General features: G+C 42.6%; 3 protein-coding genes, 2 long non-coding RNA genes and 1 pseudogene across 10 annotated transcripts; 3 read left to right on the top strand and 3 right to left on the bottom strand.

Annotated features, from left to right (window-relative positions):
* Positions 1-2,295: 2,295 nt before the first annotated feature.
* On the bottom strand, positions 2,296-5,146 carry LOC111966683 (uncharacterized). The gene is made up of 3 exons (XR_002877675.2): positions 2,844-5,146; positions 2,517-2,631; positions 2,296-2,388 (listed from the first exon to the last, which is right to left on the bottom strand). It is a non-coding gene; the product is annotated as an uncharacterized lncRNA (long non-coding RNA).
* Positions 5,147-8,358: 3,212 nt separating this feature from the next.
* Positions 8,359-18,267, top strand: LOC111966649 (microtubule cross-linking factor 2-like). The gene is made up of 9 exons (XM_023991501.2): positions 8,359-9,048; positions 9,551-9,775; positions 10,877-11,035; positions 13,335-13,400; positions 13,496-14,701; positions 14,842-14,982; positions 15,184-15,270; positions 16,155-17,429; positions 17,691-18,267. Exons 1-9 carry the CDS (start codon positions 8,371-8,373, stop codon positions 17,778-17,780), a joined length of 3,927 nt encoding a protein of 1,308 aa, XP_023847269.1. The 5' UTR covers positions 8,359-8,370; the 3' UTR covers positions 17,781-18,267.
* Positions 18,268-20,607: 2,340 nt separating this feature from the next.
* LOC111966682 (uncharacterized) lies at positions 20,608-98,786 on the top strand. Its single transcript, XR_002877674.2, has 3 exons — positions 20,608-20,880; positions 23,333-24,318; positions 98,775-98,786. It is a non-coding gene; the product is annotated as an uncharacterized lncRNA (long non-coding RNA).
* On the top strand, positions 51,814-53,291 carry LOC111966677 (protein quaking-A-like; annotated as a pseudogene).
* LOC111966664 (microtubule-associated protein RP/EB family member 1) lies at positions 53,698-60,847 on the bottom strand. 4 transcript variants are annotated; one of them, XM_070444561.1, is made up of 8 exons: positions 60,666-60,847; positions 58,019-58,152; positions 55,838-55,983; positions 55,537-55,729; positions 55,288-55,335; positions 54,963-55,075; positions 54,621-54,773; positions 53,698-54,464 (listed from the first exon to the last, which is right to left on the bottom strand). In XM_070444561.1, the coding sequence occupies exons 2-8, from the start codon at positions 58,137-58,139 to the stop codon at positions 54,408-54,410; spliced, it is 831 nt and encodes a 276-aa protein (XP_070300662.1). In that variant the 5' UTR covers positions 58,140-58,152; positions 60,666-60,847; the 3' UTR covers positions 53,698-54,407. The 4 variants fall into 4 exon arrangements, with proteins under 4 accessions (XP_070300662.1, XP_023847292.1, XP_070300663.1 ...); XM_023991524.2 differs by lacking the exon at positions 60,666-60,847 and adding an exon at positions 58,639-58,814; XM_070444562.1 differs by lacking the exon at positions 55,288-55,335 and having other exon boundaries at positions 60,666-60,810.
* LOC111966648 (DNA (cytosine-5)-methyltransferase 3A) lies at positions 64,104-85,971 on the bottom strand. Of its 3 annotated transcripts, none has more exons than XM_023991498.2 (25): positions 85,870-85,971; positions 84,124-84,271; positions 80,095-80,240; positions 79,709-79,925; positions 77,795-79,587; positions 77,085-77,256; positions 76,236-76,295; positions 75,216-75,283; positions 74,303-74,458; positions 73,597-73,680; positions 73,329-73,481; positions 73,126-73,233; positions 72,836-72,971; positions 72,479-72,589; positions 72,323-72,364; positions 72,111-72,190; positions 71,843-71,955; positions 71,467-71,735; positions 71,112-71,257; positions 70,796-70,886; positions 70,434-70,582; positions 70,182-70,267; positions 68,307-68,376; positions 66,403-66,521; positions 64,104-66,125 (listed from the first exon to the last, which is right to left on the bottom strand). In XM_023991498.2, exons 2-25 carry the CDS (start codon positions 84,251-84,253, stop codon positions 65,984-65,986), a joined length of 4,641 nt encoding a protein of 1,546 aa, XP_023847266.1. In that variant the 5' UTR covers positions 84,254-84,271; positions 85,870-85,971; the 3' UTR covers positions 64,104-65,983. The 3 variants fall into 3 exon arrangements, with proteins under 3 accessions (XP_023847266.1, XP_023847267.1, XP_023847268.1); XM_023991499.2 differs by having other exon boundaries at positions 85,866-85,910; XM_023991500.2 differs by lacking the exon at positions 74,303-74,458.
* Positions 98,787-122,265: the final 23,479 nt, after the last annotated feature.

Raw genomic sequence — 122,265 nt, 5'->3', positions numbered from 1 at the left:
TGGCGCATTCTACCATATATTTCCATATTTCCGTTAGGAACACATACTCTGGGATGTGCGAGTGCAATAACTAAATTTGCTCTTGCGTTCCTTCTAAACAATACAATTTCTTGAAACTTTGGCAAAGGGTAAAGTCTACAAAACTTTGTCCATTCTGTTCGTAACAGATTGTAGTTTTGGGAACAGAAAACTGTATTGAGATCAAATGTTTCATCGATGAGAAAATTTGAAGAATGTCGGCCAAAATCCATCTYGCTCCATCTTCTCCCACTGCCGTCGATTGGGATATCTCTCATCACCATACAGTGCATTCAGAAAGTATTCGGACCCCTTGACTTTTTCCACATTTTGTTATGTTACAGGCTTATTCCAAATTATTATTATTATTTTTTTTAATAAAAAAATCCCACAGGTTTAGACATTTTTGCAAATGTATAAGAAATAAATGAAATATCACATTTACATAAATATTCAGATCCTTTACTAGTACTTTGTCTTCTTGGGTATGATGCTACAGGCTTGGCACACCTGTATTTGGTGAGTTTCTCTCATTCTATTCTGCAGATCCTTGTCCTGTTGGAAGGTGAACCTTCGACCGTCTGAGGTCCTGAGTGCTCTGGAGCAGGTTTTCATCAAGGATCTCTGTACTTTGCTCTGTTCATCTTTCCCTCGATCCTGACTAGTCTCTCAGTCCCTGCTGCTGAAAAACATGACCACAGCATGATGCTGCCACCACCATGCTTCACAGTAGGGATGGTGCCAGGTTTCCTCCAGACCTGACACTTCGCATTCAGGCCAAAGAGTTCAATCTTGATTTCACCAGACCAGAGAATGTTGTTTTTCATGGTCTGAGTCCTTTAGGTACCTTTTGGCAAACTCCAAGTGGGCTGTCATGTGCCTTTTACTGAGGAGTGGCTTCCGTCTGGCCGCTCTGCAGAGATTGTTGTCCTTCTGGAAGATTCTCCCATCTTCACAGAGGAACTCTAGAGCTCTGTCAGAGTGACCATGGGGTTTTTGGTCACCTCCCTGACCAAGGCCCTTCTCCCCCGATTGGTCAGTTTGGCGGGGCGGCCAGCTCTAGGAAGAGTCTTTGTGGTTCCAAACTTCTTCCATTTAAGAATGATGGAGGCCACTGTGTTATTGGGGACCTTCAATGCTGCAGACATTTTTGGTACCCTTTCCACAGACCTGTGATTCGACACAATCCTGTCTTGTAATTCCTTCGACCTCATGCCTTAGTTTTTGCTCTGACATGCACTGTCAACTGTGGGACCTTATATAGACAGGCGTGTGCCTTTCCAAATCACGTCCAATCAATTTAATTTAGCACAGGTGGACACCAATCAAGTTGTAGAAACATCTCAAAGATGATCAATGGAAACAGGATGCACCAGAGCTCAATTTTGAGTCTCATAGCAAAGGGTCTGAATACGTATGTAAATAATCCATTTTAGAATAAGGCTGTAATGTAACAAAATGTGGAAAAAGTCAAGGGGTCTGAAAACTTTCCCGAATGCACTGTATTTGGTGGTGAGTGGAAATGCCAAATCGACGCTTCAGATTTATACATCCGGTGAAACATCTGGCTCATTGTTCTATCTGTGACTGTACTGTTGGTATGACTGTTGTTGTTGTTGTTCTTCTTCTTCTTCTGTGGTTGTCACGATAGTCATAATGAGCGGACCAAGGCGCAGCGTGAGTATAGTTCCASATATTTTTAATCTCCGTGAAACAAACAAAACAATAAAGAAACAACGAAACGTGAAGTCATGACGTGCACACAGGCAACTAAACACAAACAATATCCCACAAAACACAGGTGGGGAAATGGCTACCTAAATATGATCCCCAATCAGAGGCAACGATAAACAGCTGCCTTTAATTGGGAACCATATTAGCACCAACATAGAAATAGACATACTAGAACACCCCCTAGTCACGCCCTGACCTACTACAGGGCGTGACAGTGGTTTTTATATGACAGTGGGCAACCAACTTTAAGGTCCATTACCGCCACCAACCGGACTGGAGTGTGTACCAGAGACAGGAAAAATCTAAATCCTACCTGTTATTCTCATCTCGAAGAACTAGGACATGTTCCACTCTCTCCATYTCCTCCTAACAGTGATTACACCTCCCAGTGAGATGTTTTCCTACCGAAACCACCTGTAAAGTAAAAAATAAAATGGTACAGAAATATGTTTTAGAGAAATAATTGAATTCAAATTGGAATATATTAACATGACAATACATTCACATTTCCGGGCATACTTATTACTGTTGCATAGTGAACACACCTGGTTGACCACTCTTCTTCATCCTTGGAAGGTTATTTGCGTGCAGCTCTCTGTTTTTCCTCTAGTCTGTCCTTTTCTACACTTGCTGCGTCTGCAATATATAAAACCACCTCATTTATAAAACAAACCCATGTGCTCCATTTTGTGTGTTTATCAATGAATCTAGAATGTTGTTATGGAATCGTGTGTAAGTATCTGTGTTCCAATGTGAGTCAATACCCAGGTCTCCATTCTCCATGGCTCTGACGTCAGGTCTTAGATGGCATTCTTACGCTGCCAATAGCCTCACCATGCCAGGCTCCAGCTCATTCAGAGTCATGGTGAAATGATACATCTATACCACAGAGAGAGAGAGCAAGGATCAGAGTCAGGGTTAATTAGAAACACAGGAGAGACAGAAAGAAACACAGATATACATCATATCCCTAATGGCTCCCTCTGTGTGTGTGTGTGTGTGTGTGTGTGTGTGTGTGTGTGTGTGTGTGTGTGTGTGTGGTGTGTGTGTGTGTGTGTGTGTGTGTGTGTGTGTGTGTGTGTGTGTGTTACCTCTTCTGAATGTGCAGGTCATGGAGTTATTCTCCACAGTTAGACACTTCCTGGTATCACAGAGACGGTCTCTTGAACCTCAGGCATATCCTCAGTCTCCTTTTCTCCAGCACTTTGCTAATACATACAATACACATTAGCCTACTACAATCTACAGACAGTTGCATTCACACAAACTTTAAAGCAACATATATAGCCATAATAACTAGAGCTGCTGTAGCACACTATGCCAACAGTACCTACAAATACACTTATACCATACCTTCACCTAAAGCCACTGCATGTTTATGTGAAAGGAAGAAACACTGTTTAAGAAAAAAATGTTTTGCCATTGTTTAAAAACAATTGGACAAATCACAGGTCTGTGTGCTCCCCTGTTTATTTTTCTTAGTATCCCCCCTCCTCTGACTTTTTGTTGGCTTCATACACTTTAGGCTCCACACTGTACATACACTCTGTTCACTTCCCATACAGCACACGGCGCCATACAGTTACCGATGTCTGATATTATAAAACACCCCCAAAAATGTATTATCCGGTGAAATAATTCAGTTTACGCTGTGCTGTGGTTTTTGGTTCGTTAACTTCACAATCAATTTTTCTAAGCTGCGCTCGCATTCTACACATGGTGTATTTCTTTATATTTTTTCCTATGGAGGGGGTAGGCATGCATCGACACGGCCTTCCAGGATGCAATCAAAGGCACTAGACTAGATCTAAGTAAGAGGACTCTTAGTCCTGACACAATAGAAGTCTCTGGGCAAAAACTGGCAAGGTTTTTGTCAATTGTGTCCTCCATTTTTGTTACCATCACCCTCAGCAGATGAGATGGCTCCACCAGTCTAGTGTCCTCAGTGTAGCACTTCCTGTTGATAAAGGTTGTTGCATCAGAAGATCCTTTAGCATAGTTATGCTCAGAACCCATGTGGACCAGCAGCCTCTCGCATGCCTTGCAGTCATGGAGGATTTGCTCTTTCTGCACCTCATGTGCAAGCCATCCGCTTATATAGCTCAGGATCTCATCCATCAAACAATCACCATCTGCATCCCCTTTGTGTTGATCTGTGTATTGGGGAAATCATATTTGTGAGTAATAAAAACACCTATTTTTAATGTTGTTTGTGTCATATTGAAATTGTTTACCATTGTAATTGCTGTAAGATCACTGTCTAAAGCAGTGGGAAGATTCTCTGAGTTGGCCCGCTTCGTTGGGACTAGAGCCGGAAGCAAGAGGTGTAGGAAAAGTGGTGTCTTTGCCGTGGAGTAGTTTTTTAATTTATTTTACCAGGCAAGTCAGTTACAAACAAATTCTTATTTMTAATGACGGCCTACACCTGCCAAACCCAGATGACGCTGGGCCAATTGCGAACCGCCCTATGGGACTCCCAATCACAGCCAGTTGTGATACAGCCTGGATACAAACCAGGGTGTCTGTAGTGACACCTCTAGTACTGAGATGCAGTGTCTTAGACTGCTGCGCCACTCGGGAGCCCAGTAGGTTGTCATCTGGATCTATCTGGCAATTTGTGTTACTAGTACAGGCAGAGGGGTTGAATCTGTGACCACCTTTACCCATAATAACTGAGAACAGATTTTAGAAGAAAAAAAATACAACTGAAACATTAGGATAAATGTTTGAAATACCCTCTGATCTTTCATCTCCTTATTTCCTTTTATGTTGTCATCTGTAGGTGAATGCAGGAGATGAAGGCAGAAGAGGAAGGCCCAAGAAAACATGGCAGAGAACATTGGAGACTGAGCACCAACAACAACTAGCATAATGGGCGAGTGATTCAATGTAGAGGGCTGCGGGTCCCGACAGAAATCATTGCGGCGTGGTCAGCATCTTTCATGCTGCGGGTGGGAGCGAGTGGTCAGACAGACTACCTTGGGTTTACATTTTTTTTATTGTCCCATAGATTATTTGGAAACGATCGTCTTTCTGCTTTGTATGCGTTAGCCTAGGCCTACATATATTGGACGACGGCTGGGTTTGGGACCTCTAATTCAATGTAAGACTCATGATTACCCTACATAAACAGACATGATATTACATTACAACTCACAATTTACCTCTAAGCTGTCCTGATTAAGTTTGGCTGTGCCAGGCATTTTAAAGCACTTTCCTCTGCTTCATTCATTATTTTTAGGACACTCCGTAGGGTTAGTTTAAAGCCTCGCTGGCATGGTGGAGTAGTTCCTGACCTAAAAAGAAATTGGTGAATATTTTTTATGATCCTGTTTTGTATGTATTATACTTTGTCAAATACACAGGAGGTTGGTGGTACCTTAGTTGGTGAGGACGGACTTGTGGTAATGGTTGGAGTGAAATAAGTGAAATGGTGTCAGATACATTAAACACATGTTTTCTATGTGTTCAATGCCATTCCATTTGCACCGTTCCAGACGTTATTATGAGCCGTCCTCCACTGATCAAATAGTGTGTCTAGTGGTCAGAATGGGAGTCCAAATAGTCCTGCATTACAGGAGTAATATAATCTTGGTTTCTACAAAGCGTGACAGTGAGTGGGTCCTAGTCTAGTTTGAGTTGGAAGAAGCTTGGCATATTTAATGTATTAGTTTTAAATCAACTTACTTAAATTGCTTCCGAAGGAAATCCAGCTTGAAGCTGTTCTCTTGTCTGAGAGCCCTCCTCCATGGATTTCTATCCCAGCAAGATCTAGAAGAAAAAAGTTTGCGTTAGTTTGATAGTGATTTCTATGTGCAAGGTTTTCAACTGTGTAATACACCTTTTACGTATTTAACCTTCATTTAACTAGGCAAGTCAGTTAAGAACAAATTCTTATTTACAATGACGGTCTACATCCTTAGGCAGTTTCCTAGCTGCCACATAGTTTGCATTCCTCAAATATATGAAGTATTCCTTATTACTACTACATCACGTTTTATGATGTTCCATCTTTTCATGCCAACATGTATTAATATTGGTATAGTTATGTGGTAGTACAGTACTTTCAAGCAATAACAGGTTAGTGTAGAGTCTTGAATGTATAGTGTATGAATTTGTAAATTATTGTCGATATTTATGTTCATGTGCTTCTTTACCTGCAGAGACAGTGTGGCTAAACACCGGTGTTGCCAGTTTCACTCGCAGGGAGGCAGAAGGACAGATGAACCCTGCAGCTAGGGAGTCCTCAATGTAGGTCTCCATAGCCTTGGTCTCCAGACCCGACAGAGTACAGTCGTCCCCGGGGTGGAGTGGTGCCTGCGAGAAGGTCGATCCCGAAGTCATAGGGTCGGTGCGGCGGAAGTGAAGTGGCCTGGGCCTCACTGAACACCTCCCGGAGGTCCTGGTACTCCGCGAGAATGGCGGTGGTCCGGGGAAACTTCCGAGCCCCCAGGAACACGTCCCGGGGCAGGCTGCGCTGACGTCAGGCAATGAGTGTGGTAGAACGTTCTCCAGCCCATGATGGCACCAGCAGACTAGTCAATAAGGGGGTTGTGTCGCTGGAGCCAAGAGAATCCAGATACCACGGGAACCTGAGGAGACTTAATAAGCAGGAATTGGATCATCTCGCTGTGGTTCCCTGACACACGTAGGTTGATGGGGATGGTATTGTGAAACGCAAAACGGATGCTTCACATTTATACACCCGGTGAAATATCTGTCTCATTGTTCTGTGTTACTACACTCCAATGTCTTTGGATTTTTCGACAGCCGCGCGCTAAACGGGTGCTGAATCACAGATTCAAACGGCTAGCATACGTCAGCTAACGACTGAAAGTGCCTAAATACAATTTAAATAATTTAAGGAATGTAATACATGTTATTTATCAGTGGGCGGAGAACAAACCCCTCTTCACATTGTTTAAGATAGAAGTGAAATATTATTTTGTAATGATCAGTAAGTGTAAAAACAAAAAAGCAATACGTACCATAAAACTTTTTGACAAATTGAATATATATATCGATATGTAATACTGCTGTCTGTTAGGTTTATGTACTCTTGTTTGTATATTTCTGTACTCTTGTTTGTATATTTCTGTTTTGTATTTGTTTTATTCATAATTTAAAAAATGATGGACTACGGTGTCGCTCCGAGGACAAAGCACTGATAAACGAGTTGTCACTAGTTACTACAGCCACAAAGTAAAAAAAAATTGCTTTTTGGTCCTAATTTAAGGTTAGGGTTGGAATAACGTTAGCAGTGTGGCTAAGGTTAGGTTTAAAAGCAGAGTTTAAGAAGAGAAATTTGACATAATTACGACTTTGTGGATGTGGTAACTAGTGACGACCAGAATAACGGGTGCTATAATACATCACCTCATCTGATAGTCTCAGTGGCAGCGTTGCAAGAGTTGTAATTTCTATTTTCTGGCCACTTGAGGGAGTCATTTATCAAAAAAGAACATGGGCGCACTGGGGACACCCGGAACCTCAGCCGCCCAGAACTGAATTGAGTACACCCATTGGATGGGCTGTTTCATTTTCCCATACGTTTGTCTAGACATAATAATATGTTTGCATGGCAAAATGTAGCCCATCACAGCAATAGAATAAATGAAAATTGGGATTTCAATATAACATTCCATTATATTCTATTTTGGAATGAAATTGAGGAATAACTGGAACCACCTTTATAGCAATTCAACGTCTATTCCACGTTGGTTCAACATCAACAAACGTTGATTCAACAAGTGTGTGTCCAGTGGGTAGCCTCATAGTTAATTAGGCTATTACTCCAGACATTAGGCTATTACTCCACGACTTTCTTTTTGTGATGTGTGTTTTGTCCTATATTGTTATTTATTTTGAATCCCAACCCCTGTCCCCGTAGGAGGCCTTTTGCCTTTTGGTAGGCCGTCATTGTAAATAAGAAGTTGTTCTTAACTGACTTGCCCTGTTAAATAAAGGTTCAATTAAATTAAATAAACAGTATGAACCAGGGGCGCAACTTTCACTGGGGGCGGGGGGACATGTCCCCTTCACATTCTGAAATGTACTTTTTTATCCCCCCCAGTTTTATAATTGGAATGTGATACAAAACGGTGTTCATTCGACTTGATTAAAAAATTAAATAATAATTATGTCCCCCCACTTCTAAAACCAAAGTTGCGCCCATGATATTAACATATGACCAATAGACCGTAGCCTATAATGTTGCGTTATGCTCAGTGCAGAATGCATGATGTGCCACAGTGCGCGCGCGAAAGATGGGCGGGGTATGCTTACATTTCTTGTCCGGTTTAAATCAAGCAATGTGACAGCACACACTTGACCGACTGACCGGAGGATGAACTGAAGTGCGCTGGTCTCTCCTTCCTTCTGTCAGTCGCTTCTACAGAAAATTCTGGAAATTCTGTTATAACTCATTCCGTTTATTTTGTTGGACTCAACAAATAATAATAGACTGTATTAATTAATTAAGGGCAATTCTTCATTTTATGCACTAGGCTATACATTAAGAAAAACGGAAAAGAAATGAACAGCAGAGATGTTGACAGTCCGGTGCCAAGACAGGCGCACAGGGGACAAAGACAGCCCAAGGCGCAACAGGGTGTCAGCATGAAGAAAAAGCGAACCCCATCGAATGCGCCGCCCAAACATGCCCCAGGCTCATCCAGGTCAACAGGGACTGTCCGGCGCATCATGGACAAAGGGAAAGAGATTAAACTGGAGAAAGGGAAGCGCACAGGAAGGGGCGCACCATCCGTTACCGAGTGCCAAAGAAATCTAAGCACACCGAGAAAACGATATGAAGCTAGCAATGCTTCGAAGGATTTGAGCAAGGATTCAGGTTGTGTGTCAGGGAAGCTATCCTACTCGGACAGAAGTTCTGACATTTCTGACTGGACGGAGGGATTTCTGACTGCATCGGCGGGAAACCAACTTTCTGCGGACACTCCGTCTCCAAGCTGCGAGACTGGCCCAAGTGGTGGAGAAAGAGAGGCAAATAGAGACAGGTCGAGTGGGAATGCACAAATCAGTATACGCGATATGAGTACTGGAGGCAGCGCATTCAAACGGCTAGGCCTATTACAGGACAATTCTATCACGCATTCTGTCGGGGATGGAAACCATTCTCCTGGATGCGGAGGGTCCGTTCTTGCTTCCCTTCCCTCGCTGAATGTCAGCGGAGCATCCATAGTTTATTCAGAACCGACCCGGGAGCTCGTGGACGAGACGCACGAGGATCTTGTCAGAGAAAACGACGATTTGAGATCGGAAAATGAGTATTTGAAAGTAAGATGATTCATTAAATGTACATGTCATTACGCGTAAAATGGGGAATTTTATTATTTCACACATTGCCTCCAGTCTAGGGGCTTGGTCCCTCTTATTATAAAGAATAGTTGAATATCGACTGATTTGAATATAGATTAATACTGAAGGATTGACATCAGTTGTTGTCAAGGTTAGACAGACAGACTTTCCTTAGCAGAGCAGCTTAGATACTTTCTGTAATTGGCCATGTCAACCTTAATTACTAGCATGCAGGAGCCGCAGCAAGCACAAGGATCATCAAAAGGCATCACTCACAGTGGGAAAAATTATCATTATCTGGCTAATTAATTGGGGCCTCAAAAAAATGTTTTGCCATGTGTTAGAAATGCCAGAGTCGATTTTTGGTCCCATTCCTCCCCCCCCCACACACACACACACACACATCAACACAACACACACACACACACACACACACACGATGATGCTGTTGATGATGATGATTGTTGGTTGTCCTGTCCAGGATGAGATGGAGGAGATGCGCTGTGAGATGCTGGAGATGCGGGACCTCTTCCTGGAGGATGAGGTGTATCAGCTGCAGGAGCTGCGGCTGCAGCTGGAGCAGGCCAACAAGTTGTGTCGCATCCTGCAGTACCGCCTCCGCAAGGCCGAGCGCCGCAGCCTCAGGGTGGCCCAGACTGGCCAGGTGGAAGGGGAACTGGTCCGCTCCCTGGAGCATGACGTCAAGGTGAGGGGTCTGTGTGTTTATGTGTGTGGAGTGCTCACTCAAAGCAACTTTTCATTTTCAGGCATCTTTGTCCTGTAGGGAATGTACTGTAATCCCTCCTTCTCTTGCTCTGTTGCATAGTGTTATCAACAGGGTCGAGTGATTCATTATGATTCCAGTCAATGTACCAAACCCCGAAAAAATCCCTTTGAATGGCTGTACATTCCACTCTACTGTTTCATGAGTTCAGGGTGTTTTACATCAACTGCACTGCTCACATCCTATGACTCAGTTTTTTAAGTGCACATTAAACTGTTATTACAGTATTTAACAATGTTTTATGGCTCAGCTTACTGTTACATCCTGTCAGATGTGCTTCAAGAAATGTGAAGTATGTCTGTTTAATATATCTGTGAGTGTGTGCGCTTTTGTTTGGGTTTTGTTGTGGTGGAGTGGCATTTTTGTGGTTGCCACTTGCTGTGAACTGCCCAATTAAAGACATTAAAGAGATATTATGACAAATACAATTACTCCGACCGACCAGCCTCAATGGGTGAGTGGGTAGAACACTGTGGAAAGTTTACTGGCATGTGGGCTGATTCCTCTGTTGGAGGCTGCAATGCTGCAATGTTTCTTTGCTCAGCTGTGTGTGGTGATAGAATGCCCACCGGTAGCATGGCAGAGAATCTGGTACTTTTGGCTTCCCTCTTACCCCCTCTTCCCCTCTTCACATTCTAACACGGAGATGTTCTGTCTTTTTGTATTACTGCCAAAAGATGTAAAAATACAGATACAGTATAGTTTCTCTTGGAGAGAAAATAGCACAATATAATAATGTGCTGAACACCACCTTACAATCACATGCACCATCTGGACCTGCCCTAGGTTGCTCCTCGAGGGATGTTTCATTCACCTTATTACAATGCAGAAAACACAGGGCTGTTGTTTTGAAGGCTGATATCTGGAAAATTATCTTGAAATTTTCTATGACAAAGGCACAAAATTATTGTTATCTAATGCACTATTACATTAAAAACAACCTCTAATTCCCTCCAACGAAGACAGTTGTCTGTTAGTGTTTTATAGTATTTAAAGTTTGTTGTGGTTGACTTCTGTTCACAGGTAGCAAAGAGTGTATCCCTCCGCCTGCACAATGAGTTGGAGTCCGTGCAACAGAAGAACTCCCGGCTGGAGTGGGAGAACGAGGCGCTTCGGGAGAGGCAACAGGAGCTGGAGGTGGCAAAGCAAGTTCAACAGGACGAGATGGAGAAAGCCAGAGAAGTACTGCTTTTACACACCACCATCAACTACTACTATCCACCACCAACTGTATTAGTTTAATTAGCATATACCCTGCCCATTCCCCTCCCCAAAGACCAATTTGTGCCACCCATAATTGAGAAACCTACATGCCAAGTATAGACCATATATTGTGTTCCCTACAGATGATAGGAAAGAGCAGAAGCGCTGAACTATCCATTCAGACCCCAGTCCCACCTACAGGTTATTGAAAATGTGTTCTTTTAGTATTAGTCCAATGGGTTTCCTCAAGGAAAAAACCTGCACTCTGTCAAAAATAATAAAACAAAAAAACTATAGTAAATACCAGTAATTTCTGCAAAAACACTACAGTGTATACTACAATCCACAACGACATGCATTAATTACTTTAGTATATACTACAGTTTTCTTTTACGACAGTATTTATACAATATTTACCTGTAAATGTTATAGTATAGTACAGTAAATACTACATTATTCACTACAGTGAATACTACAGTAAAGTCCACAAAAACATTACAGTGAATACTATAATATCTATACTATCGCATACTACAGAATCTTTTCATGTATAAGAGTCCTATTCCTTCACATAGTACTCTATACACTTCAGTTATCCCATATCAACCAGTTACTCCCCATGCATCCTACTGTCACTCTGAAGTGAGGTGACACAAGACCCTGACTGGATCCTAGGACTTTGCTGGGCCTAAGGCTCAGGGCATGGCTAGCATCTGACTGCTGGGCGATGGGCAGTGAGTGAGGTAGAGTGGTACGGCATGTAAATCAAATAAAATTGTATTTGTCACATGCGCTGAATACAACAGGTGTAGACCTTACAGTGAAATGCTTACCTACAAGCCCTTAACCAATAACCCCATTAAAAAAATAAAAAGGTACAAAATAAAGGTAAGAAATAATTAAAGAGCAGCAGTAAAATAACAATAGCGAGACTATATACAGGGGGTGCCGGTACAGAGTCAATGTGCGGGGGCACCGGTTAGTCGAGGTAATTGAGGTAATATGTACATGTAGGTAGAGTTATTAAAGTGACTATGCATAGATAATAACAGAGAGCAGAAGCAGCGTAAAATAAGGGGGTGGGGGGGGAGGGGCAATGCAAATAGTCTGGGTAGCCATTTGATTAGATTGGGGGACACAGGGGGACACAGTTGACATTTTTCTCACCAGGGTCTACAGAAAGAGAGAAAGAGGGACCAAAATAGGTAAATAGTTATATCTCTCTCTCCTCTGGTTCTATTAAGCATGGGTAAATTTGGGTCAGGAGGATGAATTACAGCATCAAAAAGGCGGTGGCTTAGGTACTGGCATACTGCCATACTATCACTTAATTCCATGTCATCAACTGGTGGCCATGGAGTCACCCATGCAGGTCTTTCTTAATGACAGTGCAGTGCAGTGCAGTCCAGCTACGCGTGTTTATATTTAATCCAGGATTCGGTGCTTTGTCGTCAACTCAGCCTAGTCTGCTCATCTGAGACAGCTGCTACTCCTTTTGATCCTGACTAGGAAATCCACTTAGATGACCTAATCTGGGTAGACTATTACCAGGGAACCTAGTCAACATCAGTGTAAAGGAAGATTAACGACCACCACGGTTACTGCAATATGCCTGTCTTGGTTGCTGCCTTGCTTTCAGACAGACCTTAAGGGTGGTGATAATAATATCATATTGGTTGTCACAGTGCTGTTTATTGTTGTTCTTTTAACACCAGACTCATCCACTGTTCACTGCCTCGGGGTCTATTTATTACAGACCTAGTTTTGATGGGGCTATTCCCACTGCAAAACCTCAGTAAGATTATTATTTTTAGTACTTTAACCCCAGTGATCCCTGCTTGAGACATGAGAAAGACAGAGACTGACACGGTGACGCCAACCTACATTCCTCTCATACTCTGCTGTGCAAACATACACAACTCATACAGGAAGTTCATGTTGGGACGTTATAAGACATAGACAAACAGTGTGTTTGTAATGGAACAAATTAATTTGTGTCCACATGTACTTTGACTCTCTTGGTTTGTTTCTCTTGGACATTAAATGCTGTGTGTAAACATTGATATCCTGTAAGAATCTCAAAGAATATTCGGAGATACCGACAGGAGTGACAGACAGGAAGGAGACAGGGGAGGAAAGCTGAAAGAAAGTTGGTTTATTAGGATGACATCTATATCTTCTCCTCCTCTGTCATGTTTTCATAGGGTGGTAACTATGCCGTTAATGATACTGTTGAATCATCAGAATTCTTTGACATTTGTTTTACTTTACTTCTCAGAGTTCTCTGAAGAGGAAAAATGTCAGATCACCAACCAGCAAGACTGAGAAGAAGCTGTCTCCCCAGGTAAAGATCTAATATAATATTTTCATATGAGTGACTTCATTAGAGTACATTTTAAGTCATCTTTAATCACATTGTTGTGCCATTTGACTTCTCAGGATGACAGTGCTGATCTGAAGTGCCAGCTTCACTTTGCCAAGGAGGAATCAACTCTCATGTGCAAGAAGCTGACCAAGATGGTGTCGGAAAGTGAGTGCATGCGTGAGGTTCTGTCAAAGTACCGCTCGGCCTATGGAGACGTAGATGCTGCTGCCCACTCCTCTGAGGGTGGTACTGCCAAGTCCCCCCACACCAGGGAGGCAGAGGTCAAGGTTCACCTGCGGCTGGTGGAGGAGGAAGCGACGCTGCTGAGCCACCGTATTGTAGAGCTGGAGGTGGAGAACCATGGCCTCCGGGCGGAGATGAGCGACATGAGGGAGAGCGTATTAGGAGGAGGAGGAGAGGAGGAAGAGGAGCAGCCACAGAAGGGAGCCAGGGACAATGGGGATCTACCACCGCTTTATGTGAGGGATGTAGAGGATTGTCAACAGAGCTTGAGGATGGAGTGTATGCAGTTTGAGCAGGAGAAGAGGGAAGAACAGAGAAGGAGTGTGATTGAGTGTTCTCAGGAGGAGGTGATGGAAATACAGCGTAGAGACCAACCTCAGACGGAGAGATTGAGTCCCCTCAGTCAGATCCCTCTCGAGGGATCTGTAGGTGGGGAATGGGAGCCCCTGGACAACCAGCAGAGTTATACACGCAGAGGCAGTGTTGCCCATGCCTTGAATGTGAAAGACCATGAGGCCCTCCTTGCCTTGCGAGATCATGCCTGCCTTGTGACCTCAGCTATCCAGCTTTTTGTCTCACCGGCCAAGAATGGCCACAGCTCCCCTCCCTTATCTCCCCACATCGCCCGGGCAAAGTCTTACCCTCAGGGTAAAGCCCATCCTCTGGCTCTGGACCCACTCATGCAAGAACACCTGTATGAGGCTCTGGAACTTCTGCAGGCAATGCTGTTAGCCTTAATGGGGAGGGTGGAGTTATTGGTGACACAAGGAGGAGAGTTGAGGGTTGAAGGAAATTGGGATCCCACCGCAATCCCATCCCTGGCTGATCAGGACACACAAAACACCACAGAGGTCTCAGCCAAGAAGGAAACAGGTGAAGGCCTGCGCACAGCAGTGGTGAAGGAGAGAGTAAGACGAGCAACACAGTCAGACCACCTCGACAGCTGCAAGGACCCCATGATGAAGCTCACTTTGAAGGTGCTCTGGGTCCTCCACCAGCGCGGTGTGAGGAATAGATCTGGCCTGGAGGGCAAAGAGGTATGAGGTAAAGGGAATGTAGGGGAACATGAATTGCAACATACTGTGACTGAGATTTTCATAAATCACTTTATTTCAGTAAGTAACAATGAAAGCCAAGATTTCAAGTATGTTAAACTTTTATATATATTTTTTTACAGAGCAGAGATCTTACGACTATGTCTATACTACACGGGTTGCTGCAGTACTTGGGCACAGAGCTGCAGGACTTAGAGGACAGCATGGCAGGACAGGATGCGAAGGCCACATGGGCATCAGACTGGAAAGGTTTAGTCTCCAAGGTGAGCTAATGCCACTGTCCCGCTGTGGGCTCAGCCTATGAAGTCACTGTCCAATTACATAAGTTGATACTTAAGATCATTATCCCTTACAATGAGGGATACACCACTATTACGTTCTAAGGCAAGTGGATCAGACAGATATCCTGATTCTGAGAAATCATCAGAGACTGTAATACCTCACTCTTTCTTTTCATAACTCAGATGGAGTGCAGCACAGGTAAGACTGATGCACATGAGTATCCAGACCAGCCAGGCCATCCTAGAGGCATACAGAGTGAAATAACTGAGGTAAGGAAGTATTTTATTTTCTGTTTCCTCCATCCACCAGGCTCCCATGTTTATATGTCCTGTGTTGTGTTTGGGAGCATGTGATTGGATGTGATTCAGCAGTAAGCCCAGCTGATGTCTTCTATCTGGCAGGGGTTCTCCCTAGCCTGCCTGCACGCAGTACAGACATCATGAGATCAACGGTGCCACAGTATTTAGGCTAAGCTCTTGTGGGGGCTACTGCCAAAAGCAGAACTAACATGTGCATCCACTGCATTACAACACCCAGACAGACCCAGAGAGGGAATATGTGAGAGGGAGGAAGTGAGCAATGAAGAGAAAAAGAAAGAGCCAGAGAGAGAGAAAGGGGAGAGAGAAAGGTAGAGTGTGGGGGAGAGAAAGTTGGAATGAAGTCTGGGTTTGTGTGGATAGAAAAGAAAGCGCACKGAACTCATGACTGACTGGCTCGTGGTCGGTGTGTCATTGTTCAAAAACAATGAGTAGGCTACATTTCAAGTGTAAAACATTCACTTTGTTTATAGTACATCTACGTGTCTTCATCATATCCCGTTGTTTCAAAACAGGGAAGTGGTTTTCTTCCACATGTTGAACAATAACTTAAAACAGGTTTGTGGTTACCATGATCACATTTTAATATAAAGAAGATTATTTTTCTGGCAAACAGAATAGCAATTTAAATCAAAAAGACCAATTGCAAATATTTCAGCTGTTGACAGGAGACAGACAGAAATACGAGACGACTAGCTAGCTACTAGCCCGTGGTGTTGCTAGGACCAGTGAGCCTTWGAATTGGGAAGAGCAGATGTATTTCTTTACATGGCTGTTTCCCCTGGGTTTCTGTGCTCTTTCCACCATAATATGAAGATACTCTTATTTCCACACAGACAAGAAATAAGACCAAACCAGACCGCTCTACATTAGGGTCCAAGAAGAAGAACTGGTGTTACCTCAGCCAAGAGGCTGCCCAGCTAGACCGAGAAGACCCCTTTAAGACCTGGGACCACCCCATCATGCCCCCTAGCTTCCCTAATCTAAACTTGGACCAGTTGACCCTGGACAGTAGCCGCACTGCCCCAGAGAAGACTGTCCTCCGCATCTACTACAGTCCCCCGTCTGCACGGAGAGTCCATCTAGCTCATCTGAGGCACATTACCAACACTGATAGAAATTCTACTACCAGTGTAATCTCTACCAGGCTTAGTACGTCCCAAAGCTCTCTCACTCCCTTATGTCTGAGGCTCTCCGCTAACTTGAGCGACGACATGAAGGAGATGACAGCTAGCTTACGACAGGCAGTTCACTCCAGTTCGCCGGAGAGGAGGAAGGGGAGGGTGATCGTGAGTGGGGGATGGACAGTGGACGTGGCCACCACAGGGACTCAGACCCAGATGCACCCACAGATGGTGAGTGTGGGTCTACAGACGGATGGGCCCTACAGTGTAAGTGCAGTGAGAGGCAACCCTTTACGCCTCTCTGCCCGCACTCAACAGATCTCGACTTCCCTTGAGAGGCTCCCAGGGAGAACCGAGAGGTCCAAGTCAGGCTCCACCTCCCCAAAAATGTACCGCAGATACTCTGCCTCTGCTTCATCTTCATCGTCCATCTCCCCTTCCTCCACAACTGGTTTCACCACCACCTCCAACTCCTCCACCTCCTCTGCCACTCCTGGCAGGGAGGGTGTTTTGTGGAGCCTTTCCCATCGGGGTMCTGCTGGGCCAACCTGGGCCCGCCCCATCAATCCCAGAGCTGGTCCAAGGCTTATTCACCATAGCACAATAAACAGTGAATTGAGCAGTGGAGGGAACAACACTAAACCCACCAGAAAACCTGGTGGTGCCATCCGGTACGGCCTAGTCACAGAGTTCCTGCGCAAAATGAGTGGTCGAGCAGACAAGCCAGCACAAGCAACAGCACCGTGCGGGGGGCAGAAGGGGAAATGCAGTCCAACTCATAAAACCCTGGAGGTTATGCCCACTCGCCCCCCTGCTGCACCAGTACACAGGAACGACAGTGTCGCCAGGATTGGGAACCAGAGGTTCATGAAGCAGAGAGAGGAAGCGTGCCGCGGCCAGAAGGAGGATAACTGCCCCAGTCAGGCCCACAGTCAGAACCAGGCTCTCAGAAGAGACCTGAGCCTGGAGAGTAAATTGACACTGGAGGTGAGTACTGTAGGCCTATCCAACACAGGATCCACACACTGAACACATACTGTACCTCACGTATATTCAACTTATTGGCTAGTGGCTCATGTCTGTCCACACATACTAGTTAGCATGCTTGGTTTTGAGAAGGATCCACAAACTAAAAAAATACTGTACTCACTGTACTGAGCCTCACTCTCATATTCAACTTACTGGCTAATGTATGTTATTCCTCTGTCTCTCCCTCCCCCTCTCTCTCACTCCATCCATCTCTCTCAGGATGGGAACTATGACTGTAGCAGTTCCAAGTCCTTGTCCTTCTGCTTTGCCCGATCATCTCGCCTTGGCCCTGACCAAGCTACAGCATAATAGATATTCCTCCGCTGTAAACGGTTGTGGGTCAGGAGAGCCCAACTCCAACTGTGAATAAGGGGGTGGAGCAGTATCACATTGACACCACTGGCCAGCTGATAAAGATTACAAGGGACATGGAGAATCCAAGGCCTGTGTTCTGGAATTCTGCTTTCAGTCATCAGGATGAATGGATAGAGGGAAGTACTTCAGAACCCATTATGATAGGGGGTATAGTTATTTGAGATACATACATGCCTATTATCTGCCTGTAGCATGTCCTTTTTGAAAGAGAAGGAGTTATGTAAGAAATTCTGTGCTAGATCATCTTTTTTCTTCTTTCAGTTCAGCCCATGGCACTTCACCCTTTTACAATATGCAACAACCTTTTTGGACACACCAAGGCACTTACAATTGCCAGTACTCATTGATTTTGTATTATCTTATAGAACTAAATAATATTTTGTACATCTGTAAGAACATTGTCGGAATGAATAAACTACTATACTATGCAATTCTGTACTGTAATTAATGCTGTCCATACTTGTACTGTACGTACAGTGCTGTTCGGAAAAGTATTCAGACCCCTTGACTTTTTCCACATTTTGTTACGTTACAGCCTTATTCTAAAATTGATTAAATTATGTGTTTCTCATCAATCTACACACAATACCCCATCATGACAAAGTGAAAACTGTTGTTTTTTTACAAATGTATTAAAGTCAAAAAACAGAAATACCTTATTTACATAAGTATTCAGACCCTTTGCTATGAGATTTGAAATTGAGCTCAGGTGCATCCTGTTTCCATTGAGCATCCTTGAGATGTTTCTACAACTTGATTGGAGTCCACCTATGGTAAATTCAATTGATTGGACATGATTTGGAAAGGCACACACCTGTCTATATAAGGTCCCACAGTTGACTGCATGTCAGAGCAAAAGCCAAGCCATGAGGTCGAAGGAATTGTCCGTAGAGCCCCGAGACAGGATTGTGTCGAGGCACAGATCTGGGGAAGGGTACCAAAAAATGTTTGCAGCATTGAAGGTCCCCAAGAACACAGTGGCCTCCATCATTCTTAAATGGAAGAAGTTGGGAACCACCAAGACTCTTCCTAGAGCTGGCCACCCGGCCAAACTGACCAATCGGTGAAGAAGGGCCTTGGTCAGGGAGGTGACCAAGAACCCGATGGTCACTCTGACAGAGTTCCTCTGTGGAGATGGGAGAACCTTCCAGATGGACAACCATCTCTGCAGCACTCTACCAATTAGGCCTTGATGGTAGAGATCGGCCAGACGGAAGCCACTCCTTAGTAAAAGGCACATGACAGCCCGCTTGGAGTTTGCCAAAAGGCACCTAAAGACTCAGACCATGAGAAACAAGATTCTCTGGTCTGATAAAACCAAGATTGAACTCCTTGCCCTAAATGCCAAGTGTCACGTCTGGAGGAAACCTGACACCATCCCTACTGTGAAGCATGGTGGTGGCAGCATCCTGCTGTGGGGATGTTTTTCAGTGGCAGGGACTGGGAGACTAGTCGGGATCGAGACAAAGATGAACGGAGCAAAGTACAGAGAGATCCTTGATGAAAACCTGCTCCAGAGCACTCAGGACCTCAGACTGGGGTGAAGGTTCACCTTCCAACAGGACAACAACCCTAAACACACTGCCAAGACAACGCAGGAGTGGCTTCAGGAAAAGTCTCTGAATGTCATTGAGTGGCCAATCCAGAACCCGGACTTGAACCTAATCGAACATCTCTGGAGAGACCTGAAAATAGCTCCCCATCCAACCTGATAGAGCTTGAGAAGATCTGCAGTGAAGAATGGGAGGAACCCCCCAAATACAGGTGTCAAGCCAGTAGCGTCATACCCAAAAAGACTTGAGGCTGTAATCGCTGCCAAATGTGCTTCAACAAAGTACTGAGTAAAGGGTCTGAATACTGTCATATCCGTTCTTTATTTTTAATGAAATAGCAAAAAAAATCTAAAAAACAGTTTTTGCTTTGTCATTATGGGGTATTGTGTGTAGATTGATGAGGGGAAGAAAAAAACGATTTAATCAATTTTAGAGTAACCTAACAAAATGTGGAAAAAGTCAAGGGGTCTGAATACTTTCCGAAGGCACTGTATATGTACTATAACCATGTGGCTGTCTGTTAGTACTCTGTGTTGGTTGAGCACGTCTGACCAGTGTTACAAAGTCATAACCTACTGGCCCTGGTTCTGATCAGTGGCCTGAGCAGGTTATAAGAGCAAAGTTGACAGCTCACTTTGAGACGTAACTCAGCCACAGAAATGTGGGTCTTAGAAGGGGTGAGGAGGATAGGGTATATGGCCAGCTGTTCATAGTGTGTCACATGCACACAAACAAAGCGGAAATCACACTAAGCAGTTAATGAGATCAGATGTCCTGTCACTGTGTAGTCAGGGAAGACTTACAGTTCCTCCCTCCCGCTCTACATTCCTCTCTGACTTTCACCCCTGATGTCAACAACAGTCTTCCCAGATATTATCCAATTGCAGTGCAGTAAACAAGAGCTTCATCATAGAAAGATCATCCCCGTCTGCTGAGTGGAGGACTATGTAAAACTATGTATTTGATACCATTCCACTGATTTCGCTCCAGCCATTACCACAAGCCCGTCCTCCCCAATTGAGGTGCCACCAACCTCCTGTGGTACACAGACAAGATTTACTTGGGTCCCAGCCCATGTGGGGTGGAGGGGAATGTGGCAGCTGATGTACTGGCTAAACAAGCACTTTCCTCCTTGTCGCTGGCCCACACTCCAGGATAGTAGGTGGCGGTAATGCACCATAACGTTTACGGCCAAATGCCGATGAACCCCCACCGAAGAAGACATATTTTCTTTCAGTTGGACAAGAAAACATCGTACAGATACTTACGGTGTAGTAGATTAAAGTATATATTTGCATATTTCAATACATGTATCAGCTTCATGAGCGACAATAACATTCTACGCGTGAAATGGAGTCTGCTTACAGTCGGTTCGATTCATATGACTTCGAGGTGGATCCGAATTTCCAGAGTGGTTTGAAAAATCTTCAGGCTTCCAGCGAGGAAACTGTTTTGGGGATTAAATTATTATTTTACAATCGGTACGTGTTGCTGACATCATATTTTACCAATCATATACATGAGCACTAAATGGTGAATAAATAGTACTATATTTGTTTTATCAAAGAGTGCGCTCAATAACTCAATTGTTTACATTTTTGTTGATGGGGCATAAAACTGATTCGGCGCCGCCAAATGTCACATCGATAGCTAAAATGCCGGCAACTGTAAATAAAAGCCCACCTGCAGAATATTTATGTTTATTCGTGGTTTTCGCCAGACCCGTCCAGGGATGTAGGAGAGGATAAACGCCGTTTAAGCACCTTTTTATGTGTGAAATAGCTTTTACTCGCCTTTTTATTTAGTTAATTATATTTTAACCGCATATTATTGCGTCACTCATCTCTCTGTCCAACGGGAAACTGCCTACGAACTACCTTAGGCCAGACCTATAGTGTGAGAAGTGGGTGAGAGGTCGCTGACAGTGGGATTTTTTTCAACATCCATCGATTCCTGGGGTGTCAACAGACATCCCCCAAACAAAAACCCCCTGACTCTCGGAGAATGAGTGTACAACTAGTAAAAGTCGTTGATATTTCAGTCAGATGTCTAGTTAGCTATGTAGCTCAAGGGCTCTCTGGCTATAAAGATGGACTACTATAAATTCTCATAACAAAATACCTTTTCTTAACAGTGAGTAGTGAGACAGACAGTGGTGAGTCAGGCTGCAATGAAGGATGCAAAGGAGATACACAGCAAGAGGTAGCATTGAAGCAAGTAGGGAGAGAGGTTAGTAGTACAGTGCTTCTCAAATTTGGGCTCCAGGACCCATGTGTGGTCCCCTAAAATGTAAATAGTGTCCCCTGAGAGAATCTTTAATCTTAATAAAACACATTAATAACTTGTTTCTCTTCAAATGGGTAAGGAATACAACATTTTAGAATGAACTAAGGGCCTTTCACACTGTCAGAATTTCCTTTCATGTCATGATGTGTTGGGACAGCCTGTGTAAGCTAAAATCTAGTGAAATATAAAGAGAATTGAAATATAAAGACAATCTATCATGTACTCGGAACAAAAATATAAACACAACATTTTTCAGTATTGACTTACCACTCATATATGTAGTAAATAAGTAGTGAAACGTATTATTGAGTAGAACATCTAACACCATTCCCAGACTGAACGTGCACCATTGTGTGCAAATTGATTTTGTCCCCCCACACCAAACGCGATCACGACACGCAGGTTGGAATATCAAAACAAACTGAACCAATTATATTAATTTGGGAACAGGTCGAAAAGCATTAAACATTGATAGCAATTTAGCACGCTAGATAATTTGTCCTATTTAGCTAGCTTGCTGTTGCTAGCTAATTTGTCCTGGGCTATAAATGTTGAGTTGTTATTTTACCCGAAATGCACAAGGTCCTCTACTACGACAATTAACCCATACATAAAACATTCAACCGAATCCTTTCTAGTCAACTCTCCTCCTTCCAGACCTTGTCTTCTTTGCACTTTATATGGGGATTGGCATCTAACTTTCATAGTATTACCACGACGACCGTCCGACCTCAGTTCATCTTTCAATCACCCACGTGGGTATAACCAAGGAGGAGATGGCACGTGGGTATCTACTTCTATAATCCAAAGAGGAGTTGGGAGAGGCAGGACTTGCGGACTTCAGCGTCACAAATAGAACTGACTTCTATTTTGGCGCTTGGCAAGGCAGACACTCGTTGGCGCGCGCGAGCAGTGTTGGTGCAATGATTGAATAACATGTATGTGTAAATTTATTTTGTAATGCACGCGACGTGAGCGGTGTGGTCAGAATGTAAGCTAGTGATCAATAGCATTTTTTTTCATTAGGTTTTTGCAATATACTGCCATCTTGTGGCGACTAAACAATTGCATATAGGAACTATTACAAAGCGATGGTCCTTGAAAATAAATATTAGTGCTTGAAAAAGTACTTGAAAGTCCTTGAATTTGACTTGCCACTGTCTGACTGAACCCTGTAATGGGATATTTCATTAGAGCAAATGTACTTTTTATTTTCAAGAGGATCATTTGTTTACAAGTCTCCCAATAGTAGATCCTAAGTTTTTCTGTTGACAAAAGCAAAACAGTTGTATTCTCCTCTGTAAGCCATTTTCTTCGTAAACCATGAGGTATTGAAATGACCATGGCTATATGTAACCGATGTGAAATGGCTAGCTAGTTAGCGGTGGTGCGCGCTAATAGCCTTTCAAACGGTGACGTCACTCGCTTTGAGACCTTGAAGTAGTGGTTCCCCTTGCTCTGCAAGGGCCGCGGCCTTTGTGGAGCGATGGGTAACGATGCTTTGTGGGTGACTGTTGTTGATGTGTGCAGGTTCGCGCCTGGGTCGGGGCGAGGGGACGGACTAAAGTTAAACTGTTACATATACATCTTAAAGATTGTGACTATTTGTTTGTTTTTCACATTCTTCATTGTATTTATCCTTGCTAGATTCGTCGAGCCCATTGACTTGGATGGGTACAAGCAATGGCGTGTAAGTTCTACTGCCCTGTCCTCGACATCCTCCATGGGTGACAACATTGAACAGTTGGAGAAGTTTGACCACTTGACTATTGCAGATTCAAATTCTGATATTTGTGAAAGTACCACTGGTGGAACCTCAGCGAACACAGATGCAGCCCTTTCATTCGAGGAAGTGTTCCGGCTAGTCCAAGCAGGAGAGGAGGTCCCAGGCCTGTCAAAGCTGGACATAAAACCTAATAACCAAACTCCAACTCCCTCGCAGATGGAGAGGAGGACAAAACCCTGGGAGAACTCTAAGACACACATGTGACTTGTACACATTACCTTTTCCCTCACTGTCCACCTTTGAAGAAAAGTTCATTTTGACCAGCTGTTAATATCCTCTAAACTTGCAATAAAAACATTTTTTGTTGTTGCTTTTCACCATTTGATCAAATAAGATAAAAATCGTCATTGCAATGCATTGTTCCTGTAGAACTTTCTCGATCTGATCTGTCTAAAACAACTACACCAAACATGTTAAATAGTTCCAGTTTGACTCCTTTTATTTCTGAGGATAGTGTATTAAGCGAGGGTGATATTAGCACCTTGRAGTTGCTGGTTGTGGAGGAGCAGCCATGTAGTGTGATTGGGGCCAGCGCTTAGTGTTCATCTTCTGCTTGGTGGCAGTGTCTGTCCTCGTGACCTGTGCTGATGGTCCTTCAGAAGCTCTGGGATGGGGAGCAGAATGCTGTAGGGCATGGCCTTGTAAACTGTCAACTACAGAGAGACAAAGACACAAAATAAATAACCAGGCACATCCTTATCCCTTTTGATTTTGAACAACAGAGATGGTGACTTAATACTCTCTAAAAAATGACAGAGCACTACACATCTGAGGCCAGGAAACGGTCCCATAGAGTCAGTTGTAGGGCTTTACTATATGTCGTCTTACCTGCTCTTGACTGCTGAAGGTCAGAGGCACAGGGCGGAAGGTGATGTCTCACTTTCTGTTTGTATGCTTGTCCTGAAATGCTGCTGGTCTGAGGGAAGGACTGTTAAGGCAACACTCAATTGTTAGGCAAAGTAACCACACAAGAAAATGTGAGTTGCAGTCAGTACTTTAATGTGATGTGTGTAGACGACTGGTGAGTGTGATTGGAATGTGTCTGGTGGAAAAAGTACCCAATTGTCATACTTGAGTAAAAGGAAAGATATCTTAATAGTGACTCAAGTAAAAGTGAGTCACCCAGTAAAATTCTACTTGAGAAAAAGTATTTGGTTTTAAATATACTTTAGTATCGAAAGGAAATGTAATTGTTAAAATATACTTAACCCTTGTGTGGTGTTCATGTTTTTGTTATTCACCCAATGTTTGCGGGTCTGATGGACCCACAACATTATTGTTTAAAAAAAAAATACAGCCATTACAATTTACATAAAAAGACTTAATGAATACTTAGATGTTGACATATCAATTACAAGCAGTATAGACAGCATACATGGTTAATATTTTCCATTTACCTCTGCTAGATCACAGTTGTCAATAAAAGAACTATTCGTTTTATAAAATTAGATTTTTTGTTAACAAAAATCTATTATAATCAAGACATGGGTGGAATAATCATGTTTATCTTGAACACATATAAATTAAACAAGGTTTTTATCACTATTGATGTTTATTGCTTTGAACTGAACAAATTGTAAGGACAAATTTTACATACAGTATTTTATGGAAATTATAAATGAGCCCCATTGAAAACAAATTAAGGCTGGTCTACACACCACACGAGGGACAGAGTTTTACTGTATGTGTGTTGCAAATGTATTTCTTGCACTTGATGCATGTGTACTGTGTCTTCCTGTCTTTCTTGGGTCCACACACATTGTAGTGCTTCTTCTTGTTGCTACCGGCTGCAATCTAGAATGATGAAAACACTTACTCACTCACTCATTCACATATATAGTTACAGTAGGCCAAGGTAGGAGAGTCAGACACGCACACATGAAACAACATCACTCACACTTACTTCCGGTATTGGAGTTGTTGGTTCTGTGGGTCGGGCGGATGGGGCATCCTCATCCTGAATCCTCCTCACAATGGCTGCAGAAGCTGAGGTCCTTGGGATATGTTGCCTCCTTTGGATTTAAGGTCTCACCAATGCCTTGCCCAGCTCCTCAAGAAAGAGCCATCTCATCTGGAGCTTCCCTCTGTTCCAATCTGGGTTCAACGCCATCCAGATGACAAACACGTTGTACTCCGAGATGTCCAAGATGTTGAAGAATATCACAAGTGGCCAGCGTAGGGTTCTTCTTTTGCAAGTAGMCAGTCACCAGCTTGTCTAAATTGTCCACCCCTCCTTTTGTGGCATTGTAATCCATTATGATTTCTGTTTTTTGATGTTCCTGGCCACAGATCCTCCCATCCCTGTGCAGCGTACTCATGAGTACCACATTTTTGCCTTTCTTTGGCACGTACGACACTAGAGACAAGTCGGCCGTGAACACAAACTTAGAGGAATTGATTGGCCTGTTCCGTGTATTCAACAGCTGAGGTGGGAGCTCTGGCTTGTTTTTTCGTACTGTTCCTACCATCGTCAGCTTCCTCTTGAGGAGCTCMTRTCCCAGCKTGTGYRAAGTAMAAMRGTTATTGCATGTGATGTTGTGGCAACGGAGTCCCTGTGTCACGTCCAGGACAACCYGCATCCCTTRGTTCTKCTCAGGGGCTCCTCCATCTGGCTTCCCCGTATACACTTGCAAGTTCCACGCATATGATGAAGCAGCATCACAGGCAGCCCAGATCTTGATTCCATATCTGCAGGTTTAGATGGTATGTACTGCTTGAAGGTGCAGTGGCCCCTAAATGGCATAAGCTACTCATCAACAGTAACGTTGGGCCCAGGGTTGTAAAACAGGGGAAAGCAGTCCACCCACTTGTCTCACACTGACCTGATTGCAGCTAGCTTGTGTCTCTGCCGCCGAGTTGGTCTGGTGTCTCGGTTATCGAAGCGGATAATCCTTGAAATAATGTGGATGTTTTGCAGAAACATTGTTGCACGGAAAAGTTCTCTGCCAGTTTCTGCATCCCGCAGTGATTCTGTGGGATGTGGAAACAGCAGCAAGGATACGAACCTCAAAGTATGTATATAAATGAGTTTTATCCATCTCCCCATTCTCTCCAAAAACACACATTGCCTCCAAATTAGTGCAGTGCAGAATGATTTTCTGGATGGTGTCTGGGATGAACAGTTCAAAAGAAGACTTTACATCCTGCACATGAGTAACTGCCATCCGCGTCGGCCCTAGTTGCATCCTTATCACATTGGCAGCCATGCGGGGTGGCTCATTCCTTGGGCAAGAAGACCATTCAATTTCACAATTTTTTTTACATCCATATTTCTCCTCCTGCTGGCTGCTGACGGGCAGGTCCTGGGGCTGGCTGAGGGTCAATATCATCCTCTTCTTCTAACTCACTGTCAGACTCATGATCCTCATCTTCTGAAAATTCTTAATCTTCCAAAGTGGAAGACGTTCCTTCCACACTAACTTCTCTCTCTGTAAAAATTATTTCTAAGGCCTTCTGAGCAGAGATAATTTTTGCCATACTGATTGATTGTGGTAAGGAGCCACACATGCAAAGCTATTTATTTGTTGTGTCCCTCCCCCAATTTGCACCTTGCTGGGGTAGAGTGTGGGAAAATACAGAATTTTGTACAATGTATCGAAAGAATGTATTGTAATAATATTGTGCAGGTTCCCACAATACATTGTGTAGTTTCACACACTACAAAGGGTAAAGAGTGCAAGAAAACCGGGAGACAGGCAGACAGACAGGGAGGCAGACAGACAGGGAGACAGACAGGTTCTTGGTGCTATGTTGAAACAGCAGGCCCAGGGAGGAGGAAGACAGAGTGAAGGCACACAGCAAACATTTTTGTTTCATTTTTACTTGTTTTCACCTACACACACACACTCTTCCACACTTCTATTACCCTCGGGTCCAGTGGACCCGAACACCACATATGTAATATAAATGTGTAGGTGGGTGCACAATGTGCACTCAATGAAAATKTGTTATTTTATATGTTCTTCACAGAAAATGAGCCAAGTCCAATGAGTCTCAGGTTGAAAAGATCATTAATTGGGGCCTCCCGGGTGGCGCAGTGGTCTAGAGGCTAGCTGCGCCACCAGAGTCTCTGGGTTCGCGCCCAGGCTCTGTCGCAGCCGGCCGCGACCGGGAGGTCCGTGGGGCGACGCACAATTGGCATAGTGTCGTCCGGGTTAGGGAGGGTTTGGCCGGTAGGGATATCCTTGTCTCATCGCGCTCCAGCGACTCCTGTGGCGGAGGGGGTGTCGGCATACTTTTGTATATATAGTGCAGGGATCATCAACTAGATTCATGCGCGTCATTTTTTTCTTGAGTGGATGGTCGGGGGACTGGAACATAATTACAAATTATTTGTAGACTGCAAATTGCCCACAAGAAACCCAAACAGATACAATATTTGACTAAAGTATAATCATTTCAAACCTTGCTTACATTTGATCAGGTGTCTTTCTGTTATGTGTGGAAATACTTAGGAACAGGTTTCCTAAATTAAAAACACTTGGAGCTGATTTCCTGGTGTTTTTACATGTTTTTTATGTCCAACAATGAAAAGCCATATATATTTATATATATATATTAAACCAGTTAAATAAAACCAGCTGCAGGCCAAAATCGGGGAACCCTGATATAGTGTATCATACTAAGTGTCTCAGATTTACAGTATGTACAGAATAATACGAAATGCTCTGAGACCAGGTTGGTTCCAAAGGCCCAGACCATAATGACTGACCATAGCCAGACCAAATGTTTTAAAACGTTGTCTCCTGCTGAACGCGCCTGAGAACGGCAGCGTGGAGGAGAAGAGTCAGGATGTTATAGGATGAACAGGGATGAAACATCGGCTGTCGTGGTTCCGAAATACAAAACTATGTTGAAAGGATATAAGACATATTTCATGAACCAAAACAATATCATAAAAATATTAATGTGCATTTTGTTATAGAGTGGGTAATCGGCGTCTTGAAGGGGAGGTTCCATATTCTTGATGGGCTACTTCCTTTTCAGTTTATGAAAATAGGGAGGTGTTTTCAACTTTGATAAATATGTCAACAAATGTGGTATTCAACAATAACATGTTGGGGGATGGGTAGTGTCCAGACTCCTAATTCAAGAGCTCAAATTAAAGTAAAATCTTAACATGAAAATCAAAGCAGTATACCTGGTCAACCTAGTCAATTAAGCCAAATCATCTGTTATTGTTAGCTCATTAGACACATTCCTTAGTGTTGATATGATTGACTTAATACATGTCCCAGCATCTACCTTACTGAACTGCTCTCCACCCTGCACTGTCTGTGTGAAAAGGCAATGCAACAATGCTCTCCTTCAACGTGAGCAAGACAAAGGAGATGATCGTGGTCTACAGGAAAAGGAGGGCCAAACACGCCCCCATTCACATCGGCGGGGCTGTAGTGGAGCGGGTCAAGAGTTTCAAGTTCCTTGGTGTCCACATCACCAACAAACTGTCATGGTCCAAACACACCAAGAAAGTCGTGAAGAGGGCACGACAAAGCCTTTTCCCCCTCAGACTGAAAATATTTGGCATGGGTCCCCAGATCCTCAAAAAGTTCAACAGCTGCACCATCGAGAGCATCCTGACCAGTTGCATCACCACCTGGTATGGCAACTGCTCGGCATTTGACCGTAAAGCGCTACAGAGGGTAGTGCATACGGCCCAGTACATCACTGGAGCCAAGCTTCCTGCCATCCAGGACCTACAGTGGGGAGAATAAGTATTTGATACACTGCCGATTTTGCAGGTTTTCCTACTTACAAAGCATGTAGAGGTCTGTAATTTTTATCATAGGTACACTTCAACTGTGAGAGACGGAATCTAAAACAAAAATCCAGAAAATCACATTGTATGATTTTTAAGCAATTCATTTGCATTTTATTGCATGACATAAGTATTTGATCACCTACCAACCAGTAAGAATTCCGGCTCTCACAGACCTGTTAGTTTTTCTTTAAGAAGCTCCTGTTCTCCACTCATTCATTATTGTATTAACTGCACCTGTTTGAACTCGTTACCTGTATAAAAGACACCTGTCCACACACTCAATCAAACAGATTCCAACCTCTCCACAATGGCCAAGACCAGAGAGCTGTGTAAGGACATAGGGCTAAAATTGTAGACCTGCACAAGGCTGGGATGGGCTACAGGACAATAGGCAAGCAGCTTGGTGAGAAGGCAACACTGTTGGCGCAATTATTAGAAAATGGAAGAAGTTAAAGATGACGGTCAATCCCCTCGGTCTGGGGCTCCATGCAAGTCTCTCTGCCACCGCCGGCAAGCGGTACTGGAGCGCCAAGTCTAGGTCCAAAAGGCTCCTTAACAGCTTCTACCCCCAAGCCATAAGACTGCTGAACAATGAATCAAATAAGCCACCTGGACTATTTACATTGACCCCCCACCCCCAACCTACTGTACATGTACAAATTACCTCGCTAATCTGTACCCCGCACATTGACTCGGTACCGTGTACAGTTGAAGTCGAAGTTTACAGACACTTAGGTTGGAGTACTCCAGACATTTCTTGTTACCAAGCTTTAGTTTTGGCAAGTCGGTTAGGACATCTACTTTGTGCATGACACAAGTAATGACACAAGTCATTTTGCCAAAATATAATTCACTGTATCACATTCCAGTGGGTCAGAAGTTTAATACACTAAGTTGACTGTGCCTTTTAACAGCTTGGACAATTCCAGAAAATGATGTCATGGCTTAAGAAGCTTCTGATAGGCTAATTGCATCATTTGAGTCAATTGGAGGTGTACTGTGGATGTATTTTCAAGACCTACCTTCAAACTCAGTGCTCTTTGCTTGACATCATGGGGAAATCAAAAGAAATCAGCCAAGACCTCAGAAAAATAATTGTAGACCTCCACAAGGAGGAAAGGCTGCTCAGCAAGGAAGAAGCAACTGCTCCAAAACCGCCATAAAAAAAGCCAGACTACGGTTTGCAACTGCAAATGGGGAACAAAGATCGTACTTTTTGGAAGAATGTCCTCTGGTCTGATGAACAAAAATAGAACTGTTTGGCCATAATGACCATCGTTTTGTTTGGAGGAAAACGGGGGAGGTTGCAAGCCGAAGAACCCATCCCAACCGTGAAGCACGGGGGTGGCAGTACATGTTGTGGGGGTGCTCTGCTGCAGGAGGGACTGGTGCACTTCACAAAATAGATGGCATCATGAGGTAGGAAAATGATGTGGATATATTGAAGCAACATCTCAAGGCATCATTCAGGAGTTAAAGCTTGGTCGCAATAGCTCTTCCAAATGGACAATGACCCAAGCATACTTCCAAAGTTGTGGCAAAATGGCTTAAGGACAACAAGTCAAGGTATTGGAGTGGCATCACCAAGCCCTGACCTCAATCCTATAGAAAATTTGTGGGCAGAACTGAAAAAGCGTGTGCGAGCAAGGAGGCCTACAAACCTGACTCAGCTACACCAGCTCTATCAGGAGGAATGGGCCAAAATTCACCCAACTTATTGTGGGAAGCTTGTGGAAGGCTACCCGAAACGTTTGACCCAAGTTAAACAATTTAAAGGCAATGCTACCAAATACTAATTGAGTGTATGTAAACTTCTGACCCACTAGGTATGTGATGAAAGAAAAAACTGAAATAAATCATTCTCTACACTATTATTCTGACATTTCACATTCTAAAATGAAGTGGTGATCCTAACTGACCTAAGACAGGGAATTTTTACTAGGATTCAATTTCAGGAATTGTGGAAAACTGAGTTCAAATGTATTTGGCTAAGGTGTATGTAAACTTCCGAACTTCAACTGTATATAACCTTGTTATTGTTATTTTATTGTGTTACTTTTTATTTGATTTCGTACTTTAGTTTATTTTGTAAATATTTTCTTAACTCTATTTCTTGAACTGCATTGTTAGTTAAGGGCCTGTAAGTAAGCATTTCACGGTAAGGTCTACCTACACTTGTTGTATTAGGCGCATGTGATAAATAAAATTAGATTTTTGTAGACTCTGCTTCTATCTCCTGAGAATGCAAAACATGAATTGTGACATCATTTATTATGTTATTTGTCATGTGATTCAGACAAAACAATGAATTTCAATAAAAACCTAATAACGTTTTACCTTAGTTATACATTTTCTATTTATACAGAATAGTCTTTTAATTAACCAAAGTGTTTTACCTGAACCTCCTTGTCCATCTCTTGTGCTGAAGTTCCAACAAGCCGAGGGTAAATGTGGCCTTGCACAGAATCTGCTGATGGTGTCCACTGCCTTAATGATAAAATCCTCATATCGTGGGACACGGAAAATGAAACTTTGCTGGGGAGTCCAGGTGATAAAATCAGCATGACAGACAAACATCTGCAGCTGCACCTGTGAAAACAAATGGAAAAAAGTAGCATGCACCTCAGCCCCATGACAGCCTAACAGTATAGGCTCTATCATGGGGATGACCTTCAGGCTGGTGTAATTCCACATAATTCTATATGATGCTTTCACACTGATGTATAATGGTAATAAGATTAAAATTGCAGTGACCATACCTGAGTGTAGAAGGAGGAAAATAAAGTATTGAGATGTTGTTACGGGATTTTTGTGTTTAATGACTAAAATATGTATACATTTGACTTATAACTAAACAGAATACTACTATATTACTGTAAGAAGGAATCTTATTATAATCATAAATGTTGAATGTTATGTGTTCCTTGTTAGAAAGAATGGGTTTATCTTCAGACAGGCTAGAATGATGTCTCTACCCAGGGAGGGGAAAGACCTTGGGTTGGTTGTAGATAGTTTAACAGGTGGCAGACAGTAATGAGAACTCGAACTATACTGCCATTGTATCCAAGAGGAGGATGGACATTAAAACCTATGACATCATCTTTATTATATAACCTGATGTAAAATGTATCATGATCAGTACTCTCGAGAATAAACGCTATTGATTGATTGATTTTAAGACTGGTATCTGTCCATTTTATGCTGATAATTATCTTACAAATTCTTATTTATGGGCAGAGTGTTTTAATTGAATTGGTTAATAAACACAGGAATGAAATTCCTTTAACAGATGTCCCCTGTTGTCTTCTGTCCAGTGGTCAGTTAAGTGGTCATTTGCCCATTTAAAGGGATACTTTGACTCAAGTACTCCTTTGCCCAGTGGCGTGCCGTGGGCCTGGGGCCTGGGCCTTCAGTGAGGTCCTACACAGTCCCACCCGAATTAATCCACCTCTTATTACCATCATTATGATGCCATGGCTCTAGACACTATACATTTAGACAGAAACGCAGTATAACCAGGCGTTGCGTCACCTTGAAATTGACATTTTTTATTCAGAGAATTGCAGGGGAAGAGTACAATACAGTACAGTTCAACTAATAGGCAAGAACATAGTCGAGTGCAACAGTTATATTAATATTCTTCTTCTATCCATTTCTGGTCCACAAACTTTGAGCTTTAAGTCCCCCCCCCAAAAAATACAGTGTGTTCACTAAACAGCGCATTGTCGCACCCAAAGCAGTTTCACCGTGATGATAAAGACACATAACTATTCACTGAAAATAAAAGAAAGAAAACAAATAATTTGCAACATAGGCTATTTGCCAATTTATTTTGTTAATATATAGGCTATTTAATATTAACAAAATAAAATGCGAAACATACATACACATTTAATTAAAAATAAAATGCATTGTATTCCTACTCACCAAAGACTGATTATTTGAACACAAAATCCTTCCTCCTTTCTTTCCTCAAGAAGACTTCAATGACTCTGTTGTACAGTATATCTGTGCGTTTTAGTTCCACCAATAAGTCATTTTCTATCGACATGGAGGCTAATGCTGAAAGCCATTTCTGGAATACGTTTTGATTCGCTTTAAGGCCGAGAATGACCGCTCGACAGAAGCCGTGGACACAGGGATAGTCACTGTCACACATGCCAATGTGTAAAGTTGCCCCATGTCCTCATTCAGATTTTTCTGCTTAAGGAAATCAAGGAGATCAGAGGGACTTTTCCCTTCAAAATCAGTCATAGCATACATTACAGTCAGTTCTGTTTTTAGCTTGGATAGGTCGAACAGTGTTCCGTGACTCTCTGTTAAGCTGGAGAAGGCTGTTTGCGGGAATTTTTTCCGGTAGGTCTGAAAGTGCTGGGGGTCCAGGAGGGAGAGAAACATTATTTTTCGTGGTCTTGGAAACCTGTTTCGTATCTGGCAAAGAATGTTGTCCAGAATATTGCTGTGGAGTTGTTGGTAGTATGTGCGAGGGTCTCCTTGTGCTGGGCCTCTGCGTGCGCTGGGTGAACTTGAGATGCGCACTGTGCATCGTAGATTTGACTGACCTGCGCCTCTCTCGCTCAATTGTGTCACAAAACTCGTTCACCCTTGTCAGGCAGAATTGTACATCCAAAGTTTGTTTCGTAGAATTCCAAAAGCACATCCGAATAATAAAAATCCATTGAATGTTTCAAGCAAAAAACAAAACTCAAAATCATCCAAACGTGCATTAAATCCATCAGCCATAAGCACAGTATCCCCGGTCATGTTCCAGTAAGTGGTTAAACAGCTCCTTTAGGGCAACTCTCTTTTCAAAGACTGCATTGACCAATCTAGATGTATATTTGCCACCTCGTGTGGTGCAACCTTAGGAAGACGACGCTTGCAGATGTCAGCCAGCAGTTGCGTGCGCTTAGGGGATCGTGAGAAAATGCTGCAAGGCCATTGAGGTTGGCAAAGAAGACCTTGCATTCTTTAAGCTTTGAGGCTCCTTTGAGTCAGTACTAAATTTAGTCGATGTGCAGCCCAGCCTCACATTCAATTCGCGCATATATGTAACAAATGTATTTCAGCAGATTCGTGCGTTTTGTGCATTTTTGGGGTGGTTCAATTCGTTTGAAATCACGAATTTCTGTGCTACTTAATTTGGTGCGAAAATACAGAATTTCTGTGCTACTTAATTCGTGCGAAAGACACGAATTTAACCAGTTGGCGACACACAAGCCGTTGCAACAACCATAGACGCGATCGCCTGTATTTATTTATTTTACGTTATGAATATATAGATATTGTCTTTTTTTAACCATATAACCATAAGAGTTTATATATATATATATTGTCTTTATTTAATCCCTATTAAAACATTGTGGTGTTATCCTATATGTACTGTTTTCGATTTTTCTGAACAGACTTCAGTATAGGAATGAATCATGCAATGCATGATGGCTAATGGTGTTTTATTCGGTTGTAGTTCATGTATTTCTTAAAAACAAACGTGTAAACCATTTTTATTGACCAGAATGTAACTGAAAATACAATGGCAGCCTTGCCATTGTCCATCAATAACAAAACATTTTTTTTCCCGTATAACATTTGGGGAAACGTATGCAGTCATTGTAGTCTTACATTTTGTTTGGCCAACCAAAATTACCAAACGTTAACCCGTAATAAGGCTAGGTGCGGAGTGTAAATACATGGCTCTGAGTGTAAGCACCTTTTCACTAGAAACGTTCTTGTGTTTAAATTACCGTCAGTGCAAATAGCTAGAAAGCTTTCGTATTTCCACTTGGCTGCACCTCGGTAACGATAACGATAAATCAAGTGCAATACCTGCGTCGCCTGTGTCGAGCAGCAAAACCCGGAAGCTTCTAGCCTACCGGAAAGTTACAAGAGAACAAGAATAGTTACCTCATCGGTCATGTGACACTCTGGATGCCCCCTTAAAAGCAATTTCAACCGTTTTGAAAAATGACGCTCGGTAACCCCCAAAAATACCAGGTGCATGAAAAGTTTGGACTTAGAAATATTTTTTGAAACCTCCATAAATCACTCAGGCCATTGACTCGAGAAGAAAAACATAAAATATTTTCCAGGAGAAAAAACAGATATTTTTGAAAACCCCATAAATCACTCAGGCCAGCACCCCTTGATTTGGGGCGGTAGTATGTATAGGTAGTATCCCAGAGCGGGTAGGAAGTCTGGATCCCCCCTAAAAGCTTTAAGGCTCTGTGTGCTTTAAGCACCATACTTTTTTCACTCAGTCCTTGCTGTGTGTGGGTGTGTGTGTGTGTGAGAGAGAGAGCTTTTCTTTGACATCTGTTTAGCGAAATTACTGATTTACAGTTCATGAGAGGTTGACCGATTCACACATTTAAAGTTTTGGAAAGATCTGACTTTTTTTAAACCTTCGAAAGCACCTTATGACCCTTTTAAGGCACTTCTGGTTGGCACAGGAAGCTATAAGTAAATAACTATCCTGATCGGGGTATGCTTTTACAGAATCCTGAGTTTTAGAGTCTATACGTTAAAGAACTGACTGATTACACAGGGTTGAATGCACTATATAACACGAACTGCTGGTTGGGTATGGCAAAACACTTTTAGGGTGATTTTAATCACTTCCGGTTGTCCAGGAAGCTTAGAATCAACACAGGTAGACCTCAATAGTGGCTTGATGGATTGTCATTGAAGACAGGTTCATAAGACATTCATAAACCACATAGGCTTCAGGTTGATTTGGGGTGCAGGCAATGTGTTTCTATGGGGTGAGATGTCATTGTAAACTGTTTGATGTAACACCTTCTTTTAACTGTTAAGGGTTAATGCCACACGGTCAAGGTTAGGCTTGCACAGAGACCTTAGAACGTTCCTGAAGTCAAATTGTGCTTCTAAAACTTAACAGTTCTCTCTCTGTCTCCCAAAGCAAAGACTTGAATGTAGGTCAAGGGTCATCTTCTTGTCACTGTCGCTGCGCTCAGACGAGCAAGCTCGGTCAAGCGGGCATCTCGTTGAACTCGGCACGGCTATGGTGATGTCTTTTAGTGGTGATTTCAGAATGCATATTTTGGTGGTTTTTCACTGTTGAAACATATTGCAAATGCACAAAAGTCAACTAGCAAGTCAGTGTCACAGCCAATTAGATATTTTCAGACACCAAACTGATACATCTGACTCCAAACTCACTTTTTCCAATCGTTTGAAGCCAACATCACATATTTCAGAGCAGGCCCAAAATTCACAGCGCTTCCATTTAAACCATAATAAACAAATAATAGGTAGTTATGTTCAGCTGCGGGTCCAGTTTTCACATTATGTTTAGCCTATGTGAGGCGACCTCGAATCCAAGTTTCGGCTCGATGGTCATTCGGGTGCCCGAGCAAACCTTAATTGTGCTGAAATTCCCACTTTTTTCCATGCCTTGCACGGGGTCTTGAATGAGCTATCGGACAGAAATGTCGGGGTCCGTCTCTATGGGCCGAGCCGGTTTCAATGCACCTAGTCTTTGCAACCTGGACTTTTCTAAATGTCACCATTTTGTAATTCTCAAAATGAATTGAAGTCAATGCAAATGCGCCGAGGCTTTTTATCGGTCCGAGAACCTTCTAGAGCCACATAACTCACCGTGCTAATCGACCTGAGCTCTAGAACAGGTTTGTAAGTTTCAGAACTCTAGTCTGACGGTTCTTTTAAAAGTTTCAAACAAAAGTAACATTGCAGGCACTGTCTGCCTCTAGCCCCTCAGTGTTGTCACTCCATCCTTCTGTGTGGGTGTTGTAAATTTTTCCTTGAAATCTGAGAGGATGAATGACTGATTTACAGTTCATGAGGGTTGCCTATTCACATATATTCAGTTTTGAAAGATTTGACTTTTTTAACCCTTCGAAACAGCCCTTTTGACACCAATTATGGCACTTCCGGTTGGCACAGGAAGCTGAAAGTAAACACATATCCCATTGGAGTAGGCTTTTACAGAATCTGAGTTTTAAGTCTATACGTTAAGAACTCACTGATTTACATAGGGTTGAATGCACTATTTCTCTCAAACTGCAGGTTGGGTATGGCAAACACTTTTAGGGTGATTTTAACACTTCCGGTTGCTCCAGGAGCTTAGAATCGATACAGGTAGACCTCATAGTGCCTGAGGATTGTCATCGAAGAAGGTTCATAAAGGCATTATTAACCCACATAGGTTGAATTTAGGGGTGCAGGCAATGTGTTCCTATGGGGTGAGATGTCATTGTAAACTGTTTGATGTAAACACCTTCTTTAAACTATTAAGAGGTTAATGCCACACGGTCAATGTTAGGCTTGCACAGATCGGGAGGACCTTAGGAACGTTTCTGAGGTCATATTGTGCTTCTAACCTTAACGGTTCTCTCTCTGTCTCCAAAAGCAAAAAAATATGAAATTGAGGTCAAAGGGTCATTTGGGTCCTTCTTCTTGTCCCTGTCGCTGCACTCAGACCGAGCTAGCTACGGTCAAGCGGGGCATCTCGTTGAACTCGGCACGGCTGGAGATAATGGCAATGCCATTGCAGGCTTTGTGTGTCTTTAAGCACCGTACTTTTTCACTCCATCCTTTTATCCCCTTTTCTTCGTGGTATCCAATCGCTAGTAATTACTACTTGTCTCATCGCTACAACTCCCGTATGGGCTCAGGAGACGAAGGTCGAAAGCCACGCGTCCTCCGAAGCACAACTCAACCAAGCCGCACTGCTTCTTAACACAGCGCGCCTCCAACCCGGAAGCCCAGACGCACCAATGTGTCGGAGGAAACACCGTGCACATGGCCCCTTGGTTAGCGCGCACTGCGGCCCGGCCCGCCACAGGAGTCGCTGGGAGCGCGATGAGACAAGGATATCCCTACCGGCCAAACCCTCCCTAAACCCGGACGACGCTAGGCCAACGGACCTCCCGGTCGCGGCGGCTGCGGCAGAGCCTGGCGCGAACCCAGAGACTCTGGTGGCGCAGCTAGCACTGCGATGCAGTGCCCTAGACCACTGCGCACCGGGAGGCAGATCTGACCTTTTTAACCCTTCGAAACTGACCCTATGGCACCATTTGAAGGTACTTCCGGTTGACATAGGAAGCTGAAAGGAACACATATCCTCCTTGGGGTAGGCTCTTATATAATGTTTGAGGTTTAAGTCTTATGTTAAGAACTGAACTTATTTACAGAGGGTTAAATGAGTGTGTGTTATTTCATAAAATCACATAAATCACAGAATTCTGGCAGAGCTTCGAGACCCACTTAAAAAATGTTCGTCTGAACACACTGCAACTGGATCTGTAACTTTTTTTTTTTTTTTAACTCCTTTTTGTGAACATGACCAATTTGTCAATGTCACGATTTCTTTAATTACGATAGATAAATGGTGGTTCTTTTTTTCCTGACACCGTATGCTTATGTACTTTGACGTGAAGTGGTCAAATTAGCACCCTACTTTGCGTTTTTGACCTTTATCCAGAAAAATGGCCATAACTCAAAAAGCGTTGAGGCCTCGACGCCATCTTGTTCGGGGCCAACTGTCCATTAAGTCTTCGAAATATTTTCCGTTTAGGAGAAAAGGCCACATGCATTTGCAATGTGCTTGTGCATTTTGCAATATTATTATTTTCCCTTTGGTGGAGATTTCCGAGACTGCGAAAATGACCAAAATTTGTTATTTTTATAAAACGGAAACCGAACGCCGAGAGATTTAGTATTGATGACTTCCTGAAAGATCTCTCCCCCGCGCACGGCCCGACGCGTCCACGAATTTTAGAAACGTTGCAGGATGTCTAGTAAGGGACCTTACATTTGCAATGGTGCGTTTCCACTAACCATATGGCGAGTGCTAAAATGTTCCCTTAAGGTATGGAAAGGCCTTGGAAAGGCATAAGTGTAAGCCAACAAATTCATTATTTTACATTCACATGTAATACATGCATTATGAAGAAAGGTGTAATTTAGGCTCACGAAATATGAAATGGGTTATGAAGAAAATCGTGTATGGTTGCCTACATGACAAAAGGCGTTCTGATTACAAGTGACCAGTATCCAAGTATTAAGCAAATCAAGCACAAAAACAGCATTGGCATTAATAAAACAATATTTCCACGAATTAAGTCGCACTTAAATGTGCGTCTTTTCTCAAATTCTGTTCAGCAAGTCTAAAACAGTACATATAGGCATACAACGACACATTTTAAACATGGTTAAACAAAGACAACATTTCTGTATATTCATGACGTTGAATTAGCCATTAAGAGAACAAAAATGAAATACAAATGATCGCGTCTACATGGTTGTTGCAACGGCTTGTGTGTCGCCTACTGGTTAAATTTGTGTCTTTCGCACGAATATAAGTAGCACAGAAATTCGTGTATTTTCAAACGAATTGAACCACCCCAAAAAATGCACAAAAACGCACGAAATCTGCTGAAATACAACCACCCCAAAAATGCACAAAAACGCACGAAATCTGCTGAAATACATTTTGTACATATATGCGCGAATTGAATGTGAGACTGTGTTGGATGTGCATAGCAGTGAATGAATAAGGCCATCGGTGCCCTCTCCTTAACTTTAGCCTGCACCCCATTGAGTCCAGATGCCATGACTGCTGCGCCATCAAAACACTGTGCCACAACTTTATCCAGACTACATTCATTTCCCTCCAAGAAACGGAAAATAAGAGCGGCAATGTCATCAGCTCGCTTGCCGCTTGTCACATCTTCAAATCGGATAAATCGCTCCTTGACTCCTGTGTCTGTCACATAACGCAGGACGAGTGAGAGCTGTGCTGCATTTCCCACATCTGTTGTCTCGTCCACCATAACAGCAACAAAGGGAGCATTTTTAATCTCCATTTTGATCTCTTCTCCCATCACTTCAGCAATAGCATAAATTAGGTAATTTTGTATTTTGCCTGACGTCCCAATGAACACTTTGTTAGTGGACAGGTGGTATTGTAAATCTGTGTTGCTTTCAGAAAGAAAAGAAAGAAGCTCCACGTAGTTCCCTTTGTTTGTGGAGTCAGCACTTTCATCGTGTCCCCTAAATGAAAGTTCCTGTTTACCCAAAAACATGACACAATCAATGAGTCTTTTCAATATTTCCCTATTTTTCTTCACCTTTTCATTGTGCAGCTCCGTTGCCCTGCGCGCTTGTTTGTTGAGCTGTAGATCCACTCSGGTGTCCCCAAAAGTTTTCAAAAGCACCATTGCTAGTAAGTGCCCAGCCGTACTTTGGTGTCTCGTTGCTGCCTTGGTTAGACAACTCAAGTTTGCAAAGCCAGTGTGGCTCCAAACACCAAATCGATCACTTGCAAATAATAGGCATTCCCAGCAGTACAGTTWGCAGTGCTTCTCGGAGCCTGTGAGCCATTGATAGCGCTCGTAGTTGGAACTTTGAAAGTGGCGGACGAACCCCTTTCCCGCCTGTGACAGGCTTTGTAGCGTCGGCGTCGGGCGACCTCTCCTTACAATGTCTAACTTTTCTTGAATAGTTCGTCTTGAGAATGCCGTTATAATTATATCCTCGACCAAATCGATATCTTCTCCTCCTTCCGCCATTGTGGGTTGAAAAAACAGCTTAGTAGTACGCTAATTAATTCGTTTATCAAATTCAGTTTCCTAGTTCTGAGGTTCTGCATAGACCTGCCCATAGGACCTGCCTCTCAATATTGGTAATCCAATCAAAAGACGTGCGTCTTCCCACTCTTTCATTCAAACCCAACACCCTTTCTTTGTGTAACCAGCTGTCATATCGATTTTCGTCCACTAGAGACGTTTTCTTTTATGACATAATTAGTAATCAATGTATGATCCATCCTGTGTATATGTAATTCTGTATGACTATTTAGGTATTTAGTAAATAAATATTTAAACCAAATGTATTGCTGATTCAACTTGTTAGCCAGGGTTCGTGAAGATAACCAATAATTTTACGACGTTCAGATGAGACTGAATAAGGATTAATAATTGACTGCTATTGATATAAAAGATTACCAGGTCTTTAAGGGTTTATTCGGAAGACAACAGCTCTATAAACATTCTTCCGTGGTGCCCTGACTTCCTAGTTAATTATATTTACATGATTAGTTTCATCAGGTAATATTAATTACAGAGAATTGATTTTATAAAATAGCATGTCATATCATTTAATCCATAGTAAAGACATGACAGTATTGAACCAGGGTTGTGAAAACATCAGCATGGTCCTTGAATGGTCCCTTATCAATGAGAGCATCTGGAGCAGCTGCTTTTCCTGTGAAGTTAAAGCTTTGGGGATGGGTCTCCTCCAACTTATCACACAAGTCAGAGTTATACTTAAACTAAATCTTTAATCACTTATTAATAAGGGAGCAGGTCAATACAACACACACATATAAAGTGAATCAATTGAGTGCTCTACGATAATGATGGCTGGTCGACGATTCACGCTCAGATGATTTGTTGAGAGCACCGAGACAAAAGTACAAAGGTCTTTTATAGCCAAGATACACCCCTTTCAACCTATATGACGAACAACAGATATATAGAATGGGTCACAAGGTTAAGATCTGTATGAAAGATACCTATAATACATAGCAGACAGTATCTGCTGTGTCAACAGTTTTCATTGTGTCTGGCCCTCCGACTCCAAACTGGAACCATCTCTTCCTGGTACAGTATAGAACAGAAACATTAACTCATGCTCTGGAATGCTCTTTAGGTTTTATCACCCAAAGACATTGTACATCTCCTGTCAGTGTTATCTTCCAGAGGCCCATCCTCAGTAGAACACACACACACAATAGTTAAGAGAATACTCTATTCTGTTACATAAAACAACCATTTGATGCAATAAAAGTATTATAACATAGTCTTGAAATTTTCCACCATACTTCCTAGTTTATTTTTTATTTATTTTTCACTGTATAATTCAATATCTTTAATCATCGTTGGTTCTACTGTTTAGGTGGATACCAGGCACAGGCGATGCTAGTACATGCCACGCTTGTGTAACCCAGGCAGACAGAGGCTTCCAACTTGAACAGGAGAGCAGCAACATTTGAACAGCTTTCACCTAGTCTAAAGAATAAATGAAGGCAGTCAGTTATGCTACCAATTCCATTTAATTTCCACCAATCCAGATTCCAATGCTGAAAAAGTACTGCTCTTTCAGGAAGTACATTTTTGGAATTTAAATGGAATTGACCCCCAACATGAAGTCAGCTTTGAATATTTTCTGAATTTAAGTGCACTTTAAAAGGTATGTAGTTACTGCTTTTTGCTTACCCTCCCATGCTGTCACAGTGAGCAGCTTTTATCTTCCCATCATTTTTAACAGCCAGTCAGGTGTTGTGAGGCTTGTCAGTAACCCTCGAGGATGGTTTGACCTTGGTCTTGAAAATAGTCCTGTCAGAAGCTTCAGATTTTACACGGTAAATCACGTGCTCTCATCCACAGAGATCTGTAGTTCATTTTATTTGCTGTGTAAATGTCTATTCATGAAAATAAAAATGAAACTATTATTAACTATTCCAAGTGAAAATGTACAGATGCACTAACAACTTTAAAGTTTGAATTCAAGTAGCATTAAACTGTAAAAACAACAAAAATGTATTCCATTTGGTTGACAAGGCCCTGTCAAGCTAAATGGTTTATACAGCCCACTGTTAAATCAAGCAGCCATCCACACTCAAGTTAGAAGCATCAGTAAACGTAGGACTGCTAACCAAACCTGAAAAATCAAACATCTCACTGACAGATATATTATTATTTTAGTTATAGGCCTTTCGCGCTGACATCCAAGTTGGAGGTTGATGGAAAAGATGATAGTGAGTAGGATGATGTATTTATTGGAAGTTATGGGTTTGATGAGGGTAGCACAGAGTGGGTTCAGAAAAGGGAGGTCTGCCATGGATGCCCTGGTAACAGTTAGTAAAGAGATAGCCAAGGCCCTGACAATAAAAGAGGTGATGAGTGTTGTGTATTTTGACATTGAGAAAGCTTACGATACCATGTGGATGGAAGGGTTGTTGATCATGTTGAGTGCATTGGGGGAGGTCTGTATAACTGGATCATGGACTTCCTGTTCGTTYGAGTCATACGGGTGAGGGTGGGGTCAGAATTGTCAATGTGGTTTGAAGTGGACAATGGTACTCCTCAGGGAAGTGGTTAGTCTGGTGTTGTTCACCCTGATGATAGATCACATATTTAAGGAGGTGGGACAGGGAGTGGGTGTGGCCTTGTATGGTGATGATGGGGCTGTATGGAAGAGAGGTGGGAATGTGAAATATGTGATGAGGAAGATGCAAGAAGCTGTGGAAGATTGGTCTCTAACATGGGGGTTTAGGATGTCTGTGGCCAAGTTCTGCTTTATGGTGTTTTCTAGGAGGAAGGTTAAAGATGTTAGGTCGCAAATATACAGTCAGGATATAGGTAGGGTGTGCGAGTTGAAGTATTTAGGTATGTGGTTTGATGACAGGCTTACGTGGAAGCGACATGTTGAGTATATTGAAATTAAGGATATGAAGATGCTGAACCTCATGAGAGCCGTGGCAGGATATGATTGGGGGTCGGATAGACAAACACTTATATATGTATCAGGCATTGATCAGGTCATCTGTGGATTATGGGTGCTTTGTATATGGATCTGCGGCCAAAATGGTACTCCAGCGCCTGGATACTATACAGTCAAGGGTCCTGAGATTGTGTGTGGGTGCCTTCAGGACAACACCTGTTGAGGCATTGTAGGTGGATAGTGGGGAACTGCCACTGAGGATAAAGCGGGCCAAACTTGCATTGGCGTACTGGGCAAGGTTGAAAGGGAGTTCAGAAGGATATCCTGCGGTCACGGCAACTGGGGAATGCTGGGAGCGAGGAGTGGGTAAGCAGGGTGGACAATCGGGCAGAAAGTGGTAGAATATGGACTGGGGAGAGAAAGATAGGGCCTTCAATTGCATTGGAGAACGTTCCACCCTGGCTGTTTCCGAAACAAGGTGTAGATGTGGATATGATTGAGGGTAGGAGAGAATGGGGTGAGGACGTGAGATGGTGTGTGTAGAGATATATAGATAACCATTTTATTTTTAAGTATATACATAGATGGTTCAAAGGCTCCAGTCAGTGGTAGGATGGGGGCAGGGGTGTATATCCCAGATTTCAGAGTATGTAAGCAGTTAACTGATGTGTCAGTGTATGCGGCCGAGTTGATGGCCATGATTACAGGTTTGAGATGGGTGGAGGAGGTGAAAACACTCAGTGGTGATCTACTCTGATTCGGTTGCAGTGTTGAGCAGTGTGAAGACGGGCAGGTCAAATAGGGGAGATTTGTTTGTGGAGATGATGGTACTGTTAATGGGATTGGAGAGGATGGGAGTGGTGATAAGCTTTTGCTGGGCCTGTCATGCCAAATAATGTCCCCCGGACAAATAGTGTCCCCCTCTACGTCACAATGGGATTCGATAAACTATTAGCGTCCGTGCTATATCAATGGTATGATGACCTTGGAGGTCATTACAGCTGCAGCTTAACTTGGTATTTCTTTGTAGAATTTGACCATATGCAGTGTTGTATTACTCAAGACCGGACTCAGACCATACTCAAGACCAGACTCCGGTCTCGAGTCCGGTCTTGAGACCACATTGTGAGTTTCTCGGTCTTGTCTCAGTATTGGATACATTTGTACTTGGTCTTGACTGGGTCTCTAGGACTCCTAATTTCTTCCGGAGACTAGCCGAGACCAGTGGAGTTAAAACAAATAATTATCAGCTTCCATTTAGAAAGCGCATTAAAACCGCTTCACCAGGCCAAATATATACACTCCTTTCTTGAAACATTAATACCTGCAAACTTTATATCTATTATAGACATCTTTGCTCAGTGGAGAACCTATTGAACCTAGGCCTTCAATGTGTGACAGGTTCGTGATGCTGAAAGGACAACAACGGTAATACCAGCGCACTCATGTAGGAGAGTGCACTTTTTGTAAAATACAAAGGGCCAGTGCCATAGTGGAGGCTATACACAGGTATGCCTCCCCACATGCACAAAGTAGCTTACACAATCGCAAAGTGTGTGAAATATATTCAAATGCGCGCTGCACACATAGCTTAGTTTCAGCAGAATATCATTTGCAGGCAGCAATAGCAGCAGCTCTCAACTGGTTTTGGCATGGAGCAGCTCACAGAAGAATGACATTGGTAGGCGGTAGGGTAGGTAGAAAAGACCTACCAAACTTATGACATCTACCAGTAAATGCTAACTAAGACAACAATGGGTATGCAAACCAGGTATTGAAAACGTGTGGTCCGAAGTCTTTGTTAGTAGGCTATTTGTGATGCCCAATTCAGTCATCATGCCCTGTTTGTATCAGGGGCGTAGGAAGATTGAGCAAAAACAAAAAAAGAATACATTATTATTACAAAAATACTCCTCAGCAACACTGTTTCACACAAGTTATTTTCAAAGACATGGATAACAACAGCAAGCAAGCTCCAATAAAAAAACACAGTACCACTCACCAGATGATGATCATTTGAAACATAACTTCTTGTTGAAATTTAGGAGAAATTAGCCACAACATCCTCTTCAATAACACCTGCTGCAGCCGCTGCAAACTAGCCTACAACAAAAGATAGCTAGCTAGACCTTGGGAAAACTACTGCTCGCTGTTGTGCAGTGACCTGTTTGGCCTTTGAGAAGGCAGAAATTTCCACGTTTTTTGTAAAAACGGTCCCACCCATTTCAAGTAAAAATGTAATTGGTTGATTACACTGACACTCCAAAATGTTGCCCTAATACAGTTGAATGGCAGATGCCTTCTATCTAGCTTCTGATGGCCTAGCCAACCAAGCGGTTTCTGTTTTCTTTCTTCCCAAAACAGACTGCAACTCTTTGTTAAGGGTTTCAGTGACTTCCTTAGCGGTGGTTGCTGATGTGCATATGGTTGAATCATCAGCGTACATGAACACACATGCTTTGTTTAATGCCAGAGGCAGGTCATTGGTAAAAATAGAAAAGAGTAAAGGGCCTAGAGAGCTGCTGCGGTACATCACACTTTATATGTTTTACATGAAAAAAACTTCCATTAAATAAAACCCTCTGAGTTATATTAGATAGAAAGCTCTGAATTCACAATATAACAGAGGTTGAAAAGCCATAACACTAACGTTTTCTCAACAACAGGTTATGGTAAATAATATCAAAATCTGCATTGAAATCTAACAGTACCACTCCCATAATTTTATTATCACTGTCTTTCAGCCAATCATCAGTCATTTGTGTCAGTGCAGTACATGTTGAGTGCCCTTCTCTATAAGCATGCTGAAAGTCAGTTGTTAATTTGTTTACAAAGAAATAACACTGTATTATGTAAAACACAATTTTTTCCAACAGTTTGCTAAGAGCTTTAAAAGCTCATTTTCAATGTCTGTGTCCAGTGTCTATGTGTTTATATGTTAAGGGGGTAATACTTGTTATGTTATCCATGTAAAGAAATATAAACATTTTTATAATTAAATGTATGGTGTTTTCCGTTTATGCGCATAGCCAGTCAGTTTCATTGTTATGCTATACATTGTTATATTATGGTTGTAAATGATCAAATCAAGTAATTACTACTTCAGTAAGGATATACACTTTATTCAGTGACTTTAAGTTTGAAACTTTTTGATCTGATCGACAGTTCCAAAAAATGTATGAAGTGCAATAGCTAAATAATTCCAATAGATGGCAGCATAAGACCACAAATGACATTTCTCCCTAGATAAACCATTGTCCCCCGTCATCAGCAGCCAGCTTGCGGTCACAGGAAATCGCCCGTGTATGCTTTTTTCTGTCCATTTCCACACCGCTAACGCAATATGAAGGACTTGAAAAAGTAACAGATTACTGTGACTGGTCCTATCTGGCCGGACCGCAAGCAGGTCCCATCTGGCCGGCAGACCCTATCCGGACCTACCTACATGGCCGGCCGGACTAATCTTTGGAATTAATAAGAAATATACACTTGATTTCTCAGATGCCTCTCCAATGTCTTTATGGTCTGCTATGAAATAATAACTTTTAATTGCTAAATACTTCCAATAGATGGCATTCATAAGACCACGAAGCATCAGTTATAGGCTACAAGCAGCAATATGATTGACATAAAATAGCATGCAACCAAAGACTATATGCCCCATGATTTTCTGAAAATGATTACTCATTACTTTACAGTATATACACTACAGTTCAAAAGTTTGGGGTCACTTAGAAATGTCCTTGTTTTCCATGAAAACATGCATGAAATGAGTAGCAAAATTAATAGGAAATATAGTCAAGACGTTGACAAGGTTATAAATAATGATTTCTAATTTAAATAATAATTGTGTCCTTCAAACTTTGCTTTCGTCCAACAATCCTCCATTTGCAGCAATTACAGCCTTGCAGACCTTTGGCATTCAATTTGTTGAGGTAATCTGAAGAGGTTTCACCCCATGCTTCCTGAAGCACCTCCCACAAATTGGATTRGCTTGATGGGCACTTCTTACTACCATACGGTCAAGTTGCTCCCACAACAGCTCAATAGGGTTGAGATCCGGTGAATGTGCTGGCCACTCCATTATAGACAGAATACCCACTGCCTGCTTCTCCCCTAAATAGTTATTGCGTAGTTTGGAGCTGTGCTTTGGGTCATTGTCCTGTTGTAGGAGGAAATTGGCTCCAATTAAGCGCCATCCACAGGGTATGGCATGGCGTTGCAAAATGGAGTGATAGCCTTCCTTCTTCAAGATCCCTTTTACCCTGTACAAATATCCCACTTTACCACCACCAAAGCACTCCCAAACCATCACATTGCCTCCACCATGCTTGACAGATGGCGTCAAGCACTCCTCAAGCATCTTTCCATTTTTTCTGCGTCTCACAAATGTTCTTCTTTGTGATCCGAACACCTCAAATTTAGATTYGTCTGTCCATAACACCTTTTTTCCCCAATCTTCCTCTGTCCAGTGTCTGTGTTATTTTGCCCATCTTAATCTTTTATTGGCCAGTCTGAGATATGGCTTTTTCTTTGCAACTCTACCTAGAAGGCATCCCAGTCGCCTCTTTACTGTTGACGTTGAAACTGGTGTTTTGCGAGTACTATTTAATGAAGCTGCCAGTTGAGGACTTGTGAGCCGTCTGTTTCTCAAACTAGTCACTCTAATGTACTTGTCCTCTCGCTCAGTTGTGCACCGGGGCCTCCCACTCCTCTTTCTATTCTGGTTAGGGCCAGTTTGCACTGATCTGTGAAGGGAGTAGTACACAGCGTTGCACGAGATCTTCAGTTTCTTGGCAATTTCTCRCATGGAATAGTCTTCATTTCTCAGAACAAGAATATACTGACGAGTTTCAGAAGAAAGTACTTTGTTTCTGGCCATTTTGAGCCTGTAATCGAACCCACAAATGCTGATGCTCCAGATACTCAACTAGTCTAAAGGGCAGTTTTATTGCTTCTTTAAATCAGAACAACAGTTTTCAGCTGTGCTAACATAATTGCAAAAGGGTTTTATAATTATCAAGTAGCCTTTTAAAATTATAAACTTGGATTAGCTAAAACAAAGTGCCATTGGAACACAGGAGTGATGGTTGCTGATAATGGGCCTCTGTACGCCTATGTAGATATTCCATTTAAAAAATTGTCCGTTTCCACCTACAATAGTCATTAACAATGTCTACACTTTATTTCTGATCAATTTGATGTTATTTTAGTGGACAAAAAATGTGCTTTTCTTTCAAAAACAAGGACATTTTTAAGTGACCCCAAACTTTTGAACGGTAGTACAGTGGGGCAAAAAAGTATTTAGTCAGCCACCAATTGTGCAAGTTCTCCCACTTAAAAAGATGAGAGGCCTGTAATTTTCATCATAGGTTACACTTCAACTATGACAGACAAAATGGGGGGAAAAAATCCAGAAAAACACATTGTAGGATTTTTTTATGAATTTATTTGCAAATTATGGTGGAAAATAAGTATTTGGTCAATAACAAAAGTTTATCTCAATACTTTGTTATATACCTTTGTTGGCAATGACAGAGGTCAAACGTTTTCTGTAAGTCTTCACAAGGTTTTCACACACTGTGCTGGTATTTTGGCCCATTCCTCCATGCAGATCTCCTCTAGAGCAGTGATGTTTTGGGGCTGTTGCTGGGCAACACGGACTTTCAACTCCCTCCAAAGATTTTCTATGGGGTTGAGATCTGGAGACTGGCTAGGCCACTCCAGGACCTTGAAATGCTTCTTACGAAGCCACTCCTTCGTTGCCGGGCGGTGTGTTTGGATCATTGTCATGCTGAAAGACCCAGCCACGTTTCATCTTCAATGCCCTTGCTGATGGAAGGAGGTTTTCACTCAAAATCTCACGATACATGGCCCCATTCATTCTTTCTTTACACGGATCAGTCGTCCTGGTCCCTTTGCAGAAAAACAGCCCCAAAGCATGATGTTTCTACCCCCATGCTTCACAGTAGGTATGGTGTTTTTTGGATGCAACTCAGCATTCTTTGTCCTCCAAACACGACGAGTTGAGTTTAACCATCAGTAACACACTACGCCGCCAGGACTCAAATCCTGCAGTGCCAGACGTGTCCCCTGCTTAAGCCAGTACATGTCCAGGCCAGTCTAAAGTATTTAGTCAGCCACCAATTGTGCAAGTTTCCCACTTAAAAAGATGAGAGGCCTGTAATTTTCATCATAGGTACACTTCAACTATGACAGACAAAATGATGGGAAAAAATCCAGAAAATCACATTGTAGGATTTTTTATGAATTTATTTGCAAATTATGGTTGAAAATAAGTATTTGGTCACCTACAAACAAGGAAGATTTCTGGCTCTCACAGACCTGTAACTTCTTCTTTAAGAGGCTCCTCTGTCCTCCACTCGTTACCTGTATTAATGGCACCTGTTTGAACTAATGAGCGTATTCTCTCCTCATGAGAGACAGTTTCATCATAGTGCTTGATGTTTTTTGCGACTGCACTTTAAAAGAACTTTCAAAGTTCTTGAAATTTTCCGATTTGACTGACCTTCACGTTTTAAAGTAATGATGGACTGTCGATTCTCTTTGCTTATTTGAGCTGCTCTTGCCACAATATGGACTTGGTCTTTTACCAAATAGGGCTATTTTTTGTATACCCCCCTACCTTGTCACAACACAACTAATTGGCTCAAACACATTAAGAGTGAAAGAAATTCCACAAATTAACTTTTAAGAAGGCACACCTGTTAATTGAAATGCATTCCAGGTGACTACCTCATGAAGCTAGTTGAGAGAATGCCAAGAGTGTGCAAAGCTGTTATCAAGGCAAAGGGTGGCTATTTAAAGAACTGGTTGTTCTCCATTTCTGTTATCATGTATTAGGGAAAGGGGGATACCTAGTCAATTGTACAACTGGATGCATTCAACAGAAATGTGTCTTCCGCATTTAAGCCAACCTTCTGAATCAGAGAGGTGCGGGGGGCTGCCATAATCGACATCCACGCCTTCAGCACCCAGGGGACAGTGGGTTAACTGCCTTGCTCACGGCCAGAACGACAGATTTTTACAATGTCAGCTCGGGGATTCGATCCAGCAACCTTTTGGTCACTGGCCCAACGCTCTAACCACTAGGCTACCTGCTGCCCTGTTTTTTTTCACATCTTATGAAACATTACTGTAAAAAAAGAAAATAATTCTAACATTGACAGTGCTCAGCAGCGAGAACCTCTCATTCCAGTAGTTGAGTACACCATCGTGGCTGACAGACAGGTAGCGCCCATTGTGAGCACGGCCCTTAGGACCCCGAGGTCCAGCCATGATCCCCAGAGTCTGTCTGTCTTCTTTTTTTGGCTGGGGGCTTGAATGGGTAATACTTCAGCCGGACAATGACCTCACAGTGTGCACTACACAGACACAAAAATTTGAAGGATGCAAACAGTGCACACGTACTACTTAGGAACCTGTAAAACATAGCCTATTAAATGCCACTTATACAGGCACAAATCTTGAGTGGTTTGGGTAAGTAGAGTGGTCTGTACTCTAAAAGCATGTAGTTTAGATATTCATCCTGTATAAACAACACAAAGCTTTTGTTAAAGAGAGTAAGAATTTAAATGTGTTTACATGTTTTTCACATACCAGAGTTGGTCAACTGACGACAAAACAGCACTCCCATTCATTGTCTTGTTTTCCTCGCTCACCCAGTCCACACTGCCATCACAGTTGGTGTCCACCTTCATAAAGATAACGTCCAGATCCTCATCATCCACATCGCATCCCGAAACTGATCCATATCCAACCCTGACAGAGAGAATGATACTGGGGTAGACCACTAGTTATGGGGAGGGGGTATAATATGGTCAGGTCACTCACCCCCTCCTCCATCCGTGTCAGACTCTCTGAATATGCTTTCGATGTGGCGAAGTTGCTGTTTGTTGATCTGATTCTCCACTCCCCCCTGAGCCTGCATGTCTTTCTCCCCGAGATCACTGTTCTTCCTGAATGCTCCTTCTCCCACCTCAGTCAGGATTAAGTCCACATTTGATATTAAAACCATCATTTTCACTTGAAAATGTCTTCGGAATGGGAGATTAATTAAAAACTGTGAACAAAATGTGGGTGACAAGGTCACAAAAACCAAATTAGAATGGAAACGTTGTCTGTGCCAATAAAAAAAAGAGCACTTTGGGGAGCATACCAGTATGTGGATTTATTTTACATTTACATTTAAGTCATTTAGCAGACGCTCTTATCCAGAGCGACTTACAAGTTGATTTTGTTCTGGATTTACCTGAGCTGTGCTGTGTTTCTGCTTGTCATCAGAGGCGGAGCTGTGAAAGGTTTTGATTACACAGGCAATTTTATTCAATGAATAGTCAAGAGATTCAAAATGTGATTTAGTGATCAAACACATGCATTTACAGTTTAAACCTAAATTGATATTACCGTCTGACCTTCTTCACAGTGCCCCTGTGACAGTCCACAAGCTCACACTGGCCATGGCTTTACACCTTTGACACTGGCTGMAATTCTCACAGAAGAGTAAAGCTCTTTTTGTCTTCATAACATTGTATTCAGTGGTTTTCAGGAAGTTTTTATTTTCAACAACAATTAAACCAAATTTTGACTACAGCAATCAAAATGTGGGGGGATATAAAAAAGTTATTTTCCAAGCTTTTTTGTTTATATAAAAAAACGTACTCTTGATGGCACAAAGATGACAGTCGGGAGACAGAAAGGAAGGGGAGACAGAGAAGTCCTTACTATTTGACACAATTGTTACACAAAAAGAAGATAACCAGTTTTCCAAATCTGTTTTGTATCTTGACACACACCGAGAAGCTTCTGGACGAAGAGATGCAGGAAAACATGTCCAACGACCCAGTGAATAGCCTTGTAGACAAACAACCTCTGCAGTTACCCAAGGCCCGGGCCCCATACTGGGCCAAGCAGATGGAAGCAGAAACCGGATGCCAGATCAAAATGCAAGAATGGGGGTCAGTAAAGGACAACAGTATGAACAGAGGCAAACCCGGCATGGAAGATCTAGACCTGTACGTACTGATCAGCGTGAATGACAAGGCAGAACGCGCCCGGGTCAGAATGAGGAAAGCGTTGGARGTCAGGAAAATCCTGGTGCTTACAGCAGAGGGAAAGAAAACATGAAGATGCCAATGGAGCTGGCGATTCTCAATGGAACATACCAGAATCAAGACACGAATAGGTCCTCCGTCTCACAGTGGCCCCCACAAGGCAGGTGCTCCCTATTGCGGACCCCCAGAGACCAGGCAGGGAGCCCCATCAGGAACAGCATCCGGCCCATCCAAAGGGCTGCCCTGTTGCCCAATGATGGCAGCATCAACATCACCCAGAATGACAAGTACACCCTGCTACCAACGTCTCTGCTTGGGTCCCACATCACACCCAGTGGAGCTCTAGACCTTCATTGTTTTTATGGCCCTTTACTCTGGGCATGTTTACATTTATTTTTAATGATCAGCCAATATCACTAATTCTGTTTTGATTTCTCTAGTTATTCTACCAAGAACCAACTGCCAATAGCAATGCAGAAGTCTGTCAGGACATTTTAATGAATGGAGAAATAAATTGAATTAGAAAAATTTATACATTTGAGTTTTTAATAACATAAAACTTGTCAAAACAAGTTATTTCTTCAACCTAAAAACATTTAATTTCTCCAAGCAATACTTAATTTCTAAAGACAAGAGATGCTTATAGAAACCTTATATTGCTCCCAAGTTTAAAACAGACTTCCGAGGTCTAAAAGACAGCTCTCAGTTCCTCTGCTAAGAGCGTATAGTTCTGCTCTTATTGTAGACTAGAAGGAAGTATTTCTTCATTGTGGACAGGCAACCATACATCCGGTCTTTGCCTTACACGAGGAAGTAAATTAGAACATAGGTCGGTAGAGATGCTATTCTCTGTAGTGTAAAACTAGCCTACATACAACACACAAACAGCAGAATGAGTCTATAATTTAGCATTTAAGTAAAAAGTACAGTATTTTATTTAAAGGTTATCAATAAAACATTACTTTTTTTACTTCAAAAAAAGTAATGTGATGAATACCTCCCCAGATAAACAGGAAACTAAATACAAATGCTGATCGCCTAAACCACAAATTTGAACTCAAGTATATAATGAATATGCGTAAACATACCATAAAAATTACAATAATTTCCATTGGCAGAGTAAACATATTCATATATTTTTAATAATTAATCGTATTTGCAAATATATCAAAATGACCTAGTACAGTTTTGTTTAGGTCAATTGGAAATAAGGAATAGAAAGACCTGAACATATTTCAAAAGTAACAGGCCAAAGTTGAAAGGCACAGCAGAGGCCAGAATAAGAACAAGGCAGAAAAGAAACCAGAAAGGAATGGCCCTATTAGAATTTCATCTAGGGTTCTTCTTCTCTGGTGGCTGGATCAGCAAGCTCTCTGAAATGTATTATGGTCCAAAGAACACTTGGACCAAGGGGGCAGCCAGTGTATGATCCAAAGGCAACTTAATCCACAGTGGCAGTATGTGTGAGTAAGTGCATGTTCATTAGAGCACACGAGTGCGTATGCATGTACATTGCACATGCAAACGTGTGATCACTAACCTCTGTGTGTGTGTGTGTGTGTGTGTGTGTGTGTGTGAGATTGTAGCATGGACTAGAGTTGTGTCCATTTTTCATCAGAACTCTTCTGGTTCTTCTCCTTCAGCATCGGAATCAGGAATAACAAACCCCTCCTGTAAACAGGTAACAATTTTTATTTAAATATTCAAATACAAAGCTACATTAGTTTCCTACTACAGAATCATTGGTTATGAAAAAATTATATGAACACTGAGCCTCTCAGCTGTTTGTGTGTGTCAGAGAGAGTATTCTGGCGAGGTGTCACTCACATCAGTGGCATATAGAACATCCATAATCTTCTGCATAGTTGTATCTGCCTCTCCATCCACTTCTTGGCAGATGACCTCAATAGACCTCAGCTTTCCAAAATAAAAGTCTCTCTCTTTCTCCATGTCCTGGACAGTAGCTTTCAGGGAACTGACCTGAGGTGAGAGCAGCAGAGGGCATACAGGAGAATGAATGGGTGGGGCTGTCATGACTCATGTTACAACTAAACAAGCTTCAATAAACTATTCAACTAGCACACAAAAAGCCATACAGGAGATTGAGGGGAAATCTCATCGTCTCATCAAAACAACTTATGTTAGCGGTTACACTCCGAAAGACCATACCTCCTGGGATAGCTCCTCCCTCTCCACGTCCCCTGCTGCTCCGGGCCTACGCAAGGCACTCCCTGCTGACTTGGGTGGGGGTTTGGTCACAGTTGTTGTAGACCTCATGGGAGCTAGATCCAACACAAATCAGTTAGCAAACTAGGAAAGAATAATATAGCTGTGGACTGTGTATGCCCTCAACCTAAGACACACAACTGCACATTAACACCCACTGACTCCAGTGTCTAGCCTTAAAGCAATATTCCTTTCCACAGTGACCATGACTGTGATAGCCCACCATAGGTGCCCGTTGGAGATCCGTTTGACCATTAAACCACCTTACCGACTCTCGCAGCTGGTTTGATAACAGGTGGGGAGCTGTGGGGCTGTACTGAAATAGAAATGCATACAGTATGCATTTAAGGGTCCAAGCATCAAAGACACTGGATCAATCTTTTTTGTTCCACCAGCTGACAGAGTAACTTGGATTATAACGTGACTTAGACCCCTCATTGTTGCTTGCAGCTATATTTTCAATTAGGTATTTAGAATACAATCAAAATGTTAGAAATTCTAAATGCGTCTTCCTCACCAGTGCTGGGCTTCCTGGGCTTGGGTGCGACCTGCCCTGGGTTGGGCGTAGGAGCAGTGTCCTGGCCTTGGCGAGCACTGACCGGGTCATAATCCTTCCCATCGTAGTTGGCTTCAAATAATTTCTTGAACCACTGCACAAACTCAAAGTTGTCCTGGAACTTGCCTTTTATCAATTTATCAACAGGAATGATCTGGAAATGTATTAAAAAGTGTCACAATCTCAATGTCTGAAATGTAGGAATAGCCAAATAGCCAACAGTACACTGAGGTAAAAAAAATAAAAAAAAATAGGCACTCACCTTGTCAACCCCCATCTTCTTAAAACTGGTCTGTAGAAGTTTGAAGTTGTGGAGGAACTCAGTCTCTAGTTTGGCCTGGAATTTAACCTTCTTCAATGGTATGCATCCAGGGAAAAGCATGTCCATGAACTGACAGTAAGCAGCACCTGTGTGAATGTGATAACATAATTCAATTACCAGCTAATCAGGTTTCAACTTCTATAGGCTATTAATACTCTGCTCCTGCAATTACCTTTCCCCAACCCACTGCAAGGTACACTACATGACCAAAAGTATGTGGATACCTGTTCATTGAACAACATCTTCCAAAATCACAGGTATTAATATGGAGCTGGTCCCCCTTGCTGCTATAACAGCATCCACTCATCTGGGAAGGCTTTCCACTAGATGTTGGAACATTGCTTCAGGGACTTGCTTCCATTCAGCCACAAGAGCATAAATGACGTCGGGCACTGATGTTGCGCGATTAGGCCTGGCTCGCAGTCGGTGTCCCAATTAATCCCAAAGGTGTTCAATGGGRTTAAGGTCAGAGCTCTGTGCAGGCCAGTCAAGTTCTTCCACACCGATCTCAACAAACCATTTCTGTATGGACCTTGCTTTGTGCACAGGGGCATTGTCATGCTGAAACAGGAAAGGGCTTTCCCCAAACTGTTGCCACAAAGTTGGAAGCACAGAATCGTCTAGAATGTAATTTTATGCTGTAGGCTTAAGATTCCCCTTCACTGGAACTAAGGGGCCTTGCCCAAACCATGAAAAACAGCCACAGACCATTATTCCTCCTCCACCAAACTTTAACAGTTGGCACCATGTAGTCGGGCAGGTAACATTCTCCTGACATCCACTAAACCCAGATTCATCCATCGGACTGCCAGATGGTGAAGCGTGATTAATCACTCCAGAGAACGCGTTTCAACTGCTCCAGAGTCCAATGGCGGTGAGCTTTACACCACTCCAGCCAACACTTGGCATTGCGAATGGTGATCTTAGGCTTGTGTGCCTTTGGTCGGCCATGGAAACCCATTTCACGAATCTCCCGACAAACAGTTATTGTGCTGACGTTGCTTCCAGGGGCAGTTTGGAACTCTAGTGAGTGTTGCAACCGAGGACAGACACATTGAAAGTCACTGAGCTCTTCAGCAAGGCCATTCTACTGCCAATGTTTGTCTATGGAGATTGCATGGCGGTGTGGTTGATTTTATACACCTGTCAGCAATGGGTGTGGCTGAAATAGCACTAATTTGAAGGGGTGTCCACATACTCTATATATACGAAAGGATCTAGATTAGCAAAAGGGACTACATTCCCTGTGACGGCCCAAGCTACTGTGGGGAGTACAATTTCCCTAGATGGTGAGTAGTTTCTAAAATGGTGGTAGATGTAAATATAGGCCTATACATATAAAGGGGTTTTGYACAGGAGGTTGATGAGGAGGCCAGCTAATTATGGCTRGAATGGAGTGGTATCAAATACATGGAAACCATGTGTTTGATACCATTCCAGCCATTACTATGAACCCGTCCTCCCCAATTAAGGTGACACCAGCCACCTGTGGCCGATGGTGGTGTAGTTAGCGGCCTCAAACTTCCAGCGCATAGCTAGCGGCCGAGCAGAGGGTGCATTGATGATACGGTACCACTACTTTCAACCAACCTTCATCTGGCGATACTGTCTTTGTTCTCGATTCTGAGGGCACCTGTGTCAAACTTCAGTTTCCCGTTGCAGGTGGAACTTTATTTTATTTTTGGAATATTCAGAAAGATTTAATCCACTTTTTCTATCGAGTGAGAAATGGCCTATCACAAGTGTGCAAATCTTTGTTTGGGTCAAGTGCTGTCATCTTGTTCGACATGTGGCCACCACTGCTTTGCTTAGAAATGACAAGCTGATGGGAAATACGAGATGTCTGGTCGCTATGTCGGCTTTTAACTTCACATATAGCAAAAATACGATTTATACATTTTCTGAATATTCCGTTTTTCGGAGTTCCACCTGCAACTGAAAACATGAATGTATAAAGCACAGATGCCTTCAGAATCTAAAACGAATGAAGTATCTCCAAGTAAAAGGTTGATCGAAAATAACTGTACCACACTTTGAATGAGCCATCGGATCAACAGCCATCAYAAGCTAGTTAGCCAAGCCAACGTACTTCTGGTTTGACCCAGACGTCATCTTACTGACCTGAGCACAACTGCTCAATCTTGGAGTAGTTCATCTGTACAGACTCGTTGATCCAAGAAAGCATATCATGGCGACTAAGGTTGTCGCCGGTCACAGATGTAGAGTAAACGTTCACAGCCATCTTCTAACGTTAACTTGGTAAGGGAAGACATGAGAATAATGTTAGGAAGGAGACAAAGACACATCTAACTTGCCTATTTTACATTACCTATAAACCCGTTACATTTTAGCTAGTTAGCTAAGACACGCACAACTATTTATGGTTAACATTAGCTACCTAGTCAAAGCTTTGGCTAACGTTACGCCCTGCTAAATTATCGGGTTAGCTAAACTAGCTATCGTTATATTAAACGAGTTGGCCATCGTTGACAGTGAACTAAGTACGAGCTAACATTAGTTATAGCTATTATGTTAACGTTATACCGCTAACGTTGGTATAAAAAAAAATCGCGTTTCGTTTTAGCTAATACTTAGCTAATCCGGAACTGTTAGCTACCGATACAACAGCTAGCTAGCTATCAAACACACCCATCATTCAACAACGACATCATCGCTAACGTTAGCTATCTAGCTAATTTTACTGACAATGAACAATTTAAGACACATGCTTTTGAACTTACATTGTCTTAATTTTCCACCAGTTAAATCAAATTACTCCAAAATACAAAAAAGTTAAAACTTGTAGATACTTTCTCGCCGTTCACCGGCGGCTTATTTCGTTAGTGTCTTGGCTCTTGCACAGTTGTGATGTAGCTAGCTAGCCTGAATGACCTGAACATTGGAATATCTCAAATTGAACACCTCGCGTTCTCGTCTCCTTCTCAAAACCCATTGGAGGAGAAGGTCAGAGGGGCGGGGCCTCTGGCTTTCTCATCCAATGAGTTTCGGAGAGCCGAGAGAGGACGCGAGGAGGCTACAAATGAGATCTTCCCCACGAACTCGTCTTCTTCTTTAAAATGTATTAAGGGATCGCAACCATAGACTGTAAAAAAAGATCGCAACTAACTGAAAGGCACATACACTGCCACCTATGGTACAGGAGTGTGAAACCGGTCACGGCCTATATATGCACCACAGAGGAAACAATGAGCCAGATATTTTGCCTGCTTTATACATGTGAAGCATCTGATAGGTGTTCTATTCACTACCAAATATAGTGATGAGAGGAAGCCCAGTGGCGGGTAGTGGGAGAAGATGGAGCGAGCTGCCATAGCCTGAGGGACACTGAATAATAACATCTGCATAGTAAGCAGTGACTTACTTATTATGACTGTTATTGTTATTACTGTTATTGTTATTAGTATTACTATTGTTGTTTATCATTCCAAATAGTAATGGTATGGGTGGTAATGGTAATGATAGCAGTTTAATTATGGTGGTGGTGGTAGTGGTGCATTACTCCATACATTACATTCGACTATTGACTGTTACCATTTTATTGTTACTATTTTTATATTTAATTTTGTATTATTATTTACTGCCATTCTATATTATTATTTGTCATTGTTTTAATTGTATTACAATGTATATTGTATACATTGTTGCTTTGGCAATATTGACACAATGTTTTTCATGCCAATAAAGCAGCTTGAATTTGAATTTGAGATGGATTTTAGCCGACATTACGAACATTTTCTCATCATGAAACATTTGATCTCCATACAGTTCTCTGTTTCCAAAACTAGAATCTGTAACAAACAGTGGACTGCGTTTTGTTGACTTTACCATTTGCCGAAGTTTATAAAAATTGSGTTGTTTAGAAGGAGCGCAAGGGCGAATTGAGTTCATGCACACGCGCACTTCAGAGTAGGCGTTCCCTAACGGAAATATGCAAATAAATGCTAGAACATGAATAGCATGTCACTAGCTCGTGCCTGGCTTTGCCCACCTCCTCGCTTGTTCTGCCCTCTAATTCATGTGCTCCCATTGGAAAGGACAGGCTCTGGTCTATCTTGAGTTAGTTATACAAATCTTTGCCTATACTACTACTACTAACTACCAAAATAACGGAAAGACCAATAGTGTCTTAATAGGTCATTTGGCCACCACGAGCTGCAAGAAAAGTGTCAGGAACTCTATTGGAGGGATGTGACACCATTCTTCCACAAAAAACTCCATAATTTGGTGTTTTGTTAATGGTGGTGGAAAACTCTGTTTCAGGCGTCGTACCAGAAACTCCCCTAAGTGTTCAATTGGGTTGACACCTGATAAAATAATTTATATGTTTAAAGATAATGATTAAATAATTCAACTCTGACACCATATAATTGTATGAAATGTATTAGAATCATAAAACTATAATCTGATGTGTGTAGTTTTAGTCAGAATTAGAACAAGGACCTTTTGTTCCTTTTTAGTATGTAAGCAGGGTGCAAGTGGGAAACAAATGATAAGAGGAGCTATCAACAGACAAGTTGTAATACTGTGTTCCTTACAGGACATGCTGTCTCCACCAGTGGAGGGGAGAAACTGTTAGGCTTGCAGAAAATTATGAAACATGTTGCAGATTAAACAATGTATCTGTGTAGTGGAAAAACACTGACTGTCTGAGCAAGGCGTAGCTTAAGATTTGAACTTGTTTGTGTGTGTTATAAAGACTGTTTGCATTCTTGACTTTAGAAYGTTCTCGTGAATAAACTGTACTAACCTTTTGCATAAGCTGAGTCTTTGCCTAATGTAAAAGGTTGCGTCAATCAAATCTGGTATCAGGATCAAATGTGATTCAGAGTCACCGAATATACTTTAATTATATTTATTTAACACAAGTGATAAATGGTAAATGCAATTTTCGTATATACGGGTTCACTGTATCACCACGCAGGGTAAAGCAGAACTGACTGAAATAGTACAGACATCTTCTTTTATACTGTGACAGAGGTAGTTCCAACTTTAGAGTTGGCCAGTCACAGTAGAGGCTTAGCGTGGTTTAAACTTGCTAGCCTATCGGTGGTGCCCAGACACAGCACTCAGGATTCAAATGTCCGGAATGGTGTTTGTGAAGATTGAGCTGATTTGTTGGTTTCTACACATTCCTCAGTTCCTGTTTTCTTGTTATTCAGCATTTTTTCATCTTGTCTCAACCTTGTGGTTTGCACAGTCGACACCCTAGATTAACAACAGCTTTTCTGCAGTCACGCTATGTTTTGTGATTAACATGTCCTTTTTCTATAAGGCATATATTTATGTTAAAAGAGAACAAAACCATCCTTCACACTAATTATTATTAAACCTGTGGTCTTACAAACCTCGGGGATTGGTCAAAGCTATTGATTGTTAGTTATCATTGTGATTGAAAATTCTCGGAACACACCTGGGAACACACCATGGCAAATCGTGTTACATCAGCAAGTTGAGCAGTCTTCGTCACTGAAGCTCCTGCCAAATGTGTGCGAACAATCACACCTCTTTCAAAAGTCACAGATCTCTTGTTCTAGCCTGGTAAACAAAATAATGGGCACACTTTTTTTTAAATGACCCTAAGCATGATGGGAAGTTAATTCCACACCTGTGTGCAAGCACCTGCTTTCAATATACTTTGTATCCCTCATTTACTCAAGTGTTTCCTTTATTTGGGCAGTTACCTGTATATTCTATTTATTTTACCTTTATTTAACTAGGCAAGTAAGTTAAGAACAAATTCTTATTTTACAATGATAGCCTAACCCGGCCAAACCCTCCCCTAACCCGGACGACGCTGGGCCAATTGTGCGCTGCCCTATGGGACTCCCGATCACGGCCGGTTGTGATACAGCCCGGGATCAAACCAGGGTCTGTAGTCACACATCTAGCACTGAGATGCAGTGCCTTAGACCGCTGCGCCACTCGGAAGTCAAACTCTTAGCTACCGAACCCAGCATTTCTAATAAAATAAATCAAATCAAGGTTTATTTGTCACGTGCGCCGAATACAACAGGTGTCGACCTTACAGTGAAATGCTTACTTACAGGCTCTAACCAATAGTGCAAAAAAGGTATTAAGGTGAACAATAGGTAGGTAAATAAATAAAACAGTAAAAAGACAGGCTATATACAGTAGCGAGGCTACATACAGACACTGGTTAGTCAGGCTGATTGAGGTAGTATGTACATGTAGATATGTTTAAAGTGACTATGCATATATGATGAACAGAGAGTAGCAGTAGCGTAAAATAGGGGTTGGTGGGTGGGACACAATGCAGATAGCCCGGTTAGCCAATGTGCGGGAGTACTTGTTTGTCGGCCCAATTGAGGTAGTATGTACATGAATGTATAGTTAAAGTGACTATGCATATATGATAAACAGAGAGTAGCAGCAGTGTAAAAAGAGGGGTTGGACCTGTCTCTTATACACATCTAGATGTGTATAAGAGACAGGTCTTATGGCTTGGGGGTAAAAACTGTTGAGAGGCCTATTTGTCCTAGACTTGGCACTCCGGTACCGCTTGCCATGCGGTAGTAGAGAGAACAGCCGTCTCTTATACACATCTAGATGTGTATAAGAGACAGGTTCTGGGCCGTACGAACTACCCTCGGTAGTGCCTTGCGGTCAGAGGCCGAGCAATTGCCGTACCAGGCAGTGATGCAACCAGTCAGGATGCTCTCGATGTTGCAGCTGTAGAACCTTTTGAGGATCTCAGGACCCATGCCAAATCTTTTTAGTTTCCTGAGGGGGAATAGGCTTTGTCGTGCCCTCTTCACGACTGTCTTGGTGTGTTTGGACCATTCTAGTTTGTTGTTGATGTGGACACCAAGGAACTTGAAGCTCTCAACCTGCTCCACTACAGCCCCGTCGATGAGAATGGGGGCGTGCTCGGTCCTCCTTTTCCTGTAGTCCACAATCATCTCCTTAGTCTTGGTTACGTTGAGGGATAGGTTGTTATTCTGGCACCACCTGTCCAGGTCTCTGACCTCCTCCCTATAGGCTGTCTTGTCGGTGATCAGGCCTACCACTGTTGTGTCGTCTGCAAACTTAATGATGGTGTTGGAGTCGTGCCTGGTCATGCAGTCGTGGGTGAACAGGGAGTACAGGAGGGGACTGAGCACGCACCCCTGGGGAGCTCCAGTGTGGCGCTCCCTACAAACCTCACTAACCCCCCACCCCACCCCTGACCCTATCAAACAAACTCTCCCTTTATACATCATTCAGTTCACAATAGACTAATAATACATGATCAACCGTTTCCTCTACCATACACCCATCACATATTCCAGTATCATGTCAATTTCAAAGAATTCAATCCCATATGCCCTAATCTCATCCTACTCAACATAACTTCCTCCCTTCTGTTCCCATTACATGGCACTAGGTTACCGCCCATACAGCTTTCCTTGTACTATAAAAATGTATCCCCTTAGAACTTGCATCCTATTGCCTCTGCCAGCAATCCAACCCAGTCTTTCAGATCAATGTTTTAACCTCTCCTCTACCAAGCTGCACCTGCATATCCACTTTATTCATTTACATTGCTTTCTTTGCAATTATACAGTATCTACTATATCATTTACATTGACTCCTGTATGAGCAGGAATCCAACAAAACCTCTGTACCATTTATTTGTAATTCTAACAAAATCGTAATTACTTCAAACCATAAATCCTCTCGATCTGATTTTCCAGATATTGAACTACACAAAACTGATGCAGAATCCATACATATTTATACTCTTCTTGGTTGCACATCCTCTATCCATTTCAATCCAACAATTATTGCGACCATTTCTGTTGAATATACCGATCTATTATTTGTTAATATCTTGCATAGATAAACATTGAACTCAGGAATAAATACACCTGTTCCTGTAGTCACGTCAATGGGATCCTTCAAACCATCTGTGTACACTGCCAAACAAGAATACAACGTATTACTAATATATTGATCCACTATTATTCTTACATGATCTTCTTCACACCACTGTTTCATTTCTTTGTTCAGGTTAAGATTAATATATGGCCTTGTATAAAACCACAATAGCACATTTCACCTACAGGCTTGGAGTGTACACAATAGGCTATGGTCCCAGAGACCACCTATAAGCTTTAAGCGCACACACACTATAATATAAAATCAATAAATTAACCGACTGACAACAAGGACAAAGTACAAATAATACAATTTGGGAAGTTTATTTCTAATCTCTAACACGACTGTAAACGTGGGACAAAAGCTTTACATGGGGTTATGAGACTGACAACTATACATTAAACTAGTCTGTGGACAAGTAGACATGTTTTATACAACCTGACCAATATTAAACATACCATGCAAGAAAATAAGAAAACAATTGCATAATATAGCACCAATAGGAGTCTAGTGAAGACCCTAATAACATAACATTTGAGGTATTGGTATAAAAGTATTATTRAAACACAGTACACAGAACGATATTGTTCATTCCTTTTGTTTCATTWAAAAAAACGAATTAATAAGGCCAGCATCTTACGTACGCAAATCACAGTCCAGACGGTGTTCAACTGATGGTGCTTATTAAAAACAGAAATGGTAAGAAAAAACACATTTGGTATCGAGTATGTGTTCGCTCTCTGAGTTAAGAGAAGTTTGATGTCATTCACCACACTGACACACAGCACGAGAGGAAGGTATGGATGCTGGAGGGGAACAAGGATTCAAAACTAAACTGATAATGAGTTAAGAATCTCAATAACCCCAAATGACAAACAGTACTTATGATTTCAGAATGTAGAGTAACTTCAAGTTGTTCTATGAAAGATGGTTGTGTTGTGGTATATTTCAACAAACTTGTTGAGAGAGGTGAACAGAACACTGGAGTTAAAACATCACTTCAACTTAACACACAGTCTACTGGTCATAACAGCACACGTCAAACACAGGCATGAAACCGAAGTGGGTATTTTATGACTAGGCCCTCCATGTGACCTTCATCAGCACCCTAAGAACATACAAGGGAATTTTAAAATAGTTGCTTTCACAAACTTACACGCTGCCTGTCTGATTTACTGAAAGGATTACGAGACAACGTTTATGATGTATTCCTTTCGTCAGAGCTTTGTCCAGCTCCCTTTGAAATAATAAAGAATTAATAATAATTACAGGAGAAAAATAGTTCTACACGTGTTGTTCCTGGGTTTTAAACAATTGTTTAGTAGGCACTTGCAATTAAAACCGTTCCTCTGCCCATTGCTCCAAGAGAGAGGGAGAATGTACACAGCTTACTATTTAAATCAAAGCTGCTAGGACTGGCTTTCAGCAACTTTTTCTTTGAAGAAAATAAGCATGCAGGTATATATAGTATCCACATGCTTGACTATATCACCCAAATTAAAGTCTATAAATGGCAAGTGAAACAATGTAAGTCAAAATGTGTGTCCTGTGACCAACTCTATCATTAAAAACCTAAACACACTCTAGCACCACAGAGAGAGTAACAATGGTGAATATTGGCCAAGTTAAAATACAAAACAAACACGAGGCACATTTTCTGCCTTAGTTTGAATATGAATTTCAGATTTTCAATTCTCAGAGGATCTTTTTTTCCAAACAAGTAACAAAACATTAGAAGGTTCAGTCATATTTACAAGTGAATATGATTTTATGACTATTTATAAAATTTTATGAAATACAGAAAACTGCAGATTTAAGACACAGATCAGTATTGAGGTAGATAGTGGGCAGGGTTTGAGGTCTGACCTCACCATCATTGACAAACGTGAACTACTCCAGACAAACCGAAATAACCAAAAAGTGTCAGTGCATTCTGGGAATACTGTGATTATATGACCACACTGCATTGAAACAGCTGCTCATTAACTGAAAACAAATAAAACAGACAATACAGACAGTGGTACAAAAAGACTAATATGATTGAGGTCAGTCTGATAAACACAAGATAATTTAATTTGCTGAAAAGCAGGGCAGGATAAGTATACTGTTTTTATCCTCCCCTCCAACAATCAGCCATTTCATGTTGCTGTTGTTGTTGACAGTGCAGCATACAGGAACGTGAGGTTCCTACTCACAGGCAAAGTAGTCCTTGAGTGGCGCGAAGAGGTGCCTGATAACTGGTACACTCCATGATTGGCCCAGTACTTTTTGCCGCTGGCTCCGACCCATGTTGTTGACATCAGTGTAATGCTTGGGAAAGCCAAAGATCCTGCAGGAAGGTCAATCACATAACGTGGAAAATGTTAGAACAATGTCAAAACAACCTGAGGGTAAGTGTATTTGTAGCAGAAATTACAGATTACATTCACTTAACTTCCACACTATAAGACCATTGACTTTGACAAGTGAGAGCTGTATCCATGAACAATCATGGTATAAGAATAATGGTAACTATAACAACTTAAAACAATGTAATTACACTGTAATCACTTCTATATTCTATGCTGTCCACCCCTACCCTTTTACTCTCAATAATAAAGGCTTACTTCTCCATCTCTGCGCACCAAAGGGTGTCCTCCTTGCCATTAAAGTCGACAGGTAGGGGCCCCATCTTCCCCCGTCTGATGGAGTTGGACTTGGTGGTGATGGTACGAACTTTGTTATACTATAAGGGAAAGAACAGACAGATAACAATCATATATTTAACCATGTTTCAAATATGGACATCCCATCTGATGCTAGAAACTCATTCATACATTTGAAAATATACACTGCTCAAAAAAATAAAGGGAACACTTAAACAACACAATGTAACTCCAAGTCAATCACACTTCTGTGAAATCAAACTGTCCACTTAGGAGGCAACACTGATTGACAATACATTTCACATGCTGTTGTGCAAATGGAATAGACAAAAAGGTGGAAATTATAGGCAATTAGCAAGACACCCCCAATAAAGGAGTGGTTCTGCAGGTGGTGACCACAGACCACTTCTCAGTTCCTATGCTTCCTTGCTGATGTTTTGGTCACTTTTGAATGCTGGCGGTGCTTTCACTCTAGTGGTAGCATGAGACGGAGTCTACAACCCACACCAAGTGGCTCAGGTAGTGCAGCTCATCCAGGATGGCACATCAATGCGAGCTGTGGCAAGGGTTTGCTGTGTCTGTCAGCGTAGTGTCCAGAGCATGAGGCGCTACCAGGAGACAGGCCAGTACATCAGGAGACGTGGAGGAGGCCGTAGGAGGGCAACAACCCAGCAGCAGGACCGCTACCGCCGCCTTTGTGCAAGGAGGAGCACTGCCAGAGCCCTGCAAAATGACCTCCAGCAGGCCACAAATGTGCATGTGTCAGCATATGGTCTCACAAGGGGTCTGAGGATCTCAGCTCGTACCTAATGGCAGCCAGGCTACCTCTGGCGAGCACATGGAGGGCTGTGCGGCCCCACAAAGAAATGCCACCCCACACCATGACTGACCCACCGCCAAAACGGTCATGCTGGAGGATGTTGCAGGCAGCAGAACGTTCTCCACGGCGTCTCCAGACTCTGTCACGCCTGTCACATGTGCTCATGTGCTCAGTGTGAACCTGCTTTCATCTGTGAAGAGCACAGGGTGCCAGTGGCGAATTTGCCAATCTTGGTGTTCTCTGGCAAATGCCAAACGCCCTGCACGGTGTTGGGCTGTAAGCACAACCCCCACCTGTGGATGTCGGGCCCTCATACCACCTCATGGAGTCTGTTTCTGACCGTTTGAGCAGACACATGCACATTTGTGGCCTGCTGGAGGTCATTTTCAGGGCTCTGGCAGTGCTCCTCCTTGCACAAAGGCGGAGGTAGCGGTCCTGCTGCTGGGTTGTTGCCTTCCTACGGCCTCCTCCACGTCTCCTGATGTACTGGCCTGTCTCCTGGTAGCGCCTCCATGCTCTGGACACTACGCTGACAGACACAGCAAACCTTCTTGCCACAGCTCGCATTGATGTGCCATCCTGGATGAGCTGCACTACCTGAGCCACTTGTGTGGGTTGTAGACTCCGTCTCATGCTACCACTAGAGTGAAAGCATCGCCAGCATTCAAAAGTGACCAAAACATCAGCCAGGAAGCATAGGAACTGAGAAGTGGTCTGTGGTCACCACCTGCAGAACCACTCCTTTATTGGGGGTGTCTTGCTAATTGCCTATAATTTCCACCTTTTGTCTATTCCATTTGCACAACAGCATGTGAAATTTATTGTCAATCAGTGTTGCTTCCTAAGTGGACAGTTTGATTTCACAGAAGTGTGATTGACTTGGAGTTACATTGTGTTGTTTAAGTGTTCCCTTTATTTTTTTGAGCGTGTACATTAGAATTAATCTGAACTTCAAACTTTTAACTTCAACCTCTCTTGCCAGTGAAGTACTGATGGCGCAACTGAATTATAAAACCATCTAGAAGCAAGAGCGTATTAGTGTTACCTTGGCCGTGCGTCCAAGCTCCAGACAATCCTGCAGGTTCACTTTGTCATCCAGAGAGGTAGCTAGAGGTCTAAGGAGAGAAACACATACAGATGAGTGAACTCTCTGCAAACCATCTTAAAGATATTTTACTTCATGTAGATGAGTTGAACATAAGAAAAACAACATGATATTGAGAGTGCATGTGTTAGTGTTTATCAGTAGGTGTGTGTGTAGAAGTATGGGGATGTGTCTGTGTTAGTTGTTTATACAGTTGAAGTCAGAAGTTTACATACACCTTAGCCAAATACATTTAAACTCAGTTTTTCACAATTCCTGACATTTAATCAGAGTAAAAATTCCCTGTCTTAGTCAGTTAGGATCACCACTTTATTTTAAGAAAGTGAAATGTCAGAATAATAGTAGAGTGATTTTATTTTCAAGCTTTTTATTTATTTCATCACATTGCCAGTGGGTCAGACGTTTACATACACTCAATTAGTATTTGGTAGCATTGCCTTTAAATTGTTTAACCTGGGTCAAACATTTCGGGTAGCCTTCCACAAGCTTCCCACAATAAGTTGGGTGAATTTTGGCCCATTCCTCCTGACAGAGCTGGTRTAACTGAGTCAGGTTAGTAAGCCCTCCTTGCTCGCACACGCTTTTTCAGTTCTGCCCGCAAATTTTCTATAGGATTGACGTCAGGGCTTGGTGATGGCCACTTCAATACCTTGACTTTGTTGTCCTTAAGCAATTTTGCCACAACTTTGGAAGTATGCTTGAGGTCATTGTCCATTTGGAAGACTAATTTGCGACCAAGCTTTAACTTCCTGACTGATGTCTTGAGAYGTTGCTTCAATATATCCACATAATTTCCCCCCCCTCATGATGCCATCTATTTTGTGAAGTGTACCAGTCCCTCCTGCAGCAAAGCACTCCCACAACATGATGCTGTGACCCCCGTGCTTCACGGTTGGGATGGTGTTCTTCGGCTTGCAAGCCTCCCCCTTTTTCCTCCAAACATAACAATGGTCATTATGGCCAAACAGTTTTATTTTTGTTTCATCAGACCAGAGGACATTTCTCCAAAAGTAGGATCTTTGTCCCCATGTGCAGTTGAAAACAGTAGTCAGGCTTTTTTAATGGCAGTTATGGAGCAGTGGCTTCTTCCTTGCTGAGCGGTCTTTCAGGTTATGTCGATATAGGACTCGTTTTACTGTGGATATAGATACTTTTGTACCTGTTTCCTCCAGCATCTTCACAAGGTCCTTTGCTGTTGTTCTGGGATCGATTTGCACTTTTCACACCAAAGTACCTTCATCTCTAGGAGACAGAACGCTTCTCCTTCATGAGCGGTATGACGGCTGCATGGTCCCATGGACTTGCATACTATTGTTTGAACAGATGAACGTGGTACCTAAAGGCRTTTGGAAATTGCTCCCAAGGATGAACCAGACTTGTGGAGGTCTAAAAAAAATGTCTGAGGTCTTGGCTGATTTCTTTTGATTTTCCCATGATGTCAAGCAGAGGCACTGAGTTTGAAGGTAGGCCTTGAAATACATCCACAGGTACACCTCCAATTGACTCAAATTATGTCAATTAGCCTATCAGAAGCATCTAAAGTCATGACATAATTTTCTGGAATTTTCCAAGCTGTTTAAAGGCACAGTCAATTTAGTGTATGTAAACTTCTGACCCACTGGAATTGTTATAAAGTGAAATAATCTGTCTGTAAAACAATTGTTGGAAAAATGACTTGTGTCATGCACAAAGTAGATGTCCTAACCGACTTGCCAAAACTAGTTTGTTAACAAGAAATTTGCGGAGTGGTTGAAAAACGAGTTTTAATGACTCCAACCTAAGTATGTAAACTTCCGACTTCAACTGTATGTTTACCTGTTCATGCCCGGGAGGTTTCCCCAGAAGTAGCGAGCTCTGTGAGCTGGGCTCACTTTTACTTCATCGATCAGGATGGGATTGCACTGGAAACAGATTATTAGTCATTATGAAATGAATACGCAAACATACAGCCAAATGTATTGACCAGAGAGACAGTGAGAAAGAGCCAGAGAGTGAAAGAAGGAGAGAGAGACAGGCCTCATTGACCATGAAATAGCATCTTCGTATAGAAATACCTAGTATCTTTACCTCAAGGAAGCGACAGATGTCAGCCTTGTCATGACCGCTCATGGCCACCACATTTTCAAAGAGCCAGAAGAATGGCCGATCATCATCTTCCCTTGGCCTCATCATGGTCAGCATCCTGTAATATTCAAAGAACAGCCTGCCTGTGCCCTCTGGAAACAGAGACAGAGAAAACCAATGAAACACCATTAAAACAATTTTACTAGGCCAATGGAAAGGTAAGCATGTACATGTAACAGTAGGCTACTCTGTTAACTGCTGATAAAACAATGTGACAACAGACTGGATAAAGTGCTTCAGACATTTGCTCTCTACATTGTCTCGTAGAAGCACTCTTTCTACTTTGAAGTCAGGAGGTTCCTTACCAAATAAGCCCTTCCGAGCAGGGTTGACGCAGGCCAGATCATTGCAGGGGCTTCCTCCAATCAGGAGGTCAAAGGGACCCCATTCAGCCAGCTAAAGCAAACACACAGACACACAAAGGTTACCCTCTTAGAAAAAAGGGTTCCAAAAGGAAAGGGTTCTACCTGGAACCAAAAAGGGTTCTTCAAAGGGTTCTCCTATGGGGACAGCTGGAGAACCCGTTTAGGTTCTAGATAGCACATTTTTGTAGAGAATGACCATAGGAGTGTGTGTTGTAATGTGTTCTAACATGAATGTGTGTGTGTATGCTGAACTCACATGTTTCCTGGTGATGGTGCGTACGTCGTTGATATGCTCTATCTGGCCCTGGTGTTTGATCATACCCTCAGCAATCGAGTTCCCACAGATCTCAGAGGCAATGTAGCGTTTTATGATGAAGCCCAGGTCTTTGAGCACCAGGTACCCTGCAAGAGCACAATGGTCATACACAGCCATCCAACACTATAAACCACACCTAAAAAAGACCAAACCCTGACCTTTCTACACACAGTAACCTGTCAGATAACAGAAGAAACACCTGCCATTGCATACATCCTCATACAACACATCACAATCACTCATCTGTAACAATCTCCCCAAGAAGAATGAAAGCCMATATTGAGAATGTACAAACCTGTGGCAATCCCATCAAAGAGAGACAATACCCGGATGGGTCTGCGTTGATGTGCAGGGATGGAGGGATACATCCTGTGGGGTTCAAATTCGAGGGCACTGTTGTTGACGAAGAACTCTTGAACACGCACGCTCCAGTCAGGCCGTAGCTTGAGTGATCCGTTGCACTGGGATGGTAAGCACATGAAGCAGCTCCATGGGTTCACGTCCTTCAGCTGGTTAAAGGTTCCATCGCCAACCAAAARGTTCAGGCAGTCCTTACAGAAACACCTGAGAGAGGAAGAGAGAGAGAGAACGAGAGAGAGGATATGCATGTAAAAGAGGAAATGGGAGTGAAAGAASAGAGAGGGGAAAATGTACTCTTGAACAGTGCTTACCTGCAACAGCTGGCATTGCCACACAGAATGACCTCTTGGCCAGCACAACAAACAGTGCAGTAGGACTGGTAGCCATCTTCGTCGTATCTGTACAAAGTCTCAATAAAGTTCTCCTGTAAAGGTTACAAAGGGACAGCTTTACCATGAGGATGAGGGTAATTAATGTCAACAATCTTTCAAATGACAAGCAGACATTATCTAACATGTCTATGTTTACATAAATAAACTGAACAGTCATTAAAGGAATAGGAAGACGTAGTTGGTTTACCTTACACTTCTGGCAGAGACTCCCTTCAAACAGTGGGTGGAAGGTGTGGATTTGGGGGGTTCCACATGATAAACAGAATTCTGAGGTGATACAATAATTAATTGTATACATTAGTATAGTAAAATTACTCATTCCATTATATGCCATCTTTCAAAAGCGCAGAGAAATACAGAGCAAGAAAGTACAATTACTGTGGAAAGAAATCGAAATACCTTCAATTTTCTTGCCTTTCATAACCTCTTGTACCATTGCCCCTATGAACAACAAAAAATTAATTGAATTGATGTAAATATAATTATTTAGTGACAGAATAATTAGAAATAATGCCCTCATTAATGAATATGGATTACGGTGGGTATAGGACTTACCTCTGCTGTAGCCCTGATTCCCAGAGGATGGTCTGTTCTTATTCACAGACTTCTTCTTAGCTGGGGGTTGGTAGTCTGACAGAGCTGAGTCTGAAGATTCTGCCTTCAAATCTTTGGGAATGAAACAAAACAAAAAGAAACTGAGATGACCTGCTAATACAAGTGTAATTACAGTGTTACTACACAGGAATAAGTGTTACCCTGTTGTGGAAATATAATAGAAGCAACACAAAGCACTACGGGGTGAAGTTTCACCTAGGTACAGAGCTTGGTCAGCTTCCCCTCCCCCAATCCTAACTTTAACCATTTGTGGGGAGATCACCGTCTAGGAGCATCTTCACTCTAAACCACATATACCTGCAGGGGCTGGGGGGTTGAACCCATCTGGTCCAGTGGGCTGGAATCTACTGTGGGCCCAGTTCAGCATCAACTTAAGCTCCTCTTGTTTATTCCCCGCTGCAAGAAAGGACTTCTCACAGCGTTCACCAGCCAACTGCATTGACATGAAATATGAGTGGTGAGTGATGTGGTGCTTTGTGGTATTATACAGTATGGAATATTGTGATATATATGTTAAGGTAACAAACAGTGATGTACAGAGCTTTACATTAGAATGTTATACAGTGATAAAATAATTCCAGCCCCACCTCAAGGACCTGGTAGATGGCATCTTTGTAGGTGGGCAAGCTGGCATAGGAATTCTTGCAGAAGCACTTCGCAAAAGCTGCAAAACGCAGAAGCCTCTCTGTACAGATCTAAAACACAAAAGAAAAGGAAGGATTCAGATCAAACATCAATCTGTTCTGCAGATCAATCTTGTTATTTACAACGAGTCAAGTCAAGTCCTCACCTCGGAAAACATGCCGTCTCCAAACCACTCTACCCGGCGCATGGATACAGGCGGTGTTTTGTTGGACTTCCAGAGCACCACCAGTCCAGGCCACCAGGAGAAGCACTTCACCTTTCCCCACACCAGCTCTCCAGTGGGGAAACCCTTCCCATCCTACAGGGTGAGACCCCGGGAGATGGAGGGTTATTCACATGGGTTTACATGATAAGGAAGCATGTTGCCATGCATAGCAAATATTTGTGATACTAATTGTCGTGAAAGTAGGAACCTGGTAATTAACGCCCTTCTTTGCTGCCCTGGGACTCGGAGTAGACACATTGGATGCTGATGTTTGATTCTCATTCTTCAGGGGCTGAAAATCAAAAATATTTATGCTTGAATACACAGATAAAATATTCTGAAGACAATGACAAACACATTCACAGATTAACCTGAAAAATGTAAACAAAGACACTTGAAAGGTTGTCTAATGGGTGACTACAATTGTAAATATCATTTGTTTCCTTCTACATGTAATACACTACTCTGGTACTTGGTTTGTCAGCATTTATTTAAGCAACCCAATCCAGCTGACCATGGTGCACAATTTCAGAGTATTGAGAATGATAAAGGTGAGGAAATGTGAGACTACCATGTCCATAAAAAGTGTTAGAAGGGAAGTCAGAATGTTAGAAGCCGAATCACAAGAGCCACGCACAGACATGATGATGTGCCAATGACAGCCAAGCACACCTTTATAACGAAATATACATGTTCTCTTGTTTTGACAGTACTGCGCCTTTCACTGTCCCATTCGCCAGAGGTCAGAGGGGCTCTCCTACAGGCTGGTGGGCGATGATATAGGAGGACGGGCTCATTGTTATGGTTGGAATGGAATKAATCCATGTGTTTGATACCGTAGCCATTACAATGAGCCTGTCCTCAGGTATCTCTGCCCACCAGCCATCACAGGTAGGAGCTCTGAGAGTACCTACCGTCGCAGCCTCGGACTCCTGGTCCCTTTTGCTGTCGTTGTCAAGAACCTGTGGCTTGGCCCAGGCACCAGCATCGGCACCAGACGGAAATACAGTTCTCGCCTGTGGCTTCTGGCGTAAGCTGCTCTCCCAGCCATAAATGCCCCTAATGTTGCCCTGAGGGACAACACACATGCACACACACATTACACACATCGTGCGCACACACACACACACATTTACGCATTCAAGCACTCACACACACTCACCTTCTCACATCCAATAACTAGCCCACTACTACAAACCATAAAACAGACCCACATGAAAAAAATTGAAATAAAAAGATAAAAAAGCTACTGATGAGGTTAGTTTGTTAGACCAGGGTGAAAAGCTGGCATGCACTTGTTCTAGGCATAGTTTAAGGTTTTTGAATTCAAAGAATGTAAAATCTTAGAGAATGGTTGATTGGACAAGCAACAGCAGAGTTAGGCATACTGCTGACCTCGATTTAACAAGGCCTGTAGAGAAAAGTTTACCATAATGTCAAGATTTGGAGACATCCATGCACACAAAAGATCCATGAACGCTTTGCTTTGTTTGATTTGAAAGAATTATATTGTTTCCATTGTCAGGTGTTGTCACATGCAGTTTATTTGGGGTTTAATTTGTCACCCCCCCACTACAGCAAGGTAAGACCATGGTAAAAACAAGCATAGCCTCCAATATCTATGTCTGTTTTCTACTGGGAAGCTCTGTTATGCGAAGTTGATTATGAGTCCCAAGAAAACAATAACGTCACTAACGTAGCTAAAGTCCCAAGAAAACAATAACGTAGCTAAATCTTAAGTTACCATATTTGTCGAATTGGTTCACCCAATACTGCCAGACATGAAATATGGTTAAAAAAGAAAGAAAAAAGAATACTAAACATTACCTCCATAGTATTTGTCCAAATGACATCATCCTCAACGAACACAGTATTGTCCTCATTCTTTGGTCCATCTACAAACACAAATTGTATTAAACCAAATAACATTTTTTATTCAGAAAATACATGAGTTTTGCCTGAAATTGTCCAAAGGTGAAAAGACAGAGCATAGACAACTAAAGAGACCGGGTTTCATTGAAAAGCATTGAGGGAAATTTGAATTTCAGTTTACATTGACTGAATTTAAATGGAATTAACCTCAACCATGGGAAGAGCAGTAGGCGGATTGTGAAGCATTCTCTGGTAATGTGTCACCTGTACACTGCTTAAATGGAGTACAAAGGTCCAATACAGCTGTTTTTATCTCAATAACAAATACTTTCTTAAGTACCCTACAGTGATTGTTTTCAATTAAAATGGTCAAAAAGAAGAAGAAGCAGGCCAAAACTCCATCCAACCAAAACAGGCTGAAATTTCAGGCAGTCTTTTCAAACAGCTCCTAAACTAACTGGGCATTATTATCGTTTTCACAATTTCACAGTATAATTTCAACCTCATAGCGTGGAAATACATAGAAAACACAGGAAAATCACTGCACTGGGCTTTAAAGGGGTCAATCAGCAGTTGAAACAATAACAGTGTCGTCCCCGCCACTGTTTCGGTAGAAATCTGAGGGACGGAGCTGGAGAAATGTAACCACTTTAAAATTCATAGACAAGTCTATGGATTCAAGGACTGACCATCCATGATATCAACATTATCATTTTAAGGCTTTACAGTGTTTGCTTACATTTACTTTGTTTACAAACATTGGAGTAAAACAAGCTTATTTTTTGGGTTCTGATAGGAAAATACAGTTGAATTAAGCTCACGAGGCATTTAGAAGTTATATTCTTCAGGAATCAATGGGTACATATAATTCATTTATAAGTCCAAATATGGATGTAGCAACTGCTGATTTCCCCTTTAAGTGATCTAGATGATTACCAATGATCAACTTCAGTAACTGTCAATATCTTATCTTACTGATTATCTTCTGCAGCCGCACTGTGCATGGCTTCACTGTCCCATTAAGGTAATTCACCTCTGGAAAACAAGACATTGATGCTTCCATTATTAAACAGGGATCCTGTGATAGAAGTATGTGAAACACTGAGAGAATAAATGGACAGTGTAAGATTACAACCCATATACTACTGTAATATGCCATCATGACTACAACATTAGATGATTAGATTTGTAGCTGTTTTGGTGCCATGTCAAAATGCATTTTTGCTCTCAAGGCTTGTGCATACCAGACAATGATAAGGGCACCACACACATGCAGAGATGATGACAAATGGTTTCTAATATGTGACAGAGCCCATGTCAGGGTATTTGCATGCACACGTTTTGAAATTCATATGAGAGGCATACAATTACAGCTAACTCAACCAATGGTATGGTATGTTAATAGCATCCCCTCTATGATAATACCATCCCCTTTAAATAACAATAATGATTTCTCACAACAACAACWAAAAATATGTCTATTCAGTCTGTTAAACTTACACAACAACTTCTATAAGGCTGTCCAGAAATGTAAACCTGAAGCATGCTCATGCTACACTAACCTACCCCAAAAATGGAGAGCTGCCACCATCCTGAGCATTTCAACCAATTAAAGCTAACCCTTTCATGTGTTAATCCACGTGATAAACTGCTTACCGGTACACACACACAAACTAATGCTAAACCAAAATGGAGATGTACCTTAAAAAAAGCATTTGAGTGCTCTTGTGGGTGCTACTCAACACATTATTAATACACTTAATTATTATAATTATATCACATTCTATTAAATTCCTATCCCAGTCCCCTAATGAAATAACGTACCTGATGGAATCTTTCTGGAATGACCTCGACTTTTCTTCTTCCTGCCAAGCCCGTTGACACTTATGTTGTCTGAGAGAGTGCTATCATTGGTAAGGTCTACTTCCTGAATGGAGTCCAGCTCACTGTCTGTCACACTGTCAGCGAACTGGGCAGCATCCCCATTCTCCACAGCCTGAGAACACAGACACAAATAATATAGATGCAGATACTCACACACACACAGACACACACACACACAGTGCCTTTGGAAAGCATTCAGACCCCTTGACTTTTTCCACATTTTGTTAGGTCACAGCCTTAATCTAAAATTGGTTACATTTTTCCCCCACATCAATTTACACACAATAGCCCATAATGACAAAGCAAAAACAGGGTTTTAGAATTTTTTTCGAATAAAAATTAAACTGAAAGGGCCTCCCGGGTGGCGCAGTGGTCTAGGGCACTGCATCGCAGCGCTAGCTGTGCCACCAGAGACTCTGGGTTCGCGCCCAGGCTCTGTTGCAGAGCCTGGGCGCGATTGCTGAGGAAATGTTTTTATTTAATTCATTTTAGAATAAGGCTGTAACGTAATAAAACGTGGAAAAAGTCAAGGGGTCTGAATACTTTCCGAAGGCACTGTAAGTACATAAATGGGACAGTACCAACGCAATAACTTCCATGCAGGCATGCAGTGACATACAAGTGTGTGATGCTTTTTATCTTTCACATACCTGTGTGAAGACCTTCTGAGCTTCAAGTGGGGGGCAGGGCATGGCTAAGAGGGTCAAAATAAGTTTCCTGAAGATGGTGGTCGACCCAGAAGCATTCAGCACAGTGCTCCAATGTTTCTCCAGCGAGGGTGCTGCCGAGTCATTCTGGACCCCTCCATCATATCTGTTTTCTCCCTCCTCTGCCAGCTGGTATTCCAGGAACTCCTTGTTCAGCTGGCCGATCTCCTCGGGTGAGCTGCAGAGTCCCAGTTTGGCCCCCAGCTCTCCCACAGCCTTCCCCGTGACCTTCAGCCTGCCCTGAGGGCTCAGTAGCTGGGCCATGCTCCTCAACACGCCGTCACTAAGAGGCAGCCCCTCCGCCACGCTGGCTGTGAGCGCTGTGTAGAAGGACAGAGCCTGTTCCTGTAATAACTGCAGGGCTTCACTTCCTGTCTCTGATGACTCACACAGGAAGTCCTCCACTACAGCCCCACCCACGTTCAGCTCTGCCCCTGGCAGGTGGAACTTTGTGGTCTTGAGGAGAAAGGCGTCACGTTCCTTAAGGAAGCGCACGACGGCTTGAGGACGGAGGAAACTGGAGGCATAGGAGCGCAGGAGGCCGCTGGCATCCTGTAGGATCTGCACCAAGTCCGCCCGGGCTGAGCCCTCATGGTGATGCAGTCGCTCCTGGAAGACACGGAGGGGCGCTAGGGCCTGGTCCAGAAACATGAAGATAGCCCTGAGTTTGGGATCCTGCAGCTGTGTGCAGATCAGCTTAGCCTTATTATCTATGTTATCCTCTTTGTTACAGGAGCTGAAGTGGGAGATGAGATCGGTCCACATTCCCAAAACCTTCCTGACTAACATGCAGAAGTTAAGGCAGCAGGTGGTGAGGGGAAGGGTGAGGCCATCAGTACCGCTAATGCTGGAAAACAGTTCCTTCAGGTTGTCATCCTTGGTGGAGCAGGAGGAGTAGTGAGAGTAGATATCTACAATAAGCTCCTGGGCCTGAGTGGAGAGCTCCGACACCCCAGCATGGCAGGCTGCATCAGCCACTCCATACAGCCCACTTAGCATCACCATGTTGGGGTTGAGTTCCCTGAGTTGTGAGCATATTGGCTCTGAGGCAGAACCATTACCATCTGAGTAGAGAGCAGCGAGGTTAGCTGCAGGAAGCCCAAACCTCTCCAAGTCCTCCACCAGAGCTGCAGCTGTTTTCTCTCCAGCATTGTCATCATTTGGAGGCTGCAGAACATCCAACAGCCTGATGCAGTGCCTGGCTGCCTTTACATCAAAATACCCCACTAGAACCACAGAAGCCATGTCACTCTGCCCTAGCACCACTCCTCCGTACATGTATATGCAGTAAGGAGTCTTTTGGCAGGCAGACACTATGTCCTCTGGGTACTGTAGTCCCAGGACATACTGGCCGTATCTGTTAGACACTTGGTCCCCAGCCGCGGAGGGACCAGAGACACAGTTGGCTTGAATGAAGCGAAAGACCAACTCACTACAGGGTGGAAGGTCGCTGCAGCTGCCCTGTCTGCTTTTCCCTGACTCTGGCGTTAGGGTGCCATCACTGGCAGTCAGGGAAAGCTTGCGGTGCTTCTTGGACTGTGAGTGACACTTCAGGTCAAATAGACCTGAGTGATAGATGTTGAGGTTAAGATCGCACAGACTGCAGTAGGCATAGMTCTCTCCCAGAGTGCTAGCCCCCACCCAGGAGTAAGTCTCATTCCATATATCCTCATAAATAATACGGTTCCTTTGATACTTCCCTAAAGCTTCTTCATCCGTGTCGGTTTCCAACCCCCCTGTCGAAAAAAGGAAGACACAAATTGATTAACACAAAAAGATCAACAATAATCTATCTTCTATAAGGTCATAAACAGCACAAATAATATTTCAACCCATGATATGTAAAATACTGAACACCTGATTGACTGGGGCTGGCAGAATTGCGGCCCTTGAGGTGAAGTCTCTGAGGAGAATGGAAGCGGAATTTGGCAGGCTGGATGTCCTGGCCCTGGCGAGCCTCCGCAGGGTTATACACCTGCCCTGCCAGGTTAGCCTGGAAAAACCTCTTGAACCACTTCAGGAATATGAAGTTGGGCTGGAACTTTCCGTTTATCAGCTCCTCCACTGGAACAGGCTAAAGGGGAGGGAGTTGGAACAATAAGCAAATACCACAAAGAAACTAAGGGAGAATCCCTCTGCCCATATATAAAATATTAAAAAAGATCCTTGACTTAAATGTGACGGACAAAAAGCTATGGGTGTAAGTAATTTATGTTGAGAAACAAAATGGGGTGTAGTCAAACCTTGGTGACACCAGTCTTGTTGAAGCCAGCTTGGAGCATATTGTAGTTGTGGAGGAAGTCTGACATGTCCTGGGCCTGGAACTTCACTGTGCTGAGGTCGATGCACCCAGGAAAGATCCAGTCCATCAGCTGGCAGTAGCAGGAACCTTCACACCACACCCACACAAAAGACGTTTAAGACCCTCTAGTAACCAGGGAGAGCAGTACAGAATAGAGGTCGACCGATTATGATTTTTCAATGCCGATACCGATACCAATTATTGGAGGACAAAAAAAGCCGATACCGATTAATCGGCCGATTTATATTTTAAAAAAAGTTTTTAAATATATATATACAGTGGGGAGAACAAGTATTTGATACACTGACAATTTTGCAGGTTTTCCTACTTACAAAGCATGTAGAGGTCTGTAATTTTTTATCATACGTACACTTCAACTGTGAGAGAAGGAATCTAAAACAAAAATCCAGAAAATCACATTGTATGATTTTTAAGTTAATTCATTTGCATTTTTATGCATGACATAAGTATTTGATACATCAGAAAAGCAGAACTTAATATTTGGACAAGAACCTTTGTTTGCAATTACAGAGATCATACGTTTCCTGTAGTTCTTGACCAGGTTTGCACACACTGCAGAAGGGATTTTGGCCCACTCCTCCATACAGACCTTCTCCAGATCCTTCAGGTTTCAGGGCTGTCACTGGGCTATACGGACTTTCAGCTCCCTCAAAGATGTTCTTTTGGGTTTGGTCTGGAGACGTGGCTAGGTCACTCCAGGACCTTTGAGATGCTTCTTACGGAGGCACTCCTTAGTTGCCCTGGCTGTGTGTTTCGGGTCGTTGTCATGCTGGAAGACCCAGCCACGACCCATCTTCAATGCTCTTACTGAGGGAAGGAGGTTGTTGGCCAAGATCTCGCGATACATGGCCCCATCCATCCTCCCCCTCAATACGGTGCAGTCGTCCTGTCCCCTTTGCAGAAAAGCATCCCAAAGAATGATGTTTCCACCTCCATGTTTCACGGTTGGGATGGTGTTCTTGGGGTTGTCACTCATCCTTCTATTCCTCCAAACAGCGGCGAGTGGAGTTTAGAGCAAAAGCTCTATTTTTGTCTCATCAGACCACATGACCTTCTCCCATTCCTCCTCTGGATCATCCGATGGTCATGGCAAACTTCGGACGGGCCTGGACATGCGCTGGCTTGAGCAGGGGACTTGCGTGCGCTGCAGGATTTTAATCCATGACGGCGTAGTGTGTTACTAATGGTTTTCTTGAGACTGTGGTCCCAGCTCTCTTCAGGTCATTGACCAGGTCCTGCCGTGTAGTTCTGGGCTGATCCCTCACATTCCTCATGATCATTGATGCCCCACGAGGTGAGATCTTGCATGGAGCCCCAGACCGAGGGTGATTGACCGTCATCTTGAACTTCTTCCATTTTCTAATAATTGTGCCAACATGTGTTGCCTCTCACCAAGCTGCTTGGTATTGTCCTGTAGCCCATCCCAGCCTTGTACAGGTCTACAATTTATCCTGATGTGTCCTTACACAGCTCTCTGGTCTTGGCCTATGTGTGGGAGGTTGGAGTCTGTTTGATTGAGGTGTGGACAGGTGTCTTTTATACAGGTACGAGTTCAAACAGGTGCAGTTAATACAGGTAATGAGTGGAGAACAGGAGGGCTTCTTAAAGAAAAACTAACAGGTCTGTGAGAGCCGGAATTTTACTGGTTGGTAGGTGATCAAATACTTATGTCATGCAATAAAATGCAAATGAATTACTTAAAAATCATACAATGTGATTTTTCTGGATTTTTGTTTTAGATTCCGTCTCTCACAGTTGAAGTGTACCTATGATAAAAATGACAGACCTCTACATGCTTTGTAAGTAGGAAAACCTGCAAAATCGGCAGTGTATCAAATACTTGTTCTCCCACTGTATATCATACACACACCACACACACCATTTGTAATAATGACAATTGCAACAATACTGAATGAACATGAACACTTATTTTAACTTAATATAATACATAAATACACACACGCACACAGCTCTGAAGTGATAATGATACTGAAGAGTCTCTTAGGAGACAAAATACTCTCACTGTTTGAATAAAAATAGAGTTTAAGTTACCTGTGATGAATGTTGAAAACAAAAACTTAATTTCTATATGCAGGAAATCCTATTTTAATAATGGGCATGGTAAGAATTGACAACCAAAGTGCAGTCATAATTCCCATGACACCTTTTAGCAAAATCTGAAAAGCGGTTCCTTCATTATTCCATAGGATATTTTAAGATTACAACTTAATAGGGTCTGTGTTTCGTGTAGGCTACATCACCGTGCCAATTTTATAACTGTGTAGATATTCCATAGGACAAGGTAACTCTGAATCAATATTGGCAAAATATAAGCGAAGATAAACAATTTGTAGAGTGGATTTATGAAAATATGTTGACAAACGTTACCTTATCCTAGTGAGATTTACACGGGTATCAAAACGTCGAGGCGGTTTAAGCCTGCACGAAACAGACCTTATTTGAAGTAGATCAGACATTCTCTATGGAAGACATGAACGGTAAAATAACGAAGGAACCCCTTTCAAATTCAGCCGCAAGTTATTACAGGAATTATAACGTGTCGACTATTTCTTCTCTAAACCATATACCTTTGACTAATCCAGAAACTATCACCTCGAAAACAAAACGTTTATTCCGTTTGTATTTTATCTAACGGGTGGCATCCATGAGTCAATATTCCTGTTACATTGCACAACCTTCAATGTTGTCATAATTACGTAAAATTCTGGAAAATTAGTTCGCAAAGAGCCAGGCGGCCCAAACTGTTGCATATACCCTGACTCTGCGTGCAATGAACGCAAGAGAAATGACACAATTTCACCTGGTTAATATTGCCTGCTAACCTGGATTTCTTTTAGCTAAATATGCAGGTTTAAAAATATATACTTGTGTATTGATTTTAAGAAAGGCATTGATGTTTATGGTTAAGTACACATTGGAGCAATGACAGTCATTGATTGATTGTTTTTTATAAGATAAGTTTAATGCTAGCTAGCAACTTACCTTAGCTTACTGCATTCGCTAACAGGCAGGCTCCTCGTGGAGTGCAATGTAATCAGGTGTTAGAGCATTGGACTAGTTAACTGTAAGGTTGCAAGATTGGATCCCCCGAGCTGACAAGGTTAAAAATCTGAGGCAGAACGTTCCTAGGCCGCCATTGAAAATAAGAATGTGTTCTTAACTGACTTGCCTAGTTAAATAAAGATTAAATAAAGGTGTAAAAAAATAAAATAATAATAATTGTATTTTAAAAATTCTGCAAATCGGCGCCCAAAAATACCGATTTCCGATTGTTATGAAAACTTGAAATCGGCCCCGATTAATCGGCCATTCCGATTAATCGGTCGACCTCTAGTACAGAATAGCCTGTAGTCTCCAACAGGTCAATCACGAGCTACCAGTAGCTCGCAGCCCAACTATGAGTAACAATTCTGAAGGTACATGCAATTTTCACATTTTCCACCGCAAACTGTCATAATCAAATCTCACAAGTATCAGACACTGCAAGCTCCCAGCTACTTTCTAATAAATGTAAAACTGACATTATCCCACTCCTGATTAGTCACTATTGGCTTAAAAAGACAAACCGAACACAATATCTGCCAATTAAATGGCAGAGGACATGGTGCACTACTTTCTCTTGCATACTAAGGACCCGGGGAAGAGTTTGCAGGGGAGAGGAAGAGAAAATAACGTGCCTATTTGAAAGCTAGAAAATAACGAGTAGATCACGACAGGTTACATTTTTTAAAAGTAGCTCTCATGCTAGAAAAGGTTGGAGACCCCTGCTATAGTGAAACATGTGCTTTTCATCAGACATTAGAGAGAAAGGTACCTGTCCACTAAGTGTCAGGAGTCTACATTTTCTATTTGACAAAAGCATTGTAGACGGCTCTAGGATTCTTGTTATAGCATAGAAATGAACCTGTGTGACCTAGTGAGACAGTACCTGAGCATATCTGCTCCACCCGGGTGAATTTGATGTCCAGGGTCTTATTGAGCCAGTCCAGCAGTTCAAAACGGCTGCATTTCTCTGCAGTGGCATCTGGGGTCTGGTCCAGGTCCACATTTGTCGCCATTTTTCTGTTATTTAAAAACTGACATAAAAACAGACAACATTTCACATGGACGGCATAGCATTTCTTTCAAATATAACATTTGAACCTCTGTAATATTTTTTTATAAAAGTACTGGTTTCAAATGTTATACACCAACAACTAAATGACAATCCTTCTGTATTTAAGCCTATATTTTCTTGGGTCAAATTTGTAATTACCAGTGTCACATTTTGATTTCTTGACAACAGTATATCTGTCATCTGAAGCCATAACAGCCCCCAATCAGGCAAAAAGAAGATGGGGACCACTCTTTCATAGGAAGGTCCAAAGCTCTATGTTGTCATAACAACTGACATACCTATTCCATAATTAAACCAACCCTGTTCCCCTTCAGGGGGCAGCGTAGGGTATTGGGGTAGACAACAGACCAATGGATGAGGCCACTCAATCTTTTGTTCTACAGAGAAAGGGCTGCTTGACTTTTTGTTGTTGTGTGGCAATAGTCAAAGGACAGTTCTTCTCCAAATCAATCCTACTATTTTACACAACTTATTTCAGTCATATTAGGCGATCCTTTATAAAGGCCTAATGGTTGTACAATATTAAACAGACCCCTTTAGGGGTTCATCATAAGACTGAAGGACTCGGAAAAGGGAAACTGCCAATGCAACGGGTAGTTTATTAGGTTTAATTAATGTGTAAGTATATGGGTGTGTTACATAGGCGAATTCAAATGATCAGATTCATGGGAGAATATTGCAGGCACACGTTTGCAAAACGTGCAAACCACATTGCTTTCCCTGTCTCTGTTAGTTCGACACGCTGTGCCACTAGTTACCATAGCCACAGTCCTAATTTTGGCTAAACACGCCTCTTTCTACAATTTATCTTCTTAAAATTGGATTTTAAATCTAACTCTAGCCCGAACCACACTGCTAAGCTTATGCCTAATCGTAACCTTAAACTACAACCAAAAAGCACATTTTTGTTTTTATGCATTTTTGTGGCTGTGGTAACTAATGATAACCGCCAGCTGGTTTCATTTCTCCCCCTTCCCATGTGTATAAAGAACTCTCGCGGGGTAATTTTTGCCGCGAATGTTCCATGCAAAGGAAGAGCAGTGCAGTCTTTTCTTTATATTTTCTCCGATACAGGTTATTGCCAGACATGCACACTGCAGCTCAGGATATGTTAATACTGTAGCCTAGCTTCTATTGTCAACAAAGCTGTTGCCTTTATACTGATGGGTAATCCAAGACATTATGACACTATAGGCTACTGTACTTTTTTCATCTGATCTTGTTCTTCAGCATTGCCATCTAATATTCCCTAACAGACATGTAAACAAATACTGTAGACCTATAAATTATAAAAGACAGGGCATTACTTTTACTGACATTGTATGACCGGAGTAAGCATGCCGGTTCCTAGGCAGTTGACTTGTCTTTTGTGTCGTCAACCAGTCTTTGTGCTTTTGTTAATAGGTGGTAGTAGACCAATTGGCATACACAATGTTGGCTTTAAGCAATAAATATACACGTAATCATAGCGTCAACATTCGTGTCGTGGCGCATGCGAAGTCGTACAGTGAAGAATGATAACTAGTGGCTTTAAAATATGAATCATGGGTTACCTACCTTTGTTGTCCTTCCTCTTGGTAGACTGCCACCGGGTTGGAGAACCACCGGCTTCTTCCCCGATACTGTCTCTGATGACGTCTCCCCAACCTGGCTATTTCATTGGCGGACTGTACGAAAAGGGGACGTCCCGTATGGCTATACATACAATGGTAGCTAGAGTTAGAAAAAATGGCAAGGCCCAGATGTTGAAATTGTGCAAAATTATACAATTGTATTTTATTCGCGTTTGCTCGACGATTTATGGAAACACTGTTAAAAGCTTGTGCGTAATGTCCCGTTGGCGACCGCGGTTGATCGGCGCGAACTTTATTGCCAGTTCTTGACCGTTGGCCGACCAGGAAAAACCAGTCGTGGGCTATAAAGGGCCTCGTGCTAGTGCTAGACTTGGACTGAAATAAATTCGAGTAGAGACCACCCCCCAGGCCGTGGCCATGGTACCCACGTAAGCCCTGGGTGGTACAGAAGAAAGGGGGCCTCGACCCCAGGAGAAGGGTCCCCCACAACATCCAAGGTACCGGCGGCCACGGCTTGACAGCGCTGCGCCGCCTAGGGGAGGGATCTCATCTGGGCCCCGAGGGACAGGACGGTTATTGATTCGGAAGACAGGAAAAGGCGAGCTTGTACAAAGGACCGAAGACAGCTTTTTAACAAAGTGACAATGTTTTCATGTCTTAAAAATGTTTTACTTTTGTTAAATCATTTGTACACATTTTAAATGGTTTTTACAGATTGGATGTTTTACAAGAAAAATTACTTTTATTCATGGTTGTTTCTATTGTTTTTAACAACATGTAATTTTTAACAAATTTAAATGTAATATTTAACTGCTGTGTTTTATGCTTTTATGCCATTTTATGTCTATTTATTTTATTTTTTATTTCACCTTTATTTAACCAGGTAGGCTAGATGAGAACAAGTTCTCATTTACAACTGCGACCTGGCCAAGATAAAGCAAAGCAGTGCGACAAAAGCAACAACACAGASTTACGCATGGGTTAAACAAATGTACAGTCAATAACACAATAGAAAATCTGTATACAGTGTGTGCAAATGAAGTAAGGAGGTCAGGCAATAAATAGGCCATAGTGGCGAAGTAATTACAAATTAGCAATTAACACTGGAGTGATAGATGTGCAGATGAGGATGTGCATGTAGAAATACTGCAAWAGAGCAGAAAAAAGCAAAAACACATATGGGGATGAGGTATGTAGTTAGTTGGATGGGCTATTTACAGATGGGCTCTGTACAGCTGCAGGGATCGGTAAACTGCTCTGACAGCCGATGCTTGAAGTTAGTGAGGGAGAAATAAGTTTCCAACTTCAGTGATTTTTGCAATTCGTTCCAGTCATTTGCAGCAGAGAACTGGAAGGAAAGGCGGCCAAAGAGGTGTTGGCTTTGGGGATGACCAGTGAAATATACCTGCTGAAGCGCATGCTACGGGTGGGTGTTGCTATGGTGACCAGTGAGCTGAGATAAGGCGGTGCTTTACCTAGCAAAGACTTAGAGATGACCTGGAGCCAGTGGGTTTGGGGACGAATATGTAGCGAGGACCAGCCAACGAGAGCATACAGGTCACAATGGTGGGTAGTATATGGAGCTTTGATAGACTGCATCCAATTTGGAGGCTATTTTGTAAATGACATCGCCAAAGTCAAGGATCAGCAGGATAGTCAGTTTTACAAGGGTATGTTTGGTAGCATGAGTGAGGGAAGGCTTTGTTGTGAAATTGGAAGCCTATTCTAGATTTAATTTTGGATTGGAGATGCTTAATATGAGTCTGGAAGGAGAGTTTACAGTCTAGCCAGACACCTAGGTACTTATAGTTGTCCACATATTCTAAGTCAGAACCGTCCAGAGTAGTGATGCTAGGCGGGTGTTGGCAGCGATCGGTTGAAGAGCATGCATTTAGTTTTACTAGCGTTTAAGAGCAGTTGGAGGCCACGGAAGGAGAGTTGTATGGCATTGACGCTCGTTTGGAGGTTTATTAACACAGTGTCCAAAGAAGGGCCAGATGTACAGTATACAGAATGGTGTCGTCTGCGTAGAGGTGGATCAAAGAATCACCCGCAGCAAGTGCGACATCATTGATATATACAGAGAAAAGAGTCGGCCCAAGAATTGAACCCTGTGGCACCCCCATAGAGACTGCCAGAGGTTCGGACAACAGGCCCTCCGATTTGACACCCTGAACTCTGTCTGATAAGTAGTTTGTGAACTAGGCGAGGCAGTCATTAGAGAAACCAAGGCTGCTGAGTCTGCCGATAAGAATAAGAATACGGTGATTGACAGAGTCGAAAGCCTTGGCCAGGTCGATGAAGACGGCTGCACAGTACTGTCTTTTATCGATGGTGGTTATGATATCGTTTAGGACCTTGAGCGTGGCTGAGGTGCACTCTTGACCAGCTCGGAAACCGGATTGCATAGTGGAGAAGGTACGGTGGGATTCGAAATGGTCGGTGATCTGTTTGTTCACTTGACTTTCGAAGACTTTAGAAAGGCTGGATTTGGGTGAAGGAGAAGCGGGGAGGCTTGGGCCAGTTGCTGCGGGGGGTGCAAAGCTGTTGGCCCGGGGTTGAGGTAGCCAGGTGGAAAGAGTGGCCAGCCGTAGAGAAATGCTTATTGAAATTCTCGATTATCATGAATTTATCGGTGGTAACAGTGTTTCCTAGCCTCAGCGCAGTCGGCAGCTGAGAGGAGGTGCTCTTATTCTCCATGGACTTTACAGTGTCCCAAAGGTTTTTGGAATTAGTGCTGCAGGATGCAAATTTCTGTTTGAAAAAGCTAGCCTTTGCTTTCCTAACTGACTGTATATTGGTTCCTGACTTCCCTGAAAAGTTGCATATCGCGGGGACTATTCGAAGCTAGTGCAGTGCGCCACAGGATGTTTTTGTGCTGGTTAAGGGCAGTCAACTCTGGAGTGAACCAAGGGCTATATCTGTTCTTAGTTCTACATTTTTAGAAAAGGGCACGCTTATTTAAGATGGTGAGGAAGTTGTGTGATGAAATGACGTACAAAAATATATTTGAACTGTTTTTAAAGGAAATGCAACAATAAAACTTTTCCAAAAGAAAAAAGAAATAAGTTCCTGAACTAATTTTGGGTGCTGGTACTGATTTATATTTAGGTGCAGGAGCTCCACAGTACTTTTGAGCTAACATTCTATAAGAGGAACAGGAGCTCAATCAGTAGAACATTTGAGGTGTTGGCACTCGGCTCTGGTGAGCTCCTGTCCAAGTCAAGCACTGGATATCACAAAGGTCAACATATAGCCTAGCATAAAAGACCAGACTACCCTGAAATAAAAGGAAATCAAACAGACTAACTAAATTGAAGCAGTTCTTTGGGCATTGTAAAATGTACAACACCTAGGCTAAATTGCAAAGCCAGGCATTATTGACATGTCCATCCCGTGGTTTAGAAGATGGCGGTGCATGCTCGAGGAGTTGGCCCGGGTGCTTGCATGTGGACGGTTGAAAGTGGGTTACTATAGTTTGGGCTACAAATGGACAATTTTGGGATGGATAATTAAATCATAATGAATCATATGGATGGACCAGCCATTTTTTATTGATAAATTAAAAACTTTTGTCAGTCACTAATTGGCAGAAAGTAGACCCTAGTTATTCAGAGTAGTATACTCAACTCCATGATATATGCATCTTAATAGAGTTGAGTTGCAGTGAGCCTGGGCAACTACCTCCAACTACATCGAGTTCGCCATCTGTAGATACTTGTAAAAAAAAATATTTCATGCTTCCCTTGTACCTATGTTTGTGCTGTTTATTTGCAAGCTTTTCTTTGTGTGCTGAAATCTGAAGGTTTTGATAAAAAATAGCATTTTATGTGACTCCTGCCAAGGTAGCCATTGTTTGTTAACAGAGGAGCAGCCCATCATTGCACAGCAGATATTTTAGTTTGGGCAGGGGATGCATAGAATATTTTTTTTATTAAAAAAATGATGTATTCCAAATCCAAGTGACAACTCTATAACAATCAGGACAAGCACAGGTACACAGAAGGCCCTAAGCGTTTAAGAATGGATATTTATAAAAGTATTGAATGGTAGTGCACGCTTGAAGTCGTAACTTCCTACTCAATTGTAAAACAGTAGATTACAAGGAGCAGTTTGACACACGTCACATAAAGTGAAGATTTTTTATTTTTTATTTCAGCACCCAAAGAAAAGCCACTATTTACACAGGACAAACATAGGTAGAAGGAAAGCATTAAATAATGTACATTCTCACAAGTATCGACTTATAAAGTAACTCATGTAGTGGCATCACACTCTTCTGGGTGCATCGCACTGGAACCCTATATGGAAGATATCCATTATTACAGGGATCTAAACTAGAGCTAGGTCTAGGCCTACAGTATTAAATCAATAAGTAATCATGTAAAGGGTATTGCATTTAGCTGGTCAGTTATTTACAGATAATTGTTCTGATGATATGTCATGGTTTTACCTGAGTTTGTTACAGCCTAACATTTTTGGTCAACAGACCTATAGGCCTATATAATCATGTTAGGGCCAGGGGTCTTTGAATTACTTAATCCAGACTTGGGGCCTGGCTGGTCTACAGACTGTGATCTAGGGGATGTTACACATACCAGGACAGAAAGCTCTGTGCCTATTGGGATAGGAAACGTGGGCCTAGCATAGTAGGAAACTATAGACTGAAGACCTAGTAGGGCAATTACGACAGGGGGGCTAGCATGAGGGGCTAGCATGAACCCCAAGCCTGAGACAGGCAGGGCCCACCAAGCAGGGGCTGACAGGGTCTGGACAGCAGACATGGACTTAGACACTGCAGCAGAGACTGGAAGGAGCTCCCAGGGAGGAGTTTGGAGACGTCTTTGAACAAGAGCAGGCTGGACGTCGAAGGTAGGACTAGACAGATCCCACCATGCTAGGTCTGAAGAGGTCTGAGTGGTGAGCTGGACTTCGCATGTACAGCTGCTGCAGGCAGGGCTCCCACATTATGGACTAACTGACATTCTGAGGTGTCGGCTGGTGTAGGAGTAGGGTGCTCTCTCAGGGTGAGCTCTGGTAGCTCTTCCGTCCCTGTTGAAGGCTGTAGGACCAGGTCAAGAGCAGGTGTCCACTTGAGCACAGTGGTAGGGTGCTCCCCCAGGGTGAGCTCTGTTAGCTCCTTCGTCCCTGAAGAAGGCTCTTTGGTCACTGTGATGGACTCCACAATGGGTGTCGGCTGGAGCACAGTGGTAGGGTGCTCTCCCAAGGTGAGCTCTGGTAGCTCCTCTTGGAAGTTCATCTGGTTGTGGGTGTGGTTTGGCTAGTGAAGTCATGAGCTGTTCTATCCTATGCTCCATCTGTTTTAGCTCCTGCTTGGCCTCAAGTAGCACCTCGGGCCTCTCCCTGACAGCATGCAACTGTAGGAATATTTTAAGATAATACACAATGCAGAGTACAGTCAATAGGGAATTAACGATCAATAGAAATAGTTGGTTTTCAGTTCAACATCTGTTTAGAATCTGTGTAGGAATGTCAGGCCCAATTTTACTGCAAGGAATTATAATTGGTCAACCACAGACTAGGGTTGGGGGTTATCAATTACATCCTGTCCCTTTGTTCTGTGGAGAAAAACTGAGGACAGGGAAGAATGAACATCTACTTCTCAGCAATACATTTATGATTTGTCCTTATTTTAACCTAAAGCATTTGATAAAGACATGTGGTAGTACAATATTATGGGGAATGGGAATGAGAGGGCTACTTACACCGTGTTGGAAAGTGATCACAGCAGTGATTGGAAGAGGGTATGAGGCATGAGTTGAGGTGTTCAGAGGCTTGACCAGTGCAGGATTTGACTGGGAAGACAAAAAACAATAACACAACACACTACACAGTTAGACAAAAGAGCTAAGAATGAGTTAGTCCAAGCAAGGAGTAAAATCATTGATGTGTAATAATGTGATTGTTTTTGTGTATGTGATTGACATAAAATTGATAGGGGTACTCATAGTGCTTGGAGAGGAAACATGAGACGTGGCTTCAGTTCATGTCAGGAGAGAGTTGACAATAGTAGTGGAGTGGTCATCACCTCTTAATCAGGGAACAGGAGGGGGCTTAGCTGTAAATACAAATAGCAGATACATTCCAATACAGCTGAGCCATCGTAGGTTTGGACAACGTGTTTCTCTATGAGGGTAAACTCAAGACATCTCAAAATTCATAAAGTCAAACACAGACTGCGTGTCTCGCCCACTTGACACATGAAAGTAGCCCAAGAAACGTTACCTGACAATAACTGACAACTGCAAGCAGCCTGATGGCACCAAAGGTCCGAGAGCGATGGTGCAATTTTTACCCCCTGGGGCCTGGAGTTTTTCCTGTTAACCTAACTAGGAGAACTCTGGACCCTATGAAGTATGACAGTGAAAGGTTTTATATGGGCTATGATGGTTTAAAAAAACTCCTGGCCCTGGGGGGGATGAAACCCCTGTCAAACTGCAACTACCTTATGTTTGTTCATATAAATTATATTTAGACTAGATTAAGGAGGGGGATTTCCTCTACCCAGACACATAGACAACAACTGATAGACAATAKAATTCACATGGCTGAGCTTGCTTTATGCATGTTTGCATCATGCAGGCCTATGCATAAAATATAAAATATTTACTCACATCTGTCATCACTATTATGTTGATTGATTAATTCCAGTTAATAATATTGGATTAAAAACGTATAGGCAGCCTAGCCAGCCCAATTTTGAATATAAACTAAATTTGATCACATTCACATTTTCTCCTGACACACAAATGGACTATAAATACATTACATTACCAATTAGTTTACCCTGACCAGATGGACAGGCAGAGGTCGACCCTCGCTTTTAATTCACACCTTTTCTGCACCTTTTCCGTGTTCTTCAACAAAAAGTTTACAACATTTTCTACAGTGTTGGCCATTCTACTATTCTGGCAGAGAAAACTGCACACTCGCGCTGGTAGCTAGCTAACGTTAGCTAATGAAGAAAAATTTAAATAAATTGCGCTAACTGGACASAAAAATAAAGTTCTAAAACCAAGAAAACAATTTATAATATACCTCTTCAATCTCCTGTATTTATTTGAATTGAATAATATCCCAAAAATTCTCACCTATCACTATTCACTCTTAATCTCTATCCAACAATGTCACCAAGATTCTCAACACATAGAACCCCCATAATACTCTGTGGCACAATCCCAATACAACACACTAGGTTCATTCTCTAATCCTAATTTTATGATTGGATGGACAACATGTCAGTTCATACTGCAAACGCTTTGATTGTTTGGAGGATGTCCTCCAGAAGTGGTCATAATTACCATGTATGTCTATGGAAGGGGGTGAGTCCTACGAGCCTCCTAGGTTTTGTATTGAAGTCAATGTAGCCAGAGGAGGATGGAAGCTAGCTGTCCTCCGGCTACACCATTGTGCCACCCCAGACAGTGCTTTGAAGTTAGTGCATACCTTCACTGCAAAACAATGTATTTCAATCAATTATTTGGTGAAATATAAATATATTTAGTATAGTTTTATCTTAAAAGGATAACTATTTTAATGTTTCTAATGTTTTTTTCACTGAGGATTTTTTCCACATTTTGTTGTGTTACAGCCTGCATAAAACATTTATAAAATTCAGATTTTTTCTATCACTGGCCTACACACAATACCCCATAATGTTAAAGTGGAATTATATATTTCAACAAAAAAAAAGCTAGAGAATTGAATGTTAATTTCTCTGCCATAAGCCGCCTCCAACGTCGTTTTAGAGAAATTAGCACTACGTCCAACCGGCCTCACAACCTCAGACCACGTGGAACTACGCCAGTCCAGGGCCTCCACATCCTACTTCTTCACCTCAGGGATCGTCTGAGACCAGCCACATGTACAGCTGATGAAACTGTAGGTTTGCTGAATGTTTTGCACAAACTGTCAGAAACCATGTCAGGGAAGCTCATCTGCGTGCTCTTCGTCCTCACCAGGGTCTTGACCTGACTGCAGTTCAGCATCGTAACCGATTTCAGTGGAAAAATGCTCACCTTCAATGGCCACTGTGCTTTTCATGGATGAATCCTGGTTTCAACTGTACTGGGCAGATGGCAGACGTTGTGAACAGAGTGCCCTATGGGGGGGGGGTTATGGTATGGGCATGCATAAGCTACGGACAACGAACACAATTGCATTTTATTGATGACAATTTGAATGCACAGCGATACCGTGACGAGATCCTGAGGCCCATTGTCGTGCAATTCATGGTCTGCCATCACCTCATGTTTCAGCATGATAATGTCGCAAGAATCTGTATACAATATCTGTAAACTGAAAATGTCCCAGTTCTTCCATGGCCTGCATACTCACCAGACATGTCACTCGTTGAGCATGTTTGGGATGCTCTGGATCGACGTGTACGACAGCGTGTTCCATTTCCCACCAAGTTCTCACAGCCATTGAAGAGGAGTGGGACAACATTCCACAGGCCACAATCAACAGCCTGATCAACTCTATGCGAAGGAGATGTGTCGCGCTGCATGAGGCAAATAGTAGCCACACTATTTGTAAAATCTTTGAAATTGTTGGAAGTTTGCGTTTATATTTTTGTAGAGTCTTACTCCTGTAAGAACATTCAAAGATAAATATACAACGCAGAGAACTAGAGATCAAGAGAACTAAATATCAATGGTACTAGTTGTTTTTCTCTAATAGAGAACTAAAGATCAATGGAAGTAGTTGTTTTTTTGTTCAACATCTGTTTAGAATCTGTGTAGGGGTTCTAATTTGGACTCATAGCTGTGTGTGGCAAGTTCTCATTGGTTCAAACTATCTATACATTGAAGCCTGAAACGGGATACTTTGTATTTGGCCATTGGCCCAATTTTACTGCAATGAATTCTAATTGGTCAACCACATGCTARGTTTTGGTATAAACGTTGTTCAGTGGAGAAAAAAATGAAAACAGGGAAGAAATAACATCGACCAACAACTATTATTTGTTCTCTTTGAATAAATATATTTTTCTCCCCCGATCTGCTTTGGGCTCTGTGTCGAAGAATAACATCAACTGCTAACACATGGTGCCTTGACCCGGATGACTTGGTCTTGACCAAAAAACTCATCGACTGTGTGTTGATCCAGGAGAAAAAGGGAAGGTGGCGCCCAACCCATATCGGGAGTCAGCTCATGATTTCCTGATTGACTGCATATTGCTATGTGATTCTAGACCTACATCATCTAAAAGAACCAAATCAGGTTAATATTTTCTAAGTGCATGCAATTAGTGATACATATCTGTTAAAGCTCTATCAGTTAAAGGGGTGGCAGGTAGCCTAGTGGCTAGAGTGTTGGGCCAGTAACCGAAAGGTTGCTGGATCAAATCCCTGAGCTGTGTGGGGGTTAATTTCTTTACTATCAAATGAGGAGAGACAAACTTATCACACAAGTCAGAGTTATACTTAAACTAAATCTTTAATCACGTATTTCAATCAATTATTAATAAGGGAGCAGGTCGGGGGGACAAAATGGCTCCGTAGAGAGAACACTGTGTTTCAGCGAGCGTTTATTGACTCTCTCGGGTAAATAACTTTAAGCTGCACCTCCGCAGCATTGGATAACTTTTTTATTTTATTTGAATCTGATCATGAAACAGTCGTGTGAGTTCTCACGTGCTCCGGTTCAGTAATATTCATATTTTTATTATTCTTCTTGCTAAAGTAACTGCCGCTATAGCTCAGGCTGAGATATGGGTGAATCTATATTGGTGCCCAGGCTTGGTTTTAGGTGGAAGAGCCTCAACCTCCTATTGATTTTCATTTCCATATATATAAAGGATGAGGCTATTGAGTGGCAATGCAGACTTAAGAGTCTACATTGGAAAGTTGAAATCCCCTGCATGTTAGCTAGTGGGAAAACCCCCTTTTGGATCTTTACATGTTTAATTTTTGGGTTTAGTATAGTTCGAGTTCAGGGTTCATATCGTTTGTTTATGCTCAGTGAGATAGAAGATAGTTCAACACATGGTAAAGGTACCACCCCACTTTTACAGTAGGATTCAGTCTGGATATTGAATGGTCAAAGTGCAATGGCAGGTAACAGACTGCGTGTATGTACATGGAACATTAGAGGGAGCCATAACCCCATTAAAAGGAAGAAGGTACTGTCTTTTTGGAAAAAAWWTWATATTGATATTGCCCTGTTGCAAGAAACTCATTTGGATGATAAGGAGCATCTGAAATTACAACAAGGGGCGTTTGGTCAAGTGTTTTTCTCATCATTTACATCCAGAAGTAGAGGTGTAGCAATTCTTGTGAAAAATAACTTACCACTTAAGGTCTTGAATTGTGTGAAAGATAAATTTGGTCGCTTTGTTATAATTAATGGTACTTGACAAGGGCAGAACATCTCCATAATGAATATTTACTTCCCCCCTGCCCACCCCCCTGATTTCCTCACTAAGGTATTTCTAGACTTTTCAGAATTAAACTCAGACACTGCAGTGGTTGGGGGGAGATCTTAATTGTTTGTTGAACCCCCTTATTGATAAGTTTCCCAGCGGTATAGCTCCACTCTCTCCTCGAGCTAAGTCACTTGAAGCTATTTGTGATGACCTGGGGTATGCTGATGTTTGGATAACTTTTSACCCCTCCAACAGAGAGTTCACTTTTTTCTCTGCACCTCATGGATGTCAGACTAGAATAGATTACTTTTTTATGCCCAGGACGTCTTTGCAGTCTGTTTTATCCGCTAGGATAGGAAGCATAGTCATATCTGATCATGCAGAGGTGATCCTGGACATAAAACTCAATGGGGCGTTCAATCTGTCAAGACATTGGAGATTGAATACAACCATCCTTAAAGACCATACATTCACATCATATTTTATTACAGAGTTTAAAGCATTTTTCTATATTAACTCTCAATCAACAGATAACCCCTCGCTCCTTTGGGAAACCTATAAAGCGTACGCCAGGGGTCTGATTATGTCATACACAGCCACTAAGAGGCGGAAAAAGCGTTAAAAGCAAAAAACGTTAGAGGGTGAATTAGGAACTAAAGAGAAGGACTATATTAAAACTCCCACTCCTGCCCTATTAAAGGAAATATCAGTTCTTAGATCAACGTTGGACTCTCTCCTAACACAGGACGCTGAAAAGAAAATGAGATTTGTCAGGCAAAAGCTACATGAACATGGCGATAAGCCAGGAAAGTACTTGGCGTACCTAGCTAAAAAGAGAGCTGACTCACAGTCAATTGCTACTATTACTGATTCTGATGGCAATCATTTATATGAAAATAAATTGATAAATGACTAATTTAAGAAATTTTATGCAAATCTTTATGCCTCAGAACTGCCAAATGATGCACCCAAATTAATGGAGAACTTCTTTTCTAAGATTGAGCTCCCTACTATCTCCGAAGAACAGAGGTCTCTCCTTAATGCCCCTATTACCGAGGAAGAGATAATGTTCGCAATTAAGAATCTGCAAAATGGTAAGGCCCCAGGACCAGACGGGTTTTGTAGTGAGTTCTATAAAGAGTTCCATGGCCTGATCCTTGAGCCATTGTGTGATATGTTTAACCACTCATTTTCAAATGACCAGCTCCCTCAAACGCTGAGGTAAGCCAACATATCACTTATTCTCAAAAAGGGAAAATGTCCAGAGTCTTGTTCCTTGTACAGACCAATTTCCCTTCTGAATGTGGATAGAAAATTGCTTTCTAAAATTCTAGCCACAAGATTAGAGGACTCACTGCCACTAATTGTGAAAGGAGACCAAACTAGCTTCATTAAGGGCCGTAAGTCATGTAACAATGTCAGGCGGCTTCTTAATGTAATTCAAGCCTACCAACAAAGTGCTAGGGATGGTCTTGTGCTCTCCCTAGATGCTGAGAAAGCATTTGATCGTGTGGAGTGGTCTTACCTATTCTTTGCTCTAAATAAATTTGGTCTGGGGGACAACTTTATAAAATGGGTGAAAGTTTTATATGATGATCCTCAGGCTGCTGTCCTTACTAATGGGCTAAGGTCAAATAGCTTCTCTATATACAGAGGTACCAGACAGGGCTGTCCTTTGTCCCCTCTCCTATTTGCACTCGTTATGGAACCACTGGCCGAGGCCATCAGGGTAACGCCTGCTATACAGGGGCTGCTCATTGGTGATGTTCACCATAAAATAAGCTTGTATGCAGATGATGTCCTGATATTCAGCTCTAATCCCGAGACTTCAACTACATCTCTTATTAATATTATTGAATTATTCAGCGAATTCTCAGGGTACAAGATTAACTTAACTAAATCAGAGGCTATGCCACTTGGTAACCTTCACTCTGTACCTAATACTTCTCCCCCCTTCCCTTTTAAATGCTCTCCCTCAGGTTTTACGTATCTGGGTATATTTGTAACTCCTAAATTCCAGTAAATGTACAAAGACAATTTTGTTCCCTTGTTTGATACAATAAGACAGGATCTGGAGCGCTGGAACTCTCTCCCAATTTCTTGGTTGGGTAGAATATCCCTCTTGAAAATGAACATTTTACCTAGACTACTTTACCCAATCCAAATGATCCCAGTATTACTCTCCAATAAGGTAATAAAGGATGTAAATGGATGGCTAAGTTCCTTTATATGGAGTAAACGCAAGCCAAGACTTAAGATGGCAATATTGCAGCTGCCAAGTTCTATGGGGGGCTTGTATCTGCCCAATATCAGGTTCTATCAGTGGCGTGCCCATCTATGTTATATTTCTGATTGGATCACAAACGATGACTCCTCTATTTGGTTAGACATTGAGACTTCTCTTTCAAAATACCCCTTACAGGATCTTTTCTTTTTCAGAAGTTTCAAGTCTGTAGAAGATCACTGCAATAATCATATTACACTTAACACACTCAAAGTATGGAGGTCAGTTCAGCGCTTACTGGGAAGGTCCAAACTAACCTCTGCTCTTACCCCAATTCTTAACAACCCAGATTTTGGTCCAGGATTGCTGGATGCTGGCTTTAACTTTTGGCTTAATAAGGGCATATGCAGACTAAATGACTTATTTGCTGATAAGATTGTATTGTCATTTGAGCAGATGGTGGAGAAATATCGACTCCCAAAGCAGGACTTTTTCCGCTTCCTACAAGTAAGACATTATATTGTGAAGAGCACCACCTTAATTGGTAACCCTGATATGTCTGTCATTGAAAGAATGCTTTTTTTCCCACAAAGGAAAATGTCTGTTTTATGATGCTTTAAGGTCCTTTTCTGCTGTCGACACACAGAGGGTGAAACAAGTGTGGGAGAAAGAATTGTCTGTTACTATTGACGAAGAGATGTGGGAGGACATTTGGAGATATGCAAAAACAATATCTATATGTAATCGTACTAGAGCAATTCAATTAAGAGTAATACACAGATTGCATATATCCCCAAATCGCAGACATGCTTTTAGCCCCTCTTCCTCTTCTCCTCAGTGTCTTAAATGCAAAACTGATAMAGGCACCCTAACACATTGTTTATGGTTATGTACCAAAATACAAAGATACTGGTCTGGTGTTCTGCAAGAAATTGAAAAGATCCTAGGGGTTGATCTAGAATTGGACCCAGTTTCTTTACTGTTGGGTCTCCCTAGTAGGCATGTTACTTCTGTGGGTAAGAGGAGGCTTTACAACATCCTTACCTTTGCAGYGAGGAAAAACATCATTTTATAGTGGATTAGTGATAAGGTTCCTTCTATTAAAGATTGGCATAAGACACTATTTGAATGGGTGCCTCTGGAATATTTGACATGTACATTGCATTCTAAAACAGATCAGTTCTACAAAGTATGGGAACCCTATCTAAATTACCTAGAACCTGAGGTATCAGCCTATTTATTCTGCAAGGATGTCTTAGAATGGTGGTATTCTATGTAATTCAGAATTACACTGTAACGTTCGCATGTGTGGAACCTACACATCTTAGTTTAAACTGGAGCTTTTTTGTTTTAACTTTCTGTTGTAAAGTTGGTAGTTTAAGGAATTGTTGTATTGAGATGTTATGCTCAATTGTGATCTGGTATGTTGGGGGTGAGTTAGAAGATGGGGGGATGTGATTTCCTTTTGGGAAATTGGTGTCTGTGCTAGATGTTGTTGGTGGTGTATACTCCTGCATGCAATGTGTAATGTATGTATACTGGTTTGTATTACTCATATTTTACTAGATCAGTTCGTATCATTAGCTGCGAAAAGAGTTTATGCTCGATTTAGTTTTGAGGAGTGAGGGTGTTTTTGTTTTTGCTCTTGCTTTCTGTATGTTGTAATTCTATCTTAGTAATGGGTGAGATTAACTTTGTGTATTTCGGCAGGTAAACAAGTGTCCCTGCTACTAGAAGATATAAATTCAATAATGTAAGGTGCGGAAGCCAGCGTCGAATAGATTACGGGCACTCTTACGGAGTAGCGAAGGACAGTTAATCGATTAAGTGCTCTACACCAGTTGAATATGATTTATAAATATGTAACGTGCGAATAGCAAATACACCCGTGCTGGATTTCCAAACCTGTATTACTAGAGAGGTCAAACAGCGATGATTACGTTTCGTGGTGGGAGAAACTAGAACCCGCGAGACTAAAAGTTATTTTGAGATTAGCCAAGATACAAACCCCTGTCAACCTACATGACGAAAAGAGATACAGTGGGGGAGAACAAGTATGATACACATGCCGATTTTGCAGGTTCTTTACTACTTACAAAGCATGTGTAGAGGTCTGTAATTTTTATCATAGGTACACTTTCAACTGTGAAGAGACAGAATCTAAAACAACATCCAGAAAATCCATTGTATGATTTTTAAGTAATTAATTTGCATTTTATTGCATGACATAAGTATTTGGATACATCAGAAAGCAGAACTTAATATTTGGTACAGGAAACCTTTGTTTGCAATTACAGAGATCATATCGTTTCCTGTAGTTCTTGACCAGGTTTGCCACAGCGCAGCAGGGATTTTGCCCACTCTCTCCATCAGACCTTCTCCAGATCCTTTCAGGTTTCGGGGCTGTCGCTGGGCAATACGGACTTTCGCTCCCTCCAAAGATTTTCTTATTGGGTTCAGGTCTGGAGACTGGCTAGGCCACTCCAGGACTTGAGATGCTTCTTACGGAGCCACTCCTTAGTTGCCCTGGCTGTGTGTTTCGGGTCGTTGTCATGCTGGAAGACCAGCCACGACCCATCTTCAATGCTCTTACTGAGGGAAGGAGGTTGTTGGCCAAGATCTCGCGATACATGGCCCATCCATCCTCCCTCAATACGGTGCAGGTCATCCTGTCCCTTTGCAGAAAAGCATCCCCAAAGAATGACGTTTCCACCTCCATCGTTTCACGGTTGGGATGGTGTTCTTTGGGGGTTGTACTCATCCTTCTTTCTTCCTCCAAACACGGGAGTGGAGTTTAGACCAAAAAGCTCTATTTTTGTCTCATCATCCACATGACCTTCTCCATTCCTCTTCTGGATCATCCAGGTGGTCATTGGCAAAACTTCAGACGGGCCTGGACAAGCGCTGCTTGAGCAGGGGGACCTTGCGTGCGCTGCAGGATTTTAATCATGACGCGTCAGTGTGTTACTAATGGTTTACTTTGAGACTGTGGTCCCAGCTCTCCTCACGGTCATTGACCAGGTCCTGCCGTGTAGTTCTGGCCTGATCCTCACCATTCCTCATCGATCATTGATGCCCCACGAGGTGGATCTTGCATGGAGCCCCAGACCGAGGTTGATTGACCGTCATCTTGAACAGTTGTTGCCTTCTCACCAAGCTGCTTGCCTTTGTCCTGTAGCCCATCCCAGCCTTGTACAGGTCTACAATTTTATCCCTGATGTCCTTACACAGCTCTCTGGTCTTGGCCATGTGGGAGAGGTTGGAGTCTGTTTGATTGAGTGTGTGGACAGGTGTCTTTTATACAGGTAACGAGTTCAAACAGGTGCAGTTAATACAGGTAATGAGTGGAGAACAGGAGGGCTTCTTAAAGAAAACTAACAGGTCTGTGAGAGCCGGAATTCTTACTGGTTGGTAGGTGATCAAATAACTTATGTCATGCAATAAAATGCAAATGAATTACTTAAAAATCATACAATGTGATTTTCTGGATGTTTGTTTTAGATTCCGTCTCTCACCGTTGAGTGTACCTATGATAAAAAATTACAGACCTCTACATGCTTTGTAAGTAGGAAAACCTGCAAAATCGGCAGTGTATCAAATACTTGTTCTCCCCACTGTATATAGAATGGGTCACAAGGTTAAGATTTGTATGAAAGATATCTATAATACATAGCAGACAGTATCTGCTGTGTCAACAGTTTTCATTGTGTCTGGCCCTCTGACTCCAAACTGSAACCATCTCTCCCTGGTACGGTATAGAACAGAAACATTAACTCATGCTCTGGAATGCTCTTTAGGTTTTATCACCCAAAAGACATCGTAAATCTCCTCTGTCAGTGTTACCTCCCAGAGGCCCATCCTCAGTAGAACATACACACAATAGTTAAGAATACTCTATTCTGTTGCATAACACAACCATTTTGTAACGGCTTCTGTCGGTAGAAGGAGAGGAGGACCAAAGCGCAGCGTGGTATGTATCCATATTTATTAGAATACTTCTTCAATACGAACAAAACAATAAACAAACAAAAACCAACGAAGCTACAGTCCTGAACTAGAGAACATAAAACACATGAACGCATGAACAGGAACAATCACCCACAAACCAACAGTGAAAACAGGCTACCTTAATATGGTTCCCAATCAGAGACAATGCAAAACACCTGCCTCTGATTGAGAACCATATCAGGCCAAATGACAAACCTCAACATAGAAACACATAACATAGACTGCCCACCCCAACTCACGCCCTGACCATACTAACTAAAGACAAAAACAAAGGAAAATAAAGGTCAGAACGTGACACATTTTATGTAATAAAAGTATTAGAATATAATCTTGCAATTTTTCCACCATAATCCCCCATTTTGAGAATCCTCTCAACTTAAAAGAAAATTACAAGATTTAAGAACATTCATTCACATGTAGAAAATGCATATATTCTACATTATCCAAGAAGCATAAAAGCAATAACTCATTGCATGGGTTCCAGCACGTGACCGGCTGCCATAGCACTGGCTCAGCCTCCTTCCAAGAAACTTAGCACTGTCTCCCATTTCAACCTCCAACACATTTTCTAAGCACTCTAGCAATTTGTCTGCATCATGATTCCACTATTTATAAGGCAATGCCTGTAGATCCAATAGATTAGGATCAGTTTCACTCTTCGGATCAGAGTTCACCCTCTCCATTCACCAAGCCATGCTGAGAATAGTGTCAACATCTTTAGTTCATAACAACAATCAAAACAATCAATCCCTAATACATTCATTTCTTCACTCATATAGTTATTAACATACTAAACTCAAATCAATCCTTCAGTTTTAAAAATCATTCCGTTTCCAAATCATAATAAAAAAAACWGTTAATTATCCAACCAAAATTTAGAATGACATTGCTCAGTAATTCAAATTGGTCCTATCACTCAAAGTAAAAAAAAACTCAATTTAATACACATCAACATTGGCAGAATGTACATTTATATTAACATCCAGTATAATTATCCCATAATTATGCTATAATTTTTTTTTTCAACCACAATCATAAAACAGACCAGTATCTCAATGCATTCCAAATCAAAATTACTATACTTTTATGTGGTGTAGGCCTCTACAATCAACCCGATACCCCAAAAGTCTAAAAGAATTTTGGGCAAAGATGACTATAAAGTTCATCATAATTATCAATATTACAAATGACCTTCAAATAGGTATTACAAATGACCATAAATATCCAAATGGCTTTCCAATGAGGGTGATCAAACCACAATGGAAAGTCATGACAGAGGTCATAGGTCATACAAACCCTTCAAAGAAGTGTTTCTTACTATATTGGACAAATTAATGGAAAACAGTCAAACATTTCATACATGTTGTATCCCAGGTTTCCAGTACATTCCTTTATCAAAATAATTCATGTGTTTAATAAAACWCAGAAAATAAAAACTTCTGAACACTCACTAAACCCAAAGAAAATAGAACACACAAATCAAACATAGTATTTTAAAAACACCAACAAATAGTCATAACAAGTGTGTTGTGTGTGGGTATTTGCAAACCTTAAGGTAAAAACAAACAAAAACGTCCAGGCCTTATTAATTTGGTAGTTGACGGCCTTAATCTCACTCACTCTCCCCAAGATTATAGCCCCAGCAAACATTTCAAAGAGAGACAATGAAACCCCCCTTTTCCCAGAAAAAATACAAAACATTTTGTCAGCATTCACTCTACTACACCGATTCAGCAACCCAAAAGTTTTAACTACAAACAAAACCTGATAATAACGATAAATCCACTGTACTCCCTCAAATCATTAATCATTAGTTTTAAACTTCCTCAATGTTTATATGTGCTTAATTTAACATGCGCTAACCTAAGATACAATTATCCTGGTATCGTTACTAGCCGAATGTCCAGCTAATATGTGATAGCTGTTTCGCCTTAGATTGTTCCTGTTACCCCTCTAAATGTAATATTTTTTTCTGTGCCAAATGTAGTAAATTTCTCAGCGTAAGGAATCAGTGATATTTAATCCCAGGCATTTAATAAAAAGTTGTTAGAGACATGGTCACCTATGTCTCCTTTAACATACATACAGTCGTGGCCAAAAGTTTTGAGAATGACACAAATATAAATTTTCACAAAGTTTGCTGCTTCAGTGTCTTTAAATATTTTTGTCAGATGTTACTATGGAATACTGAAGTATAATTACAAGCATTTCATAAGTGTCAAAGGCTTTTATTGACAATTACATGAAGTTGATGCAAAGAGTCAATATTTGCAGTGTTGACTCTTCTTTTTCAAGACCTCTGCAATCCGCCCTGGCATGCTGTCAATTAACTTCTGGGCCACATCCTGACTGATGGCAGCCCATTTTTGCATAATTTCAATGCTTGGAGTTTGTCAGAATTTGTGGGTTTTTGTTTGTTCACCCGCCTCTTGAGGATTGACCACAAGTTCTCAATGGGATTAAGGTCTGGGGAGTTTCCTGGCCATGGACCCAAAATATCGATGTTTTGTTCCCCGAGCCACTTAGTTATCACTTTTGCCTTATGGCAAGGTGCTCCATCATGCTGGAAAAGGCATTGTTCGTCACCAAACTGTTCATGGATGGTTGGGAGAAGTTGCTCTCGGAGGATGTGTTGGTACCATTCTTTATTCATGGCTGTGTTCTTAGGAAAAATTGTGAGTGAGCCCACTCCCTTGGCTGAGAAGCAACCCACACATGAATGGCCTCAGGATGCTTTACTGTTGGCATGACACAGGACTGATGGTAGCGCTCACCTTGTCTTCTCCGGACAAGCTTTTTTTCCAGATGCCCCAAACAATCGGAAAGGGGATTCATCAGAGAAAATGACTTTACCCCAGTCCTCAGCAGTCCAATCCCTGTACCTTTTGCAGAATATCAGTCTGTCCCTGATGTTTTTCCTAGAGAGAAGTGGCTTCTTTGCTGCCCTTCTTGACACCAGGCCATCCTCCAAAAGTTCTTCGCCTCACTGTGCGTGCAGATGCACTCTCACACCTGCCTGCTGCCATTCCTGAGCAAGCTCTGTACTGGTGGTGCCCCGATCCCGCAGCTGAATCAACTTTAGGAGATGGTCCTGGCGCTTGCTGGACTTTCTTGGGCGCCCTGAAGCCTTCTTCACAACAATTGAACCACTCTCCTTTAAGTTTTTGATGATCCGATAAATGGTTCGATTTAGGTGCAATCTTACTGGCAGCAATATCCTTGCCTGTGAAGCCCTTTTTGTGTGGGTTAGGGTTAGGGTTAGTGTTCCGCATGGTTGACGGCACGTGTTTCGCATGGTTGACAGAGGAAGAACAATGATTCCAAGCACCACCTTCCTTTTGAAGCTTCCAGTCTGTTATTCGAACTCAATCAGCATGACTGAGTGATCTCCAGCCTTGTCCTCGTCAACACTCACACCTGTGTTAACGAGAGAATCACTGACATGATGTCAGCTGGTCCTTTTGTGGCAGGGCTGAAATGCAGTGGAAATGTTTTTGGGGGATTCAGTTCATTTGCATGGCAAAGAGGGACTTTGCAATTAATTGCAATTCATCTGATCACTCTTCATAACATTCTGKAGTATATGCAAACTGACATCATACAAACTGAGGCAGCAGACTTTGTGAAAATTTATATTTGTGTCATTCTCAAAACTTTTGGTCACGACTGTATAGCCATCAAAAAATATATATATATATTTTTAAAATCCTGTTTCATATTTTCCATAATTAGCTATTAATATTTGTAGTAATATAGGAAATGTATGCAAACGATTTTACCAGTCTCACCATTACCAAAATTACATTATTACAAGCAATTATTATTTTAGCAAACAATTATTGTGAATCATCCTATATTGTCCCTAACATCTTTTACTCCTTCGCAACAGTTGTGGGACATGCACATACACCCACACACTCATACACACTCAACCTTTTCTCCCCACACAACCATAGGCTCACATTCTCAACAGTTGCACCATCCCAGAGCCCAATTCAAGAAAGGTCTTGATTTACGAGTGCATATACAGTTGCAGCTGTATGAGAAGGCCTGCAAGACTGTGCAAAAAAATTTGCAGAAATTGAGAGATTTTATTAACCATTGTCACGTCCTAGATGATGGAGGTCAAATGTACACCTTTTCCCTGAAACACCCACAACACGGTCCCCCGTATTGACCATATTCCCAAGCATCTCCATGCAGTCAGTATTTTGATTTTGTGCCACCAGGGACACAATAATATACCCCCTCTCTGAATGTCCGAGTGTGACCCCCTCCCAATGGGTTACTGCAGCTAGTGTTGCCAGCACTGCCACTGCCTGGGTGGGGGCACCCCACTGGAATCCCCACCGGCTAGGTACAAGGTCGTCAAGGTTCTCATTAGCAGCTTTGAGAATTTCCTTGTATAGTATGCTCTCCCTTTAGGGGGCTTTGGTTTTGCAGGACCAACCCTGCCAAGCAGGCTCAGAATCTTGAGGGGGCAGKGCTGCTCTAGGTCTCTAACCGCATTTTGGCTGCATACAGGCCGCTTACAGCAGGCCCATAAAACAGTTAGGGACTTCTCCTTAGTATCTGAGTCATTCAGGTGGGTGTCTAGGGTATAGGGTTGTGGACCGTTCCATCAATATAGGACCATAAATAAAATAGATATGTAATTCATTWAAAAAATGTAGTTCCCCATGATAGGAAAATAAATAAATAAAATGTATAATTTATTTTCAAACAGTTCCACCATGATAGGACAATAAATAAATAAGATGTATAATTCATTAAAAAAATTATATCCATCATCTGAACAACATTGAAAGCTCTCTCACATCCCCGTTCACAGCAATACATTGGTTCTGGGATATGCAACCACAGAACATTATGCCGTTCTGCAATTTCCTTCGGGAACTGGTCATTCATGCCAATTTTGGTCCCAGCAAGTCTTTTACCCAGGCTTTTAACCATTATTTTATCTATAAAGGAAGCACATTTGGCAACGATTGGGCGTTCATACCTTTGTACTCTCTGTCCGAAGCGGTGTACACGTTCGAGTTGGATTTTGTCGATAGCTTCGTGTGGAATCTGAAACGCTGTAAGGAGGAACTCGAACTACAGATTCAGGAACTTCTTTCTCTTGGATACCTGTAAGTACCAGATTCTCTCTCATGGATCTAGTCTGTATGTCAAGTAAGGCTTCTCTCAGAACGATGTTCTCCTTTTTAACTTCTTATGGCTGCAGGCGCAGTAYTGAGTAGCTTGGATGAAAGGTGCACAGAGGTGCCCAGAGTAAACGGCCTGCTCCTCAGTCATAGTTGCTAATATATGCATATTATTATTAGTATTGGATAGAAAACACTCTGAAGTTTCTAAAACGGTTTGAATTATGTCTGTGAGTATAACAGAACTCATATGGCAGGCAAAAACCTGAGAAAAAAATCCAAACAGGAACGTTCAAGTAAATTCAAGATTTATGTTAAAAACATTCTAAAGGTTGATTCAATACATCGTTTGACATGTTTCTACGGACTGTTACGGAACTTTTGGACATTTCGTCAGGTTATCTATGTTTGTTTTTCTATGTTGGGTTTTTCGTTTGGCCTGATATGGTTCTCAATCAGAGGCAGGTGTTAGTCGTTGCATCTGATTGGGAAATATTTTTAGGGAACCTGTTTTCTATTGTGTTTTGTGGGTGATTGGTCCTGTTTTATGTGTACTTGTGTTCACGTTACGGAACTGTTTCGTCGTTGTCGTTTGCTTGTTGGTTTTTTGTTTTTGTTTTGTTCAAGTATTCAATTAAAATGAATACTCACCACACTGCATCTTGGTCCGACATTTCTTACTCCTCGTCAGAGGAGGACGAGGAATCCCGTTACAGAATCACCCACCACCAAAGGACCAAGCAGCGTGGTAACGGGCAGCAGCAGCAGCAGCAGCAGCAGCGATCTCAGGACTCCTGGACATGGGAGGAGATTTTAAACGGAGAAGGACCCTGGGCTCAGGTTGGTGAATATCGCCRCCCCAAAGCAGAGCTGGAGGCAGCGAAAGCTGAGAGGCGGTGGTATGAGGAGGCAGCACGAAAGCGCGGTTGGAAGCCCGAGAGGCAGCCCCAAAAATTTATTGGGGGAGGCACACGGGGAGTGTGGTTAAGTCAGGTAGGAGACCTGAGCCAACTCCCCGTGCTTACCGTGGAGAGAGAGGGAACGGGCAGGCACCGTGTTATGCCGTGAGGTGCACGGTGCGGTACATAGCAGCGCCTCGTATCGGCCGGGCTAGAGTGGGCATCGAGCCAGGTGCCATGAAGCCGGCTCAACGCATCTGGTCTCCAGTGCATCTCCTCGGAACGGGGTACATGGCACCAGCCCTACGCATGGTGTCCCCGGTTCGCCAGCACAGCCCAGTGCGGCCTATTCCACATCGCCACACTGGCTTGGCTACGGGGAGCATTCAGCCAGGTAGGGTTGGGCAGGCTCGGTGCTCGAGACCTGTAGTGCGCCTTCACGGTCCGGTCTATCCGGTGCCTTCTCCACGCACCAGCCCTCCTGTGACAGCCCCACACAACAGCGCTCCTGTGGCAGCCCCACGCACCAGCCCTCCGGTGCAGGCACCACGTACCAGGCCTCCAGTTCCAGCACCCCGCACTCGCCCTGAGGTGCGTGTTCCCAGCCCGGTACCACCAGTTCCGGCACCACGCACCAGGCCTACAGTGCGCCTCGGCAGGCCTGAGTCTCCCTCCTGTCCAGCGCCGCCTGAGCCGTCCGTCAGTCCAGCGCCGCCTGAGCCGTCCGTCTGTCCTGAGCTGCCAGAGCCGCCCGTCTGTCCTAGAGCTTGCCAGAGCCGCCCGTCAGTCAGGAGCTGCCAGAGCCGCCCTTCAGTCCGGGAGCTGCCCTTCAGTCCGGAGCTGCCCTTCAGTCCGGACTGCCTCAGTCGGAGCTGCCCCTCAGTCCGGAGCTTGCCCTCAGTACGGAGCTGCCCCTCAGTCCGGAGTCCGCACCTGGGGGGGGGGGGGGGTACTGTCACGTTCTGACCTTATTTTATTTTGTTATTTCTTTGTTTAGATGGTCAGGGCGTGAGTTGGGTGGGTTATCTATGTTTGTTTTTATGTTGGGTTTTCGTTTGGCCTGATATGGTTCTCAATCAGAGGCAGGTGTTAGTCGTTGTCTCTGATTGGGAACTATATTAGGGAGCCTGTTTTCTATTGTGTTTTGTGGGTGATTATTTTCCGTGTCAGGGTTTGTTCCACACGGAACTGTTTCGGTTTGTATTTCACGTGTCGTTTATTGTTTTTGTTTCTGTGTTCGTTCGCTGCGCATTGGTCCTCCGATCCTTGTTACTACTCCTCCTCAGATGAGGAGGAGGACAGCCGTTACACAGAGAGGTGCTGCCTAACTACTATTAACTTCTCTAGGATAGGGGCAGCATTTTCACGTTTGGATGAAAAGCGTGCCCAGAGTAAACTGCCTCCTACTCAGTCCCAGATGCTAATAATGCATATTATTATTAGTATTGGATAGGAAAACACTCTGAAGTTTCTAAAACTGTTTGAATCATGTCTGTGACTATAACAGAACTTATTGGCAGGCAAAACCCAGAGGACAAACCATTCAGATTTTTTTGTTGTTTTGAGGTCACTCTCTTTTCAATGGGTTTTCATTGGTAATCCAGATTTCTAAGGGACCTTCCTGCAGTTCCTATCGCTCCACTGGATGTCAACAGGTCTTTAGAAATTGGTTGAGGTTTTTCTTTGAGAAATGAAGAAGTAGCCATGTTCAGAATGAGGCTCCAGTGAAGTGTACTGTTTGTTAGAGGCGCGTGACCAGAAAGCATGCTACACATTGTTTCCTCCGGTATTGAAAAACAGATCATCCCGTCTTCAATTTTATTGATTATTTACGTAAAATACCTAAAGTTGTATTACAAAAGTAGTTTGAAATGTTTGGACAAAGCTTACAGGTAACTTTTGAGATATTTTGTAGTCACGTTGTGCAAGTTGGAACCGTTGTTTTTCTGAATCAAACGCGCCAAATAAATGGACATTTTGGATTATATCGATGGAATTAATCGAACAAAAGGACCATTTGTAGTTTATGGACATATTGGAGTGCCAACAGAAGAAGCTTGTCAAGGTAAGGCATGAATTATATATTTTTCTGTGTTTTGTGTCGCACCGGGAGTGTTGAATTATGATGGTCTGTGATTGTTAGCTGGGGTGCTATCCTCAGATAATAGCATTGTTTGCTTTCGCCGTAAATCATTTTTGAAATCTGACACGTGCTGGATTCACAACAAGTGTAGCTTTAATTTGGTATATTGAATGTGTGATTTCAGAAAGTAATTTTTATAGTAAATTATTTGAATTTGGCGTCTGCATTTTCACTGGATGTTGGCCAGGTGGGCGCTACCGTCCCACATATCCCAGAGAGGTTAAAAGAACACCGCTCCTTCGTGGCCTTTTGCAACTACAACAGATGCTGGGTGGACTCCTTTGCCGAAATTGCACAGCCCCTTAGCGACCTCCTCAAGGGAGACCCCGATTCAAAAGACTCTGTAGCCTTCACGGAAGAACAGAAAGAGGCTTTTGGCAAGTTTAAACTAGCGCTGTCATCAGTGCCGGCTTTGGTGCACCCTCTTTGTGGCTGAAAAAATGGCTACATGACCTCAGTGCTGACACAAGACCATGGTGATTGTCAGAAACCTGTAGGCTACTATTCAAAGAAACTGGATGATGTGGCGTTGGGATGGGCCCTGGTCTCAGAGCTATGCAGGCTACTTACGTTGCTGTGTCGATGGTGGCATCGCTTGTTCTCGACCAACATCTTACCATCAATTGTCCACATGCTGTTCATACTCTTATTTTTTTTATTTTTTTTATTTTATATTTTTTTTATCCCCTTTTCTCCCCAATTTCGTGGTATCCAATCGCTAGTATTACTAATCTTGTCTCATCGCTACAACTCCCGTACGGGCTCGGGAGAGACGAAGGTCGAAAGCCATGCGTCCTCCGAAGCACAACCCAACCAAGCCGCACTGCTTCTTAACACAGTGCGCCTCCAACCCGGAAGCCAGCCGCACCAATGTGTCGGAGGAAACACCGTGCCCCGCCCCCCTCGGTTAGCGCGCACTGCGCCCGGGCCGCCACAGGAGTCGCTGGAGCACGATGAGACAAGGATATCCCTACCGGCCAAACCCTCCCTAACCCGGACGACGCTAGGCCAATTGTGCGTCCGCCCACGGACTCCCGGTCGCGGCCGGCTGCGACGAAGCCTGGGCGCGGAACCCAGAGACTCTGGTGGCGCATGCTCTAGACCACTGCGCCACCCGGGAGGCCCGTGTTCATACTCTTTTAACAAAAATCAGCTGCACAGGTCACAGCTGCTCGTTGGAACAAGTGGTCGACTGTGTTGGAGGCTACAAACATCATCATACAACGTGGCACGCCATGTAGTCCAGCCACTGGGATGCTTCCTCCAGACTCCACATCACTTGAACATGACTGTTGTGAGCTGGTTTTGGATCAGCTCTCTGATGGGTTACTAAAAGCCATCCTGGAAAACCTGAGTTTATCTTATATACCAGACGATTCAAGCGTTGTGGAGGGGGGTGTGAGGAAGGCAGGCTGGGCAGTTACTCAAATCAAATCAAAGTTTATTTGTACGTGCGCCGAATACAACAGGTGTAGACCTTACAGTGAAACGCTTACTTACAGGCTCTAACCAATAGTGCTGTCTTATCCGGTGTCCTGTGTAAATTTAAGTTTTAAGTAATTCTCTCTTTCTCTCTTTCTTTCTTTCTCTCTCTCGGAGGACCTGAGCCCTAGACCATGCCTCAGGACTACCTGGCATGATGACTCCTTGTTGTCCCCAGTCCACCTGGCCGTGCTGCTGCTCCAGTTTAGACTGTTCTGCCTGCGGCTATGGAACCCTGACCTGTTCACTGTGATTACTATTATTTGACCATGCTGGTCATTTATGAATATTTGAACATCTTGGCCATGTTCTGTTATAATCTCCACCCGGCACAGCCAGAAGAGGACCGGCTACCCCTCATAGCCTGGTTCCTCTCTAGGTTCTTCCTAGGTTTTGGCCTTTCTAGGGAGTTTTTCCTAGCCACCGTGCTTCCACACCTGCATTGCTTGCTGTTTGGGGTTTTAGGCTGGGTTTCTGTACAGCACTTTGATATATCAGCTGATGTAAGAAGGGCTATATAAATAAATTTGATTTGATTTAGCGAGGCTATAAAAGTAGCGAGGCTACATACAGACACTGGTTAGTCAGGCTGATTGAGGTAGTTGTACATGTAGATATGGTTAAGTGACTATGCATATATTATAAACAGAGAGTAGCAGCAGCGTTAAAAAAGAGGGGTTGGGGGGGCACACAATGCAAATAGTCCGGGTAGCCATTTGATTACCTGTTCAGGAGTCTTATGGCTTGGGGGTAAAAACTGTTGAGAAGCCTTTTTGTCCTAGACTTGGCACTCCGGTACCGCTTGCCATGCGGTAGCAGAGAGAACAGTCTATGACTGGGGTGGCTGGGGTCTTTGACAATTTTTAGGGGCTTCCTCTGACACCACCTGGTGTAGAGGTCCTGGATGGCAGGCAGCTTAGCCCCAGTGATGTACTGTGCCGTACGCACTACCCTCGGTAGTGCCTTGCGGTCAGAGGCCGAGCAATTGCCGTACCAGGCAGTGATGCAAACCAGTCAGGATGCTCTCGATGTTGCAGCTGTAGAACCTTTTGTGGATCTCAGGACCCATGCCAAATCTTTTTAGTTCCTGAGGGGAATAGGCTTAGTCGTGCCCTCTTCACAACTGTCTTGGTGTGTTTGGACCATTCAGTTTGTTGTTGATGTGGACACCAAGGACTTGAAGCTCTCAACCTGCTCCACTACAGCCCCGTCGATGAGAATGGGAGCGTGCTCAGTCCTCCTTTTCCTGTAGTCCACAATCATCTCCTTAGTCTTGGTTACGTTGAGGATAGGTTGTTTATTCTGGCACCACCCGTCCAGATCTCTGACCTCCTCCTATAGGCTGTCTCGTCGTTGTTGGTGATCAGGCCTACCACTGTTGTGTCTTCTGCAAACTTAATGATGGTGTTGGAGTCGTGCCTGGCCATGCAGTCGTGGGTGAACAGGGAGTACAGAAGGGGACTGAGCACGCACCCCTGGGGAGCTCCAGTGTTGAGGATCAGCGTGGCAGATGTGTTGCTACCTACCCTCACCACCTGGGGGCGGCCCGTCAGGAAGTCCAGGATCTAGTTGCAGAGGAAGGTGTTTAGTCCCATGATCCTTAGCTTAGTGATGAGCTTTGAGGGTACTATGATGTTGAACGCTGAGCTGTAGTCAATGAATAGCATTCTCACATAGGTTTTCTTTTTGTCCAGGTGGAAAAGGGCAGTGTGGAGTGCAATAGAGATTGCATCATCTGTGGATCTGTTTGGGCGGTATGCAAATTGGAGTGGGTCTAGGATTTCTGGGATAATGGTGTTGATGTGAGCCATTACCAACCTTTCAAAGCACTTCATGGCTACGGACGTGAGTGCTACGGGTCTGTAGTCATTTAGGCAGGTTGCCTTTGTGTTCTTGGACACAGGGACTATGGTGGTCTGCTTGAAACATGTTGGTATTACAGACTCAATCAGGGACATGTTGAAAATGTCAGTGAAGACACCTGCCAGTTGGTCAGCACACGCCCGGAGCACACGTCCTGGTAATCCGTCTGGCCCCGCAGCCTTGTGTATGTTGATCTGTTTAAAGGTCTTACTCACGTCGGCTACGGAGATCATGATCACACAGTCGTCCGGAACAGCTGATGCTCTCATGCATGCCTCAGTGTTGCTTGCCTCGAAGCGAGCATAGAAGTGATTTAGCTCGTCTGGTAGGCTCGTGTCACTGGGCAACTCGCGGCTGTGCTTCCCTTTGTAGTCTGTAATAGTTTGCAAGCCCTGCCACCTAAGACGAGCGTCGGAGCCGGTGTAGTATGATTCAATCTTAGCCCTGTATTGACGCTCTGCCTGTGTGTTTGGACCATTCTAGTTTGATGGTTCGTCGCAGGGCATAGCAGGATTTCTTGTAAGCTTCCGGGTTAGAGTCCCGCACCTTGAAAGCTGCAGCTCAGTGTGAATGTTGCCCTGTAATCCATGGCTTCTGGTTGGGGTATGTACGTACAGTCACTGTGGGGACGACGTCCTCGATGCACTTATTGATAAAGCCAGTGACTGATGTGGTGTACTCCTCAATGCCATCGGAAGAATCCCGGAACATGTTCCAGTCTGTGATAGCAAAACAGTCCTGTAGTTAAGCATCTGCTTCATCTGACCACTTTTTAATAGACCGAGTCACTGGTGCTTCCTGCTTTAATTTTTGCTTGTAAGCAGGAATCAGGAGGATAGAGTTGTGGTCGGATTTACCAAATGGAGTGTGGAGTACAGGTGATCTAGAATTTTTTTTCCTCTGGTTGCACATTTAACATGTTGATGGAGATTTGGTAGAACTGATTTAAGTTTCCCTGCATTAAAGTCTCCAGCCACTAGGAACGCCACCTCTGGGTGAGTGGTTTCCTGTTTTCTTATTTCCTTATACAGCTGACTGAGTGCGGTCTTAGTACCAGGATCTGTCTGTGGTGGTAAATAAACAGCCACGAAAAGTATAGCTGCAAACTCTCTAGGCAAGTAGTGCGGCCTGCAATTTATCACAATATACTCTACTTCAGGCAAGCAAAATCTAGAGACTTCCTTAGATTTTGTGCACCAGCTGTTGTTTACAAATATGCACAGACCGCCCCCCCCTCGTCTTACCGGAGTGTGTTGTTCTATCTTGCCGGTGCAGCATATATCCCGCTAGCTGAATATCCATGTCGTCATTCAGCCATGATTCCGTGAAACATAGGATATTACAGTTTTTGATGTCCCGTTGGTAGGATATTTGTGATCGTACCTCGTCTAGTTTATTGTCCAATGACTGCATGTTGGTGAGTAGTATTGACGGTAACGACAGCGTTCCCATTCGCCTTTTCCGGGTCCTGACCCGGCATCCGGCTCTTTGTCCTCTGTACCTGTGTCGCTTCCTCTTGCAAATAACGGGGATGTTGGCCCTGTCGGGTGTTTGGAGAGTGTCCTGTGCATCTTGCTTTTAGAAGAAAAAATCTTTGTCTAATCCGAGGTGAGTGATCGCTGTCCTGATATCCAGAAGCTCTTTTTTGCCATAAGATACGGTTGCAGAAACATTATGTACAAAATAAGTTACAAATAACGCAAAAAACCCCACATAATAGCACAATTGGTTGGGCGCCCGTAAAACTGCTGCCATTTCTTCCTGCGCCATTTTGGACTACTACAATGGACAATGTGATAGGAACATCAGCACAGGTGGCGGAAWTGGTGGCTTTGACAGAAGCATGCAAACAGGCTGAAGGTGTTACCCATGATTTTGGRAAAATATGGAAAAACAGAGGATTCATGACATCACTGGCGCTCCTGTGAAGAATGGACCAGAGGTGATGGCTCTACTGAATGCTCTCCAGTTGCCTGCACAAGTTGCAATTATGAAAATGAAAGCACATGGAAAAATATTTACAGACAAGAGTAAAGGTAATGACCTGGCTGACAGAGCTGCCAAGGCAGCTGCCAAGTGAACACCTCTGTCACCTAAACTGATTAGGAAATACACCTTGGATGCAACACATTAGAGACATGCAGAGCAATGCACCAAAAGATGAAGTGTGGGAATGGATGGCTGCAATGAAAAAACTCAGTCAAGAAGGTGTGTGGAAATWCAACCTGAAATGTGTAGTGCCAAATGCACTCTTACCCTACTTGGTGACACAGATCCACTCTTTGGGACACATTGGTGTGGATAAGATAATTTATCGCTTTGTGGGCAAATGGTGGAATCCTCGTGTGCGGAAAGAGGCTGACATGGCGAATTACAACATTTGTATGGAAAACAACACCAAGGGACGAGGGAAAGTACAGACACGACAAGCAACTGCCCCACCAGGACCCTTCAGAAATCTACAGCTTGACTACATCACACTGCCCAAATGTAAAGGGCCGGGAGATGTGCTGGTTGTTGTTGATTGTTTCTCACGATGGGTTGAAACCTACCCTACTAGGAAAGGAACCGCACAACACACAGCCAAAATACTGATTCGAGAAGTAATTCCCAGATGGGGATTTCCGGACCAACTAGATTCAGACCAAGGCACTCATTTCACAGGAACAGTGTGTCAGGAGGTAGCTCGTCTTCTGAACATAGACTGGCAACTACACTGCCCTAACCATCCTCAATCAAGTGGTCAGGTAGAACACACAAACCGGGTTTTGAAAGAAAGACTGTCAAATATGCATCAAGAAGGGATAGCGTGGCTGGATGCATTGCCTACGGTCTTATGTAGTATACGGTCCACTCACAACAAAACTACAGGTTTGAGTCCATTTGAGGTTGTCACAGGTCGACCCATGTCACTACCAGGCACGTCAGATTTTAGAAAGGCAGACGTACACATTATGAGTGACACAATGCTTAACTACTGCATACAACTTTATAATGCAGTAGGGGATGCAGACAGACAAGTGAAAAAGGCATGGGGAAAATGCCAGAGGGGAGACATGCCATAGTGCCAGGACAGTGGGTGATGGTAAAAAAAATACGTAACAGACACATTAGGGACAAAATGGGAAGGTCCTTAKAAAGTTTTGCTCATAACGAGGTCAGCAGTGAAGGTACAGGGCAAATCACAATGGATACATGTCACTCATTGCAAGGTTGTCCATTTTGATGACAAAGTGGAGCCTGGAGAATAAAAAACGGATTGATTAGCTTTCAGGGGCCGATCTCGGGTGAAGAGGCATAGTAAGCCAATCAGAACCTGATAAGCGTTTATGTTGTACACCGCAGTCATCATGTTAGGGATATCTAGATGACATGTTCACTTTTTCCCAAAAAATCGGGGCATGCTTACTTAGGGAGATCTAAGTGAAATATACATTTCTCCTGATACCAGGACATGTTTACTTTCACTCTTTTCCCCTCCGTTACAGATTACGAGTATCTACCTTCTGAGGCTGCAGCAATATCCCCTGACCCGAGGCCTGTACCTAAAACGATACAAAGTCAACGGTGAAGTGTTCGTTAGAGATGTCCTTATCAACCAGTGGAACAGAAGAAGATTTCCTCACTACCGGCAGGCTGTCAGAACATACTCTCTAATAGTTATCTATGTGGGACTGATACCGGTGTGGAACAGCCGGTCAATCTTAAAGGACTCTGTGAATGATTACCTTGCCAATAGGATGATTGAATATTATTGTCTTGCAGACAAGTGGAAGATGTTATAAATWATTTTTCTTGTAAGTTTCCTCCTAATACAGGATGTGGGTGGTGTTTCCAATTCTAACACAGAGAAGAAATCAGTCAGAAAGAGTAGAGCACACAAACATAAAGGAGTCACACAGAAGGAGGAAGATTAGCACACCATGAAGAGTAAGCAAGGTGAGATCCGTTTTCATGCATTTGGAAAGGAGGACACTAATGTGATGTGGCTACAACAGCTTTCGTCAGAGTGTTTCTAAAGTTAAAACAGTGCCACAACAATGACCAGTTTATTAAACACTACAGAAGCTGGCTTTATCACTGCCCAAACTGCGCATGCAGCTCCCCTGTCCAACACAACCTGAGTTTGTTAACCCACAGAGACTTAATAAATGTGCGTTTAGCCATTGCTGTAAATGATTTGACTTTGAGACAAACACATGGTGCCCAAACACAGTTTGTTTGCTTGGCTGTGGTAGGCTTCTAAGGCAATAGTCTGTTGGAAAAGTTTGAATTAGCAGTGTTACTGTAGACGTTGCTAATGCATACCATCAAAGAGTGAGCTTTAAAGGGATACTGCGAGATTCTGGTAATTAAGACATTTTTATACTTACCCAGAGTCAGATGAACTGGTGGATACCATTCTGGGTAAGAAGAAAAACAGCTTAATTGTCAGAATCTTGCAATATCCCTTTAAGAAACAGAGGTCAGTATGTRGGCCAAGGTAATAACTTCTTTCAAACCCTCAGTTAAATAGAGAGGGAGGTGGGAGAGAATGGGTTGTATTCGTTAGTGAGAGAAAAAGGGAAGGGAAAGGGGGAGTCTTAAAAGGAGAGAAAACAGAGACAGGAGTCAGAGAGAAGGAAGGGTTGTGGTGTAGGATAATGCTTTAAGGATAAGCACTGACAGGTGCGATCAGACATGTCACATGTCCAGGCCAAAGTGGTTGTCAGTGTGAGCATGGGGGATCACTATAAGCATGTCACAACCAATCAGGGAGCTAGATTAGGGGTGCAGGGAGTGTTTGTGTCCACACTGGGGTGCAGGGAGTGTTTGTGTCCCCACCACAGTAAACTTGTTATTGCCACGGATCAGAGCTGGGATTGACAGGGGAGAAGGGATTAACACAGGTGGCTGCGACAGTTAAAAAAGACAGCCATGATAAAGTGTGAAAGTGTACCTGTGTATGTAAGACAAGCAGATGTATGGAGATCTAAAGGGCTTTTTGTATCTATGAGATTAGGTAAGAGGAAGGGAAAGTTTGTGGCATTTGCATCATGTTTGTGTCATGTTGGTAGAGTAAAGAAATAACTTCTKATTAAAAAAAATATTATGAACAAAGGAGTAGTGGGTAAATGCAATGAACCCTTCACGCATCTGACAGAATTGGAAAATTTTCTTGGGTAAATATTTTTTCACAGGTAGTACACATAGGTATAGTATAAATGTTTTCTGGTAGGCCTTCTAACTGACCAGGAAGACTATTTCTTGTCCAACAGGATTTGTGATTTATTGTCTTGAGCTTGCCAACCTTTGTATGTCAAAGTTTAATAAGTCGCTCTGGATAAGAGCGTCTGCTAAATGACTTAAATGTAAATGTAAATGTAAGTGAGGGCAAGGTCACCAGGGTCACACACACACTTATAATATGTTGTGCATTATACCCTTCACAATGGCTGTGCAAAGAGAGTGTAAGGGGTTGGATTTGGCTTCACAGGAAGTGTGGAAGGTATGGTATGTGAGGGGTTGTAAAACATTGGACTTGAGCCAACACCTGTCTTTCCACTGGGATGGGGTTCAGAGGGGCCAGAAGCAGGAAAACTTCTTCAAACTGAAACACAATTTTCCAGATCATGAACATTTGTATATAAATCAAATCACATTAAATAAATTTGTATAGGTCACAAAGACATATTTAGCAGATGTTATTATGGGTGTAGCGAAATGGTTGTGTTCCTAGCTCCAACAGTGCAGTAGTATCTAACAATTCACAACAACACACACAAATCTCAAAGTAAAAATGTTTAATTAAGAAATATATAAATATTAGGACGAGCAATGTTGTAGTGGCATTGACTAGAATACAGTAGAGTACAGTATATACATATGAAATGAGTATAACAGTATGTAAACATTATTAAAGAGACTGGATATTCCATGTCTATGTACATAGGGCAGCAGCCTCTAAGCTGCAGGGTTGAGTTACCGGGTGGTAGCCGGCTAGTAACAGTGACTAAGTTTAGGGCGGGGTACTGGGCGGAGGCCAGCTAGTGATGGCTATTTAACAGTCTATTGGCCTTGAAATAGAAGCTGTTTTTCAGTCTCTCGGTCCCAGATTTGACACACCTGTACTGACATCGCCCTCTGGATGATAGCAGGGTGGACAGGCCAGATGCTGACATCAGGTGCTGTAARTGTCCTGAGGGCAGGCAGTGTGCCCCCGGTGATACTTTGGGCAAACTGCACCACCCTCTGGAAATCCCTACGATTGTGGGCGGTGCTGTTGCCATACCAGGCAGTGATACAGCCCGACAGGATTCTCTCAATGGTGCATCTGTAAAAGTTTGTGAGGGTCTTAGGGGCCAAGCCGAATGTCTGCAGCCTCCTGAGGACATAGCTTTGCAGCCTAGAGGGACTTGATGCACACCTCAAAGACCTCCATGGCTCTGAGTCTCAGTTACAATGGGAACCACACAAGTCCCCAAAAAAGTACAGCCTGCACACATGCACATGCATGCACTTGCACACACAGTCCTCACATTGTAGACTTCACTAAGACTTTAGGATTGTTGAACAGCGCCATCTATCGTCTTGGGTTCTGACTCACTTAATGCAATGAAACCCACATTGTTGTATTTATACAGTATTGTAGGTTTTCCCCCCAAGGTGAAATAAAATCACAGACGTWTTAAGAATTGTGATACCCATGGTTATATATAGATCAATGAAATATATAATACAGATGATAGAAAATATAATATTTTTTATCAAATGTATTATCTATCCATTTTTATCTTTTGCTATTCTATAACCTTTTATTTCACACATTTGGCAGAATAAATCGGAAAGATTATCTGTAATATCCAAATACTATAAGTAGCAATTCTATTTCTCTAAAGGCCAGAAGAAACTGGAGAATCTCAATGCAGGTGTTATTGGCTGAGTGTTTGCTGCATGGGTATAAATAGAATGACTGTATATGTTTGTGGGGTTTTATGAGTTTGAAAAGTGTAACTCTTCCAATTCAACATCCTATGACACCTATTGCTTACTCCTTTCTCTCCTCTCCACAAAGTGCTTCCTGCGTATTAATACCATGTGGTTTCCAACTGTAGATTCTTCTGTAGTCTATAGAGCAAAGCTAAGGCCCCCTCTTTGTGTTATCAGCCTCTCTCTGGGAGCGCTATTAGAGTTGAGTAAACAGACCCAGAGTTAATCAGCCTATAAGAGTCTCTCAAACGATCAGAGCCCAGCCCATAAACAGCTGCAATGGGGTTGGGGGAGAAATAATTGGCCTGCAGTATATGCTCTAGCTCTTTGTCTTTGTGACACACACACCTACACACATGCACACGCAAGTACAAGCACACACACACAAACAATTGCCAGACTATGCTCAAAGGTATTCAATATTTAATTTTGTACTAAAGCATGAAAAGAAATATGCAAGCATAATTGTCTATATCTTCCTCTCTCCCTCTCTCCCATACCTCTTTTCCTTCCATGATTAACCAGGCCTATCGGCCTCTATGGTCTGTCATTTCCTGTTACTTAGTTACCAGTTGCCATGATTTGCCTGGGCCGTTTGTGTTTCCATGGTAACTGTGCCCATTCTGTTGTCTCCCGGCTGCCTCCTGGCTTTCCGGTCCCAATGGTTTGGGATGAGTTGGACGCAGAGTGAAGCATATGTAGGAACTCCTTCAAGACTGTTGGAAAAGCATTCCAGGTGAAGCTGGTTGAGAGAATGCCAAGAGTGTGCAAAGCTATCATCAAGACAAAGGGTGGCTACTTTGAAGAATCTCAGTCTAGTTTGTTTACTACATGATTCCATATGTGTTATTTCCTAGTTTTGATGTCTTCACTATTATTCTACAATGTAGAAAATTGTCAAATAAAGAAAACCCTGTGAATGAGGAGGCGTGTCCAAACTTTTGACTCATACTGTATATTTTATAGAAATAAGTACATTTAAAAACATAATTAGATGAACTGAGATTGTTTGTTTGATTTTGCAACCCTGAGCTCACCACCATTCCAGATCAGTAATCTAAATTCTGGTGGTCCAGAAGTTAGATGACTAATTTCTGGTCCATAATACCATGCCTGAATAAACAGGTAACCCAATCTCCCCCACCAAACTGAAAGCAGGAGTTCTAAAGAATGACCTCCAGGTGGCAGCAGTCAACAGATCGTCTCTCTGAGAGTGGAGTATCATATGGAGAAGATCAGCACAGAAAGAAGAAG

Source organism: Salvelinus sp. IW2-2015, linkage group LG7 (assembly GCF_002910315.2).
Source record: "Salvelinus sp. IW2-2015 linkage group LG7, ASM291031v2, whole genome shotgun sequence".
Classification (NCBI taxonomy): Eukaryota; Metazoa; Chordata; class Actinopteri; order Salmoniformes; family Salmonidae; genus Salvelinus; species Salvelinus sp. IW2-2015.
The sequence above is the reverse complement of the archived record's forward strand: the minus strand, read 5'-3'. Positions and strand labels throughout refer to the sequence as shown.

Bases quoted from the DNA above. Each gene is read 5' to 3' on its own strand.
- LOC111966664 (XM_070444561.1), bottom strand. From the start codon at position 58,139: ATGGCTGTGAACGTTTACTCTACATCTGTGACCGGCGACAACCTTAGT. The intron at 55,336-55,536 runs GTGAGGAAGACG...TTTCTATTTCAG, and splicing joins GCCCAGGAAGCCCAGCACTG to TACAGCCCCACAGCTCCCCA. The intron at 55,076-55,287 runs GTAAGGTGGTTT...TGTTGGATCTAG, and splicing joins CAAACCAGCTGCGAGAGTCG to CTCCCATGAGGTCTACAACA.